The 135,429-nt window shown below is 45.9% G+C and overlaps 4 protein-coding genes across 7 annotated transcripts; 1 reads left to right on the top strand and 3 right to left on the bottom strand.

Annotated features, from left to right (window-relative positions):
* Window positions 1-25,371: 25,371 nt before the first annotated feature.
* Window positions 25,372-35,303, bottom strand: mrpl58 (mitochondrial ribosomal protein L58). Its single transcript, XM_078401851.1, has 6 exons — window positions 34,974-35,303; window positions 32,629-32,671; window positions 30,604-30,663; window positions 27,459-27,541; window positions 26,875-27,044; window positions 25,372-26,096 (listed from the first exon to the last, which is right to left on the bottom strand). The coding sequence occupies exons 1-6, from the start codon at window positions 35,118-35,120 to the stop codon at window positions 26,012-26,014; spliced, it is 588 nt and encodes a 195-aa protein (XP_078257977.1). The 5' UTR covers window positions 35,121-35,303; the 3' UTR covers window positions 25,372-26,011.
* A 3,241-nt stretch (window positions 35,304-38,544) lies between these two features.
* On the bottom strand, window positions 38,545-67,947 carry cdr2l (cerebellar degeneration-related protein 2-like). Of its 4 annotated transcripts, none has more exons than XM_078401196.1 (6): window positions 67,694-67,947; window positions 58,235-58,347; window positions 51,264-51,412; window positions 45,557-45,739; window positions 43,553-43,717; window positions 38,545-41,076 (listed from the first exon to the last, which is right to left on the bottom strand). In XM_078401196.1, exons 2-6 carry the CDS (start codon window positions 58,271-58,273, stop codon window positions 40,212-40,214), a joined length of 1,401 nt encoding a protein of 466 aa, XP_078257322.1. In that variant the 5' UTR covers window positions 58,274-58,347; window positions 67,694-67,947; the 3' UTR covers window positions 38,545-40,211. The 4 variants fall into 4 exon arrangements, with proteins under 4 accessions (XP_078257322.1, XP_078257321.1, XP_078257320.1 ...); XM_078401195.1 differs by lacking the exon at window positions 67,694-67,947 and adding an exon at window positions 65,210-65,729; XM_078401194.1 differs by lacking the exon at window positions 67,694-67,947 and adding an exon at window positions 65,184-65,727.
* Window positions 67,948-68,255: 308 nt separating this feature from the next.
* On the top strand, window positions 68,256-119,156 carry hid1a (HID1 domain containing a). The gene is made up of 20 exons (XM_078401192.1): window positions 68,256-68,372; window positions 74,036-74,185; window positions 78,455-78,625; window positions 86,396-86,512; window positions 89,622-89,728; window positions 90,807-90,923; window positions 91,574-91,796; window positions 94,191-94,247; window positions 96,679-96,819; window positions 97,218-97,308; window positions 98,301-98,452; window positions 100,258-100,336; window positions 102,038-102,202; window positions 104,273-104,500; window positions 105,926-106,104; window positions 107,487-107,516; window positions 108,992-109,075; window positions 111,610-111,701; window positions 112,502-112,660; window positions 115,437-119,156. Exons 1-20 carry the CDS (start codon window positions 68,307-68,309, stop codon window positions 115,498-115,500), a joined length of 2,472 nt encoding a protein of 823 aa, XP_078257318.1. The 5' UTR covers window positions 68,256-68,306; the 3' UTR covers window positions 115,501-119,156.
* Window positions 119,157-121,346: 2,190 nt separating this feature from the next.
* On the bottom strand, window positions 121,347-135,113 carry LOC144594742 (proton channel OTOP3-like). Its single transcript, XM_078401585.1, has 7 exons — window positions 134,741-135,113; window positions 130,257-130,393; window positions 128,909-128,967; window positions 127,583-127,713; window positions 126,675-126,743; window positions 123,890-124,812; window positions 121,347-121,517 (listed from the first exon to the last, which is right to left on the bottom strand). The coding sequence occupies exons 1-7, from the start codon at window positions 135,111-135,113 to the stop codon at window positions 121,347-121,349; spliced, it is 1,863 nt and encodes a 620-aa protein (XP_078257711.1).
* Between the last annotated feature and the right edge of the window lie 316 nt (window positions 135,114-135,429).

Below are 135,429 nucleotides of genomic sequence, written 5' to 3'. Positions count from 1 at the left end.
ACTGTCGCCACTTTCAAGGAATTGTAATTATCCCATGGATTTCCCTGTTCAATAACATTCCGTAATGTTTTGCTATTCACTGTGTATGCCATGTTTTCTACAACTGTAACATGATGTTCCAACCTCTCTACTCAATGGCACAGCTAATGAAAGCAAGTGTGCCAAAAGCCTTCTTCACCACACTGAATAACTGTTGCCACTTTCAAGGAATTATGTACTTGTAATCCCATGGTTTCTCTGTTCAATAACACTCCCTTGTGTCTTGCAATTCACTCTGTATGCCCTGGTTTAACTTCTCATCTCAACATCTATCCTATCAAGCTCCTAAAACATCTATCTTTTGCCAATAAAATCACTCCTCATTCTTCAAAATTCCAAGGAATCAAGGAATACAAGATCCAACTTCTTGAGCTATTTGTGATTGCTCAACCTTCTCATCCCAGGCCTGGTGAAATCAATTTTGGACTGCCTGCAATGCTATCCTGCCTTAAATGAGGGGACCAAAACCGTACAAGGATCTCCAGGTATGGCCTCAGCAACACCCTGTACAAATGTAACAAATTATCCCCATTTTGCAAACACGAACTCCTTTACAATAAAGCCCAGCATACCATTTGCCCTCTTCACTGCTCACTGCATCTGCCTAACTTTTTGTGATTCATGCACTAAATTACCTGGATCCTCTTTACGCTCATTTGCAAACCCTCTCCACTTAGTTAATTTACCTTTTGACTCCTCTCATCGAATACATGACCTCACACTGCCCCATATTAAACTCAATTTGCCACGTTTTCACCCATTTACTCAACCTGCCTATATCGCCTTGCAGAGTCCAAATATCCTCATCACAACTTGCCCTTGCAACTATTTTTGTGTCATCGGCAAACTTCAATACCTTAAACACTGTTCCCCCTCGAGGGAGTATAAAGAATAAATAACCAGGGAACGAAGAACCAACTAGTGGGGAAATCCTCCCCTGCTGCATCCTTACATTCTGAAAAAAACTTGCTTATTGCAACACCCAGTGGTTTGTGCTATAATCAGTCATGTTAATAGACCTCATCCAATTCCATAAACTCTTATATTTCGTAACAACCGTTTATGTGCCACCTTCTGGAAATCCGAATACATTATATCCTAAAGTTCCCTTCTATCGATTACTTGTGGGAACCTTCCTGGAAGAACGCTAAGACTTACCTTACCAAACATGATTAACTTAACAACATAGTGACTTTTAGTACACAGATTTGTGCGCTGAAACCAGACCCTGACTGTTCCTTTAAACTTAATGCAGAGCTAACAGCTGCCACATCATTGCCAAAGTAGGCACTGGGAAGCAAGTCAATTTTTGAAGAGTCTCTACATTGCAGTTAAGTACATCAGCAGAAATGTCTGCTGCGAAGATGAGTTGATTAAGGGATCATGATTGGAGCGTGTAATTCACAAATGACTTTTCTTTTAAAGTCTGCGATCATTGAAGAGAGGACCACTGGTTAATGCTGCTGGAAGGCACGGCAGCTGCAAGATACTGTGTGCAAGACGTCGATGTCACAGTGCAGACTCTTTAATTGCCACCATTCCTGAACCTTGCACAGTGTGCTCCTACTTTTTTTTTAAAGAGTACAGCGAAGATTATATGTTTCCCCAAAGGCTCCAATTTCTGCTGGCAGTAGAGGAAATTGAGGACCAGAGGACATATGTTTAAGGTGAAAGGGAAAAGATTTAATAGGAATCCGGGGGGTAATTTTTTCACACAAAGGGTGGTGGGTGTATGGAACAAGCTGCCAGAGGAGGTGGTTGAGGCTGGGACTATCCCAATGTTTAAGAAACAGTTAAACAGGTACATGGATAGGACAGGTTTGGAGGGATATGGTCCAAACGCAGGCAAGTGGGATTAGTGTAGCTGGGATATGTTGGCCGGTGTGGGTAAGTTGCACCGAAGGGCCTGTTTCCACGCTGTATCACTCTATGACTATATTACTCTATGATCTTTCATAAACCATATTCACTTGGTTTGATTGCATTATTTTTATACATGCATATCTATTGCTTCCTTGATAATAGACTCCAGCATTTTGCCAACTGCAGATGTTAAACTAATAGGTCTGCAGTAACCACTGTTTGTCTCCTTCCCTTCTTGACCAATGGACTCACATTTGCAATATTTTTAATTGGATAGTATCATCATGGAAATCATTGCTCATGATGTTCTCTTATGCTTTTTGAAAATAGCCCCTCAGTCATATTTGGGATATTTGTAGTGTTCTTCAGGTAAATACCGATGCAAATTGTCTGCCATTTTATGGTTTGCTGTTCTGATGGTTGACAATGGAGTTGTGGTGCTTCACAATGCCCACACTGGGGAGCTGATAATGCCCACAATGGGGAGCTGTGGGAGCTGATAATGCCCACAATGGGGAGCTGTGGTGGTTGACAAAGTCCACACTGGGGAATATGGCTGTTGACAGCCCACTTTGGGGTTGTGGTAGTTAACAGCATTCACACTGTGGAGTGTGATGTGTTCACAATACCCAAACTGGGGAGTGTGGTGGTTGACAATGCATAGACGAAGGAATGTGGTTCACAACACCCACACCCTGCAACGCAGTGATGCTCAATAATGACCTGGATCCACAACAATTTGCCTACCTCCACAACAGATTGACAGCAAATATCTGGCTTGCTCACCAACCTTCTCTGAACAACTTGGAAAATAGAACAAGTTTTTTTGGACGACATGTCAGGTTGCTGTTCATCGACTACAGCTCGGACTTCAACACCAACGTCTCTTCCAAACTCATCGTCAAATTCAGGAACTAGGCCACTGCTCATCCCTATACAATTGGATCCTCAACCTCCTCATCAGCAGATTGTCAACATTACCTCTTCCTCACTAACCATCTGCACTGGGGCACCTCAAGGATGCGTGCTCAGTCCCCATTTCTACTATCTCTAAACACATAAGTGTGTATCCAGACAACACCATCACAACACCATCCCTAAATTCAGTGTGATGCCGTTGTTGGGTCTGATGAAGGGTCTCGACCCGAAACATCACCTATTCCTTTTCTCCAGAGATGCTGCCTGACCCGCTGAGTTCCTCCAGCATTTTGTGTCTATCTTCGGTGATACCATTGCCATTGGAAAAATAACAGGTACCGACAAGTCAGAGTACAAGATGCCGATTGAAATCTGGTTGAGTGGTACCAGAACAACAAGCTTGCTTTCAGCGTTGGTAAGACCAAGGAGCTGACTAATGACTTCAGGAAGGGAAAGCGTGGATCCATGCACCTGGATTCATTGGGGACAGTCGTGGTGAGAGTCAACAGCATATAGTTCACGTGTGTACACATCTCCAATGATCTGTCTTGGTCCCAGCACATCGATGCCAATTACTAAGAGAGCTCACCAGTGCCTCTATTTCATCAGCGGTTTCAGGAGATTTGGCATGTTGCCAAATACTCTATTGAACTTTGGGGAGACTGATTACATCACAGTCTAGTTTGGAAATTTGATACTCAAGAACAAAGCCGGCTGTAGAAAATGGTGGGCACTGCCAGTTCATCACAGGCATTGACCTCACTATTGAAGAGATTGAGAGGAAGCGCTGCCTCAAGAAGGCAGCAAATATCATCAGACCTGCATGCCCCATCCTGGGCCAGCTCTCTGCTACCATCAGGAAGAAGGTACAGAAGCCTGAGAAGCGTCGCCTCCAGGTTCAAGAACAGCTTCTCCCTTTAACCATCTGTTTCTTGAGCACAACCTTGAACACAGTACTAACTCATCACTGAACATTAAGGACTTTGTACAATGACGGTGGCATAATGTATATTTGGTTTTTGAACTATCATGGTCTGTTTCATGATAATTCATTTTATGGTTAGTGTCTAATGTGCCTGTAATGCTGCAGCAAGTAAAGATTCATACCTGATGTATGTATCACATAAACACCTCTTCTGGTGGTTCCCACCCTGTCTACCTGATTTGCCACTTTTAGGGAACAATGCACCTGAACTCTAAGATCACGTTATTCTGCAACACTCTCCAGTGTTCTAATATTTACTGTGCAAGTCCTGTTAAACTCCCTTTGCTTTTCCATGGCCTACCTTCCCAACTTACCAAGATCCTATTGAAAACGTAGAAGAGAGGAAGCAGATGTGGCTGTGCTAGCGAGTCTGGGTCAAAATGTGGTCGTAGAGTAGGAGGGCAGGAGAAATCACAGAGGGGGAGCAGCAAGAGAGCATGTTGCTAAACTCTCGTCGAAGAGAGGAGCAGATGTGGCTGTGGTCGTAGAGAATTCTGGGTCAAAATGTGGTCGTAAATTATGGGCGGCACGGTAGCGCAGCGGTAGAGTTGCTGCTTTACAGCGAATGCAGCGCCGGAGACTCAGGTTCGATCCTGACTACGGGTGCTGCACTGTAAGGAGTTTGTATGTTCTCCCCGTGACCTGCGTGGGTTTACTCCGAGATCTTCGGTTTCCTCCCACACTCCAAAGACGTACAGGTATGTAGGTTAATTGGCTGGGTAAATGTAAAAAAAAAAAATAATAATAATAATAATTGTCCCTAGTGGGTGTAGGATAGTGTTAATGTATGGGGATCACTGGGCGGCACGGACTTGGAGGGCCGAAAAGGCCTGTTTCCGGCTGTATGTATATGATATATGATATGATATGCTCTGGTTTGACAAACCAAAAGCAACACCTCACATTTGTCAGAGTTAAACTCCCTTTGCTTTTCCATGGCCTACCTTCCCAACTTACCAAGATCCTATTGAAAACGTAGAAGAGAGGAAGCAGATGTGGCTGTGGTAGCGAGTCTGGGTCAAAATGTGGTCATAGAGTAGGAGGGCAGGAGAAATCACAGAGGGGGAGCAGCAAGAGAGCATGTTGCTAAACTCTCGTCGAAGAGAGGAGCAGATGTGGCTGTGGTCGTAGAGAATTCTGGGTCAAAATGTGGTCGTAAATTATTCTGGGTCAAAATGTGGTCGTAGAGTATTTCTGGGTAGACGTAGATATCACCCCTCTCATCCATGTTAACCCCCCTGTATGTGCACCCATTTTCCCCTTTCCTCTTCCTAGCCCATCCCCCCTTCCACCTACATTCTTTCCTTCGACTTCACATTCCATGCCTCTTATCTCACTACCCTTTGTCTTTTCATCTCTGGCCTTTACCCAACCATCAACCAACCAATACCGCCTCTCATCTGTATCCACCTATCACTTGCCAGGCTTTGTCCCTACGCCACCCCTCTTTCAGCATTCTCCCCCCTACTACAATCAGTCTGCAGTGTCAAACTCTAAACACCGCCTCTACATGAAGCACAGAGATGCTGCCTGTCCCACTGAGTTACTCCAGCACTTTGTGTCCAGTTAAAATGAGTTAGACAATAGACAATAGGTGCAGGAGTAGGCCATTCGGCCCTTCGATGTGAGTTATTGAGAGTTGTACAGTTAGAACAGGAAGGAACACACAAAGTAATTATGGAGATACATGTGGCCTCAGTGAGTTAAGACAGCGGATGGTAGATTCTGATTAACATGAGAGGTTAGTTGGCCTCATGGGTGCAGGGAATTGACATTAGCCAGGATCTTAATGACTGGCAGAATGGGTAGAGGAGTCAAGTGGACTGCACCTGCTCGTAGTTAATGTGTTCATATATATTTATAGACGTACAATCAGTAATGAAAAACACAACAGGACAACCCAGACATCAATATTGACAAATAAATACAATCAGCAAGAACGGGGTACAACAGTAATTATGAGGAACTCAGTAAATTAATGATTATATTTGCCTATTGCTGACTGCAATCCTCTGTCAACAACTATATTTCCCTACTATTGACTCCGGGTTCCTGTTTCTAAATGCATTTCCATATTGCAGGCTATATTATAAGAAAATAACTGCAGATGCTGGTACAAATCGATTTATTCACAAAATGCTGGAGTAACTCAGCAGGTTCAGGCAGCATCTCGGGAGAGAAGGAATGGGTGACGTTTCGGGTCGAGACCCTTCTTCAGACTGATGTCGGGGGGTGGGACAAAGGAAGGATATAGGTGGAGACAGGAAGATAGAGGGAGATCTGGGAAGGAGGAGGGGAAGGGAGGGACAGAGGAACTATCTGAAGTTGGAGAAGTCGACGTTCATACCACGGGCTGCAAACTGCCCAGGCGAAATATGAGGTGCTGTTCCTCCAATTTCCGGCGGGCCTCACTATGGCACTGGAGGAGGCCCATGACAGAAAGGTCAGACTGGGAATGGGAGGGGGAGTTAAAGTGCTGGGCCACCGGGAGATCAGTTGCGTTAATGCGGACCGAGCGCAGGTGTTCAGCGAAGCGATCGGCGAGCCTGCGCTTGGTTTCGCCGATATAAATAAATATGCAGGCTATATTTCTCTGTTACTATATATATTTAATTGGATCTATATTTAACTGCCTACCAACGTTATTTCCATTTTTCGAATTGCGTTCCTCTGGGACAGTCTGCCTTTCACTGTGATCCCATCTTTCCCTGTAGTTGTATTTCCCTGTGCTATCCGTATTTCCCCGTGGCTGTTTGTATTTCCACATAGCTGTGTGTTTTCCCTATAGCTGTCTGTTTTATTTTACTGTGGCTGTCCTCTTTCCCTGCGGCTGTCCTTATTTCCTTGTGGATGTCCTTATTTCCCCGTGGCCGTCTGTATTCCCATTTGGCGGTCTGTATTCCCCTTTGGCCGTCTGAATTCCCCTTTGGCCGTCTGTATTCCCATTTGGCCGTCTGTATTCCCATTTGGCGGTTTGTATTCCCCGTGGCCGTCTGTATTCCCATTTGGCCGTCTGTATTCCCCGTGGCCGTCTGTATTCCCCGTGGCCGTCTGTATTCCCCGATGCCGTCTGTTTTCCCCGAGGCCGTCAGTAATTCTCAGTGCTTGTCTGTAATTGACTGTTCAAGAACTCCATTTGGCAACACACACTGTTTTCAGCACTTTCAGAATACTCTGTACTTCGACCTCGAGGTCTCTCTATTGTCGAAGTCAACCCCTTCAATAAAACTCGTGGACGACTTGATGAACCACCAGCAGTGGGGTTTATTTGACTTGCACAAGGAGAGAGTGACACAGTCAAAGGCTGTGATCACAACTCTGAAAATAAGTCGGTACAGCAGGATATTTATACACCAAAAAGGATAATGGCTGAGGAAGTACAGAGGTGAGGCAGATTGATATGTTAACTACAGGAATTGTGCTTTACGTTTACATTGTACAAAAGTCGCGACTTCTCGGTTCCGCTAGCAACAGGTACAAAGGTAAGCATACTTAATATGTTACCAATTTGACACTGGATCGCGACTTTTTGGGTCTTGGCTTAACGAGGTACCCAGATAAGGAAGTAAGTGTGTTCAAAAGAAGATACCAGCTGGCGGCCTTTGAGTGCCGCATATGTAAGGACAATGAGTATATTGTCAACAGTATGACTATATGCTAGCGAGCGTCTTTTGGGCTCCGCGCGCAACGGAGTACAAGGGTAAGGTTGATAATAGGTAAAATAGCAATTGGCATTTATGTTCAGTAACAGTTTGATTGGTAACATGGGACTACAGTTAGTCTGAGCAAATGCAGTTAGTAACAGGAAAATCTTGTCTGCTGTATGGAAATAAAGTCAGCTGCATTGAAATAGTAATAGGTCACTAATAATACTTTCTGTCAGAGTGAAATGCAGTTAGTTAGAGGGAATCACAATTAATAAAAGGAAATTGTATTTTGTAAAAGGAAAATACAACCAATAGCAGGGTAATGTAGTTTAACATTGTTGGCTAATTTTCAGATGACATCAAAATTGGTGGTTTTGTGGACAGTGAGGAAAGATATCTAAGTTTACAACAAGAACGAGATCAGTTGGAAAGGTGGGCCAAGGAATGCCAAATGGAATTTAACTCTGACAAATGTTGTGTTGCATTTCCCAAAGGCTGCCCTGGTTGTAAAATGAACACATTCCCAACCTGTTGATCAGAAATCTACCCATATCTGCTTTCCAAATAGATTTTAAAAAACCCTCACAATATTTTCCTGGTATTATTCCATTTCTCATATTACCAGTTATTTACATGTTACTAAGAGTATTTAATTGTTACTGATAGTATACTCTGTGATTGGCTCCAATATTATATTGACTAGATTTTCTCTTTACTAATGATTATCGGTACACTCCCCACGGCACGACTTGCATAGAAGATTAGTGGGCAAGATTAGAGCACATTGTATTGGGGGTAGGGTGCTGACATGGATAGAAAATTGGTTGGCAGACAGGAAACAAAGAGTAGGGATTAACTTTCAGAATGGCAGGCAGTGACTAGTGGGGTACCGCAAGGCTCGGTGCTGAGACCGCAGCTATTTAAATATACATTCATGACTTAGATGAAGGGATTAAAAATAACATTAACAAATTTGCGGATGACACAAAGCTGGGTGGCAGTGTGAACTGTGAGGAGGATGCTATGAGGATGCAGGGTGACTTGTACAGGTTGTGTGAGTGGGCAGATGCATGGCAGATGAAGTTTAATGTGGATCAATGTGAGGTTATCCACTTTGGTGGAAAGAACAGTAAGGCAGATTGTTATCTGAATGGTGTCAAGTTAGGAAATGGGGAAGTACAAAGAGATCTGGGTGTCCTTGTTCATCAGTCACTTAAAGTTAGCATGCAGGTGCAGCAGGCAGTGAAGAAAGCTAATGGCATGTTGGCCTTTATGACAAGAGGAGTTGAGTATAGGAGCAAAGAGGTCCTTCTGCAGTTGTACAGGGCCCTAGTGAGACCGCACCTGGAGTACTGTGTGCAGTTTTAGTCTCCAAATTTGAGGAAGGATATTCTTGCTATTGAGGGCGTGCAGCGTAGGTTCACTAGGTTAATTCCATTAATGGCGGGACTGTCGTATGTTGAAAGACTGGAGTGACTAGGCTAGTATACCCTGGAATTTAGGATGAGAGGGGATCTTATTGAAACATATGATTATTAAGGGATTGGACACATTAGAGGCAGGAAACATGTTCCCAATGTTGGGAGAGTCCAGAACCAGGGGCCACGGTTTAAGAATAAGGGGTAGGCCATTTAGAATGGAGATGAGGAAAAACTTTTTCAGTCAGAGAGTTGTAAATCTGTGGAATTCTCTGCCTCAGAAGGCAGTGGAGGCTAATTCTCTGGATGCTTTCAAGAGAGAGCTAGATAGAGCTCTTAAAGATTGCGGAGTCAGGGGGTATGGGGAGAAGGCAGGAATGGGGTACTGATTGTGAATGATCAGCCATGATCACATTGAATGGTGGTGCTGGCTCGAAGTGCCGAATGGCCTACTCCTGCACCTATTGTCTATTGTCTATTGCACAATGAATGGGGAGTATGGCAGAACATGGAGATCTGAGAGTGCAGGTGCATGCTTCCTTGAACATGGCAAGTCAAGTGGAGAATGTGGTGAAGAAGGCAATTGGCATGCTTGCCTTCAATGAAAAGACTATTGAGTACAAAAGTTGGTACATCATGATGCAGATTTACAAGTCGTGGGTAACACCGCAACTGTGTGCAGTTCTGGGTCATCCAGCTATAGGTAGGATGTCATTAAACTGAAAAGGATGCAGAACAGATTCACCAAGATGTTATTGGAGATTACTGGATTGAGTTATAGGGAGGGGTTGAATAGGCTGGGACCTTTTTCTATGGAGTGTAGGTGGCTGTGGGATGACCATATTGAAGTGTACAAAAAGATAAGGCTCATTGATTAAGTGAATGCTCACAGGGCAGCATTCCCCAGGGTAGAGGAAGGTAAAATTAGAGGGCACAGGCCTAATGCAAGAGGGGTGAGATTTAAAGAGGGACCTGAGGGGCAACTGTTTCACTCAGAGGGTAGTCCGCATTTGGAATGAGCTACCAGAAAAAAGCTACAAAACAGATACATTTGGACAGAAATGGATAGGAAGGATTTAGAGGGGTATGGGCCAAATGCACTTATCACTGCAACAATAAACTCCTCCCTGTCCACTGGCATCGTCCCGCCATCCCTCAAAATCGCTGCTGTCACCCCCATTCTGAAAAAACCTGGTCTAAACCCTGACACCCCAAACAACTTCAGACCAATCTCCAACCTACCCTTTCTGTCCAAAGTTTTGGAACGTGCTGTAGCTTCCCAACTAAAATACCACCTCTCTACCAATAACCTGTATGAAACTTTCCAATCTGGATTCCGCTCAAACCACTGTACTGAAACTGCGCTCCTCAAAATCACAAACGACATTCTCCTCTCCTCCGACGCTGGCAACCTCAACATCCTCATCCTACTTGACCTCAGCGCCGCCTTTGACACCATAAATCACTCCATTCTCCTCACCCGACTTGAAACCTCCCTTAACATCACCGGCACAGCCCTATCCTGGTTTAAATCTTACCTCTCTGACAGACACCAGTTCATCTCCATTAACAACTGTAAATCCCCCACCGCTCCCCTCCCCCAAGGTGTCCCCCAAGGCTCAGTCGTTGGCCCCCTCCTCTTCATCCTCTACCTGTTCCCCCTTGGTCAATTAATCCGCCGTCATGGTCTCAACTTCCACTGCTTCGCCGATGATATCCAGCTCCTCATCTCCACCAAGTCAATCTCCTCCACCACACACTCTACACTGACAAACTGCATTACTGAAATAAAATCTTGGCTTCAATCAAACTTCCACAAACTCAATTGCAACAAATCTGAAATCATCATCATTGGTCCAAAAATGCTCACCAAATCCACCCAAAACTTCATCCTCAACATTGATGGTCTCCCAGTATCCACCTCACCTCACATCCGGAATCTTGGAATCATCCTTGATCAAACCCTCTCCTTCGACAAACACATCAAACACATCACAAAAACAGCCTTCTTCCACCTCAAAAACATTGCCCGTCTCCGTCCATCCCTCTCCTCCACAGCTGCAGAAACCCTCATCCACGCCTTCATCACCTCCCGTCTGGACTACTGCAACAGCCTCCTCTATGGCGCACCCTCAAAAATCATCAATAAACTTCAATACATTCAAAACTCCGCTGCCCGTCTACTCACACACACCTCGATCCGTGACCATATCACCCCCGTCCTTTATAAACTCCACTGGCTCCCCATCCCCCAGAGAATCCAGTACAAAATCCTCCTCATAACCTACAAAGCCCTCCATAACCTGGCCCCATCCTACCTGACCGACCTCCTCCACAGGCACACTCCCACCTGCACCCTCCGCTCTGCCGCTGCCAATCTCCTATCCCCCCACATCCGGACTAAACTCAGATCCTGGGGGGACAGGGCTTTCTCCATCGCTGCTCCCACCCTATGGAACTCACTACCCCAAACCGTTAGAGACTCCCTCCCCCACACTCACCACATTCAAAACATCGCTGAAGTCTCACCTGTTCAGTACTGCCTTCAACCACTGAAGGTCACCTCACCTACTGTCTCCTTTCTCTGTTCATTTATTTATTTACTTATTTATCTATTTATTAATTTCCCTATGTTCTCAAAATCTCTGTAAAGCGTCTTTGAGTATATGAAAAGCGCTATATAAATAAAATGTATTATTATTATTATTATTATTAATTAGCACAGTATGCCAACTTGGTCAGCACAGACCAGATGGGTCGAAGAGTCTATTTCCAGGCTGTATAACTCTATGACTAAATGATGACAATAGCTCTAATCGATAGTCACCAGGGAGAGGATGTGATGTTTGGAGATTTTAACTGAGGGGGATGCTGATATTCTGGATTATGTCTGTATCAGGATGGAAGTAGTGTTAGAATTAGGGTGTATGGATCTCCAGGATCTAACAGGATCAATCCCAGGATGCTAGAGGAAGCAAGGGAGAAGATTGCTGACGCTTGAAGAGATTTTTGCATCTTCATTGACCATGGGTAAGGTATCAGAAGACTGAATAATGCTGCCAGCCCCTTCATAGAGAGATTAGTGGAGAAGATTCTGAGGAGCAGGATTTATATTCACTTGGAAAGGCAGGGACTGATTAAGTGGAGTCAGCTTGGTTTTGTGCAGGAGAGATTTTGTCTGATAAATCTAACTGAGGTTTTTGAAGAAGGAACCAAGGCGATTGATGAAGGCAGAGCAGCAGACATGGTGTTCAAAGACTGTAGCAACACTTTTGTCAAAGTCCCACAGGTGGGCTGGTCCATAAGGTTAAGGCACAAAAGATTTGATGCATGTAAGCCAACTTGATCCAAAATTGGCCTGGTGATAGGAGACAGAGGGTAGTGGTATATTAATGTTTTTCTGACTGGAAATCTGTGGGAATGAAGCTAGACTTATTAGTAAGTTTACAGATGATTCAAAACTGGATGGAATTGTAGATAGTGAAGAAAGTTGTTTCAGGATGTAGCGCAGTATAAATCAGCTGGGAAGTTGATCAGGGCAGATGGAATTTAATCCAGCCAGGTATGAGGCATTGCACTTTATCATTACTGTGTACACTGTTTACTCTGAGAACTTCAGCTGCGGCTTGCCTGCAGTCCGTCTGTCTTTTGTGTTTTTTGTTGTTTTTGTATGAGTTGTAGTTTTAATATGGTGTAATGTTTGTATGTTATGTGTCTCTGGTTCGCAGAGCCCACGGCCCGGACTCACCACCTGCGGCGCTGGCCGCCTTCGGATGCTGCGGGAGCGGCTGCGACTTGTCTCCGGAGGCTCCGGCGCGGGCCGCGTGGACGTCGGAAGCCCGCAGGCCCCTGGGTGGGGGCCGACATCGGGAGCTCCGGCAGCGGCAGCGGCAGAGGCAGCGTGTTCGCCCGTCCCGAATCGCGGGGCTTGGGTCGGCCCACCGCGGACCTTTCACCGTCCGGCGCGGCCTGGAATAGGCCGTGGACCTTTCACCGTCCGGCGCGGCGCTCCAATGTCGGGAACCCCGACCGCCCCGACGTGGCAAGTTCAACAGCCTGACCTCGGGAGAAGACGGCAGGGAAGAGAAAATACATTTTGGCCTTCCATCACAGTGAGAAGGGACTGGAGGAGACTCACTGTGATGGATGTTTCCTTTGTTTGGTGTTAGTGTATGATTGTATGTGTTATTGCATTTTTATTGATTATTCTTATTGGTCTTAATGTTTCAACTACGGGTAATGTTTCATTTCAATAGACAATAGACAATAGGTGCAGGAGTAGGCCATTCAGCCCTTCGAGCCAGCACCGCCATTCAATGCGATCATGGCTGATCACTCTCAATCAGTACCCCGTTCCTGCCTTCTCCCCATACCCCCTCACTCCGCTATCCTTAAGAGCTCTATCCAGCTCTCTCTTGAAAGCATCCAACGAACTGGCCTCCACTGCCTTCTGAGGCAGAGAATTCCACACCTTCACCACTCTCTGACTGAAAAAGTTCTTCCTCATCTCCGTTCTAAATGGCCTACCCCTTATTCTTAAACTGTGGCCCCTTGTTCTGGACTCCCCCAACATTGGGAACATGTTTCCTGCCTCTAATGTGTCCAATCCCCTAATTATCTTATATGTTTCAATAAGATCCCCCCTCATCCTTCTAAATTCCAGTGTATACAAGCCCAATCGCTCCAGCCTTTCAACATACGACAGTCCTGCCATTCCGGGCATTAACCTAGTGAACCTACGCTGCACGCCCTCCATAGCAAGAATATCCTTCCTCAAATTTGGAGACCAAAACTGCACACAGTACTCCAGGTGCGGTCTCACCAGGGCCCGGTACAACTGTAGAAGGACCTCTTTGCTCCTATACTCAACTCCTCTTGTTACGAAGGCCAACATTCCATTGGCTTTCTTCACTGCCTGCTGTACCTGCATGCTTCCTTTCATTGACTGATGCACTAGGACACCCAGATCTCGTTGAACTCCCCCTCCTCCTAACTTGACACCATTCAGATAATAATGTGTATGTGACAAATAAACGACTATTGACTATTGACTATTGATTGAACAAGGAATCTAATTGAACCCTGGTGTAAATAACAATAAATTAATCAGAATTTAAATTTAGGAGGTCAAATTCTGTAGAACATATGAAATAAATGGCAGGGTCCAAAGGAATATGTACAAAGACCATAGAGTGTGTCCATAGTAGAAACTGGCATTGTGCAGGAAGAAGGCACTTACAATTAGAGCATTTAAAAAACATTTGGAAAGTTACTTAGAGAGAAAGGATGTGGAAGAATATGAGGCTAATGCAGACAAGCAGGGTCAGCATAAATAGGCATTACCATTGACATGGATGAGGTGTGCCAGCCACAATGCCTTTCTGTGCAATATAGAACACTATGATTCGATTCCTCCTCTTTTCTTCAACCATCTCCGCCCATGTAAGCAGAATGTTAATGTTCTCCTGAAATGTGCTACGAAACTCACTGTTTATTAAATAACGAGTTTTCTGTCATCCAAACATTTTGAAAATATGCTAAGTATTTCCTCGCTCAATTCAAAGAGCAGCGGCGCTTCAGATCTCAGCCTAGCACACTCTGCTTTCCTTGGTCCCAGAGAACAAACTGTTGGTGGCAGCTCTCTGTCCATCACCACATCTGTGTCCATCAGCCTCTGGCCCTTGCTCGTCCATTTGCTAACTAAACACATGGCTGCACAACCATGGCTGCACAACCATTACTTCTGACTACATCAGGTCATTGTCGTTTTTCATTAGTTAGTTCCAAGAGCTTACCATAAGCTGCTGCAATATTATTTTGGAATTGTTTGTTCATTGTTCTGATCTTTGATGTATTTCACTTGAATTCCCAGCAAAGACGATGTGCTTCCCACCGGAGGATACGTTGTTAAGGTAATCTGTTTGTTCAGACTGTTAATTAATACCAATGACAATTATGTCACTGGAGATTTTCCTTGAAATAAATCAGGGCTCCTTTGGTTTATGCTCTTATAAGTAACAGATGCCATCCATCTGTACAACATTCAGGACTGGCCACTGTTGGGAAATGGGCCTTGAAATACTTCATCAGATAAGAGCCATTTACTACCCAATTCTTGCAGCTATTGGTATCCCTGGTAAGTTACTATTTACATCTCTGTTTAGAATTCAGTACTACCCAATGTCACAGATAGTATTGGTGAGTTAATTCATTGACGACGTTTCCAGTGACTTGGCCAGATGTACAATTGTCTTCTCTGAAGGGAGTTTGACCTTGCTGATGTTGTTTCCTACTCCCCTTCATTGCCTTGTCTTACTTGAAGATCAAAAACCTGCAGATGGTGGAAAATCTGGTTTAGCTTTCTTTTTTGAAGATATTTTTACAAGGTTCAGCATGTGTAATGTCACTTGTCCATTGTCCAGTCTTAATTTGTGGTGAAACCATGGGCTTGTGCCGAAGATCACAGTATACCAGTGGGGTGGAAATTACTTCTGTTAAATTGCAATATATGTGGGTGGCTGGTCAGAGTGGGGAAACATGGTGAACTCACACCTCTAGTATATGTATCATCAGAGTGAACGTTACTTCTGCTATGGGGAACAAACATGCGGTCTAAATTTAATCTAAGGTAAACCCAGTCATTATTTTCAGAATTAGGAAAGAACTTTGGATCGATCATTCACCACCACCTCACCAGTATTTATGGAGACTGGGTGTTCCTCAGTGTGTGCGATGCAATTACTCTCAACTTAAATACTGGTTATTTTCAATGATTAATGAAGAAGTTAACTACTGTACCATGTGATAATAAAAGGAAAAATGTATATTATTTTCACATCCTTCAATTCTTGTCTTTCTACGAGCCCACAGACTCCCGACTCTTGATTCTACACTTGGTCTCCTGAACAGACTGTGTTTCATTCGCCCACTTCCTCTGTCTCTGTTGTAAGCACTTGGATGTTGCAACTCTCCACACAGATGCCTCTGAGATGGCTTCTGCCTTCCTGGACCATGGCACTGAGGAAGCCGCTGTCTGCCACTTTGACTCACCTTCCCACCCCATCATCATCTCTGTCAGCTGCTTCCTGCACTGTCACAAGGCTAGTTACAAGCTTGAGGAACAGCATCTCATCCCCTGTCTGGGCATGTGGCAGCCTTCCTGACTCAGTGATGAATTCTACAGCTTCAGTTGGCTCCTTCTTTGCTGTCTGTATCAGAACGGACCACTTCTGTTGTAAGTCACCTGTCCATCATATTAGTTCAGCTTTTCCTCTCTTGATGTGCACACTCTACCCCACTGGGACCGTCCTATAGCCCTGTGTTTGTAACATTTTATGCTTTTTTATTTGTATTATCACCTCTAATTGAAGGGAGGATATCTCCATGGCCACTCTAATGTCCCCTTTGTCTGTCCATCCCTCTCCCCACTTTCCCACTAACTTAAAACTTGTTTTATCTCGTGCAGTTCTTGTGAAGTGTCTCCAACTCAAAATGTTCATTCTTTCTCTCCTCACAGATGCGACTTGACCAACTGAATGTTTCCTGCATTTTAAGTATTTATTTCAGATTTCCAGGATCTGCTGTTTTTAAAAAAATTATTTTCTGTTCCTTTCTTTCAATCATTGTTTCAGCAATGTTTTGGATGGACCAAAATTAATATATGTGGAAATAAATCTTTTAACTTTGAATGTTTTGTTCAATATTTCATTAATGTAGCATGCATGTCGAGGAACGTATTGTACAAATGTAAGGGCATTCTTCACAAGAAAAGATGATTTAACAGCTGTAGATTCTGTATTATCTGTAGTCCAGTAGATTTGCAATGAAATGAATGTCAGCAGTATCATTAACTTGGAAAGGGTGTAGAAGAGATTCACCAGAATGTTACCTGGACTTGTGGGCTTGAGTTATGTGGGTAGGGGTGATCGGTTGGGACATTTTTCTTTGGAGCATTGGGTGTTGAGCGATTAGCTTTTTGAGGTATACAAGATCATGAGGGGCATGGATAAATGGAACACTCAGTCTTTTTCCCAAGGTAGAGGATTCTACAACTAGAGGGAGAGGCCTAAGGTGAGAGTGAAGTGAGTTAAGAGGGACCTCGGGCAATTTCACTCAGAGTGTAATTCGTATCTTGAATGAGCTGCCAGAGAAAGATAAAGAACTGGGTATAATTACAAGTTTCAAAAGACATTTGGACAGATATAAAGATAGGAAGGGTTCAAGAGGATATGGGCCAAATGCAGGGATATGTTGGGTGGAAGATATGTTCTGACCTTCCGATCCCCATAGTTGGGAGACAGCTAATGTGATTCAGATAACTTGATTTGAAGATATCAGCAAAAGGAAGTTTACAGAGTATAGAATCAGCCCAACTGTCATACTGAATACCTATGCTCTATAACTAACTGCGCCTCTACCTAAACTGTTCTAGTGTGGTTACACCACTGACATTTATCTGTGAATCCCACCATTGTCAGTTCCTATTCCCTTTTCAGGTAGTTGAATAAGCAGGGCATGGGTGGAGGAATACGTAATTAATGCAAGTGTAGGAAGGAACTGCGGATGCTGGTTTAAACCGAAGAAAGACATAAAAAGCTGGATCAGTGGGTCAGACAGCATCTCTGGTGATGCTCCAGCTTTTTGTGTCTATCTTAAATTAATGCAAGTAAGTGTAATTAATAGACAGGTATGATGGGCTGCATAGATGCACTAGGCCAAAGGGCCTTTTTTCTATGCTATACAACTCTATGTTTCTAAAATGTGGAAGATTGCCTGGTTTACAGAATACCACTCAATATGTCTGCTGTCAATCATCACACATGTGAAAAGGGACGTTATCAGTTCCACACTCACCACACACCCATTGGGCAATTCATTCAGCATGGCACAAATCTGCACCATATGGCTCCAAACCACATCACTGCCAGATTCAAACGTGGGCCAAAGAGCTGAATTCCAGAGTAAGTGAATCCTTGACATCAGTGGCACGTGTGATCAAATGTAATTTAATAATTTGCACCACGGAAAGCGGTGCTTATCATATCAGGACCATCAGAAAGGACAGGAATTATCATCTTCAACAGGGTTCTTCTCCACAATTCTGAATACGTTCAGCACATAGTGGTATAACTGGGGCTTCATCGCCAGCCCCTGGGTGCGGCAAACTGAGAGGTGCACATCGACGCAAGGATGAAGAAACCGAGTCAAGTGGAACTGCACACGCGATAGTTGGTGTCAATGTTTCTGTTGCTGAGAAGGGGTGGTCGTGTATAACTGCGGGTCAGAGGCAATGGTGGAAGGGTGGAGAGAGGCTGGGGTGTTACACCTCACCGCCAGACCGGGGATGTCACGGCCAGAGCTGGGCTTTCAAAGCGGGGGTTGGGGTACCAACGCCAGTCTGTGGGTGTCACGGTCGGGGTTGGGGTGTCACCGCTAAGCCATGGGTGTCACGGTCGGGGCAGAGATATGGGCTGATCCAGTCACCCGGGTATTTACCACTACAGACTCTCAGTGGCCAAGGACTCCTGTCCAGTTGCGGTCTCTCCGACACCCGGCTTGGCGGAGGCTTTTCAGCAGCTGTACCCCTTGCTCCGAGGTACCCCTGTACCCCTTGCTCCGAGGTACCCCGGTACCCTTTGCTGTACCCCTTGCTCCGAGCGCTTCCACGCCCCTGCCCGCTGAGTGCCCGGGGGTAACGTGTGCTCTGTCCACAGTGAACCTGGCGGCGATGGCGGTGCTGCTGCGCGGCCGCTGCGGGCTGTCCCACTGCATTACCCGCTACCTGCTGGCCATGGCCGGCAGCTCCCTGATGGTGATCGTCGCCGACCCAATCCTGAAGCAGATCCGGCTGATCTACTTCCCGCACTCGGTGCTGAACACCACGGCCGTCTGCCGCCTGATCGAGGTGCTGGCGTCGGGCGCCACCGCCACCTGTGTCTGGTACACCCTGGCCTTCACCCTAGACCGCTTCCTGGCCATCTGCTGCTCGGGCCGGGAGAGGCCGGGTAGCCGGGCAAGGGCGGCGGGGGTGGCCGTACTGCTGCTGCCGCTGATCAGTGTCGTGGAGAGCACGCCCTGGTACTTCGTCTACCAGCCCGAGTACCGGGTGGGCGGAGTGGCCCGCGGCTGCGAGGAGAAGCCCATCTACTTCATATCGGTCGCCTGGGCCTCGTACGAGTTGCTGGACTTGCTGCTGGTTCCCTGCATCCCCTTCCTACTGATCCTGTTCCTCAACGCCCTGACCGTCCGCTACGTCCTGATCACCAGCCGGGCGCGCCGGGCTCTGCGCAGCTCCGACCGGCCAGACCCTGAGCTGCAGAGCCGCCGGAGATCGCTGGTCCTGCTCTTCACCATCTCGGGCAGCTTCGTGCTCCTGTGGATGACCAAGGTGACCTTCCACATCCTCCACCGCGCCCTGCCGCACGCCGATGTGGACAGCGTGAGCGGATACCTGGCCGAGAACGCCGGCGATATGCTCCAGGTGCTCAGCACCTGCACCAACACCTTCATCTACACCATCACACAGGCTAAGTTCCGGGACGAGCTGAAGAAGGGCGTCCGATACCCGCTTGACCGCCTTCTGCAGTTGGCCAGATAATTACAGCACACGAGAAGGCCATTCAGTCCGCCCCCACCATGCTAGCCCAAGCAACGCGTTGCCCATGAGTCCGTTGAACACGGTACATTCCCTCTGAGTCAAGAGTGCATTGCCGCGGGAGGGGGGAATGGTACACGAGGGGTCCTTGCCCGCTCCTCAGTCACCCCGGAATACAGCGGGAGGGACTTGGTCCTGGAGCCGGACCCAGGGCTTCACTGTCAGTGGGCCGGTTGGCGCTGGACTTTAGCAGAGAATTTGCCCCTTGCGCCAAGCTCCACGCCGGAACGCTTTAAACCCCATCTGGCAGCACAGATCAGCATAGTACCCGCGGGACAGTGAGACACCCGGCCCAGCCGACCTCGGCAGACCGACAAGAGCTCCTGAAGCCCCCTCCCAGACGGGGCGAGTTACAAGCTCCTCTCGGCCCCCCAGGGCGCTGTTTCAAGGTGACGGGGGCCTCTGCCTCTCACACCCGTCAGGCCGCAGGTCTCGGACACGCACTTTGGGTTAAACACCTCTCCTCCTCCTTTCAATCCTTCCACCCATTAATTTAAATCCCCGACCACTACCATCACTCTGCTGAAAGAAACCCCCTCTGTCCACCCCACCAAGGCCCCACATTGTTTGTCCGAGGAACCCCTATCTCCCTAACCCAGAAAACAACCCAGCCTCTCCGATCTTTCCGCACGGCTACAGCTTCCAGCCTGGCCACATTCTGGTACAACTCTTCTCCCTCTCCGGTGCTTCACGTCTTTCCTATAACGCGGGACCAGTGCTCGACACTTATTCCAGCGGTTGTCTATTTTGTGCACAGTACAAATACATCAGTCTGTTCTATCCCTCAGCTAATAAAGGAAAGCATCCCGTGTGTTATTTCTGTGTCTTATTAACCTGCCCTGCTACCTTTACGCATCAGCGGGTCAGTGGATGGACACTTCAGGGTGCCTCTGTTCATCTACACCAGATGTGTATAGCATTTCATTCTTCCCTCGCACGATTAAAGCATGGAATAGCCTTCACCCTACTATAGTTATTTAACCAGACGCAACTAAATTTAAGGTATCCCTTCTTCTCCAAGAAGCCCTTCTTGCTTAAGCCCATACTCCGCCACCTCCAGTTTAAATTCCATTTGGAATATTTTGGAGGGCCAAGACCCAAGAACCACTGCACAGCCTTCAGCTTTTAATAAATTATCTTGCGGCTTTCCAGCTCCTCAACGATGCCCAGACTGAACCGAGTCACATCCAACCTTTGGATACAATTCTCCCCATCTCCCATGAATCCCAGGGACTATCATTTTTTTTAATGATTCTGGCACCTGGGTTCCGATCACAATTTTACAGTCATGCAGCACAGAAACAAGCCCTTCTTCCCCCTATGTGTGTGCCAACCAGCAAGTTCCCATCCACACTAATTCCATTCACTGGCACTTGACCCCGGGCCTTCTATGCCTTGGTGATTCAAGTGCTCATACAGATACACAAATGTTGTGAGAATCCCTGTCTCCATCCACTCAAGCAGTGATTCATCAGCGTGACATGTCTTCATCTCCCTCAAAACCTTTCACCCTATAAATCTATGCCCTCCAGCTATTTACTCTCTTGGAAAGGTTTCAATTATTCCGGAGAAAACGGAACTGCAGGTGCTGGTTCACAAAAAAAAATGCAGAGTACTAGAGTAACTGAGCGTGTTAGGCAGCATCTCTGGAGAACATGGATAGGTGAATTTATGGTTCGGACCCTTCTTCAGACTACATTTTTCCATGTTCTCCAGAGATGCAGCCTGACCCGCATAGTTACTCCAGCACTTTGTGTATTTTTCCTACTATTTTACCTGTACTGCCCCTCGTAATTCTGTTCATCTCAGTCAGGTTCCCCATCAGCCTCCTCCGCACCAAGAAAAGCAGACCCAGCCTATCCAGTCTCTCTTCATAACTGATATACTCCATCCCAGACAACATCCTGGTGATTCTCCTCCGCATCCTCTCCAGTGCAGTTAATTTGCTTTCTCTGGATCTTTTCCTGTAACCTCCCTACCCCTCATGTCGGACACACGAGCCTTTGATTGGTCAGTAAATTCCTGAAGTCCTTCTTAAATACATTTTTTCCCAATATTATATCTCACTAGACCTAGGAGATGTGACCATCTTTATGTGCACCAAGACATCTAACTCAATTCTTTTGAAAGATCATGTTCTACGTTATCTCTGTTCTCTAATTTTCCAGCCATAATGTCCTTCCCCTTGGTGAACACGGATGAAAAGTATACACCCAATATCCTGAGGGGCAACCTTTTCACTTAGAGCGTGGTGGGAAAATGGACTGAGCTACCAGAGGAGCTAGTTGAGTCAGGTACTCTAACAACATCTAAAAGACACTTGGACAGGAACATGGATAGGAGATGTTTGGGGGGATATGGGCCAAATACAGGCACATGGGAGTAGCTTAGATGAGGCACCCTGGTCAGCTTGCACAAATTAGGCCGAAGGGCCCTTTTTCTTTCCACCATGGACTCCAAGACTCTATCTCCCATACATCCTCTGACTCCACACACAGATGGCCCTTTCATTCCTAATGAATCACTCTTGTTCATATTAAGAGCAAAATGCTTTGGCATGGTTCTTAATCTTGTCCTGCATTGATAGTTCAGTCCTTCTTTGCCTTCCTAATTTCTTCAAGACAATCCCACCGCCTCCAAACACTTTCTATGCTCCCAGAGGACCTCCCTTACTTTCAATTCTCAATACCTCCACGCTTCTTGTCAGGAGGTCAGCTCTTCGCATTCTGTCCTTGCCAATCTTGCATGCCAGAGTATTGTGCGTTCTCCAAACCTGCTGGTGAAGCCACTGAGATGATTAGTGTCGTCCACTGAACATGGACCTAGCTTTTTCAAGGTTAGGATTGAATTACTGCCTAGTTTCATACTCGAGGGGTATGAACTAATGAATGACCAGAGTGCATTGGTTCTGTATTAGCGTGAGACAAAGGGTCCTTAGGTTGTCACTAACTCCTCGGGAATTGTTGCTGAATTGCTCATTATTGAAGATGAAGCTCATTCCTTGAAGAAACATTCCCCTTCTGATTTACCCCTCAGAAGAAGGTATCTTGTTCTTTCTCTGGGTGTCTCAATCACTGTTCCCAGACCATGAAAGCAGGACGTTGTTCAGGTTTGTCGCTGGTGGGATTGTCCACGAAGGTCGATGTTTCAGGTTTCAGAATGTTTCTTGCAAACAGCATATTGAGTGTGCAGTGACTGGCCAGTGCATTCATGCCATGAAGAAAAATGGGGAGCCGGGGGACACTCTAGTTTAGAATTCTCTGCCCAGGGGATGTCTGCATTTGTTTGTCTGTTTGCTCATTTGTTCCGGTGAAGGCACTGTGCACACGACAGGCAGCCAACAGTCGCTTGTCTTTTTCTTTTTGTTTTCACTTTTAATTTCAAGCTTTTGTGAACCTTGTGTGTCAGAGGGGTTGATGGTGTTGAACGCAGAGCTGTAGTCTATAAACAACAACTTGACGTATGTGTTTTCCTGAGGTGAATACAGGTAGAGAAGTACTCATTTGGTATCTCAATCACATCCTCTGACTCCAAGCATAAATTTCCTCCTTAAGCGAGCCTACCTACTCCATGTTACCTTCTTGTTCTTAATGTTCATATAAAAAGCTACGGCATTTTCTTTAATCTGACTTACCAATAATATTTCTTGGCCCCTTTTGGCCATTCTAATTGCCCACTTTAGTTATTTCTTGCTTGCATTATATTCCACAAAGACCCCCCATCTGATTTAATCTTCCTTAACCTTACACACACTTTTCTTTTACTTTCTGGCCAAATTTACCTCTTTGGTCATCCAATGTTCCCATACCTCGCCATCCTGATCCTTCTTCTTTACCAGAACAAGCCAGTCTTGCAGTGGCCTTTAAAGGACTACTACATATCAGATGTGCATTTACCCATTAACAATTGCCCTCAACTTCCTCTCCCTAGCTCTTGTCTAATAATGCTGCTGTACCCTAATTTAGAAATTTTCCCCCAAGGAATAGACATCCTTATTCATAACTATGTTAAGACCTATGGAATTGTGATCACTGTTCCCAGGCGTGAGCACAAAGAGGCAGGAGATGAAGGCTCTAGTGAGGGTTTGTACCGCAATGCTGCAGTGGTCGTATGGAAACCCCTGGGTAACTGGGTTTAGCATAGATGAAGACCAATGGTCAGCATGGATAGAGTGAGCCGAAGGGCTTGTTTCTGTGCTGACAGTCGCCATCAGTAGTGTACCTCAGGAACATTTTATTCTTCCAAATTCTCATCAACTCCTCCCAGATTACACCACTCAACTACACACTAGAGACAAACTAAAATTAACTTGCCAGATCACACATTTTTGGGATGTTGAAGGAAACCAGGGTGTGCAGAGGAAACCTACATGGTCATAGGGAGACCATGATTTCACACCATCTAAAGTCAGGGTTGAACTAAGGTCTCTGGTGCCGTCAGGTAGCAGCTCTACCAGCTGTGCCACTGTGCTGCCTGTGCATCATGCACTAGGATACCCAGATCCATCAGCATGTCAGAGATCTGTAATCATCCACTGTTTGGACAATAGATATTTTAATTATTATTTTAATTTAGAGATACAGCATGGAACTAGGCCTTTCAGCCCACCAAGTCCACGCAGTCCATCGATCACCCAATCAGATTAGTTCTATCTTATCCTACTTTCGCATCCACTCCCAACACACTAGGGGCAAGCATTCAATTAACCTACAAACCTGTATGTCCTTGGGATGTCGGAGGGGACCAACGCACAGGGAGGAAACACATGCGGTCAGAGTCAGAGCTCACCAGCCTTGTATTCAGTTTAATTTTTTCAAAGATAAGACACAAAATGTTGGAGTAAGTCAGCAAGATAGGCAGTAACTGGAGAGAAGGAATGGGTGATGTTTCGGGTCGAGACCCTTCTTCACACTGAGAGTCGGGAGTGGGAAACTAGAGATATAGAAGGGAAAGGTGTGAAAGTGACAGATCAAAGCAGATGTTGATCAATGGCTCGTTGTTGGCTGAGGGGAAAGTGACAAGGCATACAAACAGCAAAATTAATCAGAAGGACAGCAAAACTAGTTGGAGAACTAGGATGGGGAGGGACGATGATAGAGGGAAAGAAATGGTTACAAAGTTAGAGAAATCAAATTTATACCACTGGGTTGTCAGCTGCCCAAGCGAAACAATCAGAAGATTGTGATTGTGCTCGAAAGGGTGCAGATGATATTCACCAAGATGTTGCCTGGGATGGAGTGGTCGGGTTTTGAGGAAAGTCTGGAGATTCTGGATCTTTTCCCCCAAGAGCAAAGGAGTACATTATAAGACGGTACAATATTGAGATGTATAAAACAATGAGGGATAGAGATAAGGTAGATAACAGGAAATATGGAGCATGTAGTCAGAGGTGGTGGAATCAGATACAATCACTACATTTAAGAAGCATTTGCTCAGTCACAAACAGGCAAGGCACAGAAGTATATGGTCTTACTACGGGCAAATGTGATTAGTGTAGTTGGACAAAAGTTTCATGTGGATCAAAGGACCCATTTCTCGGCTGAACCTTTATGACCATGTTTTTAATGTCGAAGATATTCCTTGCTGGACACCACTGCACCACTTCCAGTGTGGAAGATGTCTATACCCCAACCCAATTGCAAATCCACTCTATCACTTTAGCCACCATAACAAAGGCTTAGAAATTACATCTTGAAAATAGGCTCTTTAGCCTCACTAGTTCAGCCTTCTTCCTTCACATTGGATGAATGCAAAACTTTGAACCCACAGGACTCTTGGATTCTCCATACCCTTCTTCGCTAACATGCAGGGAAGATCTCTGCTTCCATCATTGACGCATCAAATTTGATGGCATCACTTCCCTCCGAAAGCTCCTCTTCTCTGTCCTGAATGATGGAATTGGCAGCAGGAAACCAGCTTTGAACCTTAGCCTTAATTAAAAATCTCAAAAATAATGTATCTGTGTTACATTTCATTCACTCAACATCATTCTATATCGATTGTTATATTATAACATTTTATTTGAAGAACCTGCTTTACAAAGTAATATTCCATTATTCCATTTGAGATGCTGCTTTAACGATCTGTGGAGCATTAACACCTTTGTTCTTCCACATGAAGCAACTCAATTCCACTGAGAGACAATGTTCTCCCCATGGACCTATTAACATTGCATTTGCATTGCTGAAACAGTGCAGTACTTTCAATGGCAGAGCAAAAAGAAGTGTCTATAGCAGATGTCAATCGCATCCTTTAATAATGTATTCATTTATTCCAGATGATGAGGGTTACCACTGATGCAAGAACGCTACAGTCGAGGCTTCAAAGAGTAGTATCAGTTCAAAAATGTCTTAAAGAAACTAAATTACAAAAGATATTCTACCAAGAGACTTAAATTACTTCATTTCTGTCTTATACTAACAGTAGAGGAAGGGCTGATTCGCGGTGTCCATAGTTCCACCCTGGGGTTCAGAGCTGATGTCTCCCTTTAGTCTATTGTCACCCGCCGATCCTGTTTGATGCTGGACTGGATCTTCTTCTGCCGCAGCCGTTCTCGGTGCATGGACTCCACCCTGGAATTGCCACAATTCAGTGAAGTCTCAGTGTTTGTCCTCAAGACTTTCTCACCTTTCTCATCAAGTAACCACCCTCTCGCTACCCTGCTCAGCACCTGTTAAACCTTGCACGGCCATTGCACACAGATATTCCAGTGCTGAAGTGGGCTGTGAGTCATGGCTGGTTAATTGTGGGCTGCAATGTGGAATGACTCTGTCCCCTTTCCCGCAGTGTCCAATGGGCAGGTGGGTTCATCACCTGATCAGACAATGGAGCACTGAGGCCAAACAATGGAGCAATGTTGGTTCCAGATGAGCCAGGGAATCATCAGTCAATGCCATTACATGTTGAGAAAGTATAACCCTTCTCTGAAATGGCCATCTCTGCAATTGTTTCTCTTTAAAACTCAGCGACCTTTCACCACCACAGCATTTTATAACCAAAGACACTGGGAACTGATGTAATATTACAATGCAAACCCCCACAAACAGCACAAGTTTTAGCCAAGAAACAAGGCAAGATCTCCATCACTGCTCTGTGAAACGTGCCTCAGTTTAAAATCTCATCCTAAAGCTGGCACCAGCAACAGAGCAGCAGGTCCCACGGTGAGGGGCCGAGGTGACGGGCTCTGTCTCAGCAACGAGGGTTCTGAACCCTCCAGAGGTAAGAGTTTTACCACTGAGCATAGTGGACAAATGGAAGTTCCTGCTGCAGGATGCATCCAGCCTCCTGACAACCCCCCCCCCCTGCCCCCACGCGCCACTCCCTCCTCCTCCCTGTGCTTTGCAACGTTACCGCATTCGACGGATTTCAGCCGACTCTTTGGATGGTTGCTTGGGCTTCTGACTCGCTGTTGTCACCATGTCCCGAATCTTCTGCAGACAGTCAGCCAGGTTTCTCATCTGGTACCTGCTGACCTCCGACGTAACGATCAGCTGCCCGGCCCGATTGATGCGGTTCTGGTACTGAGGGAGTGAGAGAGCGGATGTTCGGTACAATCCTTCAGTGTTATCACAAGTTACCTTCAGGTGGAGCAGTCTTAAATTCAATAGGATAGAAGCAGCATGTCTCATGTGTCACTCCATGTTCAATGAAAGGACTCCCTGAAAATGTTTGTACTTTCACTCGCTTTCCCTTTCTCAGTAACTCTGCCTGTTCTTTGTAGTTATCTCATTCCCTTCTAAAAGTTATTGTTGAATGTAGTTCCAACTCTCTTGATCTTCCAATCATCAGACAATGAGGATCTTAGGCAGTGACTGACCTACGGCTGCTCCTAACTGGTGTGCAACTCAAAAACAATCAAGGCGTACATTTAATGTCGAGAAGAAACTGAAAAAGGAAATAAGGACAAAGAGAAAGTAGACTGGCACACAACTCACCTTGGCTGTGATTACATTTCGCACGTCTTCCGAGAGCCAGTCTGCAGTCGCCACGTGGAACCGCACCTCCGCTTTCGTGTTCACTGGCAAAACATCCAACATAGCAACAGGGGAGCGTTAAACATGAACTCATACCTTCAGTATCAAAAACACTTGACAATACGGTTATTACCAACCCCACCCCCTGCTGACTCCAGCAAAGCTCAGCATTGAGCCCGCCTGGCCAACGCGGATTACCTGGCACTAACAGGGCCTGCACCAGGAGACTTCCCTCACACAGACTGGCAACATCCTATTGACAAAATGAGGCAACTGGTTGGGTGCCGGTCTGCACAGATCAGTGAGGGTCTTTGCCACACAAACATGAAGTGGACAAAACCAACCAGAAATCAAGCTCATCATCACAAATCATTTGTCCTCCACTCTGAGAAGGACCAGTGTGGCAGTCAGAGGGTCAAAAACAACCATCCCAGAACAAAGGGCAGCTGGATTTTCAGTCTGTACCAATATTTGGAAGTTGTCACATTGTTTAATTTAGTTTTTTTAGTTATACAGTGCAGAAACAGGCCCTGTGGCCCATCGAGTCCACGCCAATCAGCGATCCCTGTACATTAGAACTATCCTACACACTGGGGACAATTTACAGAAGCAACTTAACCTACAAACCTTTATGTTTTTTTGAGTGTGGGATGAAACCGGAGCACCCGGCAAAAACCCACACGGGGAGAACATACAAACGCCGTACAGATAGCAACAGGCAGCAACTTTACTGCTGCGCTACTGTGCCGCCCGTACAACAACAGACAATGGTTTAGGAAGTCCTCTGGGACTGTTAAGAGAATAAAATAATATGTTGGGAATATATTAAGAAGGTGCAATTATGAGATGTCTGGGACTGAATGAAGATGAATAAATTCCCTGGGTTGGATGAGGTCCATTGCAGAATGCTATGGGATAAAAGGGAAGAGATTGCCCTCCTCCAAAACATAAGCAAATTAGTTAGAAAGCACTTTGTGCCCGGAAGGTGATTTTTGCATCTCCGTTAGCCACGGGCATGTACCCAGAAGACTGGAGGATAGCTTATGATATACTTTTATTTAAGAAGAGCCGCAGGGATGTCAGGTAATGAAAAGCCAGTGATCCTTACTCCAGTGGTAGGGAAATTACTGGAGAAAAATTTAAGAGATAGGATTTATGTACATTTGGAAAGACAGGGACTGATTAAGAGAGTTGGCATGACTTTGTAAGTGAGAAGTCCTTTCTCACTAATTTGTTTAGGTTTTAGAGGAGGTAACCAAGGAGATTGATAAAGGAAGCGAAGCTGATATTTGACAAGGTTCCACATGGTAGGCTGGTTAAGGCATATGTAATTCGGGGTGAGCTGGTTAAATTGTCGTAGTGAGGTGGAGGAAAGTAGTGGGATTTTGTTTTTCTGATTGCACATCTGTGACCCGTGTGGAACTGCAGGGATTGTTGCCAGGACTTTTGCAGTTTGATTAACGGAGGTCAGCATGGCTTTGTGCAAGGGGAAATCATGTCTCACCAATTTGATCGAATATTATTTTGACTTAACTGCGAATGCAGGAGGTATTGTTAGTAAGTTTATGGATGACATGAAAGTTGCTGGTATTGTGGACAATGAGGCTGATTGTTTAAGTCTATAGCAGGATACGATACGGTACGATAAACTTTATTCATCCCCGGAGGGAAATTGGTCTGCCAACAGTCACAACACACAAGATATAGAAAAACTTGAAATTAAAAGTGAAAAAAAAAAGAAAAGGACAAGCGACTGTTGGCTGGCTGCTATTTGCACAGCACCTAAACCGGAACGAACGAACGGACAAACAAACAAACGCTGACTTATCCCCTGGGCAGAGGATTCTAAAACTTCAGTGCTCCCCCCACTTCCCGCACACCGGGACCCCGTTGTTCTCCCACCATCCCTCACGGCGGTCTCCCCATGCCGGGTCTTCCATTGTTCTTCACGACGGATCCCCTGCGCTGGGTCCCCATTGTCGCCCCTCCCCTCGCGCTCCACTGCCACTGAGGTTCCCGCCGCCGATGCTCCATTGCCACCTAGGCTCCGGTGCCGCCGAGGCTCCTTCGGTCTAGTCAGGCCTCGCCGGCCGGCTTCTCCGCCTTTCCCTGGGACGGTGGGCGAGTCAGGCCTTCCAGTCGTCGCTCCAGTCATCGGCGCCGCTGTTGTTTGGCAGGTAGATTGGGCCCACGCGGCTCCCCAGAACACTCCCGCGACAAACGCAGCTCCCCGGGACACTCCCGCGCATGCATGGTTCCCCCGGGACACTCCCGCCGAGCGCGCGACTCCCTGGGACACTCCGGCCGAGCGAGCAACTCCCTGGGACACTCCCGCCGAGCGAGCGACTCCCCGGGACACTCCCGCCGAGCACACGGTTCCCCGGGACACTCCCGCCGAGCACACCGCTCCCCGGGATACTCCCGCCGAGCGAGCGACTCCCCGGGACACTCCCGCCGAACGTGCGACTCCCTGGGACACTCCCGCCGAGCGCGCGACTCCCTGGGACACTCCCGCCGAGCGCGCGACTCCCCGGGACACTCCCGCCGAGCACACGGTTCCCTGGGACACTCCCGCCGCATGCATGGTTCCCCCGGGACACTCCCGCCGAGCAGGTGGCTCCCTGGGACACTCCCGCCGAGCGAGCGACTCCCCGGGACATTCCCGCCCAGCACGTGGCTCCCCGGGACACTCCGGCCGAGCGCGCGACTCCCTGGGACACTCCCGCCAAGCGCGCGACTCCCCGGGCCACTCCTGCCGAGCGCGTGGCTCTCCAAGACAGATGCAATGTTGGATGGACCACTGACAGATGGAATTTAATCTCGACTAGTGCGATGTGATATATTTTTGGGAAATCAAATAAGGGCAGGACATGTATAATACATAATGAGGCACGAGGAACCTTGAACAGAGAGTCCAATAAATTCAAGTCCCCGAAAGTACCAAACAGACAATAGGGCAGCAAAGAAAGCAGGTGGTGGCAAGGGAGGAGAGAATAGGACAGAAAGCAGGACAAGTGGGGAAAGGGGGTGAGAAGGCAAAATGGAGGATCAGTGGGATTTGTTAGATCACGAAAAGCGGAATTTACGTAGCACCTGGTTTCCTTACCTTTGTTGACGTTCTGTCCCCCAGGCCCACTGCTCCGACTGTACGTCACTGCGAGACGGTCTGAGGACAGCACAACACAGCAATCACAACTCTTGCTGCAAACCAACTGCAAACACACCTGACAATAGCTCTGCTTACAATCGCACTCCACTGACTTAGTTTTCCAGATGTTGCATTGCCAGCAAAACTAACATTCATTGCTCACCTCGACCTGCCCTGGGGAAGGTGCTGGTAGCACCCATTACAGTCCTCGATAATAAATAGATTATTTTTGCCAGGCTGGAAATGTCAAATATGAGAGGGCATAGGTTTAAGGTTCAGTTTAGTTTAGAGATACAGCATGGAAGTGGCCCATCAGCCCACAAAAGATAGACACATAGTGCTGCATTACCTCAGTGGGTCAGACAGCATCTTGGGAGAAAAAGAATGGGTGACGTTTTGGGTCGGAACCCTTCTACACACAGGAGTGGGCGATGAACAGTGTGTGATAGGAGCATTAGTGGATGGTCCAGTTTCTCGTTCCACAGATGCTACCTAAAAATCTGAATGTTTCCAGCAGTGAATTTAGTTAATTCTCAATGATTTATATACAAAAATGCACAGATCCCTCTGAAATAAAAAAAAATTCAATCTCTCATCATTTTGAAAATACTGCACTATGGATCTTGAACATACAAGCCTCTGACGAGTAGCAGGTGAGCTACCTAGAGGTGGTAGTGGAATTTGCCACCATGGAGGTAGCAGTCGTGGGGGCAGGCTGGGGAGGTTGGTAGAAAGGAGAAGATAAAGATCAAATGGGAAAAAAGTTAGGACAAATGAAAGGAGAAGTGGATCATAGAACTATACTCAAGCACAGGATGAACATTTCATGTATTTGACAGGATTCAGAATGATGCATTCTTTGATCCATTTTCCTAATACAGACACAGCCTCTGGTAGAGTCCTACTTATCCAGGAGACATTCCTCCGGACTTGTCTATACCTTTCTAACTTGGCATCAACACCTGGTGTTGAGCACTGCTTAAACATGAAACTTCCCCAAACATCATCCCAAAACTTTACTGTTACTGTTTCCAGCTGGTGGCTCCTGATTTAACATTTCATTAATTTGTACAACTCTCTAATATATTCTGCCTTGGACTCAACAATACAACACACAAATATATTTTCAGATTTTCTTATGACACGGGAGGCCATGCAGCCCATCAAGTCTGTGCCAGCTCACAGCCCATGTCCAGTTGAGGTTGTCATGTGAGGTTGTAAGGAGTTAGTGGTGGACTTTAGGAGGAGAGGAACATTCATGTCCCCCATCTCCATCAATGGTGCAGATGTGCAGTTTACCAGGGAGTACAAATACCTTGGAGTGTACCTGGACAGTAAACTGGACTGGTCCAGGAACAGTGAGGCCCTGTACAAGGAGGGGCAGAGCCGGCTGTACTTTTTGAGCAGGCTCCACTCGTTCAACGACTGCAGTAAGATGCTGCAGATGTTCCACCAATGGTAGTCAGTGCCATCTTCTTCACTGTCATGTGCTGGGGCAGCAGGGCAAAGGCTGCGGATGCCAATAGGATTAACAAACTCACCAGGAAGTCTGGCTCATGGTTGGATTCATGGGAGGTGGTCTTGGAGGGGAGGATGCTCCTCAAACTGCGGAGCATCTTGGAAAATATAGCTCACCCCCTCCATGACACCTCTGGTCAACATGAGGAGTACCTTCAGTAACAGACTGGTTCGACCAAGATGCAGTACAGAATGCCACAGGAGATCATTCTTCCCAATTGCTATCAAACTGTACAACTCCTCTCCCTACTGTCATGGGGTAAACTGACTCCCCTCCCCCCCTCCCCAATCTTTGCACATCCCCAATCCTTTTGACACGTCACTTTAATTTCATGTTTCATGTATTTTGTGTTTTATGACAGTTGGCAGATCAACTTCCCTCCTGCGATAAATAACGTTCTATCGTATCGTATGCACAATTACAGTGAGTGGCAGGTATAATAAAATTCACACAGGCGTACATACCAATGGGGATATCTGTGGTGCTTGAATTTGACGATGGTTCATCCTGTCCAAATAAAACAAAGTATAAGACACAGTTAGTCAATGAGGAGCGCCATGGCACATGGTATCAGTGTATAGCAAAATACACTTGAGTAGTCAACACAAAGCAGAGAGACACACAAAGTGCTAAGTAGCTCAACAGGTGAGGCTGCATCTCTGGAGAACATGGATACGTGACATTTCGGGTCAGGATCCTTCTTCACTTTGAAAAAGTCTCCAGCACTTTGTGTCTTCTTTTGTAAACACGCATCTGCAGTTCCTTGTGTCTACAAAGCGGAAAGAAACCATCCAACTGCATCTACCTTCTGTCATCGTCCCACCTGAATACATGCTCAGCAACCAGTGGGAAGATCTGAGAGAGCTGAGGGGAAACTTTTCAGAGTGGTTGAATCTTTTGAAAGCAATGCCTGGAGATTGGTACTCACAGAATTTAAGAAGCATCTGGATGAGCCCTTGGAGGGCCATGGAATGGAAGGCAATGGATCACATGTTAGTAAATGGGATTGGCAAGACTAAGATATTTTGGTTTGAGATAGACACAAAATGCTGGAGTAATTCAGTGGGACAGGCAACATCTCTGGATGGAAGGAATAGGTGACATTTTGGGTCGAGACCCTTCTTCAGACTGAGAGTCAGGGGGAGAGGGAGACTGAGATATGGAAGGGTAAGTTGTGAAAACGAGACATCAAAGTGGACAAAGTTCAAGGAAAATGTAAAATAGATCATTGTTAGTTAGGGGAAGGTGACAACAAAGCATACAAAGATATAATTTAATCAGGAGGATAATCAGACTGGTCGGAGAATTAGGATGGGGGAGAGATGGAGAGAGAGGGAAAGCAAAGGTTACTTGAATTTAGAGAAGTCAATATTCATACCGCTGGGTTGTAAGCTGCCAAAGCAAAATGTGAGGTGCTGTTCCTCCAATTTGCATTGGGCCTCACTCTGACAGTGGAGGAGGCCCAAGACAGAAAGGTCAGTATGGAAATAGGAGGGAGAGTTAAAGTCTTTGACAATCGGGAGATCATGTAGGTTTAGGAGGACTGAGCAGGTGTTCAGCTAAACAATCACCGAGCCTTCGCTTGGTCTCGCTGATATATGGGAGTCCACACCTGGAACAGCAGATACAATGCAGATGAGGTTGGAGAAGGTGCAAGTGAGCCTGTCTCACCTGAAAGTACTGTTGGGTCCTTTGACCGAGTCGAGGGAGGAGGTTTGAGATCCTCCATCAGGAGGGAAGAGGAGAGACTAGCAGTAAATGGCAATAAGAGGGAAAGGATAGATGTGGGTGATAGGTGGAGCCAGATGTGGAGAGGATAATGGGCAGATGGAACCAACTGGAGAAGGGGGAGGGAAAAGAAAACAAGGGAGAAGAAACATTGCTGCGTGATGAGGGATGAGAGCACTGGGGATATCTAAAATTGGCGAATGCAATGTTTATGCTATTGGGTTGAAGATCACCCAGGTTGAATACAAGGGGTTGTTCTTCCAGTTTGTGTCCGAAGGGGGGATTCCCACCAAAGAAACTAGAGAAGAAAGATAGACCACACGACTAAAACCCGTAGCGTAGTAGGGCATGGGTAAATTTCAGCGCCATTTTAGTAGGCAGATTCTGTGTGCTAAACTGGGCAGTGTTCATCAAAGATAATAGAGCGGAGCAAGATGAACCACTCCGCCGAAATCGCGTGCACTTAAGTGTAGTACGCAAAGGAGCGGAACGTCCGCCATTTTAGTAGGCAAAACCCGCCGTTCGCTATGCCTCTCGCAGTGTAATCAGTGTTGTGGGGGAACAGTATGTGTGATGATACCATTAAAATGCAGAAAATATCTCATCTATCAACTCACATTTTTTGTTATTTTAATTTTAAAATGTTTCCCCCCTGCTTAATTTCTCTGATTTTAAATGGTATCATCACACATACTGTTCCCCACAACACTGATTACACTGCGAGAGGCATGGCGAGAGGCGGGTTTTGCCTACTAAAATGGCTCCTTTGCGGACTACACTTCAGTATGCTTCAGTATACGCGATTTCGACGGAGTTGTTCATCTTGCTCCGCTCTGTTATCTTTGGTTCCGACGGAGACGAGCGGGGGTGGACTGGCGGCGACGTGAGGCTTCTGACAGGAACAGTTGGGTCTGATGAGGATGGGGACAGGAGGGTTGTAATGAGGACAGGATGTTCCTACGGTGACACGGGTGGGTCCCCGCCATGACGGCAGTGCTCCCTCGGGGAGGGGGAACAGTCCATCCCGGTGAACACCCCCTTCACCTTCACCCACCCCCCGCCGGACCCTTACAGCGCACACCTGGTCCTGGCTGCGGGCCGTTCCTCCGCTGTCCGGGTACAGTCGGTCCAGGCTGTAGACGCTGCGGTATTGCCGCCGCAGGAGCGCGGTCACAAGGCGCAGATCACCGACCGCAGCCCCCAGTAATCGGCATCCGCTCTGCAACATGACTCCCGCACCGGGCCTCCACAAAATGGCCCGTTACGGCCGCACGACCTCCACAAAATGGCGCCTGTACGGCCGAGCGACCTCTACAACATGGCGCCCACCGGTCGAACGACCTTCCCAAAATGACCCCTGTTCGGCCGAGCGCCCGACGTCCTTCAGAACACGGCGCACTAAACAAAATGGCACCGGCTCCGGCCAAAACCATTCACGACAGGGCGTTCTGCAAAACACGGCGCATGGCCCGGCCGATAACCCCAACATCATGACGAACATGACGCTGCCCCCGTCCCAAATGTCCTTCACAACATGGCGCTCGGCTTTACTTCTGCCTGTATGGCAGCAATCGGAGTTTACTTTGGGTTTAGGTGGTTGGCTCGCCCGAGGGCATCACCTGTTGGGAAATATTCAGGATTATGGGTATTTCATTCTTTAAGTATTATCATTGGTCACATCGTACCCTCTCTTTGACACTTGTCATTGTCCACAGCGAGACCCGTCTTTGGACATCCAATCACAGGCATGTCAACGACAATGGGGCAATACGTTCTTCATTAGAGTCCCTCAAAAGAGTCCCTACTAGAGACGCCAACTATCCATGTTCTCTAGAGATGCTGTCTGACCTGCTGAGTTATTCCAGCTCTTCATGTCGTCCCTCATTACCTGAGGGATCGCTGAGGTGCAGGATATCAGGAATCCAAGCGTCCTAGATTTTTGCAATTACCCGGCCAGCATTGACTGGCTTTGTGGTAGTCATGCATAAGCAAAAGCCTGCAGGAAATTCTAAAGAAAACAGTTTTCTCCCACCCCCTTGTCCACGAGGGTCTTCAGTCTGAAAAGTTAACTTTATTTCTTTACCCACTGCTTGACCAGCTGAGTGGTTTTGGCAGTGGTTCCGCCAAGGCTCTGGGAAAAGGACAGCAATCTAGAGTCCTTCCACTGCTGGATATTGAGGGCCAGAGTCGGGTGAATGCATTCCATTGGGTGAGTTTACAAGGTGTAACTGTGACAGATTTACAGGCTACTTCTCGGAACACATAGGGAGACAGGCATTATGTCCTGGCACCTCATCTGTACCCAGTGAAGGCGAGAGACCTACTCCGTTCCAAAATTCTAAGGGGACCACTCCCCTTGTGATTCCATGTTTCACTCTTCCTTTCCCATCAATATAAGCTCCCTATCTCACAGAACCTTCCAACAGAGCACTGACATTGAGTCTACAGGAGTGACCCCAAGGTTCCAGTACCATGGCACTTTATTTCCCCATCACTCACATGCTGTGACTGCAGCCACCATTTTTTTGTCTCAATTTGTTTTTTTCTGGCTAAAAGATGGTTTCTAACTTGCTTCCACTTTAGGAAGTGGCAGCATGATTGAGCAACAAGTAGAGCTGCTACCTCAGCTCATAATCCAGGTTCAATCCTGACCTCAGGTGCTGCGTGGGGATTTTGTACATTCTCCCCAAGATCTCGAGGGGTTTCCTGGAAGTGCTTGTTTCCTTCCACATCTAAAAAATATGCGGCTTAGTCATTAGTTGTTCCTGGCTTGCAGGTGAGTGGCAAAAAGAACCAAACAGGATTTGGGGGCATGCGAGAAAGAAATTGTTGCAGGGCCACAGCAGAATGGCAGGGACTGATTGCACTGCTAAGAGTCAGCATGCAACCAATGGACTGAATGGTCCCATGTGTTACAGTTAAACAAGCAAACTGGAAAGAGAGGAAACATATTAGCTGGGAAAATCACAGAATTTGTTTTGGATGAGCTCAATATTAAGAGGGGCAGAAAGCATTAGAGGGAGAAGTCCTCAGCCCCAGTCTCGGATGGGGATCCAGACACAGGATCCAAGATGAAATTAGAGGCTCACACAACTCAGAACATAATGTACATATTGATCAGGAAAGCAAACTGAGCAGTAATAATGCAGTGAGTAAAATTCATGGTATTTATGAGATTGTTTACCCAGTATATCAAGGGACCAGACTATTTTAGACTTAATATTCAGAATGATTTAACAGACAATCCAGTCGGTAATGGAATTGCAGGAAAGAGCTATCATAATATGACAAACTTTTAAAAATACCAAATTAAAGTTCATTCTGAACCTGGGCATTGAATGCTGAGTAAAGTGATCCACAAAGGCATGATTATGTTAGGTTGGGAAACTACTTGAAAGTTACAAAAGTAGCCAAACTATACTGAATATCTGAAGAATATATAATTTACAAATAATGTATTTTCTTTTCAATGGGAAGATGAGAAATATTATTTAGCTACGAGCATCAAAATATATTAAAGACTGTTTTATATAAGGCTAATGTTGTTGCCAAAATGCAGGAAGTCCTGCAATATCAATAGATAGAAGCTAAAAGATTAGTTCAAATTAATGTGAATAAGAGATGAGGAAAGGGCAGAGAGAAAATATTTTGTCTGTCTTCACAGAAGGCACCAAACTTGGCGATAGTGGTGAATAGCAGGTGTACAATGAATGAGGATCTGAATTAGCTTTAGTAAATATTAATAAATAAATACCAATCCTGACTTACCACCAATTTAAGAGAAAGAAAAAATAACGGGAAATACAGCCCAGTTCTGGACATTAGAAAGTAAAATTCTAGAATCTGTGACTAAGGAAGTCATGTGAACCATGAAATAATCTTAATGAGATACTTCTTAACAGGTCATAAGTGATAAGTAGAATTAGGCCGTTTTTTAACCATCAAGTCTACTCCGCCATACAATCATGGCTGATCTATCTCTCCCCCACCCAACCGCATTCTCCTGCCTTCCCCCCGTAACCGACACCCGTACTAATTAAGAATCCGTCTACCTCCGTCTTGAAAATATCCACTGACTTGGCCTCCGCAGCCTTCTGTGGCAAAGAATTCCACAGATTCACCACCCTCTGACTAAATAAATTTCTCAACTCCTTCCTAAAAGAACGTCCTTTAATTCTGAGGCTATGACCTCGAGTCCCGAGACCCTCCCACTATTGGAAACATCCTCTTTACATCCAATGGGTCGAACTAGTTGAAGCGGTGAATTTGAAATGTCCGAAAGCCTTTGACAAGGTTCTACACAAGAGATTTTCCAACAAAGTTAGAGGGCGCAAGTTTTCTGAATCTTTTGTGAATACAGACAAAACATTTGTTCCATTTCTCTGTCATTTCCAACCCAGCGAGTCATGGAGTGGGGTGGGGTGGGGGGGATGGGGAAAGATGAAACTGGTCCTGGATGCCCAATTGCACAAGGACTTTGGCTGGTGGTTGTGTTGACCGTGTTCAGTAAAGGAAGTAGAGAAGACTGGTGCGCTGATCCACGAGTGTGTGCGCGTGTGCATGCGGCTACTTACAGCCCTTGAATCCATTCAACAAGTGTCCGGCCCAAAGATACAAGTGACAGCACGCCAAGCAGTAACAGTAACATTGCTTTTTAATGTCCAAATGACAAAAGGAAAAGTTTAGTATCTCATTTGAAAATCACATTTTTTTAAAGTTAAAAAATGCATAAATTTTGGCACTTCTCATATAGATGGAGAGGAAGCAGTATTGGTGACAGGGATCCATACCAAACCCAACACCCATCATCAGCTGATTGGGTTCCATCTGATCAATTCCCAACCCCTCAACAATCCCAATTCAGACTGTGTTTTTCAATCTGGGTACATCACAGTCAACTATACAGACCTCCTACTACCCAGCAGAACGAGAACCTTGGAATTAAGTAGACACAGACCCTGGGACTCTCTCTGCCCTTAGCCTCTCCCTTCATTTTGTTCTGCATTATATAGCCATCAGCATAGTTACAGAAAATATCTTTTGTTCTTCAACCTGTGGTCCACTGAGAATTAGGGCCCTGGACTCCATTACATACCCTATGTCACCCACCATCTCCGCACCACTCCCTATTGAGGAGAAGAAACCAATATTCCTTGAAGAATTATGTTGAGAGATGTCAGTCAAGGGAATGGGTCCATCCAGTTTTCAGAACCTCTATAGTGCCTCATGTGGGTGAAGTCTCCAGATATCACCAATGGCTCAGAACAGAGAAAATGAGACACTCCCTGACATCATCTGGGATATCTAAGTCCATGAAACTGATGCAGGCTTGTGGAACTGCAACTGTAGTTGGAAGCACTACATAGCAGAATAGTTAGTTGTGCTCTGAAGACTAACTATACAGGAGTTTCCAAACCCAACACAACACAGATGAAGTACTGTGAAACAAGAGGTCAGCAGTTGGTTAGGCTCCATTTTCGTGCAGGCCCTCACCAAAGATAGCACACCAATCCCACAGGCAGAGATAGGCAGCACATTAATATAATACTGACTAATAAACTATTGCACATTAAGCAAAATAGAAACCCCAACAGCAGCAACACTGGCCCAGATGGAGAGGGCTGTAGCACGATCCCTGGCCGATTTTAGTCCAAGGTCAAACACTCAATCTGGGCTCATCCAGAGGCATCACCCAGAGGAATGGCTGCATTTCAGCAACTTCAGGAGGGGAAATACAAGACTGGAGAGAGATGGGCCATGACATCTTATCATATAAAAGGCAGGTAAAGCACATCTGAAAACAAATATTTATGTATCAGGAGTGGGCAGGAATCTTGTCAAAAGCCATTTTAGTGCTTATCTTTCCCACGTCAGACACATACTTACATTTCTTAAAGCAATTACATTATTGCATAGTGTCCCTAACACCCCACCCCAATAACAGTAATTTATGAGGGGACTGGTCTAACAAATGCACCACCACCCATCATACCCCTAGCCCCGGGACGCGGTCCGCTTGGGGAGTTTTGCCTTGGTGTTGTCGACCCCAGCAGCAACAAAATACGGTGTAAAGTCTCACTGAACCTGCAGGATGTTTCAATGCAGATCTCTCCGGCCTACCGGCACAACTTTAGAACAAAAGACAATCGTGTGCCGCGGCAGATCAGCCACAGTCTGGGCAAGCAGCCGGAGAGGGGGACCCAGGAGAACGACAAGCCATTGACCCTCGGCCCGGCTGCAAAGAATGGATATCTGCTTTGCACAAAGACCCAGAGAGATCCGTCAGCGCGTCTCCCATTGACGGCGCTGGGCGGGCGGCTCAGTCCGAGGCCTTGACCTTGCACTTGGAGGCGCTGATGTCAGCCTTGGTCTTCTGGATGCGGGAGAAGATCTCTTTGAAGAGGGCCTTGTACTCGGGCTGGGACTGTCCCAGCCGCTTGTCTGCTGCCTCCACCTGCTGGCTGAGGCTCTTCTCGGGCGCCTTCACCTCGGCCTCCAGGCACTCGAGCAGGAAGTCGCGGCACGAGGTGTCGCGCGAGATGGGCCGCGACGTCTGCACGGAGGCGTGACACAGGCCCTCGTCGTGGCGCCGGCACTTTCCCAGCAGCTCCTCGTACTTCTCCAGCAGCGCGTGGTACTGCTCGTCCACCTCGCGCAGGATCGACATGCCGCGCTTGCGCACGCTGTTGGCGTGCAGGGTGTAGTTGCCCTCGTGTCGGCTGACGTCGTCACGCGTGATGATGGCGTTCAGTGCCGTGTCGCTGCAGCTCTTGCGCACGCGTGACACGCCGAGCTCGAGGTCGACGGCGGGCGTGGCCGAGGGCGCGTCGTCCGTCTCCGGGGCCGAGGTGAGCGGCTGGAGCAGCGCCTCAGCCAGGCCCTCGTCGCCGCCGATCAGGTACCTCCTTGCCTCCTTCAACTGCTGCAGCTCCCGCAGCTCGGCCTCCAGCTCCTGCACCCGTAGCTTGCAGCTCTCCAGCTGGCCCAACCGCAGCTCCAGCTCGCCGTACTCGCCCAGCACGGCTGCGCACTCGCGTTCTGCTGTCTCTCGGCGCTGCCGCTCCTGGCCCAGCTGCATCCGCAGGGCGTTGGCGCTCAAACGCAGCCGCTCGTTCTCTTTCTCCAGCCGCTCGGGACTGGCCAAGCTGCCCGACCCGGGCATCGTGTCGTCCTGGGAGCCCAACCTGTGAGACAGATGAGAGATTACATCGCGGACGGCTGTGGTCCTCGCCACATCGCGTGCTCCACCCCACATACCAGACCCTTCAGACCATCACTTCCCTGCAGACCACGAGTTTCCGCTTACCAGCACTTGTTCGATGCACCGGGTCCTCTGGACCCATTAAGCCCCTGCCTCCATCGCTCCCTGGGCAAAGCTCCTCAGACTTCCCTACAGGTACAATTCATCTGCAAAACCTCTGATCCCTTACCTTGAACCTGTGGTGCTTTTCTATTATCACCAGTTTACTTTCTTATCCATAAAAGACATTACCACAACATTAACATTACTCTCATTTGTGAATACAGGCACAAGATTTAGTTTAGTTTAGAGATACAGCATGGAAACAGGCTCTTCGGCCCACCAAGTCAGCACTGACCAGCGATCCCAGCACATTAAAACTGTCCTGCACATATTTGGGACAATTTACACTTTGAACAAGCCAATTAACCTACAAACCTGTACATCTTTGGAGTGTTGGAGGAAACCGGAGATCTCTGAGAAAACCCATGTGGTCACGGGGAGAACATACAAACTCTGTACAGACAACATCCGTAGTCGCGATCAAACCCGGGTCTCTGGCACTGCAAGCGCTGTGAGGCAGCAACTCTACCGCTGTGCCACCGTGTCACCTATGCTCAATCTACATGTGCATGCTATGCTCATGCTCAATCTACAGGTTTTCAGGCTTTGATTATAATAAGCATCATCATTCCTTAAAAAAATAATCCAACATTTTTTTGTTAATGATTAGCAGTTAATGTAAATTGCCAAATCCCTGGTTGTACTTGTTATATTTATTTTCAATTCCCCCATACTCCCTGCACTCTGCTTAATTTTCGCTTGTATTCCTTGGTTAATCTTTCCTCCAAACCTTCACGTGTTTCTTACATGCTAGGTAATGTGGCTCAGATGTCCAACACTACGCCATGTCTGGAAAACTAGCTTTGAGGAAAGACTGGATAAATTTGGATTATTTTCTGGCAGCGGAGATGACAGAGGTGACAGTTAAGATATATATATATAATTATGAGCATAATTAGTAGGAAAGACTCCTTTTGCAGAGAAGGTTAAAAAACCAGGGGGTATTAATAGGATTAGAGTAAATGATTTGTGCTGACTCAGAGTCCCATGTGCGAAATATTTCTGCCTGAACAGTACTGGGTGGGTACATGAAAAGCCATGACAGCAAGGCTGTGGACTCAAAGTTGGCAGGATTGTTAAACTTGGCGAGCACTTTGTTGACTGGTGAACCAAATGGCCTTCTGTGTCCCAAAATTTTAGATGTTTCTCTGGCATTTGAATGCGTTTGGAAAGTGGTTACAGGACAGACACCCAACAATTTGCTTTGTCCTTTTGCAACACCTCACACCATCTTTACCTCACTCCCCCACTTCCATTACCATTAGCTGCTCTCCGTGCCTCTCAACATTTATAGTATCCTACCCAAATAACAATTATCTCTTTAAGTAGCCCTTGAGTATTGACAGCTACTCAACTACGCTGGACTCACTTTCCTATTTATTTCTCTTCCTCACATCTACAAAATTGTCTTGGGAGGAGAGATACAGAGGGGCCATTACTGGGCAATGATCCAGAGATGAAACCTTGGCAATAGTTTCTTGCTAACCCCATCTCCCATCCCAATTCTCTTGCTCAACGTCATGAAAGTGAGCATGGGCTTGGGTTTGTGGGCAGGTTTAGGAAGTGCAGAAGTGACCCACTGAGCAGTTCTTTACGTAGCTCCTTTTTACAGGCTGCACAGAGGTTCACTCGTAGATTTTAGAATAAAGAACCATTGAACTGTTCATTTGTGTGCACGTATAGGGCTACCAAAGCTTGCTTCGATTTATACATGTAATTCGTCACTCCGACACAATAATGCAACAACCTTAAAAAGTTGATAGTCGTGATCAACAACCAATAGGAACACCAGGATTCACTGAAACTGTATTGAAAATCCTAGTCACAAACACAGGCCTAAAGGTGTAACTTCAGTTTAATCCTATTTAGAACTGTTCTAGTAATCTCAGTTCTTGTTCCTCCATTTTACATTTCAAACATCAGTTCATTTAGATTGTCAAGTCCCAGCATTGTACCCCTGCCTGTACAACAGCACATCACATTCTTGAGAGTTCTGTCTCTAGGTATTTGAGCAGAGTGGGAATCACATTGGAGACTTATTGTATCACACTGTATCCATAGACCGCCAGCTTCCAATTGATTCTGATCAACAGAATGTACATCCGGCTGCCTGTAGGGTTGTACAGTATAACCTTGAGCCCATTGTGCCTGTGCTGACCATCAAATTCCCATTTATGCTTCTTAACTCAGGGGTGTTAATGTCAATCCTTTGCCTCTCTAAAGTATCCCTGAAACCCATCCTGGAACCAAGTAAATCATTTACTGTCTCTGCTTTATTGCCTTCGTCAGAACATTACCTGGGCTTAGCACAAAGCTCCTTCAAGCAGGGAAAAGTGTGGATAGTTTTCCGGCGTTCCCGTTTATCCCTGCGAACACGCAGCTGATCCATATTCCTCATTTCATGCACTTGGCTATGAAGCATGTCCACTTGGTTCTGTAGACCTTCAATCGTCTCTGTCAACCTATTTCAAATCACAGGGCACAAGATGCAGTTACAAAGCCGATCCACAAATTATAGTCAGTGCAGGTCAGGTGCAAGGTAAAGCTGCCTTCACAATGTCGTACCACCCAATTCTGGGATGAGAACAACACTGTTACACTCCACGTATTTGCTCTCATCTTGACATTTAGATGTGACATGCAGTTCACGCTGCCATCTGGTGGCAACAAGGGGCCTCTGTGAATGTCACTACACAATAAGTTTTTACCCGTTACCTAGGGGACTTGCATGTGATACACAGCAGTGCCGTGCAATAAGTATGTGCAATAGGTTAAGTACATTCATGGACCACTTCTGTGTCCTGAAGGATTTTTCAGCTCCACTTATATAATAGATATGAATGCGAGAGGGTATCTGAAGCAGCTGCTCCTCAGGTTTTGGTTGCACTTCAGCCCCACGTTCCTGATCTTTGGGCAGTGAACAGAGGGGACTTCCTCAGTTTGCTCCAGGGATGACCAAGATGGCCATTCACTTGTCCAGGAAGCACATTGGTGATGTGGTATGTCTGAGCCAATTGCCTATTCCTGTTTAGATCCATGCCAGGGTGAATCTTGAGTGACAAAGCAGTGTCCAATGGCTTTGTGCAACTATGGGCATTGCAAGGGCTGGAGTACATTCTGGATAATGACAACAATGGTTTAAATTGACTAAAGTGTAATTTAAGTTATTTCAAAACAAACAAACTCCGCAAGAAAAAGATTAGACGCAGAGTAAAGTTCTACACTGTCCCATTAACACTCTGGGGACAGGCTGCCTGGGACCCTGGGCCTTGCCAGGATGGGGGCTGCCTTTACCTTGAACCTGGGCCTTGTTTTTGATCTTTGGCTTTGCTGTGTTCACAGTCCTCTAGATGTTAGGAGATTCTGCCTGGGGGGGTAAGGGGGAACGCTTTCATCCTCTCAGGTTTTGTGTGCCTCGTTTATATGGGAGTTGCAACTGTTCCCATGGCATCATTATTTAGACTTATTACATCAAAATATGGGGTAATTGAGGTCAGGGTTAAGGCATTAGCTGAGGTGGCCAACCACTGTAACGACCTCCAAAATGAATGGAAAGTCTGTCTTCCTTAGGCACAAATGGGCTTAATTCCTGCCTCAGTTATTTTCCTGCTGTTCAACCACTTTGAGGACATTTTGCAGCAGGCAGGTTTATTCAGTGCCCCAGCCTTCAATCCTAGTGAGCTTGGTTATCCTCAACCTGCTAAGTCTGGGGAAGATGGGTTTCCAATCATGCTCAGTCTTCAGTAAAGAAACTCCATGTCTTCTCCACCCACCACCAGCTTTGCATATGACTGGCATAAAGGAACAGTGTCCAGTTCCAGGGCACAGCCTCCCATTTTCTAGGCTATGGACAGCATGGTGACAGCATGGCAGTGGGGCACATTTACAAAATATATCTCAACCTGGAGGATGCCAATGCCATCACAGCAATCCAGAATGGCGCTGCTGTCTCACCCTTTTACCCCACACCAGAAGCTCTTGCAGAGTTCAGGCAAATAAAACGTGCAGAGGAAATCCAAACTTCCCAAGGCACATTCCCTGGTCACTAAGGAGTAGCCCAAGACCAAGCTCAGCCTTAGGCCTGATGCTAGGGAGCACACCTGTTCCGAGGGAGTCGGTGGAAGAACAGGTTTGAGGTGGTTGAGAATTTGTCTGTGATGGCAGGGCTCTGATAGAGGGCCTGTCAGTGCAGGGGCCACCTGTTGAAGGCAGGTGATGTTCTGATGTGGATCCCTGGCCATCCACCACATTATCATGAGCTCCAGAGGCAGTTTTGATGGTATGGGGAATGCAGAAATCACCATGAATCCATCCCCTCCTGCGGGATGAAGCAAGGCTGCTCCTGCGGTGGGAAGGCTGTGAATCCCTCAAGGCTGTTTCCTTCTGCCGCTGATTCAGCTGCTCCAAGTGAAGGGAAGGACGTGTCTGGAAGGATGAGTCCCAATAGTTGAATACTGTGCAGGTACTGTCCAATCCAGCAGAAGCTAAATCAAACAAAAATAATGTATCTAGTTTCCTGACTGCTGGAATGGTGGTGCCGTAGTATGGTTGGCCTTCTCCAAATCGTAGAACACAGAAATAGGCCCTTCAGCCCAAGCCAACCATCAACTGCTCATTTACTCTAATCCCACTTTATTTCCTCCACATTCTCATCAACACCCTCCAAATTCTCCCATTCACCTATACACTCAGGGCAATTTACAAGAGCCAATTAACCGGTCAACTGGAAATCTTTGGCAGATTGCTGGTTAACTAGCAAGTTCTCAGGTAAATAATGGCACAGACAGTAGAGTTGCTGCCTTCCAGCTCCAGTGATCCAGGTTTAATCCTGACATTGGTGCGGACTGTGTGGAGTTTGCTCAGTTCTCCCTGTGGGCTTCCCCCAAGGAATGCTGGTTTCCTCCCACATCAATACCTCCTGCATGTGGTAGCTTACAGCACTGATCTGCAGTTAGAGCTTTTAGAACACCGAACAATATAGCACAGGAACTGTCTGTCTGGTCCATGTCTGTGTCGAACATGATGCCAAATTAAACTACTGCCAATGCTCAATTCATATTACTGCATTCCCTACATATTCATATGTCTAAAAGCCTCAAACGCCACTATCATATGTGGTGGAAGCTTTCACCACCATCCCTGGCAGTATGTTCCAGTACCCATGACTCTGTGCAAAAAATCTTGGCCTACACATCTTAAACTTTCCCCCTCTGACCTTAAAGATATGTGCTTCAATTCTTGACATTTCTACCCCGGGAAAAAGGTTTTGATCGTCTACCTCATTTATGTCTCATAATTTTATATACATTCATCAAGTCTCCCCTCAATCTCCAAAGCTCCAGAGAAAACAATCCAACTTTGTCCAACCTCTGTGTAGGTCAGGGGTGTCAAACACATTTTAGGTCACGGGCCGGAATGGGCAAAATGCGACTTCATGCGGGCCGGATCAGTTGTGCACGGGTGAACACACACGCGCGTGTGCTCCCACAGCTTTTGTTGCCTTCGCTTTTTCAACCTGCTCTCCTGTGGCTCAGTCTCTGCTATAATTACAAAGTGTTTCACGTTACGAATTTCGTTTCTTAAGAAGATTGCCTAGAAAGCATTATTTTTATGATTGGTATCTAGGCCCTAGATAGAGAGGATGTGGAAATAATGTTTCCAGTAATAGGAGAGTCTAGGACCAGAGGTCACAGCATCAGAATAAAAAGTCATACATTCAAAATGGAGATTAGCAGGAATGGGTGGTGAATCTATGGAATCCATTGCTACAGACAGCGGTGGAGGCCAAGACATTAGGTATTTTTGAGGCAGAGATTGACAGGTCTTGATTAGGTTACAGGGAGAAAGAAGACAATGGAATGTGGTTGAGAGAGAAAATAGATCAGCCATGGTTGAATGGCAAAGTAGACTTGATGGGCTAAATGGCCTAATTCTATTACCCTGTCTTATAGTCTTCCTACAGTGTTTATGTTTTGCCCACAATGGACTGGCTGGGTGGTGAACAGCCAAACAGCAGCTACCTGGCATAGTGAAAGATGGTTTGTCCATCATCTCACCTGAAGGTCCTGCTCCCCATCCTTCTCCTTATGTCTTTCTTCCTTTCCCTCACATCCTCTCCCCTCACCTCTCATGTCCTTCTCTATCCTCACCTTCTCCAACCTGCCATCTCCCTTCCTCAGCTTATCCCTTCTCTCATCCCCACTTCCTTCCTTCCAACTACTCCTCCACTCGCCTCCCTTACTTCATCCTCTTTCCTTACCTCATCCCTAAATCCCCTCGCTTCCCTCATCCCCAAATACCATTCCTTCTCTCATCTGCTCCCTTCCTCACCCCCTCCCTCCCTACTTCCTTTCTTTACCACCTACTCCCCCACTCCCCTCCCTCGACAACATCTCTTCCCTTCCTCATCCCTTAAAAACCCTTCCTTCGCTCATCTGCTCCCCATCCCCTTCCTTTACCACCACCTTCTCGCTTCTCTTCCTGTTCCTGCATAACTACCAGCACATCTTCACATCCTACCTAACCTTAACCCAAGCCCAGAGCCCCCACCCTGGAGAGCAGCTCAGATTTTGGATTGCTGGCTGTGGCCCCATTCACAGTGCGGCGACTTCCCACCAGCCTCTCTCCACGCACTCACCTGGGTCTCAGGTACATGGTGGCGGTCTCTGTGGCGGCAGCCCAGGCACTTCCCGGTGTTCACAACAACGCTGAGACTCCCCACCTTCCCCAGCGTCGGCCCCTTCCCGCCCGCGTCAGCGCATGGCGGGATATGGGCGTAGCTTCCACTCACCCCCGGGAGCTGGGGAGTGGGGATGTGACAGCTGCAGATCGGATTTGCATTTTCCTTCTGTGTAAAATTCATATTTCCTGCGAGTTTAAGCGGTCATGTAGCTCACTTTCTGTGTATAATCTAACAACGCTTTTTCCCCCCAAATCATCCCGCGGGCTGGATTGGACCCCTTCGCGGGCCGGATGTGGGTCACAGGATGGTAGTTTGACACCACTGGTGTAGGTAATCCAGCTAGCATTTTGGGAAACTTCTTCAACACCCTCTGACAAGATGGCGCACAGAAACCTCTTCTACACCCTCTAATTAAACGAAGCACAGAAAGGAGATCGAGCACAGAGTAACTTAGTGTGAAAACAACAACTCTCCATCAATGTCAGCAAGACAAAGGAGATAGTCATTGACTTCAGGATGCAAACACCCCAATCTACATTGATGGCACTGAAGTGGAGATGGCCGAATACTTAGTTCCTTGGAATAAATATCAGCAGCAGCTGGACCTCAACCAGCCACATGGAAGCTACGGCCAAGAAAGCATAGCAAAGCCTCTGCTTCCTTAGAAGGTTTAGGAAAGTTGGCATCACACAATGCTGGAGTAACTCAGTAGGTCAGGCAGCATCTAGGAGAGAAGGAATAGGTGACGTTTCGGGTTAGGAAAGTTGGCATAACTCCAACAACCCTCACCAACATCAACAGATATGCCACAGAAAGCATCGGGATGCATCACAGCCTGGTTTGGGAACGGCTCCATCCAAGACTGCAAGGCATTGCAGAGCTGTGGATGTAGCCCAGACCTTCACACAAATCAGCGACTCCATCTATACCATGCTGCCTCGGCAAGGCCACCAGCATAATCAAGGACCAGTCTCACCCAGGCCATTCCCTCTTTCCTCTCCCATCAGGCAGGAGATATGGAAGTTGGAAAGCAGATACCTCCAGATCCAGTAACAGTTTCTTCCCAGCTGCTAGCAGGCAACCGAACGGTCCTCTCATCAGCTAGAGTGCGGCCCTGACCTCCCTTCTACCTTATTGGAGATCTTTGAACTTTCTCTAATCAGACTTTATTGGACTTCAGAGGTATATCTTAGCACTAAATTACATACCCTTTATCTTTGCATGATGGATAACTTGATTGTATCCATGTATAATATTTTTTTCCACTGCATAGCACGCAAACAAAAGCTCTTTACTGTATCTCGTTTATAATAATAAACTAAGCTTCACATCTATCCTGTAATGGTGCAACCAGAACCGCACACAATACTCCAAAATGCAGACAAGTTTTATAAAGCTGTAACATGACCCCAATTCCTATACTCAATGCTCCATGGAGGTAAGCACACCTCTATGGCTCACCCTCAAAAATCATCAGTAAACTTCAATACATTCAAAACTCCGCTGCCCGTCTACTCACCCACTCCCCGATCTGTGACCATATCACCCCCGTCCTTTACAAACTCCACTGGCTCCCCATCCCCCAGAGAATCCAATACAAAATCCTCCTCATGACCTACAAAGCCCTCCATAACCTGGCCCCATCCTACCTGACTGACCTCCTCCACAGGCACACTCCCACCTGCACCCACGCTCTGCTGCTGCCAATCTCCTGTCCCCCCCCATCCGGACCAAACTCAGATCCTGGGGGGACAGGGCTTTCTCTATTGCTGCTCCCACCCTATGGAACTCACTACCCCAAACCGTCAGAGACTCCTCCTCACTCACCACATTCAAAACATCACTGAAGTCTCACCTCTTCAGCACTGCCTTCAACCACTGAAGGTCACCTCACCTTCTGTCTCCTTTCTCTGTTCGTTTACTTATTTATCTATTTATTCACTTCTCTATGTTCTAGAAATCCCTGTAAAGCGTCTTTGAGTGTTTGAAAAGCGCTATATAAATGTAATGCATTATTATTATTATTATTATAAGCTTTCTTTACCAGTCTATCTACTTCTTTTGCTACTTTCAGGGCGCTATGGACTTGGACTACAAGATCTCTGTACATGAGTGCTGTTAAGGGTCTTGCCATTAACTATATACTTTCATCTTGCATTCAACTTCCCAAAATACAGCACATCACACTTGTCCAGATTAAACTCCATTTGCCATTGCTCTGCTAGATCTGTATCCTTTAACAGCCTTCTTCATTGTCCACAACTACCAATTGCGTTGTCTGCAAATTTCCTAACCAACCCATCTACATATTCAGCCAAGTCATTTAGGTACATCACAAACAAAATTCTCCTTTTGTTCCAATTTCCCTCAATAGCCTATCAACCAGATGGCTTGAGCAACAGCTTATTACCAAGGCTATCCTGATCTGGCCACATCAGAGATATTCCCTTTGTTTTATCCAATCATTCTTCACCCACTCTGCAAGTTGTTTTCTCCCTTTTATAGGCCTGCCAAAGGGTCTACCACTTGAAACTCTGCTTCTTGTTTCACAGATGCTGACCGACTGGTTCAATTTTTATTGCACCAGAGGGTTTTGTGAGGACTGGGTGAATGATGTTGGAGGATTTGACTGGATGTCTTACAAGAATCAGGTACCAGGGACACTCGGGATGGTCGCACAGCTTTCTGAGACATTGCAGGGTGACTGTGCAGCGGTTCTGTGGAAACCCGAGAGATTGGAGAGCTGCTCACTCATGATGCAGGTCATCATCCTACTACTTAGTAGAAGAGGGCGTCGGATCACCCCTGGCATGGTCTACAAGATATTTAGCTGGTCCATCCACCTTTGCTTTGGGAGAGGAGGATGTCAGGGATGTCCACTAACCAGCCATCTGCTTGGATCTGGTCCTGTAACCTCTCATTTTGAGATTGACGGGTTTAGCTCTGCGCTGAGCACACAGGTTGTCCTCCCAGCTTATACCAATTGTACGCTTATGATCTCCTTGATGTACCAAGGGTGCATGAGTGCCAAGTCTTTCTTTTCAGCATTTTCTGCAAGGATCAGTGGGGAGAAATGTGTGAGATTCCCGGTAAGTAAGTGGCTGGTGGACTCCATGCCAAAGGAAGGGAGACTTCCTGTGGTACCAACGTCCTGGTTGTAAAAAATCTCACTGTGACTTGTCACATGTGACAATAAAGCATTCATTCACTCATAATGTTCACTTACTTTCCTTCATTAATGTAGAAGAAGTTTATTTAATACAGTGAAAGCCTATTCTGCAAGTGGGATGAGCTATGCCTGGTTGTTCCTGTGCCAAGATACATACCGCTCTATCTTCTGTTGTGAAGCCTTGCTGTCTACCACCAGCCTCTGGTTGTTATGCTCCAGGTCACGTGCCGTTACATCCAACTGCTCGTATACCTTGGCATGCTGCTCGTTCATTTGTCGCAACATCTCCAGTTGTTTGCTGAGGTACTACGAGACAAAAGCGACATGCGACAAACTAAATTCAACAGCAGAACTAGCTTGAGCCACTGGATGCACAGTTGTGTTCTGAAGGAATTCCCAACCTGATTTGATCAATAACTGCAGTCGGGCACGGATCTCGAGAATTTTGCCCCTCTCACTAGCTCAGGACCCAGGCTAATTATGAAACCTCATGCTACAGGCCAAGATCACTGGGCCCAGTGCATGAAAGTCAATCTGGGCGGCAGTGTATTATCTTTTACAGCCTATAACAATGGTAGATAGATCTTTGTTGTCAAAGAATGGTTGTTTGGTCACAGAAATTATCCAATGCTGGCTCACCATGAGCAAGTTACAATAACAGAATGTGGATTTCTTCATCTCCACGGGTACTGCAGACAAACCATTGAAAAAGGAATAATTGAGCACCAAAAGACCCAACAACTCATTCTAACTATGTATGGTCCTTGATCGAACCTGCAAATTGTTCTGTTTCATGCCTATTTCCAATTCCATTGTGGATTGCTATAAACTCTGTTTCCAGCAACCTTTCAAATTGTGCATACTCTACCAGAATGAAAGTCTAACCTGCCAGAGTAGCCTACCAAGCAGGACTTTGTCAAAGGCCTTGCTAAAGTTGATACGATAAAACTTTATTCATCTCCAGAGGGAAATTAGTCTGCCGACAGTCACAACACACAAGGTACACAAAAACATGAAATTAAAAGTGAGATCAACAGAAAAAGACAAGCGACTGTTGACTGGCTGCCGTGTGCACAGCGCCTTCATACGAACAAATGAACAAACAAACAGAGACATCCCCATGGCAGAGGATCCTAAACTAGAGTGCCCCTCCCCCACACCGGGTCTCCCTTTGTTCTCCCACCGTGTCCTACGCCAAGTCCTCATTGTTCTTCATGGCGGTCCCCCCATTGTTCTTCACGGTGGTCCTCCCACGTCCATATAGACAACATCATTGCCCTGCCCTCATCAATTCTCTCAAGTCTTTTAAAAGTTGGAATTGTAATTGCCTCTATAGCTTTCTCTGGCAACTCACTCCAGTCTAACCCCGAGTGCAAAATCTGCCCGAGTGAAAATCTCTTACCTTATACCTATGTTCTCTAGTTTTAGAATCCTCTACTCTGAGAAAAAGACTAAACATTTATTTTATCCATGGCCCTCATGATCTTGTACATCTCAATATGGTCACTCCCTCAGTCCCCTACGTTGAAAAGAGAAAAGTCCCAGTTTATCCAGCCTCTCCCTGCAACTGAAGCCTGCAAGTCCAGGTAAGATACTGGTGAATCTCTTCCTTCAGCTTATCGACATCTTTCCTACAGCTGTGCGATCAGAACTGCACACTACAAGTGTGGTCTTACCAACATCGTGCAAAGCTGCATCATGATGTGCTAACTTTCGTACTCAAAACCCTTCCTAATGAAAGCAAGCACATTCCTTCTTCACCACATGGTTTACCTGACTCACCACTTTCAAGGAACCATACACCTCTACTCCCAGATCTCTCTGTTCTGCAACCACATGGGTCTACCATTTACTGGGCACGTCCTGTACTGGTTTGACATACCAACGTGCAATACCTCATGCTTGTCAAAGTTAAATTCCATTTGCCATTTCATGGGTCACCTTCCAATTGATCTAGATCCTATTGGAAACTTAGATATCCTTCCTCACTGTTTACTATACCACCAATGTTGGGTTCATCTGCAGGTTTACTTACATTGTAAACAACATTGTAATCCAAATCAGTAATGTAGATAACAAACAGGAGTAGACCCAGTACCAAATCCTGCAGCAGTCCACTGGTCACAAGCCTCCAATAAAAAATAACAACCCTCCACAACTGTACTTTGCATCTAATTGGCTAGATTATCTTGGATTCTATGTGTACAACCTTCCAGAGTAGCCTACTATGCAGGACATTGCTAAAGTACATATACAACATTCACTGCCCGGCCCTCATCAATCTTCTTGGTGACCTCTCATTTTCAAATATCATGGGTTCTTCTTCACGAAGCAGAATTTGCTTCTGTTTAATATTTCAGTCACACAACATAAACACACCCTTCAGCCCACCATGCTGATCATTAACTATACTTTCTGTTACCAATCCCATTTTTCAGACTTGATCTGCAGCCTTCTGTTATGACAATTTATGTGCTCATCTGGATAGTTAAATGTTCAGTACCTGCCTTTACCACCCACTGCATTTCAGATTCCAATCAGCTTTCAGATTTAAAAAAAATGATTCCTTAAATTTCCTGTACATCTCCTACCCCTCAAACCCACACTCTCTCGTTATAGAAATCTAGACTATGGGGAATCATTTCCTCCCTCATAATATCAGTCTTATAATTTTGTATACTCAGGTATAATTGGGTTCTCAATCAGTCTCCTCTGCTCCAGTCTCTCATGAAATGCTCCATCCCAGGAACATTCTCCTTCACAACTTCTCTTGTGCAATCAAATGCTTTTTAAAATGTTGTTCCGTGAATTGTATACAGTGCTATGGCTGTGGCCTAACCAATGTTTTATAAAATTATTAGTCTTACATTCTATGCTCGGCTAATGACGGCAAGTATCCCATATGCCTTCTTCACCAGTTTATCTACCTTCAGGGATTGTTAGACTTATACACCAAGATCCCTGTATTCTTGAGTACTTCCTAGGGCTAGACCATTCACTATTTATGTCTTAAAAATCCTCACAAAATGCATGACATACACTTTTAAAGTTTAGGTTCCATGTGCTATGACCTAGTCCATTGTACCCACTCATTATTCTATAAATTAATCTTGTAAATCAACAACCACTGTTTTTGTTCATCTGCAAACTTACAAAGCATGCCTCATGAGGTCATAAGGAATAGTAGTAGAATTAGGCCATTCGGTCCATCAAGTTACTCCGCCATTCAATCATGGCTGATCTATCTCCCCTCCTAACCCCATTCTCCTGTCTTCTCCCCATAACCTCCGACATCAAGAATCTATCTCTCCCTTAAAAATATCCACTGACTTGGCCTCCAGTCTTCTGTGATGAAGAATTCCACTGATTCACCTCTGACTAAAGACATTTCTCCACTTCTCCTTCCTAAAAGAACATCCTTTAATTCTGAGGCTATGACCTCTAGTCCTAGACTCTCCCATTAGTGGAAACAACCTCTCTACATCCAAGCCTTTCGCTATTCTGTATGTTTCAATGAGGTCCCCCCTCATTCTTCTAAACCCCAGCGAGTGCAGACCCAGTGCCGAAAAACGCTCATCATAGGTTAACCAACTCATTCCTGGGATCATTCTTGTAAACCTCCTCTGGACCCTCTCCAGAGCCAGCACATCCTTCCTCAGAGATGGTGCCCAAAATTGCTCACAATTTTCTAAATGCAGCCTTACCAGCGTCTTATACAGCCTCAACATTACATCCTTGTTTTTGTATACAAGCCCTCTTTAAATAAATGCTCACATTGAGTTTGCTTTCTTTACTACCAATTCAACTTGTAGATTAACTTTTTGGGAATACTGCACCAGCAATCCCAAGTACCTTTGCACCTCCGATTTCTAGATTCTCACCCCATTTAGAAAATAGTCCAAACCTTTATTCCTGCTACCAAAATGCATGACTCCACGCTTTGCTACACTATATTCCATCTGTCACTTCTTTGCCCATTCTCCAAACCTGTCCAAGTCCATCTGCAGATTCTCTGCTTTCTCTCCACTACCTGCCCCTCCACCTATTTTTGTATCATCCGCAAACTGTGCCACAAAGCCTTCAATCCCCTGGTCCAAATCATTAATATACAATGTGAAGAGTAGCGGCTCCAGCACCAATCCTCATGGAACTCCACTAGTCACTGGCAGCCAACCAGGAAAAGCCCCCTTTATTGCCACTTTTGGTCTTCTGCCGTCCAGTCAACCTGCTATCCATCCTATTATCTGCCCTTTGATACTGTGGGCTCTCATCTTCCTAAGCAGCAAAATGTGTGGCACCTTATCAAAGGCTTTCTGAAAATCTAAGTAAACAACATCTACTGACTCTCCTTTGACCTGCTATTTTCTTTTTCAAAGAATTCCAGCAAATTTGTCAAGCAAGACCTCCCCTTCACAAAGCCATGCTAACTTCAGCCTATTTTATCATGAACTTCTAAGTACTCCATAACCTCATCCTTTATAATGGACTCTGAAATCCCACCAACCACCGAAGTCAGACTAATCGGCCCATAGTTCCTATACTGCCTTGCTCCCTTATTGTGCAGCGGGGCAATATTGGCAATTTTCCAATCATCTTGGACCACTCCTGACTCCATGAGTCCTTAAATATCATTATCAATGCCTCCACGATCTCGAAAGCCACCTCTTTAAGAACCCTAGGGTGCAGTCCATCCAGCCCAGGTGACGTATCCTCCTTCAGCTCTTTCAGCTTCCCAAGCACCTAGTAATAGTATTATATATTTACATCAGGAATGTTCACATAAATAAATGGGACATAATATGGATACACCATATCCAAAAATGCTGCAGACCCTTGGGATTGTACTGGAGTACGAGTCTAGGTTTATTTTTGTTTAAGACTGGATTGGGACTTAATCACCTCTCTTAGTAGATTGTTGGTTTAAGTACCTTAAATTTGCAGCATCATCTTTAGCACTGACGTTTAAGGCAGCAATCAGCAAAGAGCTCAGCGTTTAGCGCTGACTCATGCCAAGGGAGTTACTCAGAGGAATGATAGCAATTGATCGTTCAGAATCTTTCAACCATCACCAATTTAGGAAATTGAAGGAATGTTTGGGTGGGGGTGTACCTCAGCTCCACCACATGCTTTCCCATAGTCAAAAAGTGTCAGTATTTACAGTGCTGACTGGTACATTTTGAGCATGGTCAGCAAGCACTGTGGTACCAATCCCCTCCAATCCACTTTAGCAATGATGACAACGTATACTTTCAAGTTATGGTTGGACAAGCATAAAAAAGGAGAAAGGAACAGAGTTAAACACAGATTACATAACACAAGATCAGAAGAGGGCCAAAGCCAGCAAGGACTGGTTGTGGCAAAAGCCTGCTTCTGTGCTGTATATATGAGCTAAAGCATTTTTTTAAAAGTATTTATTCACTAATTTAGTGCTTAGTTTCAAAATTGAACAGGTCCAACAAAGCCTGCTTTCACCGGAATATTGTGGTAAGAATAGATCAGCTACTAGGTGAGGGGAGCAAGAAACAACTGGAATGAAAAACATCTGCAGGGTGATTCTGGCAACAGAATTCAGTTGGACAGACCCTTTCATTGTTAACAATCAAGTTGCAGAACTGTTGCGAGTGGGGCTCCAGCAGCACAAACTAGCAAAGCAGCCAGTTGGCATCAGTTCAATATGTGATGCATTCTTTCTGCTTCTCAAATTCTCTTTGTATTCTTGGGCTCAGACCCACCATTACTCTATGCTAAAAGCATCAAGCCCCTGTGCAGTGGACCAGGAACAGACAGTGAGTTCACTTCTGCATTGCTACATTTGTCAGCATCCAGCCACAGACACAAAATGAAGAGTGTAAAAGGCCCAGTCTTCACCGCTGCCTGCCTCCTCATTGATAACCATGGGAAGCATCTTGCTCAAGGGAAACTCTTAGCATGGGGGCTTCTTGCTAAACTGAAGATATAATTTGTACAAACAAATGACAGGATGGAGGAAGTCTTGGCAAATCTCTAATTCCTCTCTATTGTTGACCAATTTTCATGTCTGTCAACAAGATGGTTTCAATAGCTTATCCCCAGCGCAACCATTGCCTCACCCGACGAGGAGATGGAGACTATAGATGCTACCGGATCAGCTGATCCTTTCCAGTATTCTGTCATTAATTGCAGATTTCCAGTAGCTGCAGATCTTTTGATTTTCAAATAGAAGTGAATTGTGATTTTGGAATTTGCTACCTAAAAAGCAGCAGTAAGCAAATGTTATGGTAAACCCAAAGATAATAGAGCAGAGCAAGATAGGCCACTTGACTCTCAAAACCGTCATGGCGCCATTTTAGTAGGCAGAAACTTGCAGAAACATTTAAAAAGAAAAATAACAAAAATCTGTGAATTGATAGATGAGATACATTCTGCATTTTAATGGTATCATCACACATACTGTTCCCCCAAAACACCGATTACACTGCGAGAGGCACAACGAACGCTGGGTTTTGACTGCTAAAATGGCGGACGTTCCGCTCCTTTGCGTACTACACTTCAGTATACGGGATTTCGACGGAGTGGTTCATCTTGCTCCTCTAGTATCTTTGGGTAAACCCAAGATCAATTGGATATAGTGCCAAAAGGGAAGAAAATGCAGTAGTTGGGACATGAGACTAGTTGGACAGCTCTTTCAGAGATCTAGAGTGGACATAATGAGCAGAATGGCCTGTTGGGCTGTAAAGTTGTAAGATGGATCTTGGTGCAAAACCTTTACTGGAAGAATTCGCATTACTCGCGGATTCTCATTCACTTGATAACTGCATGAAAGACAGGTATAAGTCGCCAGCCCTCCGGGCATCCTACAGAACATCTACAAATGTTTTTTTTCATTTCATGTACACAGGGAAACCAGGCCTCATCCCACTAAAACCGTCCAGCTCGACACAGTTCGGGGTTCTGGCTGACACAGCCATCCTCATCCCTCCTTCCCACCATGACCTTCTCTACCAATTCAGGGGTACCGAGACACAATGCAGGTAATTTCCAGCATGGACCAATTTAGGCTCATTATCTCCATACAGACAAGAAACGGAGACCCCCACCCCTCCTGGTAACTGAACTCGTGTTGTGTCTTGCAGCCTGAACCCTCCTCACCTCTATCTCCTGGACCTGCTCCTGGTTGGTTGTGTACATTTGTTGTAGCGAATCTTCCAGTTCCTTGTTGCGTTCGAGAAGAGTCTTCCCCAACTCTGCTGCCAGGTGCAGATCTGCCGGAAAGAAAAAGACTTACATTTGCATGGCACCTTCCTTCCCTCAATGCATCCCAAGGTACCTTACTGCAGCACTGCATTCACTGCTTGAGGCAGGGAACAGGTGCGCACAGTAAAACACTATGGTTAGATCAGCAACCATGGAGAGGTGCAGACAGATGAAATACTGCATTAAATAAACTCAAGGACAATTCAGGATGGACAAAGGTCCAGGGTTGGCCAACAAAATCTACATCCCAATGTGAATAACACTGGGCAAGGCCAATGTTTGAGCCAAGCAACTCCAGCATTGTAGCACTCCAATGCGGCAGCACTCCAGTTTTTTGTGTCTATCTTTGGTTTAAACCAGCATCTGCAGTTCCTTCCTGCACATTTCGTGCTACTTATACCAAATCCTGACATGACTGAAATCAGCATTCTCCTTTTGCTTACCTACCTTTAAACTTTCAGTGTTATGGTCACCATCTCCAAAATGTTTGTCTACTGACACTCCAAACACTTTCCTCATGTCATTCCCTACAATTAGGTCCAGTACTGCCGCCTCTTTAAAAATTCCACCTCAACCACACTAAAGCGAACCCAGTAAACATTGGGAAGCTGAAATCTCCTAATGCTATAAGCTTATTACTCTTACACCTCCCTGCAATTTATCTACAAATCTCTTATCGTTAGAGAATGGGTAAGGTACTGCAAGGGCAAGCCTTTCCCGAGCGGATGTTCAGTGCATGGTTCAACCCCTTCTAAGGGTCAGTAAGTGAGCTGACAATGACTGGGAGATTGGCCTTCCAAAGCTCCACGTAAGCAGCTCCATGACTGAAATTGGGGACACCTCAATTCTGGAGAATATTTTCAGGGGTGCATTTTCACCTCTATTACTTAATTCCAAACAGATTTTGTCCCCAGTGATCCCAGGACACCTCCAGTAATTTTCTCTTCAGCCAATACCGACACCCTCCATCCATTTCTTTCCTGAAATCAGGACTATTTAGAACCTGTTCCTGCCTATTTTTAGCCAGGTCTGTAATATTGCATCATCATCAAAATCCCAACTGTTCTTACAGTTGAGTCACTGTTTAAAATACCTGTTCACACATATGCAGTGAAAATCTTAGACCCTCTTAATATATTCCTGTTTAAACAAATTTGAGTTTCTCTTTTGGTGTTATTTATCTCTCCTAATCATTTGTGTACCATTGATTTATGCTATGTAATGTTATCTTCCTGTGTCCATCAATCAACTACGTTAGTTGAAATCTCTCCTCATAGCTCCAGCAAATGTATCCACACAGACGAGTCTCAGATCCACCGAGGTCCACATCTGCCAGTCTGTGCAGTCCCACCACCGCCTGAACTGGGCTGAGTGTCCTGACACTGGGATACAGTACTGGTGGGACGGGTCGTCACTGTATTACGCTGGAGCACAGTACTAGTGGGCTCAGGACAGGCACAGTACAACACCGGAGTACCATACCGGTGGGGATGGGTCTGGCACTTTACAACACTGGGGTACAGTACTGGTGAGGATACATCTGTCACAGTGTAACACTGGGGTGCAGTATTGTTGGGGTGGGTCTATCACTGCGTACCACTGGGGTACAGTACAGATCGGGACGGGTCTGTCACTATAGCCAGAGGTTATAGTGGCACAGGGGCGGCACAGTGGTTCAGCCAATACAGCTGCTGCTTCACAACTTCCCAGGATTGATCCTGACCTTGGGTGCTGTCTAGAGTTTTCACTTTCTCTGTTTAACCTTGTGGGTGTCCTCCTGGTGCTCCGTTTCCTCCTACATCCATGGACATGCGGGTTTACAGGCTGCTGTAACTTGGCCCTGGTGTGGAGGGAGTGGATGAGAAAGTGTGATAACATAAAACTAGTGTGAATAGGTGACCTGACGTATGACATGGACTCAGTGGGCCATAGAGCCTGTTCCCATGCTGCACCTCTAAACTAAGTTAAATAATAATAATAATAATATTCATTTATTGTCATTGCAACGAGTACAACGAAATTAAAAAATAGCCAATCCTGACGGTGCGTACAAACATATATGCAATAAATGCAAAAACAAATAAATACATAAATACAATTATATTAAGTACAAGATTTTTTAACGGTGTTGCCTAGTGCAAAGGTAGTGTTCAGTTCTCGTATGGCCCTGGGGTAAAAACTGTTCTTAAGTCTGTTTGTTCGGGATTTGATCGACCTGAAACGTCGACCAGAGGGTAGATGAACAAACAGACGGTGGCCGGGGTGGGATGGGTCTTTTATTATTTTCCCTGCTCTACTGAGGCAGCGTAGGCTGAACAGGTGCTCCAGGGAGGGCAGTGAGCAGCCGATGATCTTCTGGGCCGTCGTGATGACCCTCTGAAGGGCCTTCCTGTCCTTTTCTGAGCAGCTGGCATACCATGTGGTTATACAGTATGCCAGCACACTCTCGATGGAGCAGCGATAGAAGGACAACATGAGCTTCTCCTGCAGGTTGGTTTTCCTGAGGATCCTCAGGAAGTGGAGTCTCTGCTGTGCCTTCTTTACTGTGGTGATGGTGTTGGTAGACCAGGTAAGATCCTCTGCGATGTGCGTACCCAGGAACCTGAAAGCGGGTACCCTTTCCACACAGACCCCATTGATGTAGAGTGGGTCGTATTCTACACTGGTTTTTCTAAAGTCAATTATAAGTTCCTTTGTTTTGGAGGAGTTCAGGACCAGATTGTTCACTGAACACCATGCTGCCAGCCTTTGGATTTCATCCCCTAGGCTGTCTCATCTCCTCCTGAGATGAGTCCAACCACAGTCGTGTCATCCGCGAACTTGATGATGGTGTTGGTGGGATGGGTGGGGGCGCAGTCGTGAGTGTAGAGGGAGTAAAGGATGGGGCTCAACACACAGCCCTGTGGTGAGCCGGTGCTCAGTGTAATGGTGGAGGAGAGGTGAGGGCCTATTTTGACGGTCTGGGGGCGGTTGGTCAGGAAGTCCTTGATCCATTGGCAGATGGTTTGGGAAAATCCAAGGTCGGAAAGTTTGGTGACCAGTCTGCTCGGGATGACCGTGATTTTGTGATTTGTGATTTGTACAGAGCGCATTTGATATTGGTAGGGAAAGGGATCAGATCCGTGTGGTAAATTTGAAAGAATTGGAAAAGAGTTTAAGAAGTGAGATCTCAGACATGATCCTCACCAAATTATTCCGAGCCACATGCCAGTGAGTATGGAAAGCACCTGACAAATGTGTGGAAGGAGAGATGGTGCTGGTGGGAGAGCTGTAAAATGCTGGGGTGCAGTACTGGTTCTGTACTGCACCCCAGATTGGTGGAAGTGGGCCTGTTGTTCTATAACACTGGTGGGGACAATTCTTTCACAATGCCACCAGGGTACAGTACTGGTACGGAACGGTACTGGGATGGGATGGTAGTGCGGATGAATCTGCCACTATATGATTTTGGGCCTCTGTACTTGTGGGGATGTGTCATTGCATAACACTAATGTACAGTACGAATGGGGACTGTCACTGTATATCATGAGCAGGGTATTAATGGGGATGAGTCCATAACTGTGTAACACTGGGGTAGAGTACTGGTCAGGAGAAGTCTATAATCCACTGCAGTAATGTCAAACACACTGGTGATACAGAGGGACCAATCTGTCCCCAGCAGTACTGTACCCCAGTATTATACAGTGACAAACCATGCCCACCAGTATTGCAACCAATTGTTAAACATGACAGACCCATCCCCACCTGCACAGAACCTCAGTGTTAAATAATGACTGAACCCATCCTCACTGGTACACCCAAATTTTATACGATAGTTCCGTCTCCATCAGTACTTTCCCCTACTGATACAGTGACAGAGTTATCCCCACCAGAGTAATGGGCATGTTCTAATCAGTACTGTACCCTAACATTGTACAGTGACCAACTCCCCTCAGAAGTACGATACTCCAGTGTTATACAGTGAAGGACCTGTCCCCATTGGTACTGCATACCAGATGTACAGTGATAAACACATCCCCATTAGTACAGTGCCCCAGGGTTATGTAGCGACAAACCTCCTCCCATCAGTATTGTACCACAGTGTTATTCAGTGACAGACCCGTCCCCACCAGTTCTATACCCCAAAGTTTTACAGCAATCATACCCATCCCACCAGGACTGTACCCCAGTTAGATACAATGACAGACCTGTCCTCACTAGTGCCTCTAGTGTGAAAGACCATCCTCACTAGTACTGTTCCCGGGTGTTATATGGTTACAGTCCTCTTCCCAGCAAACCTCAGTGTTTTACTTTGATGGACCCATATTCACGATTTCTGGGACTGTGGGATGAAATTTCAGGGTCCGTAGCAGAGATATTAATGGAAAATCACGATTGAAGTGTTGGAAGACTGGATGGTGGCAAATATTGTGCCTCTATTTATAAAACCTGTAAGGAAAAATTTGGGAACAACATGTGAGCCTTGTATCAGTAGTAGCTGTGTTATTGAAGAAGTTTCTGGGGGACAAGATTTATATGCTTTGGCAAGGCACGGCGTGATCAGGGAGAATCAGCATGATTTTGTGCATACGAGATAGTTACTCACAAATGTGACTGGGGTTTTTTTGAAGAGGTGACCAAGAAGATTGATGAGAGCAGTGCGGTAGGACTTTAGCAAGGCCTTTGACAAGATACCGCTCAGTAGTCTGGTTTGGAAGGTTAGATCATGTGGGATCCTTGCAAGCTAGCCAATTGGATGCAAAATTGGCTGGAAACTTGGACCAGAGAGTGGCGGATTGTTTTTCAGACTGTTGGCCTGTAACAAGTGGTAGCAGATGGTGAAATTCAGATAAATGTGAGGCGTTGCTTTTTTGGTAGGACAACCCGGGACAGGATTTTCACAGTAAATGGTAGGGTCCTGGGGTATGTTGTGGAACAGAGATCAAGGTTCATAGTTCCATGAAAGTTGTGGCACAGGTAGTGAAGAAAGCACTAAGCATGCTTGCCTTTATCAATTAGTGTATTGAGTATAGGAGTTGGAATATCATGTTACAGCTGTTCAAGATATTGGTAAGGCCATAGTTGGAATACTATGCACAGACCAGGTCACCCAGCAACTTGAAAGGGTGCAAAAAAGATTTATGAGAATATAATCAGGTTTAGAATATTTGAGGTTTAAGTAGAGGATGGATAAACTGGGACTTTCTTCCTTTGAGCAATGGGGGTTGAGGGGGTTGACAGAATGCATGAGTCAGCAAAGCAGCTGCCGAGTTTATTACTTGGCCTCACCAATGTAGAGGAGAGCACCAGATGTAATAGACGAGATTAGAGGAGATGCAGATGAGGTCCCGTCTCAACTAGAAGGGCTTCTGGGTCTCTTGTTAGTGGCGAGAGAAAAGGTTTAGAAATAGGTGTTAGATCGCCTAGGTTGCAGGGAAAATGTCCCCAGAGGGGAGAGGGGGAAGAGGGATGAGCGAACCAGGGAGTTATGGAGAGAGTGGCCCCAGTGGAAAGCAGAAGGAGGGGAGGGGGGGGAGTGGGGGAGCAGGAAGATGTGACGGGATGAATGACATTGCAGCTATCGGAAACGTTGGGAGAATCATGTACCGGATGCGAATGCAGGTGGGGTGAAAGGTGAAGACCAAGGAAACTCTGTCCTTGTTCAATCGGAGGAGAGACAGGGCGGGATAGTAGATGTGCGGGAAATGGAGGAGATGCGGTTGAGGGCTCCATCAACCATTGTAGTGGGAGGAGAGAGAGCCCGTTTCCTGAAGGAGGACACTTATGAAACCCTGGAATGGAAAAAACTAACGTGCAGAACAGATACAGCATAGGTGGAGGAACTGAGAGAAAGTGATAGCATCCTCAGAGAGCCATCACTAGTAGTATACTGTCATCGAGTTATTTTATTTAACCGCTTGACCGATCCCGTGCCGATATCCGTTTTTGTGTGACATGTTTTGAACGGTATGCAGAGACGCCGTCGTCAGTTTGCATAAATACTACACGAAAAATCCTTTGCCTTTTCTTTGTACACACCATGTGACTTTTGGAAAAGCGGATTGTATGTTAAGAAGCGGTCTGGGCGGATTTGGACACATGAATAACTGGATAATGAAGGTCAAGTGTGTTTGACTTGAAAGGTGTCGGCGAGTGTGACATCGCCGGGTCCCGTTTGATCCGTGTCGCTTGAGTTAGCGTTTGAGCAGAACCCAGCAAAAAATAAAGCATTAGGAGTGGCAGTCAAATGGACCTTTCCACACAATATTCACCGAAACTAAATTCTGGGGAGTGTTTAAACCGATTCAAGCTCAAGAACGCTAACAATAATCCACTCACTACGACCCGTCGCTTTACACGCACAATGTAAAACAAGTCTTAACCTACAATCCGCAATCCTCGCAAGCGGTTGGTACTCGGAGGGGAAGCGCCCAGAACCTACTGCCCGACCCAACATCCTCTGGTCCAAACTGACCCGTTCCCTTGACGCCAGAGAGCGGCAGATGTGAAGGCGACAGATCCTCGCCTGCTGCCTATTTGTACGGCTTGCCGGGTCTCCTCGCTTCCCTCCTCCTTCTCTTACTGCCTCACCGCACAAATATCTCAGCGTTCCCCTCATTGTCCTCCATGGGGAACAAAAGCAGGTCATAGTCCTCTCCCTTTGTCCCTTTATTCATCGTCCCATCCCGTCCTTACACAGCCTCTCCCGTCTCTCCAACACGCCTACTCCTAACTGGACCCGGGTTTCGGCATAAATCGCTCCTGTACCCTTTCACTCCATCTTCAACCCTTGCCCACTCCATTCTCTCCTCTCTCCCCACCCCACCCAGTCCCCGCACCCCCAACGCGCACACTCTCCCCCCACCTTGCTGCAGGTCCTGCTGGTCATACCACGGCTCGTCATCTTCTGTCTCGTAGTCCTCCATGCTGCGCTTCATCGGGCGGCCCGGGTTCGAGGCTGTCGGCGGCGGCCCGCTGTTGTGTGCCGGCCGGGTGCCGAGGCGAGCGCTGCCTGCGCGCAGTCCGCCTCCGACGTGGCGGGCGCTGTCAGCGCGGGATGACCCGGGCTGGTACCTTCGCTTAACCCTTCAGCGGCCACACCCCGCCTCCCAGCTCCTCCAGTGGCGGCAGCGAGGGGCTCCTGCCCGTCAGCCACACTTGCAAAGACTGCTTCCTCTCAGCGGAACCCAGGGCCGGATGTTTGTCGGATTATCCAAAATGGAAGGAGTCTGGGATGTGGCACATTTTTGCATATATATGTAGTGAAGTCATTCCACCTGCTGGTGAGAACCTCAGACTAAAAAGACCTGATGGGCTATGCAATGTTGTTCAATAAATAGTCTCAAGGGTCCAGACCAGAAACATCACCTATCCATGTTCTCCAGAGCCTGCAGTAGACACAAAAAGCAGGAGTAACTCAGCAGGACAGGCAGCATCTCTGGAGAGAAGGAATGGGTGACGTTTCGGGTCGAGACCCCGCCCCGCTGAGCTGTTCCAGCATCTTGTGCCTTCTTTTTTTGTAAATCAGCATTTGTAATCCCTTATGTCTCCACTTTACCGACATCAATCTAATAATAAGTGAATAAGCAGCTAATAAGTGAAAACAGGCCTCACGACAGAGGCCTGTAGGAGGATGCCGTCGTTTCTGGAGACTCCCCGGGACCAGCAACAGATAAAGAATATTCACTTCGTTCACAACCCAAAGCATCCCAATGTTTAAACCTAATGACATTCAGCTAAACATGAAAAAAATTGCATCGCAGACCTGATTGAGTTTTGTGATTAATGACGAGAGGAGAGTGGGCGTTGTTATTCAAGTTAGGGTCATAGTCATAGTGAAACAGCACAGAGAGAGGTTCTTCAGCCACGAGTCTGCACTGGCCATAAACCTACCATTTTTATGAATCTTACATTAATCTCTTTTTTTTTTGTTCTCCTTACCCATCAACTCCACCAGATTCTACAAAACCCAATATACAAGGAACAATTTACGGAGTCCAGTTAACTACCAACCCGGATGTGGGATCAAACTGGAGCACCGAGAGGAAACCCGTATGCAAACTCCATAGATAACACCTGAGGTCAGGAGCCTGGATCACTGAGGCTGTGCTGCCCTTTAAAAAAAAATCTTAATTGGGTAAAGAGAATGTTGAATGGGATATGCTTGCAGGAAAGTTCCGCAAAACAAACTGTTTTTGGTTTCCCCAGTGCGGAAGAGATTGAAATGAAAGCTGTAAATACAGGATTCCAAGTTGAAATAAATAGATCTAATCTTTGAGGAGTGTTTAGGAAACACCTTTCCTTGCGATATTGATTTGTATTTTTTTTCTGGGGAATTGTCCAATAAGGAGATAGTGAGCAGATTGAGCCTCTAGTCCCTTGAGTTTTGAGGAATGAGAAGACATCTCATTGAGAACTCTAAGACTCTCATGAGGCTTTATTGGGCAGATGTGGAAAATATGTTTCCCTGTCTGGGTTGTCCAGAACCATGTATCACTGTCTCAAAGTAAGGGGCCAGATGTTCAGGACCAATATGTAAAGAGATTTGTATACGTGGAAGGCAATGAATCTTTGGAATCCTTCATAGGAGATGAGGAACTAAATCACTGTACATATTCAAGACAGATATTGATAGATCTTTGGGGAATCAAGGGATCTGGGTTTAGTGCAGGGAAATGATGCTCCTTTGCCAGGACATTACTGCTTTTTACTTTTAGTTTTAATTTTCGAGATACAGTATGGAAACAGGCCCTTCGGCCTGCCACTCCGTGTCAAATAATGATCACCCATTCTGTAGTTCTATGTTGTCCCGGTTTTGCATCCTACATACTGGGGATAATTTACAGAAACCAATTAACCTACAAACTTGCATATCTTTGGAATGTTAGAGGAAATTGGAGCACAGGAAGAAAACCAAGGCGGTCGAAACTCCATACAGGCAGCACCCTCGGCTAAAGGTGAGAGGGAAGACATTTAAGAGGGATCTCAGGAGCAACCTTTTCATTCAGAATGTAGTCCGCATCTGAAATGAGTTGCCAGAGGAAGTTATGGAAGTGGATACATTTACAGCTTTCTAAGGCATTTGGATAGAATTATGAGCAGGAAGGGTTTAGAGGAATATGAACTAAATGGGGGCAATGGGTCAGCCCAGAATGCCATTTCTGTCAGCATAGACAAGTTGAGCCAAAGGGCATCTGCCCATAGTGTGTAGCTCTTTGTTCATTCTTTAGATGGTCTGGGAGGTGGAATTCAACTCCATAGTCCATCCAAAACAGAGACCGTCAGGGTAATTGAGAGGGGTGGGGGAGGGGGGGTAGAGTCAGGCATTGTTGGAAACGCAGATGTTGGTTTGCACAAAGCGCTGGAGCGACTCACCGAGTCAGGCAGCATCTGTGGAGAACATGGATAGGTGACGTTTCGAGTCGGGATCCTTCTTCAGACCGTGGGAGATCCGCAATGGTCCGTGACGTTGGAAGGCGGTGATCGCCCCTCCTTGGGCCGGAGGTGGGCGGGGTCGGGCCCGCGATGGGCGTGACAGGGCAGTAGGCGGGGCGGGCTCGCGATGGGCGGGGCAATGGGCGGGCCGGGGCTCGCGATGGATGGGACGGGGCACGATGGATGGGACGGGGCTCGCGATGGGCGTGGCGGGGAAGTGGGCGGGCCGGGGCTCGCGATGGGCGGGGCGGGGCAGGTGCGGGGTCGGGCTCGCGATGGGCGAGGCGGCAGCAGAGTGGGCGGGGCGAGCCACTAGAGTGGGCGGGGCGGGGCGAACCACTAGAGTGGGCGGGGCGAGCCACTAGAGTGGGCGGGGCGAGCCACTAGAGTGGGCGGGGCGAGCCACTAGAGTGGGCGGGGAGGCCCTGGGGTGGGCGTGGCGGCCCTGGGGTGGGCGTGGCGGCCCTGGGGTAGGCGTGGCCATGCAGTGGGCCTCGGGGTGGGCGGGGCAACACTGAGTCAGTCAGTCGGGCGGCCGAGCGCTGGCGGAAAGATGGGGAGCGCTGACTCCAAGCTGCACTTCAGGAAGGCGGTGATCCAACTCACCACCCGGACTCAGGTGGGTGGGGGAGGGGAGCGGGAGGTAGCGAGGGCTGGAGCGCGCAATCGGTATCATCGACTTGGCTCCTGGCTCCCACTCCGGGCCTACGATTGGCGGCAGCAGGTGTCCGGTGAGGCCTTCAGGGACGGCGGCGCCAAGCGGCTGTCCATCCCGCCGCGGTCGGTACCTCCTTCCCACTGCGCACTACCTTGCCGCCCCCCTAGTCTTTGCCTCACCCGGCTCTCCTCTTTCTTTCACCTCACACACAGCCCGCTTCATCCTCTACCGGGATGACAGCTTCCAAGCGGGACAACGCAAGGTTCAGCTTGTTTCCTTTGGTAGACACAAAAACGATCGGGCCCAGAGCCAACCAGAACCATTCTCCTCGAGTAATCCTCTGAAACTGTCGTTTATTGAGAATATTGTGTGTTTTGCATACAACTTTGGCAGTAACATACTTAATAGTCTTAGGTTATTCTTCCTGCTAATTTCTGCCCCGGCTTGGTTTTCTTTTTATACTATTACATATATTGAATAGCCTTTTCACTTTTGTTTTACTCGTATGTTTGACAACTGTGGGAATTATCTGTAGGATCCGTCAGGACAGAGCTTCTGTCAGGGTACATTGTCCATCAGCAGAGAACAGGCGCTGCCTGTTTTACACCTGCCACGTAGATTTTTAGTTTGTTTGTCATCAAATCATAAACAAGCTGTTCACTGTGTACTTACTGTGTTTTTAACAAAGTTATCACTGGGATTTCTGTGGCTATGTAAATTGTGAAGAGCAAGTAACTGCGGTTATTGATAATGATCTAGAAACTTGGGGTTTGCCGACTGAGAGGATTTCTAGATGTGTGTATATTGTGTTGATAGTTGTCACTGTGTAACTTGCTGGTACAGTTTTGGTGGGGATGGCTCCTTCACTGTATAACACTGGTCCCCAGTACTGGTGGGGTTGGGTCTATCACTTTACAACATTGAGCAGAAACACTGGTGGGGGTAGGACTGTCCTTGTGTAACACTGGGGCACGTTTATGGTTGGGACATGTCTATCAGTGTAAACATGGGCACAGTATGGTGGAGATGGATCTTTTCACTGTAATACTGGGATACAATACTGGTTGGGACAGATCTGTCACTGTTTAACATTTGCAGCACAGTACTGGTGGGGTCCAATCTGTCATTGTAAAATACTGGCGTCCGCTACTGCTTTGGATGGTTAGTTAATGTTTTAGACTGGAATCCAGTACTGATGGGGATGGTCTGCATCTGTGTAACACTGGGTCCAGTAGCGGTGAGGATATTTCTGTCACTGTAACACTGGGGCGTAGCACTAGTTGGTCAAATCTGTCACTGTACAACATGGGTATCATATATGGGACATGATAGAGTACACTGTGGAACCTACCTAGGAAGGGGTATTTTGGATTTGGACGTGTAATGAGGAAAGATTAATAGGCGATCTTGTGGTTTCAAGATCTCTTGGGAGTGGTGTGCACTGTATGAAAGAATTCCAGAGGCAGTTTGAAGGTAATCACCATTGTTCCATAATCTGTGTCTTCAATTTGAATGAGGGCAATTATAATGGTATTAGCAAGTAATTGTCCCAGGTGGTGCAGGTAAACAAGCTTGGAGACTGTCAGTAGAGTAACAGATATTACAACACTTGGTCTATAATGCTCAACAAGAGTTTATCTCAATCAAAAGAAGGGATTCCATGAAAAAGTGGCCCAATCTGTGGATAACAAGGGAGGTAAAGGATACTGTTAAAAGGTAGGGCACACTCTGTGGCAAGGGCTGGTGGTGGACCAGAGGGTTGGGAATTTTCCAGGAGCAGAAGACTATAAAGTTTATAACATGGGAGAAAATGAATTTTGAGAAATAATTTGCATGTATTATAAAAACAGTTGACCTTTCTCTAGATATAAAAATAGAAAAAGGATGGCTAAGGTAAATGCCTCTGGAGAACGAGACTGGCGAATTAACAACAGCAAAAAAAGAAATGGAAGATGTGTTGAAAATTTGCTTCAGTCTTCACTGTGGAAGACATCGCTGATATGCCTTGGATACCACACAAGCTCGTTTCGAATAATATCGCTAAAATAATTATGTAAAAGGATAGGACTAGTTCAAAAGTTGAAGTCCTAGACTGGGGCAAGGATTGATGACATCAGACAGGAACTTTCAAAAGTTGATTGAGGGAGGCTGTTTTCTGATAAAAGAAGAGGCTATATTTTGGGTTGTGATAGCTGGAATCAAGTGAATCCCTTAATTGAAGGGTGGGGGTATAGAAGTGCACAAGAGGAGAATCAGAGGGGCATAAAAGGGACATGAGATGGCTTTGGCAGGTAAGATAAAGGAAAATTCAAAAAGATTCTACAACTATATTAAGCAAAAAAGTAGGGAGAGAATAGGACCCAAAGGTTGATGCAGTTGACTATGTGGAACCGTTGGAGATGGACTTGGTGAATTTTTATTGTTTGTATTTACTGCAGTGAACGACATAGATACTGGGGATCTCGAGGAAGTTAAGTGATGTCTTGAAGAGAGTCTAAATTACAGAAGAGGAGGGTCTAGAAGTCTTAAATTGCATAAAGATAGATAAATCCCCAAAACCTGATCAAGTGTATCCTAGGACGTTGCAGGGAAACTGGGAATAAATTGCAGAGCCCCTGACAGAGATATTTCTATCATCGATAGCCATGGGCAAGGTTCCAGAAGACTAGAGGGTGGCTAATGTGCCTCTATTTAAGAAGGCTACAAGAAAAAGCCAAGGAACTGCAGATTAGTGATACTCATAACGTGATGGGAAAGTTATTGGAGGAGATTCTGAGAGACAGATCCTACATACATTTCGAAAGGTGAGGATCAATTAGGGATTTGTGCATTGAAAATCATATCTCATGAATTTGATTCTTGTTTGAAAAGGTGATCAAGACGATTGAGGGCAGTGCAATAGATGTTGTGTACCTGGACTATAGCAAGTCCTTTGATAAGGCACCTCATGGTGGGCTGGTCCAGAAGGTTAAATTATGTGGGTTTTGCAGGGTAATTTAACCAATTGGATGCAAAATTGGCTTAAAGGCGAGAGGGTGGTGGTAAAGGGTTGTTTTTCAAGCTGGAGGCTTGTAACCAGTGGTGTAACACAAGGATTGGTGATGTGTCCACTGTTGTTCATCATTTATACAGTATTTATAATTTGGATGTGAGTTGGTGGCAGGTTGATAAGTTTGCTGATGGCACTAAAACCTGTGGTGTAGTGGATAGTGAAGGAGGTTATCTAGGATTATAACTGGTTCTTGATCAGTTGGGCCAATATGGAAAGGATACAGGGCTGTGCCTCTCAGTCTGATGTCAAGATGATTCTCTTTGATAGAGCTTGTCCACCTCCCTCTGTCCCAAACATGTCAGGTGAAAAATTACATTGTTTCAAAAACAAATATGCACCTGCAATAAGGGTTTTGATAAACAGGGAAAAAAACTGCTTCCACTCATGAATATTGTGGTTAGTATTAGGAAAGGAATGTGAGGGATTTTTCTCCTCTTTAGTGGCATCTGGAATGCTGTGCCTAAAAGTGTGGTGGTACCAAACCCAGTGGTAAATTTCAAGAAGAAAGCATGAAGATTTGTAAGATAGATTATGACTACCAATCGGTAGCACTAATGTCTGTGGTGACGAAGTGGTTTGAAAGGTTGGTTACGGCGTATCTCAACTCCTACCTCAGCAAGAACCTGGACCAACTACAATTTGCTTATTGCCACAATAGATCAATGGGGAATACAATCTTGCTGGCTCTTCATTCTGCGCTGGACCACTTGGACAATAAAAACACACACGTCAGGCTGTTGTTCACAGACTACAGGTCGGCAACCAACACCATCATTCCCTTCAAACTGGTTACCAAGCTCACGGAACTGTGTCTTTGTGCATCCCTCTGCAACTGGACCCTCAACTTCCTCATCAACAGACCACATCTGCACGAATTGGCAGCAACACTTCCTCCTCGATGACCATCAGCACAGGAGCAATTCCATCCCATGGCACCACAATTCCATCTTTGCCTACGTTGGATGAATTATAGATGACAATGAATCAGAGTATAGGAGGGAGATCGATCGACTGACCGAATGGTGCCAGAACAACAACCTTGCTCTCAACATCAGGAAAACCAAGGAACTGATTGTTGATTTTAGAAGAGGAAGGTCAACGATCCACAAATCTGTGATAGGCACAAACCTGTCTTCATTGACGGGATGGTGGTCAAGAGACAGACTGGAGAGAGCCAAAAAACAAATTTCTGGGCATGTATATTTCTGAAGATCTGTTCTGGACCCAGCTTATTAATGCAATCATAAAGAAAGCTCATCAACGCCTTTACTTCCTTAGAAGAATGAGAACATTCTGTATGTTGACGAATACTCTCTTGCACTTTTACAGATGTAGGTAGAGAGCATAACTGGTTGTATCACGGCCTGTTTCGGCAACTCGCACGGCCAGGAATGCATGAGATTTCACAAAGTCGTGAATACTGCCCAATCCATCACGGGTACTGACCTCCCCATCATCGAAGCGATCCATAAGAGGCACTGGCTCAATAAAGCAGCCATCATCATCAAGGACCCATGCCATCTTGGTCATGCTCTAATTCACTCCTGACATCAGGAAGAAAGTATGTCTGAAAACTGTAACGTCCAGGTTCAGGAATAGATTAGTAGGTTTGATAAATGGGCTTGAGTGTGAGCTGAGATTACAATTGCAACTCTTCTCCATCTCCAAGCCCCCCGTCTTCCACCTCTGTAATGTGGCTGGTCTTTGTCCCTGCCGTATTATTTTGCTGTTGAGGCTACAGGCAATATCTCTGGTGTCTGTCTTAATTATTTTAATAATCTGACTACCTACACTCTTTGTAAACTTGAACTCGTCCAATAATGTGGTCCCTGTTGATCTTCAAGCTTGCCTCTTATTCCCACCACTCAAGAGTGTTGACTTGTTCCTCCCTCTGGTCCACCCATGCCTATGTTTTCAAATCCTATTGTGGCCCCGCCTTTGCTTATCTTTCTCCAGCTTTACAACCCAGTGAGATCTCTTCATTCTGTCCCTTGACACAATCTAATATTTTCCAAGATTCACAGTCACCCCTTCTTTCTCCAGTGTCCTAGATTCTGGAATTGTCTCCCAAAACTTCTATCTCTCAAACTGCTCCTCCATTTTAAATAATTCCTTTAAACCATCTGACTAAGCTCTCGGTCATTATCCCAATGCTTTCTCATGAAGCTTGGTGACTGCCCCTCTCTTTCCCAATGATACATTCCAGAGCTAGAATCCTTCAAGATATCTGCCTGTTCTGGATTTGAGTGTCATTCTACCATGGACACCCTGGTCTTTAACTGCTGAGGTATTAAACTTTCTAATTCTTCTCAAAAATCTTCCAATTTTCTGTTCTTTAAAATGCTTCATCCAGCTTACTGCTTTGAGCAAGGGTTTGGTTCTTTGTCTTTGAATCAATTTCTTTTGGTTGATAATGTTTGTGTCAAACGCCTTGGGGTGGTTTATCATGTTAATTGTAAAGAGAAGTGGTTGTGGTATGAAAAGTATTTTAATAAAGCAGATCTAAAAGTCGAATTCAATGACATGTATGATTTGATTTGCCTCCGTAACCCATGCTGCTTGTGATTTATAGCCAGTTGAAGCCACTGATGATGCTTTCTGGGACCAGTTCTGGGCTGACACAGCCACATCCATCCAGGATGTGTTCACTTTGGTGCCAGCAGCCGAGATAAGAGCGGTCAGAGAGGAGTCGCCCTCTAACTTAGCTACCCTGTGTTACAAGGTAAGCATTACATCTGGTCTCTGCTATGAACTTGGAATAAAAGTGTTTAGATACATAGATACATAGAAAATAGATGCAGGAGTAGGCCATTTGGCCCTTCGAGCCAGCACCGCCATTCAATGTGATCATGGCTGATCATCCACAATCAGTACTCCGTTCCTGCCTTCTGCCCATATCTCTTGATCCACTAGCCCTACGAGCTCTATCTAACTCTTTTGAATGCATCAAGTAAAACGGCATCCACTGCCTTCTGAGGCAGAGAATTCCATAAATTCACAACTCTCTGGGTGAAAAAGGTTTTTCCTCATCTCAGTTCTAAATGGCCTACCCCTTATTCTTAAACTGTGGCCCTTGGTTCTGGACTTCCCCCAACATCAGGAGCATGGTTCCTGCATCTAGCGTGTCCAATCCATGAATAATTTTGTAACAGTGTTAGTTGGAATGTTGAGTAAAAATAAAACTGCTGGGGAACTCAGTCTGAAGAAGAGTCCTGACCTGAAAAGTTGTCTGTCCATTTCCTTCTGCAGATGCTGCCTGTCCCATTGAGTTCCTCTGGCTGTTTGATTTGTGCTCAAGATTCCAACAGCTGCCATCTTAATCCCACAGTATCAAGGTGTTGTGAGCTGCTGCTTAGATACATTGAGAGGCTCCCCCAATACTGTTCCATCTAATTGTTTCCAAGGGAGGCACAGCATAGGTTAGATACCATCTGAAAGTTTCTGTACACTGACCCTTTGCTAATGTACCCAAGGATTCAGGAATTTGTGTTCGGGAAAACATTGTGCAGCAAACTCAATAGAACGTTGGAACATGTGCCGGTTAAAAGTTTCTTGTGCTCAGTCCTTGTTGATCGCATTCATCTAAGACTTGGTCTTAGCTGCACTTCCAATGAAGAGAATGAGGTATCAAAGTGCGGATTGGCCACAACGTGTTTATTGGCAGTTGTCCAAGCCTTGGAGCTGTTCATGAAATCCTAAATCAGAATAGGGACTAATAAAACATATCGGTTGTCAAATACTCTGAACATTAGTTTACAGCTGCCCGTTTGTATTACTGATCCAGGATGCAACTAGAGAACATTAGAAGGTATATATTCACAAAATGCTGGAGTAACTCAGCAGGTCAGGCAGCATCTCAGGAGAGAAGGAATGGGCGACGTTTCGGGTCGAGACCCTTCTTCAGAACATTAGACGTTAGAGACCATTCGGCCCCTTGCACTGCTGCACCGTTTAGTATTGCTGATCTCTTATTTTAGCCACCCTTTCAAAGGTTCATAAGTCAGTTTATTGTCTCGTGTACCAATTAAGCTACAGTGAAACTTGAATTGCTGCACCAATCCTATCTCCAAAGATTCCCTTAATATTCAAAAACCTACCGATCTCTGTGTTGAATATGTGGTGTCTGAGCCTCCGGGACTCATGCAGAAAGAATTCCAAAGATTCACTACCCCCAGGTGATAGAATTTCTCCTCCGGATCAGTGTTGAGTGGTATATGCTTTTCTGGAGACTGAACCCTGAAAGAATACAACATCAAATTCAATCATGAATTGAACCTTTTTATTCTAGCACAATGCTAACAGCTAGCCCAGTAAATCAGGTGACAGCTTCAACTTGTTCATAAGCATGAGTAAAACCGTTGGATGAAAAGAAATGTAACACTGATAAAAAGGAGCTGCAGATTACGTGCATGCCAAGCACTCTCCCTCCTCTCCAAGGTTCCATAATAACCCTGAGAACAGTGGACTGGGGATGCCATTCCTTATTACTGTTAATTTTTGTTCATTGGCTATGTAATTATAATACAAAGAAAGAGGCCGTTAGACCCAACAGACTATGCTGATTCTTAAACAGCTATTCCAATGATCAATCCCTTGCATTTTACCCAAAACCCTGCAATTATTCCCCAAGTATTTATTAAATTCCTTTTTTAAATTCCTTCGTGGCCTTTCCCTCAAACAGCCAAAGACTTAAGGTAATGGTGACTATCATTATGCCTATGAGGACAGCTTTTCCTTATTCACTCTTATCAAATCCTTTAGTGAATTGAATATCTTCCTTTATCTTCTCTGCTCCAAGGGTAACTATTTCATCTTCTTTAGTCTCATTCTTTAGTCATAGAACAAGTCTCATTCCCTGGAATGGAACCAGTAAACTTCTCTGCACACTCTCTCCACTTTCTTTGCTGTGCTTGTGTTCCAATTGCTGCTCATGTTAGTTGCTGTGTTTGCAGTTCCACCATCCGTGGTGTGGGAAACCCCCTGCCTTTCAGTAATAGGAAACATGGTGTGTTTCCTTCCTGGATTTCAGCTTTTGTGGTGCACTGCAGTTCTCAGGCAACCACTTGAATAATGTGGTCAAGTTTCCTTTGAAGAAACCAGTACTACAGCCCCATAAAAGACAGGTATTGTGTCGTTTTATCTCAGACAGCCTCAGTCTGTGTTGGAACTCTGAAGGCAGAAATAAATATAATTATCAATGACAGTCTCTGCTGAGATTGACTCCAGAGATAAGGGGAAATGTCCACATTTGCCATGAACTTTCATTGTTTGATGACAGTGTTCTTCAGCAGAGCAGTTTGTCAGAGGACCTTTGTTTTGTGGGTGTTCAACACAAGACCCATTCTCCCGCATGCTTCACTGATCGAGTAGACAATGACAGAGCTGTGCTACTGACTGTGCATAGGCACAAACAATGGCTGTGTACGACTGCTCAACCACCAGGGTTCAGATTCTGCAATGGAAGCAACATTGGTGCAAGATTCCTATTAGCTGTATTAGCTGTAATCCCGTGGATAGCTTGGTAACCCAAACACTTTTGACTTTATTCACCTCATGGCTGATCAAGATGCTGTATAAATGCTACATCTGTGCAACAGCAGTGTTGGATATGTGAATCCCTAACACTTTTCCTCGAGTGTTCCAGTCAGTTTGACAAGAACAGCATTTCAAGATTCAAGAGATTCAAGATAGCTTTATTTGTCATCCAATATTGGACGAAATTCAGTCACCCACAGTCCAACAATAAAAGCATTAAATAGGCATTAAAATTACACAACCCCAAAAACACACAAAAAAAGAAACATCCATCAAAGAAACATCCATCACAGTGAGTCTCCTCCAGTCCTCTCCTCACTGTGATGGAAGGCCACAATGTCTTAAAATTTTTAGATGAAAATGTCACTCATGTAAGGTCAGGATTCCGAATTAAGTTACAGAAATCACTTTTTCTCCCACAGAAATCACTTAATCTCTGTGTGGACTACTTTCCATATCCCTAGAGTCAATCTCAGCAAAGGCTGACATTGATGATGATATTTAACTTCAGAGTTCCAACACAGCCTGAGGCTGTCTGAGAGAAAGGGGTACAATAGGGGTGGCACGGTGGCGCAGCGGTAGAGTTGCTGCTTTACAGCGCTTGCAGCACCTGAGACCCGGGTTCAATCCCGACTACGGGTGCTGTCTGTACGGAGTTTGTACGTTCTCCCCGTGACTGCATGGGTTTTGTCCGAGATCTTCGGTTTCCTCCCACGCTCCAAAGACATAAAGGTTTGTAGGTTAATTGACTTGGTGTATGTGCAAATTGTCCCTAGTGTGTGCAGGATAGTGTTAATGTGCGGGGAACCGCTGGTCGGCGCGGACTCGGTGGGCCGAAGGGCCTGTTTCTGCGCTGTATCCCTAAACTGAACTAAACCTGCCATTTATGGGGCACTAGTAATCTCTGTATACTTTTGATCTTTTGACTATTCACAGCAGCTACTTCAAATCAATGGAAAAATACCTTAAATATTCTCTGCAAATTTCTCCAAATCCACTGGCAGAACAAGAAACTCGAGGTCATAATCTTCTCCTAGTCTGATATTCCCAGTGTTGAGGCCCCAAATGCACTTGGCAATGTTGCTTTCATGCTGAAATCAACCCTCTTTTCCAAGCTCTGTGACTGGAAGAGATTATTATTTCCAGTAAATTAAGTCCCTGCTCTGGTTTAACTTATAGAATACAATACTTTGTACTTCTTGGAGTTAAATTTTGTTCCATTTTTGCCAGTTGATCCAGATCTACTATGGGGAAAGGTTTCCTCAAATCTATGCTTTTCCCAAAATTGTGTATCTCTTATCAGGTCCCTCCAGTACAAACTCTGCTCTAAGCAAAACAAAAGTAGACTTTATGGGCTCTTGGGTCTGTGTGTATAAAAAAAAATGCAGACTATCCTGTCTCTTCTTCATCGGTGTGTGTGAAAATATAAATAATTGATAGTTTATTGCTCTTCCAGGCTGTTGAAAAGTTGGTGCAAGGAGCAGAATCGGGCTGTACAAGCGACAAGGAGAAGCAAGTTATGATAAATTGCACCCAGCTAATGACCCGCATCTTGCCGTACATCTTTGAGGACGCAGACTGGAGAGGCTTCTTTTGGTCGACAGTCCCAGGTGCAGGGCGTGGAGGGGTAGGTGTATGCTGTACCTTTCCCTCAGGCTGCATGGATTCATGGAATCACGGCTTTATTGTTTAGTGTGGACTCGTGAATCGGAATCCACTGTTCAAAAGTTAAATAGAATGCAGGCCAATAGCCTAACATCTGTCAGGCTATGGGCACTTGGTCAGCATGGACGAATTGAACCAAAGGGCCTATTTCTGTGCTGTATGACTATGACTCCATCTGTTATTGGGAAAATGATGAAATCCATTATTAAGGAGATAATGGCAGAATTCATGAGGATGTAGCGGCTTTGGAGCAAAGGGTGTTATTTAATGCTAATTTATCAGAATATTGTCTGGATTGGCTATAATAGAGGTTGGACACTTGAATTGTTTTTTTCTGGATTGTGGTTGAAGGGGACCTGATAGTAATATTATAAGATTGAGAGGCACAGATAGGGTAGACAGTCAGAACCCTTTTCCTAGGCTGGAAATGTCAGTCCAGAGTGTGTGGCTTTCAGGTCAGAGGAGGAAAGTTTAAAGGAAATGTATAGGACAAGATTTTTACACAGAAAGGAGTGCATGGAACACACTGCCACAGGTAGTGATGGAAGCAGATATTATAAGGCTTTTGAATAGGCACATGGATATGCTGGGAATGGAGGGAAATCAATCATATGCAGGCACAGACAATGCGGGCCAAAGGGCCAGTTCTTGGTGCTGTAAGATTCCACCTTCTGTTTTTTTGTAAGGTGTGTGGAATGTAGAATTATGGATGTTTTGATGCAGACTCAAGAGACTAGAGATGCTGGAATCGAGAGCAAAAAAAACAAAAGACTGGAAGAACTCAGTGGGCCTGGCAGCATCAGTGGAGAATGTTTGGGGTCAGGATCCTTATAATAATTCTGAGAAGGGACCTGACCAAAAATGTTGTCTGTCTATTTCCCTCCACTGATGCTACCTGACCCTCTGAGTTCTTCCAGCAGTTTAGATGCAATTTAGCAAGAGTTACTGTGGAATACTGGGTGTTGTTATGGTCTGTATGCAAGGCGAATGTGCTTACATTAACAAGAAGGTTCACTGGGCTGATTCCTGGGTGAAAGGTTTGACATTGCAGAGGTTGTCCTTTGCACCTATATTCCAAAGGAGTGCAGAAAAACACAAGGTGAATTGCTGAAATGTTAAAAAAAAAGAATGGGATTGACTGTATGGGCCCTGAGAAGATACTACTCTGAGTTCGGGTACCCGGAATTATCTGATACCGTTTCAGAATTAAGGGTGCCCTTTTCAGATAGATTAGGAGGAACTTGTCTTTAGAGGGTTATGAATCTGGAATTCTTTACTCCAAAGAGCTCAATATAATCAAGGCAGAGATTGATGAATATTTGAACAAGAGAGTCAAGAGCAAAGATACTAGAGGAACAAGATGGACCACTCCATTGAAATCGTCTGTACTGAAGTGTAGTACGCAAAGGAGCGTAACGTCCGCCATTTTAGTAGGCAAAACCCACCGTTCGCTATACCTCTCGCAGTGTAATCAGTGTTTTGGGGGAACAGTATGTGTGATGATACCATTAAAATGCAGAATATATCTCATCTATCAATTCACAGATTTTTGTTATTTTTCTTTTGATATGTTTCTGCAAGTTTCTGCCTACTAAAATGGCTCCATGACGTACTACGGTTTTTAGGGTTGAGTGGTCTAGCTTGTTCCTCTCGTATCTTTGGTCAAGGTGTATGGGGAGAGTGTCGAAGAGTGGTGTTGAGGCTAAGATTACTTCAGCCATGATCTTGTGTAGTGGAATTCCAGGCCAGCGAGGCAACTGGGCGTCGAAACTCAATTAATTAATTTGTATTAAAAAAAATAATGGCAGTAACATGGGATTACTAGGTTGCACTAAAGTTAATCTTTTGTGTGTGTAGTGTTCAGAAGAGATTGTTGGGGGGTGAGGGGGGGCACAGTGATGCAGTTAGTCGAACCACTGCCTTTTAGCGGCAGCGACATTGGTTCAACCTCTGGTGCAATCAGTGTGGAATTTGCACATTTTCCATGGGACTCCAAGGGTTTTCTCCAGGTGCTCTGGTTTCCTTGCACGTCCTAAAAGCTTGTGAGTTGGTAGGTTAATTGGCTGATGTATATTGCCCCTAGTGTAAGAAAATAACAATAGACAATAGACAATAGGTGCAGGAGTGGGCCATTCGGCCCCTCGAGCCAGCACCGCCATTCAATGTGATCATGGCTGATCATTCTCAATCAGTACCCTGTTCCTGCTTTCTCCCCATACCCCCTGACTCCGCTATCCTTAAGAGCTCTATCTAGGTCTCTCTTGAATGTATTCAGAGAATTGGCCTCCACTGCCCTCTGAGGCAGAGAATTCCACAGATTCACAACTCTCTGACTAAAAAAGTTTTTCCTCATCTCTGTTCTAAATGGCCTACCCCTTATTCTTAAACTGTGGCCCCTGGTTCTGGACTCCCCCAACATTGGGAACATGTTTCCTGCCTCTAACATGTCCAACCCCTTAATAATCTTATATGTTTCGAAGGTATTTATTCACAAAATGCTGGAGTAACTCAGCAGGTCAGGCAGCATCTCAGGAGAGAAGGAATGGGTGACGTTTCGGGTCGAGACCCTTCTTCAGACTTGCCCCTAGTGTAGATGAGTAGGGATGATCAGCAGGGGACAGTTAATCTGAATGTGGGATTAATGTGAATGGGTCGTTAATGATCTGTGAGGACTAAATGGGCCAAATGGCCAGTTCTTGTGTTGTATCCCTTGATGACTCTGTGACTCTAAAGGAGGCAGAATCCATTTGTTTGAAATTACATGCAGGAGGGAGCTAACATGTTCCTGTGCGGATTCTTTAGCTAAACTGCGAAAACAAGGCACAGTCAAATATACAGAGAAATTACAGAAATGTTTAGGTTGGTGAACTTTGGGTTGGTGCAGAGCAGTTGTGATGGTATAGAGGACCTCGTGTCTACATGTTGGGAGCAGTCAATTGTCCAACATAAATGGCAGTAGGAATTCATTGTCTCCAAAGGACTGAACAAAAATACCTGGCTATCGTCTCTGAATGACCGACCTGCTTAACTCAGACACTGCAGCTGGCGATGGCCCAGGTTCTCTCACTTTAATAAATCATTTTGGAAAAAATAGTAAAGCACTTGTGTTTGTTTCTAGCAGAAAAAAAATCAAAAGTTACATAGAATGTTGCTTTGACCACACTGGAGTATTGTGCTTTTTTGGCCATATTTTAAGCATATTGAGGGTCTGGAAAAGGTGCAGAGTAGATCTACAGTCTGGATTGAGAATGACTTGCTCCACTCAATGTCTGTGGATTTCGAGGTGACTGATGAAACCAAAGACTGATCTGTGGACATGTCTGTAAGATGGTCAGGGGGGCACAAGCAGCACAGAGGTAGAGCTGCTGCCTCATGGTTCCAGTGATCTGCTTTGCCGGCTCTTCCTTGACCACATCGTTCCTTCTGGGTACTCTGGATCATCACACATCTCCAAGATGTGTGAGTTGGTATGTTAGTTGGCCATTGTAAGCTGTCTCTACAATGTAGGTGAATGGTAGATTTTGGAGTGAGTTGATGGGAATGTGGGGAGAATGAATTGGGATTAGTGTGAATGGGTGCTCGATGGTCAACATGAACTTGGCTTTTGCCTTGCTCAGTTAGCTGAGTTTTTGTTATGTTGACTGAGTTCCGTGACCATGGGATGGGAAACATCAGCCACTGAATTTGATGTTTAGTTGAAGAAAACTATGCTGTAATTTTCCCTGGTGATATAGTTGCTGTTTCAAACAAACAGATCCAGCTGAGGTGCTGATATTATTCATGGGCAGCTGCTGTTCAAATTGAGGAAATGTTTGATTTTTGATCTAGAATTATCGAGAGATACAGGCCATTCGGCCCAGCGTTTTTGCCTACCATCAGTCACCCACTTACACCAATGCTACATTATTTATTCTCACCAACTCCCCACAAAACAAACCACTCAGCTACATGCTAGGGACAATTCACAATACCTATTAACCTATCACATGGAATATTGTGTGGATGTGGGAGGAAACCAGAGCACCAATGTGGAGTTTTCTTGTTTTCTTTCCCTCCTCACACGACCGGTTCAGAGGGAAAACAAACATCTCCACACGGGTCAGGATTGAACCCGGGTTCTCGGACATTACAAGGCATCACTGCTTCAGTCTTTTCAGTCAAGCTTATGTCAGAAATGTGTACAGACATTTCCCAATAATTCTGTCTCATTACAAAAAAAAAGTTCAAATTGATTTGCTTCCATTTTAGCATGTGAGAACTAGGCACCATTTTAACAAACAGGACTTCCAAGTCATGGAGTTGTACACATTAAAAACGGGCCCATGCTGATCTTTTTGCCCATCTACACTAATCCCATTTGCCGTTACCAGGACTGTACTCCTGTGCCTTGCCTATTTACATGCCTGACTATGTAGTGATTGCATCTGATTCCACCAGTTTTCTGAAAGTGTTTCAGATATCAATCATGTTTTGTGGGAAACAAAACCCACATTCCCTCAATCACTTTTAAAATTCTTTCCTCTCACACGACATCTATGTTCACTTGATTTTAATGCCCCTATCATTGGGAAAATATTTTTATTATCTACCCTATCCATGCTTCTCCTGATTTTATGTACTTCTACCTTCTCTAAGGTCATGCCTCATTCTCCTTTACTCCAGGGAAAATTCTATTCCACCTGTGTTGCCAGTTTCAAGGGGCAATGTACTGCGCTTGCGCTCATAGATGCTTCCGTTCTACAACACTCGCCAGAGGTCTGCCATTTACTGTGATGTTAGACTTCCCAAAATGCAACACCTCAGTTATCTGCAATAAACTCCATTAACGATTTCTCTAACTACTTGCCCAACTCATCAAGATCCTGCTGTAGCCTTTGATAACCATCTTTGCTATCTACAATACCATCCACTTTAGTGTCATCTGCAAATTTGCTAATCACGCCTTGTAGGTTCTCATCCAAATCATTGATATTAACCACAAACAGCAATATGCCCAATATATCCTTAGGCACACGTTTAATCACAGGGCTCAAGTCCGAAAAACATCCTTCTGTGAAGCCAATTTTCTATCCAGTTGGCTAGCTTTCCTGAGATGCCATGCGATCTAATCTTCCAGAGCAGCCTACGATGCGGAACCTTGTTAAATGCCTTGCTGAAATCCATATGGACAAAGTCAACAGCTCTGCCCTCATCAACCCTTTTGGTTACACCTTGAAATAACTCGATCAAATTCGTCACAGTCTCTCATGTACAAAACTGTGCTGGCTATCCCTAAACAGCCCTTGTCTATCTAGAAACACAGAAAATAGGTGCAGGAGTTGGCCATTCAGCCTTTCAAGCCAGCACTGCCATTCAATATGATCATGGCTGATCACCCAGAATCAGTACCCTGTTCCTGCTTTCTCCCCATATCCCTTGATTCTGTTAGCCCTAAGAGCTATATCTAACTCTCTCTTGAATACATCCAGTGAATTGGCCTCCACTGCCTTCTGTGGCAGAGAATTGTCTGTTAAAAAATATTTACAACTAAATGCATGTATATTTATCTTATCCCTCAGAATACTCTCCAGTAACTTTCCCACCACAGATGTTCACAAGTCATGCGCAGAAGTAGGCCATTTGGCCTTCCTTTTCCTTTCTAAACGTGTGTCCTTTTATTCTGAGGCTATGCTGTCTGGTCCTAGTCTCCCACTAGTGGAAACATCTTTTCCGTATCCACTTTATCTAGGCCTTTCACTATTCGGTAATTTTCTGAGGTCTCCTTCATCTTTCTAAACTCCAGTGAGTACAGGCCCAGTGCCGTCAAACTCTCATCATACATTAATTCAATCATCCCCGGATCATTCTTGTAAACCTCCTCTTGACCAGCGTTACATCCCTGTTTTTATACTCTGGTCCTCTCAAAATAAATGTTAACAGTACATTTGCCTTCTTTACTACCGATTCAACTTGCAAATTAACCTTTTGAGAATCCTGCACCAGCACACCCAAGTCCTTTGGCATCTCCAATTTCTGAATCCTCTCCCCTCTTAGAAAACAGACTTCGCCTTTATTCCTACTACCAAAATGCATGACTCCACACTTTGCTGCACTGTATTCCATCGGCCACTTCTCAGCCCATTCACCCAACCTGTCCAAGTCCTTCTGCAGAGTCCCTGCTTTCTTTACACAACCTGCCCCTCCACCTATCTTCGTATCATCTGCAAACTTTGCCACAAGGCCTTCAATCCCCTCATCAAAATCATTAATATACAACGTGAAGAGCAGGGGCTCCAGAACTGACCCCTGTGGAACACCACTAGTCACTGGCAGCCAACCAGAAAAAGGCCCCTTTATTCCCACACTTTGCCTTCTGCCATTCAGCCAATCTTCTATCCATGCTAGCATCTGCCCTCTAATACCATGGGCTCTCATCGTCTTTAGCAGCCTCATGTGTGGCACCTTATCAAAGATGTTAGACTCCCTGGCCTTATAGTTCCCATGCTTTTCCTTTCAGTCCTTCTTAAATAGATGCTCAACATTTGCCACCCTCTAATCTTCCAGCAGCTCACGCGTATTTAATGATGACTCGTATAGCTCAGCCAGGGCACCTGCAATTTCTTCTCTAGTTTCGACAGTTTCCTTGGATATATCTGATCGGGCCTGGGAGATTTGGCTATCTTCATGTGCGTTAGGACTTTCAGAACCTCCTTGACTGCAATACTGACTGCCTTTTCTTTCCTTGGTCCTTGTGCCTTTCTACATGGTAAAAAACAGCAGATAAATACACATTGAGGACCTTGCCCATCTCCTGTGGCTCCACAGGAGATGACTGCTTTGATTCCTCAGGGGTCCTATTCCTCTCTGGTTACCCTTTTTTCCTTAATGTACTTATAAACTGTCTTTGTGTTATCCTTAGTATTATTTGCCAGTACTATCTTCGGCCCCCTTTTTGCCCTCCTGATTTCCTTCTTTAATCTGCTCCTCGGTTCCCGAAACTCCTCCAGGGATACACTTGATTCCAGCCGCCTATACCTGTCCCATGCCTCCTCCTTATTCTTGACCAGAGCCTCAATTTCTCTCGTCATCCATGCTTCCTTACGCTCACCTGTCTTGCCCTGAACTCTAGTCACCACACTTTTAAGAGCATCCCATTTTCTAGACGTTCCTTTTCCTGCAACCAACCTGCAATCAACTTGAGCAATTGCCTGTCTAATACAATCAGAGTAGGCCTTGCCCCAATTTAGAATTTTAATATGCGGCCCACCCTGTCTTTATCCATAACTATCGAGAGTCAAGAATGTTTCATTGTTATATGTACTGACAATGGACAATGAAGTTCTTGTATGCAGCAGCATAACATGCTTGTAACAATACACATATATAAAATATAATAAATGAAAAATTCAATGAATTAATAACCCCCAAAAAGTGCAAAAACCCCCCCAAAGTTCTTGGTGAAACCCAAGACATAGTTCATCGGTTAGTGTTATGCAGTCTTCAGTGGTTGTTGGGAGGAAGCTATTCTTTAAACTGGTGGTCATGGTTTTCAGACTCCTACACCTTTGTCCCGATGGTAGGAGTGAAATGAGAGCATGATTATCTTGGCATCATGATCGCCACAGACATTGTGGGCCAAAGGGCCTGTTCCTGTGCGGTACCTTTCTGCGTTCCATGTTATTTGTTCTAGATGGCAATGGGAAAAGGTTTTGGTGCTCTCTGCTGATGGCTGTTTTTCTCTTTGCATTTTCAGGCCTTTGAAGGAGATGACGAGAATGCTCGGCCTCTTGCTGAGTCGTTGTTGCTCGCTATCGCTGACCTGCTTTTCTGTCCTGACTTCACTGTCCAGAGTCATAGGAAGCCTGGACCGGTATGTCACTCGAAACGTCCCAACTGCTTTCTGGTCAGAGCCATTTTTATGTTTGTGAAGTTGAGGAATGTTTGTGTAGAAGGATAAGACATTTCGCACTTTAGGCACCTAGTGTCAGCCCCAAATTCTTCCAGCACTGCGTCAGCAAACCGCAAGGGGAATAAAAGACCATTGGACACAAAGCAACACTCCCTCAGGTCAATCATGTGATAGCCAGAGCATGACGTGGAAACCCAATGACCACTCCATCATTGCTGGTGGCGGGGCCCACTTATGGTTACGCAGTTGTGACAACTTCAGCCGCATCTATGACCATCTCCTGGACTTCATTATTAATGCTAAGGAATGGGGTGGGAAGCAATGTGCACCCCAACATTGACATTGGCCAAGGTATCACCAGATATCTTAGGCATGGCTCCTTAGGCAGTGCCATGGCATCTAAATGAATAGAAAGTCTGTCTTTCCTGAAGATCGAGTGGGTGGCACTAGGCACGTACAAATCATTTTTCTTTAGCCATGTTCTTTCTCAAACCATTTGTTTGTGGGCCTTTGCCCCATTTGGCAATATATTCTTTTAAAAAATAACATTATTTACATATCTATAGTATTTTAAAATTATAATACAGCACAATGGCACAGCTGCCTCACAGTGCCAGAGGTCCGGCTTTGATCCTGACCTCGGGTACTGTTCGTGTGGAATTTGCACGGGTTCCTCCTACTTCCCCAAAACGTGCAGGTTTCTAGGTTTGTTGATGCAAGTTGTTGTTGCAAAGTGCAGCAATTTCAATCAAAGTATTGTTCAGTGTGAAGTAGTAGTACCTGATGGATATTTCCCTAAAACACACTCTCATCATAAAATTGCACTTGTATATTGTATATTGTCATTGACAGTGCAAGACAAAGAATTCAACCTGCTGATAAGATTCCCTTAACCCAGCAGACCTTCCATTTTATGTAGGAAGGAACTGCAGATGCTGGTTTAAACTGAAGATAGACACAAAAACCTTGAATAACCCAGCGGGACAGGCAGCATCACTGGAGAGAAGGAATGGGTGCCGTTTCGGGTTGAGACCCTTGTTCAGACTGAAAGTCACAGGAGACCTTCCATTTTCCTTCACACACTCTCCATCAGCAAGCAGTTCCAGAGGGTCCGGCCTCATAGTTTGCATTTGGAGGAATGAGGGTGGAGGTGGGAGAAGGGGAGGGGGGGGGGGGGGGGGACATCACCTATCAATGTTCTCCAGAGAGGCTGTCTGACCTGCTGAGTTACTCCAGCACCTTGTATCCCTTTGCATATTAACCAACATCTACAGTTCTTTGTTTTTACTGGTGTTGGGTTTTGCTGCCTCCTACTGTTTGATTAAAGCTAATGGTGAATGTGGCAAGTTAAAATAAACCTGGTCATGTAAGATAGGATTGTTATGAAAATCCACCAGGATTCTTTGGGTAACTTCAGACCATTTGATTCTAAACACCTTCAGAACTGGGAATCAATAATCTTATTCTCCCAATGGGGGAAAAAAAGCATTAAGCTGGATAAAGTTAGTGGGTTAGTCTGGCGATGTTTTAGGTCGAGTCCCTTATTAACAGTCTGAAGAAGCGTAGAGTGTCCATATACGCTGGAATTTAGTAGGATGAGAGGGGATCTTATTGAAACAGGTAAGATTATTAAGGAATTGGACATGTTAGAGGCAGGAAACATCTTCCCAATTTATTCACAAAATGCTGGAGTAACTCTGCAGGTCAGGCAGCATCTCGGGAGAGTTACTCCAGCATTTTGTGAATAAATTGATTTGTACCAGCATCTGCAGTTATTTTCTTATACAACATGTTCCCAATGTTGGGGGAGTCCAGAACCAGGGGCCACAGTTTAAGAATAAGGGGTAGGCCATTTAGAACAGAGATGGGGAAAAACATTTTCAGTCAGAGTTGTAAATCTGTGGAATTCTCTGCCTCAGAAGGCAGTGGAGGCCAATTTTCTGGATGCTTTCAAGAGAGAGCTAGATAGAGCTCTTAAAGATTGCAGAGTCAGGGGGTATGGGGGGAAGGCAGGAACGGGGTACTGATTGTGAATGATCAGCCATGATTACATTGAATGGCTCGAAGGGCCGAATGGCCTACTCCTGCACCTATTGTCTATTCCCTCTACAGATGTTACTGAACCCACTGAGATCCTCTAGCACTGTTTCTTGCTCAAGATTCCAGCATCTGCAGTCCTTTGTGTCGCCATTCTACCAGTGGAGTTCTTGAAGATCTATTTCAAAAGAATAAGGGGATGTTTTATTTGACCTGTCATTGAACAAAAACAATGTACAATAATCAGTTGCACTCACTACTTTCACCACGGGTATTCTTGATGTTATTTTCTACCCTAAGTAAATCTTGATCAAATCTTTTTTAAGGTATGAAAATCTTTGACAGGTGAAGTATTTATGTAGTTTGGTTATTAAGGAACAAAACAAGGAGTAAAGATAGACACAAAATGTTGGAATAACTCAGCGGGACAGGCAGCATCTCTGGATGGAAGGAATGGGTGTTGTTTCGGGTCGAGACCCTTCTTCAGACTGAGAGTCAGGGGAGAGGGAGACAGAGATGCGGGAGGGTAATGTTATTTCAAATGCTCTTGCATGACATCTTATTGAAGGTCTTTTGACAGTCCAAATACATCAGAACAAATGATTTGCCCAAAGCTAACCTGTTAATTATAACTTCAAACAACTCTACAGATATGTCAGGAATGATGCTGACACTCGTTGCTTGATGTGGAATGTCCCCCATTCCCAGAACACTAAACCTCGCTGAAGAACACGTTTCAGTGGTTGAGATTGGAAGGGCAGAGTGGGGATGGAGGAGGATGGTGTGGGAATGTGACAGGATGATGTGTGGGTAAGGGGATGAAAGAGAGATGGGAGGACGGTGTGCCGGAGAGGCTGGGTTGCGAGGAAGTGGGTATTGGATGTGGGTGGAGGAGGCTGGGAACTGTGGCATTGAAGGTGAGGTTGTGGTGGTAGTGATTGACGGTGGCAGCAAATGTGAGCAGCCAGTGGTGTGGAGGGTGATTGTTGTGGAACTTCTCATTGACTCTATGATCATATTCACACCCCTACAGGAGATTGCCGAGGACCTTCACTCTATTGACAGCTGCGAGTACATCTGGGAGGCAGGGGTGGGCTTTGCTCATTCACCTCCTCACAGCCACATCCATGACCTGAACAGGTGAGGACATAGCTGCAACGCGGCTCAGTGCTGCAAAGGTTGCAGCTTTGGTTTGAATTTAGCCCTCCCTCCTCACTGGAACCTCCTAGGTCATTGCTGGAGTTGGCAGAGGGAGAGAAGACAGAGGCTGGAGTGGCCGAGGGAAGAGAGAGAGGCTGGAGTGGTTGTGGGAGGGCGGACAGAGACTGGAGTGGCTGAGGGAGGGTGGGCAGTGACTGGAGTGGCTGTGGGAGGGTGGACAGAGACTGGAGTGGCTGTGGGAGGGCGGACAGAGACTGGAGTGGCTGAGGGAGGGAGGACAGAGGCTGCAGTGGTTGAGGGAGGAAGGCTTTAGTGGCCGTGGGAGAAAGGAGATAGGCTGGATCTGTCAGTGAGGGAAGTGGGATCCAAACAAGTTGTCAAATTGGATTCAAAATTGTCCTGATAATACAAAGCTGAGAGCAGGTGATGGTGGAGGGTTGGGGAAGTGGAGTTTTTGAGATTGGAAGTCTATGACCAGTACCGCAGGAATGACTGTTTTTAAGTATATTAACAGTTTAGGTGTGAATATAAGAAGAATGATTATAGGTTTTTCAGGAAACGAATGTTGGTGGTGCTTTTTATAAAACAGGGGGTAGTCTTGGACTACAGAATAATATTGGTCATCTCGTAATCTGGGCAAAGCAGTGGCAGATGGAATTTAATCCTGATAAGTGGAAGGTGATACTTTTTGAGAAGGGGGTCAAATACCTATAGGATATACACCATATGTGGGTGAATTTATGGTGTTAATGAATGTCCAACACTGGAGGATATAGCAATAAGGTGAGAGGGGGAAAGTTTAATGGAGATGTGTGGGCCAGGTTTTTTACACAGTGGTGGGGCTTGGAACGCATTAACAGGGGTGGTGAAGGAATCGGATATGATAGTGGCATTTAAGAGGCTTTTATATCGGCACATGGAATAGAGGGATATGGATCATGTGTAGGGTAATGAGATCAGTTCAGTAGGTATCACGTTCAGCACAACAGAGTGGTTTTTACTTTTGTTTTAAAGCACTGTGCAACTCCCTCATCAAAGCTTTTTCTTGTTCCCTCAGGACAGAGCTGCTGAAACTGTTGTTGACTTGTTTCTCTGAGGCCGTGTACCTTCCACCCACATCTGAGGGGAACGTTCTCAATCCCTGGGTCCAGTTCTTCTGCTCTACAGAGAACAGGTGAGGCCCATCAAATGGTGCGATGTTCCTGGACAAGGTGTCACTTGGTATCACTCTCCCCTCAGCTACTATTGCTCCACATCTCATCTCCATTCCTCGTTTCATGCTAGTCCTGAAACGGGTGGAGTGATTACTTTAAAGCATTTGAAATTGTCTAATTCAGTGCCAGTTTTGTGAGTAGCAGGTGTGATTGATCCTTTCCCCTGTGTTCAGCTAATGAAAAGCTACCAATCTGAAACATTAGCTGTGTTTTAACAATCTATCCACCTGACCGTCGGGATATTTCTAGCATGTTTTGTTTTTATTTAACTTGAGCTATCAGTTAATGCTTAGCCCCTAATATCCACCACTTAACCATTTATCTCTCTGCATTGTGCAGTCACTGTCCGATCATTTACCTGACTGAACTTTATGCGGTGTGAACTGAAAAATCTGTTCCCATTTAGTTGCTGTACTCTATGTTGTCACTGTTTGATCACTGACTTACCTGGACAGTATGATCACTGTTTGACCCTTTCCCACACAGACTTTGTGTTTTGTGGGTTCTGCATCTTTGTTTCTCAATGTGGTGGGGTTTTGCTGGGTGATGCACACTCCACACAATGAGTTGCCGTGTCTAACTCTGCTTGTGGTTGGCTCCTTTGTTTCAGGCATGCACTACCGCTGTTTACGTCCCTGTTGAACATTGTCTGTGCCTACGATCCTGTAGGGTATGGGTTCCCATACAACCACCTACTCTTCTCTGACTATCGAGAGCCCCTGGTTGAGGTGGCCGCCCAGGTTCTCATTGCTACCCTGGAGTATGATGCCTCCACCAGCCAGAGCCCCTCAGTTGATGGGACCACAACAAGCACAGCCATGGATGACACTGAGGTGAGCGCACTGTGAATGGGGAATGGGCTCGAGGAACTATGCAGTCTGCTACTCTCTACCCTGCTCCCCTTCAACCCCCATGTCAGAAAAAGAAGAGGATGCGGATGTATGAAGATGTTGTGCAGAACGGCAGTTTAATTATTCATTTTTGGAGCTTTGCTGGTAGGGCCAGCATTGCCAATGAGCAGGGGGTGATGAGCTATCCCCTCGAAGCACTGCAGCCATTCTGGTGAAGGGAATCTTGCAGCGCAGTCGGGAGGGAGGTCCAGAGTCTACATCCGGTGACAATGAATGAATAGTGATATAATTCTGTCAGGGTGCTGCATGACTTGGCAAAGAACTTGGCGGTTTTCCCAAGTGCCTGCTGCCTTGTCCAACGTGGTGTGGATGTTAAAGATTTGGGAGTTGCTGTTGGTGAGTAACCACAACACATTTTAGTCTTGATACGCAACAGCAGTGATGGAACTTCTACAGTTGTACCGGGCCCTGGTGAAACCGCACCTGGAGTACTGTGTGCAGCTTTGGTCTCCAAATTTGAGGAAGGATATTCTTGCTATGGAGGGCGTGCAGCGTAGGTTCACTAGGTTAATTCCCGGAATGGCGGGACTCGTATGTTGAAAGGCTGGAGCGATTGGGCTTGTATACACTGGAATTTAGAAGGATGAGGGGGGATGTTATTGAAACATATAAGATAATTAGGGGATTGGACACATTAGAGGCAGGAAACATGTTCCCAATGTTGGGGGAGTCCAGAACAAGGGGCCACAGTTTAAGAATAAGGGGTAGGCCATTTAGAACGGAGATGAGGAAGAACTTTTTCAGTCAGAGAGTGGTGAAGGTGTGGAATTCTCTGCCTCAGAAGGCAGTGGAGGCCAGTTCGTTGGATGCTTTCAAGAGAGAGCTGGATAGAGCTCTTAAGGATAGCGGAGTGAGGGGGTATGGGGAGAAGGCAGGAACGGGGTACTGATTGAGAGTGATCAGCCATGATCGCATTGAATGGCGGTGCTGGCTCGAAGGGCTGAATGTCCTACTCCTGCACCTATTGTCTATTGTCTATTGAACAGAGTTGGAGGGAATGTTTAGAATGGTCAGTGCGGTGCCATTCAAGTGGGATGCTTTTTCCCTGGATTGTATTAAGTTTTCTTGTTATTTTCAGCTGTTGATTACGGAGGATTTGGTGATGATGGCAATCTAAATGAATGTCGAGAATGTGTGGTTGGAACACAGAACAGCACAGGAACAGGCCCTTTGGCCCACGATGTCTGTAATGACAATGATATCAATCTAACTAACCCCATCTGCCTGCACATGTTCTATATCCCTCCATTTCCTGCCTGTTCATGTGCCCTTTTAAAAGTCTGTTAAACAACGTTCTCGTATTGGTGCTACTACCTCTCCTGGCAACGATTCCATGGTACCTACCATTGCCTGTGTAAAAAAATACTTGCCTCACACATCTCCCTTAAACCGTCGCCTAAACACCTTAAGTTATACCCTCTAGTTTTTGACATTTTTATCCTGGGGAAAAAATCTGATTATCTACCCTATCTATCCATTTCATAATTTAATAAACTCCCTTATCTGTTTCTGATATTACTATCCCAGTCATTGCAGTCCAGATGAGGAGTCCTGATCTGAAAGGTCTACTGTCCATTTCCCTTCCCAGATGCTACTCAACCTGCTTGGTTCCTCCAGCAGATTGTTTGTTTCTCCAGTCTTATTTAGATAGTTTTAGTCTCCTAACACCTCTTGTGGCTCTTGTACTTTTCTGCAATTTTATTTCACAAGCTCTCCCCAGCATCCTCTCCAATAGTTGCCGACATATAAATAGTCTGGTTTAACCTGTAGTTCTGTTGTTTCTTGATTCTAAAGAACTCGCTTCTCCCTTTGGTCATTTCTGGATATTCTTTCTCTGGGATTGCAATGTCCTCTTTAATCAATGCTGCTGCTCCTCTTCCCTATTGCCCTTTTGCAGAAATGGAAGGGTTTTAGAGAGGAATTGCAGAAGAAGGTTTTTACCCTGAACATGGTGGGTGCCTGGAACTCGCTGTCTGACAAAGTGATTGTAGCAGAAGCTCTCAACACGTCTAAAAGTCCCTGTCTAAGTGGTTGTCTTGTTGTTTGAGCAGTGGACTGAGAGCCGGAGAGTGAACTAGTCTTGACTGACAAGTGAGCAGGGTGGCTTCCTTTCATGCCTCCTTCTCAACAGCAGCCTCATTGAAAGCAGTTGTACGCCTCAGCTCCAGTTACTGTGGCCACCTGGTCTAGTTTTATTCAGCATTGTGCCGGCTTTGGCTTCACCCATGAGGTGATCAGGGACGGACGGTGAAATGCTGGAACTGTCCCAGTCTGCAGGTTCTCAGTTCAAAAACTTTGCCTTTTTGTCCCTTCCAGCCTCCTGGTCCTGAGAATCTGTTTGTCAACTACCTTTCCCGAATCCACAGAGAAGAGGTAAGAATCCTTATTTTACAGCATTTTTGTGAAGATCTGTGGAATTCTCCCTGCAGGTGTGACAAGGGACTGGAATCCTGATCGAACTGTTGACTGATAAAGGGAAGGATAAATTAGTTAATAGTAGATCAATTCTAATGTTTCCATTGATCTGGCAGAAAGTCCCCTGGAGCATAGGTGGCTCAGGGGTGACTGTTTTGAGGTATATAAAATTATGAAGAGATTAGATAATGTGAATAGCCAGAATCTTTTCCCCAGTGTAGCTGAGCCGAAAATTAGTGCTCCTTGGTGTAAAGTGAGAGGGAAAAGTCTTTAAGTGGGACCTGAGGGCGAATGTTTTCAGAGAGTTATGGGTTTATCGAATGAATTGCCGGAAGAAGTGCAAAGGATGGCACAGTTATGATATTTAAGGTCATAAAGTCATAGGTGATAGGAGTAGAATTAGGCCATTCGGCCCATCAAGTTTACTCTGCCATTCAATCATGGCTAATCTATCTCTCCCTCCTAACCCCATTCTCCTGCCTTTTCTCCATAACCTCTGACACCTGACACCTATTTAATAGATTCTTGGACATGGACTGGAAAGGTTTGGAGAGAGATGGGATAGGCACAGGCAAATGGCATTAGCTTGTTTAGGCAAGTTCATCGGCATGAATGAGTTGGGCTGAAGGGCTTGTTTCTGTGCCATATGACACTGTGTCTACAACAATGCTTTTCAGTGAAATGTTCCCTATAAATGCAATTAATCATAACTATGACTATGAGTTGACAGGTGGGGGGGGGGGGGGGGTGGTGCTAGAGGAGCACAGCTTTTGATGTCCAAGGATACCACCCAGGAGAGCACCAGGAGATAACAATACAGGGGAGGGGAGGGAAGATAGAACACGATGGCCACTGATTCACTGGATGGATAGAACAAGTATTTCATATATTAGTGGTAATGTTAAAGGTGGATTCATCAGGCTGATACTGTGATACAGTTGAAGGATGTTTCATTTTAGCTGAGGCTTGAACTTTCAGATGAGGAAGTAAACAAGGCACTTGAGAGGAGATTGCTCCTTGGAGTTGTAGTTGTGAACTCGTCACAGTGGATGGAGCAGTGCGGTGGTCTCAGTGTGAGGGGACTTCAGTGAGGAGAGCATGTGGCATCTTCTCATCACTGGTCTTGGTTGGGCAGTGTGACATTGGTACCAGTCACTGAGAGGGGTGGGGGAATTTCACTTTTTAAAGTTCCAGTAAAATGTGAACAGTGATTCAGTACTTTCTGAATTAGAAGTTTGGCAGGTGAGCTCAATCTGGAGTGTTGTACATTCTGCGGCAGTGGAATTGTGAGGCACTCCTTGGGGCCCGGGTGACCATATCAGTGGGAGCCGCCTCCAGTCTTGGCAGATTGAGTGCCGGGTTTCAGAGTTTGAATGTTGATTGGAGGCACTCCTGTACATACGTGAGCTGGGAGTTGCGTGAATATCACGATTTCAGAGATCACCCCACAGCTTAATGGGAGGCAGTCAGAAGGAATGGATGACTGTCATGTGGCGGTTGGGAGAGGGGCAGGGTGTAAAGCAGTCACTTAATATTTCTGCAATTTCACCTCAATGTCCTATTCCTGTCCTGACTGTGATGTTTCTTTAAGTCTTGTACCTATTTTTAATTTTTCATTTTGTTAATTTATTTGTGGAATGTGAATGCCAATCGAAAATTTTGCACCAATTGTTCAGTTTACTGGGCCTGGAGCCACATACAAGCTTGGCTGGGTAAGCAGGGCAGATTTCCCTTCCTCAGGTATCAGTGGATCAGATGGTTCATAGTGATACTTCAGTAGTTTTATCCACGCTGATACTGTTAGTATCTTTTTACTTCACATGACTTAACTAACTGCATTTAATTCTGTAGCTGCAGGATATGACCATGTCTCCAGCTCAAGCTTTTTAAACTTAGAACTCAATGGGAATGCCACCGTTTAATGTTCCAGGATAATGAAATGTCATCATTCCTCTTCGACTTTCTAATTGTTCCCTGCATCTCCTGATTAATTTGAGTGTCTCTTGCCATGCTCTTTATTCTTCTGAATGTGTGCCGACAGGATGCCTAATCCCTGATGGCCAGTTTGTTCCTCATGATTTCATCGATGATGTAACATTAATGGCCAGTTTGTTGTTGCTTCTCACTGAGTATGTTATTAACAGACAATACTGAACACCAAATACATTTCCTTGGTAGTCTGCCCTTTGGTATTTAGGATTTTTATTATTTCTGACTGCTTTGTTTTGTTGCCAGGGAGGTTGAGCCGGTCTGTGGCACTGCTCCAAGGTGGAGCTTTGAACTTGTGTCGCCCATTGATTGAGATCTGTCAGGAAGCTTTCTGACTGCTGCATTAATAGTATTTAGGACAAAACATAAGTGATAACTGTTTGTGATTTTTGTTGCACAGGATTTTCAGTTCATTCTGAAGGGCCTTGCTCGCCTGCTCAACAACCCGCTGCTGCAGACTTATCTGCCCAACTCCACCAAAAAGATTCAGTTCCACCAGGAGCTGCTGGTCCTCTTCTGGAAACTCTGTGACTTCAACAAAGTAAGCTTATAAATATATTGACCTCTTCACAGATTGGTAAATCAGTAAAGCAAAGCGGGATAGCCTAGGACTATATTGTCAGAGGTAAGTTAGCACAATAATAGCCAGCGAGAGTCACTGCGATACCCAGTGTATCTGGAGAGTCTGGGGAGGGATGTGTGGGGTCACTGTGCTATTCGTATTTTGGGGATTGACTTCTTGTCCATGAAGAATCCCTAATACTTGCTATGACAGAGCTTTAAATTTTTGTAGTGTGAATGCTAACGTGCTTAATGTTAAATTGTTTTGATGGTTTGGGTATTGGGATTTGCAAAGTCAGCAACCTTTCAGGTTCTGGTGAATAATAGTGAAATGTAGTTTCGGAAATGATGTTGCATGACTTGTCTGATCTTTTCCAGAAATTTTTATTCTTTGCACTGAAGAGCAGTGATGTCCTGGATGTCTTGGTCCCCATCCTGTACTACTTGAATGATGCCCGAGCTGACCAGTGTAAGCTCCACTCTTGTCTGCATTGACTTTCCTTACAGTGTCTGTTGAGGTTACAGGGGTGGAACTCAGAAGTAACCAGTGGGTGATCATTTTGATGGGATTGTACTGCTGGCTTCCCAATAGTTGGTTGAAAATAGATATCTAGGGAGATCAGAGATAGCTGTAGGAATAATGGGGTTGAAATAGAGGATGATTTTACCTTCTCTAATACTGACTGGGATTCTACAGTGCTAAGGATATGGAATTTGTTAAATATCTTCAGAAAAGGTTGCTCAAGCAATATGGTTTAATTTCCCAAAATGCATTACTTTGCCATGGTCAGAGTTAAATTCCGTGTGCCATTCCTTTGTTCATTGACCTAAATCCCACTGTAAACTTAGACAACCATCTTCACTGTCCACAACCCCATTAGACTGGAGCATATGCATCTTCTGCTCAAGGAACTCAGCAGGGCAGTTTAGAATCGGATCAGAGTCATCTGGGGAGGGAATGGACAGGTGACATTTTGGGATGGAACCCTTCTTCAAACTGATTAAGACTGATCAAAACATGTGTCTCCACAATTTCTGCTGCTCTTTGAAAAATGTGCTGGGACTGTATTGATTAACTTATTTTATACAAACTGTTGGCGAATTGTTCAGTGGGCTGGCATGGTTTCCCCAGTAAATAGGTTATACAGGAACGATTTGATGAAAATCTGCCATATTTGAAGTTAAATATTAGAGGGGAATGACCATAGACTTTGGGACCTCATTAAAGGTAACACCCTTACTGCCACGTGTCTGACTGTGGCTGGATTGGTCCTGACTACGTACCTTCGCTGCTCAGAAGCTCTGCTGGCAATGCTCAGTGTGGAGATGCTAGCACCACACTGGGTGAAGTGGTCACCCTGCAGCCACTGGTACTTTAATGGCTAGTGGTGTCATTCTAACTGGTGGAAGGAAGTGAAACAGAGTGATACATTTCTAAATTTTTAATCTTTTCTCTTGTAGCCCGAGTGGGTTTGATGCACATCGGGGTCTTCATCCTCTTGCTTCTCAGTGGAGAGCGAAACTTTGGCGTCCGGCTGAACAAACCCTACTCGGTCCGTGTGCCCATGGACATCCCAGTCTTCACAGGAACACATGCCGACCTTCTGATTGTCGTATGTATCAGAGATGCCTAATGCACTTGTAATCGCAGAATCCCAAACAGTGAATTGATAATGTGATTAGAGTTTAAACCATTGTAAAAGAAAGGCAGAATTTTGATTAAACACTATTTTAAGCCTGTTGTAAGGAGTTAGGTACATGAGAAGGTGCTGAAATAGTTAGTTCGCCCACTGCAGGAAGACATTAAATGCAATGTGGCATAGGGTTAGATTTACTGTCTTGCAGCGCCAGAGACCCAGGTTCGACCTTGACTACGGGTGCTATCCATCGGGAGTTTGTACGTTTTCCCTTTGACTACTTGGGTTTTCTCTGGGTGCTCCGGTTTCTTCCCACATTCCAATGACATAGAGATTTGAAGGTTAATTGTCTTCTGTAAATTGCCCCTTGTGTGTGGGATGCACAAATGGGAGAATTTGGAACTAGGGTATGGGTGATCATTGGTTGGCATTTATCAGCCATGATCACATTGAATGGCGGTGCTGGCTTGAAGGGCTGAATGGCCTACTCCTGCACCTATTGTCTATTGACTCAGTGGGCTGAAGGGCCTTTTTTCCATGCTGCATCTCTCAACCAAACTAAACTAAATCGGTTTATTTTCATTTGGCTGCAAAATTAATTTGTCCAAGACACAAGTGAGCACCCTTTACAGCAGTGCTCTGTAACGTTTACTCTCAGTGCTGTCACTGAGATAACACCGACACTAATTAAAGAAATTTCAGTCAATTCTGGCAACGTTTTTTTCTTTTAGATGAGCTATTGAGCCACCCAGATGTAGAAGGTCCATGCCACTATTTCAGCGAAGACTGGGAATTCTCCCATGTCTGGGTGAAGATTTATCTTGTTAGATCATCATCAATACTAGATTTTAATTTTTTAATTCATTGATGTATGAGCGAATCTGCTATGCACAAATTGACAGGAAAGTTTCCTACATCGCTGCACTTTGAAGATATTCCGTTGAGTGTAGCATAGCTCAGGAATTCCTGAGATTTTTCATGGTAAAATACAGTTATTCACATCAGGTATTAATAATTTTCTGCATAAAACAAACCATTTCATATCATATCATATCATATCTATACAGCCGGAAACAGTCCTTTTCGGCCCACCAAGTCCGTGCCGCCCAGCGATCCCCGTACATTAACACTATCCTACACCCACTAGGGACAATTTTTACATTTTACATTTACCCAGCCAATTAACCTACATACCTGTACGTCTTTGGAGTGTGGGAGGAAACCGAAGATCTCGGAGAAAACCCACGCAGGTCACGGGGAGAACGTACAAACTCCTTACAGTGCAGCACCCGTAGTCAGGATCGAACCTGAGTCTCCGGCGCTGCATTCGCTGTAAAGCAGCAACTCTACCGCTGCACTACCGTGCTCTGTAGGATCTTTCTCCCAAATTAATGATCTCTTCTAGCTCGGTCTTCTTTCCCTAGCTAGGCTTGGGGGGAGGAGATTGAAAGTTGAGCAGCTTAAATTGGCTGACGGTAGTGGTGAACTTGGGAAGAACAGGTTTGAATAGAGGAGTGTAAATGTGCAAGTCAATGCTAACAGAGGACCAAAGGCAGGAACCCTTATAATGGAGGGGGAGGGGGGGGGGATTCTGGGGTGGAAGGAGGTGTGATGTGGGGCTGGTAAAGCAAGTGTAAAATAGGAAGAGATTTCAGAAGGACTGTACTGCAGTGAAAATCAAGGGAATGGCTGCGCTCAAGGGCTCCACATTGAGGCAAGGAAAGGTGATGCCAGGCATGAATTCTCTGCTCTGAACCTGGACTTATTGTCATTTGTGACAGGTGTTTCACAAGATCATCACAAGCGGACACCAGCGTTTGCAGCCACTTTTCGATTGCCTGCTCACTATTGTTGTTAACGGTATGTCTCAGGAACTTCTCACTGGAGTTTCTCACTGTGGTGTGAAAGGTTTTCTTTCATGGTTTATTGATTAGTGAACTGATTTATTTTACCAATTTGCTGATTTAACCATCCATGGCACTGGTTAGACTTGCCTCCGAACCAGTAAAATGATGGAAGTCGCAATTCAGTCCTCAGGGCTACAGTACTGCGGGACTACTGCTGCAGGTGCCTCTTTGCTGACAAGACACTAAAATTAGCCCCAGAATGTGGCTCAGAAATATAACAGATCCCACAGGACTACTTTAAAGAAGAGTAGGAGTTTTGAGTTTAGTTTATTGTCACGTGTACAGAGGTACAGTGAAAAGCTTTTGTTGCATGTTAACCAGTCAGTGGAAACTTAATACATAATACAGAGCTATCCATAGTGTACTGATACATGATAAAGGGAGTAACGTGAATAATGTTATGTGCAAAATAACATCTGATCAAAGATGGTCCAATGATCTCCAATGAGGTAGATCGTAACTCAGGACTGCTCCCTAGTTGGTAGAATGGTTCAATTGCCCAATAAGATGCTTTCTACGGCACAGTTGCAGAAGTTGGTGAGAGTTGTTGGGGTCATGCTGAACTTCCTAAGCCTTTTAAGGAAGTAGAGGTGTTCTCTCACTAGACTGGGAGTTCTCTCAGTAGCTAACCCTCAAATCAGCATCACTAAACCATTTTTCTAGATATCATATCATTGCTGTTGATGGGATCTTGCTGTGCGCTCCTTCAGTCCCTTCAGTTCCTTCAGTCTAGAAAGTCTTTGTCTTGAAGGATACTTGTTTCTGCTGAGGTATCCTTCTACAGGATGCCACCGTATCCTACTGAACAGGACAGGAATGGCTTTCATCAAAGCTTAGCTCAAAGTGTAGGCTTTTATGCATATGAGTATGCGATTTTGAAGATTACAACATTAAATCTGACTGCATGAGTAAGGTCATATCTTTCCTCATGTTGTTCCTTTACAGATTTCCTCCAGATGACTTGTGACAGAAATGTGTTTGCAAGCATTTATTGTGCAGTTATCAAGAAAGCTGCACTGCATGACAAACATGTACACACATTGCAAGCATGATTAACATCTGGATGGTGAAAGAATCATCTTCATAGTCATGTTACTCAACATACAAACAGACCCTTCGGCCTAACTCATCAATGTCAAACATATGGCCTATCTGAGTTAGTTATATTTGCCTGTGTTTCACCCATATTCCTTTAAATCTCTCCTAATGACGTATCTATCTAAATGTTCTTTAAATATTCTATTTGTACTTCACTCAACCACTTACGCTCACAGCTAGTTCCATATACCCACCAACCTCTGTGGAAAAGACCCTTTAAAATCTTTCCCCTCACCTTAAACCTCTGGCCACTAGCTTTAGACTTCTCTACCCTGCGGAAAAGACTGTCACTATCTATTCTATCTACGTCTATCATGATTTTATGAATCCCCAAAGCCAGCCCTCAACCTCCTATGCTCCAGGGAAAAAAGTCTCAGCTCTTCTGTCCCTCCCAGAATCTCAAGCCCCCAATGCTGGTAGCATCTTTGTCCGTCATCTAAGACCACCACACCCTGAGGTTGGATGAGTGTAAAGGGCTGTATAGATTGGCTGGGTCGAATAAGTATAGGTTTGAAATGGATTACACAGGCAATAAGTAATATGTTTTTTGTTATAGTTTCTCCTTATCTGAAGAGTTTGTCCATGGTTGCTGCCAATAAACTTCTGCACTTACTGGAAGCCTTCTCGACAACATGGTTCCTGTTTTCAGCATCCCAGAACCACCACTTGGTCTTCTTCCTTCTTGAAGTCTTCAATAACATCATCCAGTACCAATTTGATGGTAAGTGTGTCCTTGGCGTCTGAAAATTATATTACCATCTACTTTGAATGTCAAAAGCTATTTCATTGGAAATAAAATAGACCTCCGATAGTGTAATTTGACTGTAGGTTAGGCTAATTATCAAGTAGAGACCATGTGAATGATGACATTGGAAATGCGATTCAATCACTGAGAAGTCATCTTGTTGTATTGGAGTTGAACAGCTTTGTAGAGTCCACGTGGAGGAAACTTAACTCTGCTTTTAGTTTATAATAATACAATACAATACAATACAATATATCTTTATTGTCATTGTACCCAGGGGTACAACGAGATTGGGAATGCGCCTCCCATACGATGCAATAATTTAAGTAATTTAGACAGCAGCAACGCAACAAAACGAAACAGTTTTGGACAGGGTAAAGTGCAAGTTGATCTATGCGTTGTGGCCATCCGGCTCAGCAGGACCGGTTCATAGCAGCTATGGCCCTGGGGATGAAGCTGTTCCTGAGTCTGGAGGTGCGGGCGTAGAAGGCCTTGTATCGTCTGCCCGATGGAAGGAGTTCGAACAGACTGTTGCAGGGGTGTGAAGAGTGTTTGTGGATGCTGGTGGCTTTTTTGAGGCATCGTGTGTTGTAGATGCCCTCTAAGTCTGGTAGCTGTGTTCCGATGGCCCTCTGAGCTCTATGGACTACCCGCTGTAGAGCTTTCCTTTCTGCCTCCGTGCAGCTGAGGTACCACACAGGGATGCCATGCGTTAGGATGCTCTCGATGGTGCAGCGGTAGAAGGTCGTCAGCAGCTGTTGGGGAAGACCAGACTTTGGAGCCTAATAAGCCTGCCCACGAAGTGTGTGTCAGCACTGTGGAGAGAGAGCTTTATGCTCTGTCTAACCCATGCTGTCCCTGCCTGGTTCTGGAATATCAAAGAGTTTCAGTCCTAAAGCACAGGCCAGCATGATCATACCGGCCACCAATGAGCCATCTGCACCAATATCATTTATGAGCACTTGTCCTATGGCCCGCTATGGCTTTGTGATTGAAGAGTTCAGTGTGTAAATGTTGTGAGAATCTCTGCCTCCTCCACCCTCTTGGCAGTGCACTCCAGATTCCAACCACTCTCTGGATAAAACTAAATATTTCCTCAGCTGCCCTCTAAACCTCTTAAATCTATTGTCCTTGAGTTTATGTCCTTTGGCTTTAGTCACGTCTGCATGTCTGTCTGTCTGTCCTACATAAGCCTCTCATTATTCTGTACACCTCGGGTCCCCCTCAGCCCCCTCCACTCCAGGGAAAACAAACACAACCTCTCATGTCTCCCTCAACTGAATCGTTCCATCCCAGGCAATGTATTGGTGAATCTTCTCTGCACTCTCTCCGTTTAATCAGATCCTTTTTCTAGTCTGGTGACGAGAAATGGACATAATGTTCCAGCTATTGCCGAACCAATATATTTTTTTAATGTAGTGAGAACACCCTGCTCTGGTACATTAGGCCCATGCTGAGTTAAGCATTCTGTATACCTTCATCATTACCCCATCCACCTGTGAGCCACCATTATGGATCAGCAAACGTGTGCATCAAGGTCCCTTTGTTCCTCAATATTATCCAGGGCACTAGCATTCATTGTATATTACCTTTGTTAAACTCCACAGAAAATACGACGCTGGCCATGGGCTTCCAATCACAAATGTTTCACTTGGTCTAACCCCTGCCCTGTGACCTTGCCTCCATCTAACCTGTGCTGTCCCTTCCCTGGAGTGTATGATGAGATGTGGCAGAGGGAGCTTTACTCCATCTAATCCCTTCCATAGGAACATGTGATGAGACTGTAGAGACAACCTTTACTTGGTACACATAGTGTCAGAATATTTGCTGAAATACAGATTTGCTGATTATTAACTGAAGGTAAGAGAGGGTGGTTGGGAACTAGATGCAATAGTTGAATGTATCTCAGTGAATGAGCAGTGATCAATGAGGGGCTGGTGGAAGTATTCCCAAGTACAGCTGTGACTGTGGCTGGGTGGGATTGTGTCCGCTGCCCTGTTTCAGACCAATCTTTCCGCAGGATGAAACAGTTGCTTCTTGTTGCAGGGAATTCAAACCTGGTTTATGCCATAATTCGGAAGCGCAATGTCTTCCACCAGCTCGCCAATCTCCCGACTGACCCTGCTGCCATCCAGAAAGCTTTACAGAGGAAGAAGAAATCAGCTGAGCCCATCTCGCGGACGAACTCTCAGGAGGGCATGTCCATGGAAGGATCGCGGCCGGCAGCTCCGGCAGAGCCTGGTACGCTGAAAGCCAGCCTCATTGCAACCCCAGGTATAGTCTGCTCAACATCTGTCCCTCCAGCCACCCCTGGACAGAACAATCCCACCCACGCAAGACCACCACCTCCCTGTCACACTTCACAATGCAGGGCTTTACACAGCACCCATTACCTCTCAGCACTGAGCTCACTCTGGTCACCAGTTAGCACCTTGGCTCGGGACACTGGTTAATACTGTACAATGCACGGGTTACCAGCTAATATTGAGCTAGGCACTGGTCACCAGTTAATACCGAGCATAGCTTTAGTCAATGATTAGTACTAATCTGTGAATGGTCACTGGTTAGTACAGAGTTTAGCTCTGGTCATTGGTTAATACTGAGCCACTTGTTAGTATTGAGCTATGCATTGATCACTGGTTTGTACTAACCTATGATTGGCCACCATTTAATACCAAGCATGGCTTTGGTCATTGATTAGTACTGATCTCTGGTCATTGTGTGTAGGAAAATAACTGCAGATGCTGGTACAAATCGAAGGTATCACAAAAATCTGGAGTAGCATCTCAGGAGAGAAGGAATGGGTGACGCTGAAGAAGGGTCTCGACCCGAAGCTTCACCCATTCCTTCTCTTCTGAGATGCTGCCTGACCCACGGAGTTACTCCAGCTTTTTGTGATACCTTCGATTTGTACCAGCATCTGCAGTTATTTTCCTGCACAACTTGCTGCTCCACTGCGATTCCTCCTCAAGGTATGTCTACTTTGAAGAAGTTCTCCAACGAGAGTTTAGCAACATGATCTCTCGCTGCTCCCCCTCTGTGATTCCATCCTGCCCTCCTACTCTATGGCAGTCTGAAGAAGGGTCTCAACCCGAAACGTCACCCATTCCTTCTCTCCTGAGATGCTGCTTGACCCGCTGAGTTACTCCAGCATTTTGTGATACCTTCGATCCCTGGTCATTGCTTAGTATATGGAACATAGAACAGTACAGCGTGGAACAGGCCCAGCGGCCCACTATGTTTGTGCTGAACATGATGCATTCCAGGTTAGTACTGAGGTACACTCTGGTTAGTACTGAACTCAGCTCTGGTGATTGGTTAGTACCAAGTTTGCTCAGATCACTGATCAGCACTGAAGTCACTCTGGTCATAGATTAGTACTGAGCTTGCTCTAGTCACTGGTTACCACTGAGGTCTGCTCTAGTCACTGGTTACCACTGAGGTCTGCTTTGGTCACTGGTTACCACTGAGGTCTGCTCTAGTCACTGGTTACCACTGAGGTCTGCTCTAGTCACTGGTTACCACTGAGGTCTGCTCTGGTCACTGGTTACCACTGAGGTCTGCTCTGGTCACTGGTTACCACTGAGGTCTGCTCTGGTCACTGGTTACCACTGAGGTCTGCTCTGGTCACTGGTTACCACTGGGGTCTGCTCTGGTCACTGGTTATCACTGAGGCTGCTCTCCTCACTTTGTATACAGATATCGAAAAACTTACGGAGAAATCGCAGGTGTCCGAGGATGGAACACTGAGCCGGGTGGATCAGGATCAGGATCAGGATCAGGATCAGGATCAGGCTCAGACCGACGCCCCTCCTGAGGACTCTGCTCCTACAGTGACCAGTGACACAGAATCTACCAGCGGGACATGTAGTGTTCAGGTATTGCTCCAATATTGCTCCCATCCTGTCTCTCCTGAAGGAGAGGCCTTTCTTGTCGAGTTAATCCTAGAGAACTGCTGAACCTCCTAAGAAAGAAAGAAAAAGGGTTGAGTCACGTTGTTATTTTTGTGACTTCGAGAGGTACTGATGTATTTTTAAACTGATGCAGCATTCATAGAAGTTGTTAATGTAGTGAGAAGGGCCATTCTTTACCTTTTTAATTAGATTATATCAGCAAGATCATGTTATCTTATGTCAAAATGATGAGATAACACAGTGAGAAATTGGCTGGGAAGGTAACAATATAATTACTGCCCCTTCTCACTGAGTACTGTCTCATTACATATAATATAACTGCTGATGCCTTGATACAACCACTATTAATCAATCACACTGGTGTGAGACTGGAGGCACACATAAATCAGTGTGGGAGAGGACTGCGGGCTGATAGTTTTCTGTCATGCCTTCTGGAGGTGCAGCTTTTGAGCTGTTGACGTTTATCCTGGAGCCACTGGATCGTAGTGCATTGGGGGGAGATCCCAGGGTTACCGGAAATCACCCAGAGCTCTGGTCTCCTTGGCCATCACTGTTTGTGCCTCTGCTTCCCTCTCAGTAGCTGACGGCAATCATCTGCAGCTTAATTAAATTTATAAAGCAATCTAATATGAATAGCTCCAAAATCAATGGTCTGGAGTAACATAAAATACAAAGATATGGAGGGTGCCTTTGAAATCTCAGTGATCTGGGGATCGGAGCTGGGTTTCCTCAGTGATTTTGGCAGGGAGAGAATTGTAAAGTCTGTTTTGAGCTGCAAATTGTGAAGAAATCCAGCTTTGAAATCATGAAACTAAAAATGATAGAAGTGGCTGGTCAGGCAGGAGGTGTGGGGGAGAAGCGGTTATGGGATCAGAGAGATGAAGCAAAGGTTGAGTTGCAATGGGGAGGACAGGGGAGAGCAAAAGTGAAGTCAGTGACGGGTAGACGGGAGATTAAATGACAGACAGATGATGATGCAAGACCCGAGGAAATGGCAGTAGCTCAGTTATAATAACAGGATTTGGATCTGCAGGAGACGAGATCCTGTTTATTAATCCTCTAAACCCATCTTTAGCCCTTAACCAGACAGAGCCCCTCTGTTTTCCCTTTGATCACTTGCCTGCCTTCTTCCTGCACACAGACCGTCTATTTTGGTCTTTTCTCCCCTCCCCACTTTACAGCTTTAAATCCGTTTAATTTTATGTGCAGTGCTGCTGAGGTCATTCACCACAAGTGTCAAGTGTTTCTCCACTGATTCTGCTAAGTATTTGCAAGATGTTGTGTTTTTATTCACATTGACTACTGCTTGAGGTTTGTATTCATATACTTTTCTCTTCTGCCACCAGGAAAATGCAGTTGTTTGCCAAGCTGTTTGGGTAAGCCTGATCACTCCGTGCGCAGTTGTTGCATGTCTCTCTCTGCCTCTCCGTCTTTCAATTATTTTGTGTCAGCCATGCCATTCTGATGTGATTGCTCCAAGCTGAGAACTGCTTGCCTGCAGTTTTGGTTGCAGTGCTGGTGTGGATGGAGCCGGGCCTTTGTCCACACTGCCTCAGGGTAGGGGATGGCACATTGGGCACCCACACTGCGGCTGAAGGGACATATGGCTGCTGTTACACCGTGGGTGAATTGTCCCAAGATCTAGAATGTGCTGTAGGTGACTGAAGGATGGTTCTTAAACAACAAAGATCAGCAGATTACTGATGCTGTAATTTACCAATTTAAGAGATGCTTCTTGCCTTGTTTCAGTAGTTTTTAATCTCATCTCAATCCCATCTCCATCCGCCCCATCATCCCCAGTCCACCTTCCTCTGCCCTTCCCACCCTTTGTCTCCTGGTCCTGTTTCCGACTCCCTTTCTAGCACCGTCTCTATCCTCTGCATGTCTCCCGAGTCACCATTCCCTCCATCTTTAGACCCCATTTCAGCCCCCAGTCTGGCCCTCTAACTCCACCCCCAACCCGTGTCCCCAATCTCAAGCCCCTCCATCTCCTGACCCCTGTCCTCAGTGCCCTCTGGACTTTCTCCCCCCATCGCCCCTGGTCTTGGCCCTATGGTCAACACGCTCTCCAGCCTCACTCTTTGGCCTGCGCTCTCTAGCCCCCTGTTCTCTACCCCTATCCTCTATCATCTATTCCACCATCGATGAACAAATATTGTGGATTACTGGGAGGCTGAGTTCAGGCATGCCTGATCTGCTAACTATTTGCAGCATTGACCTTTTTTCATCTGGACATGTCTCTGCGTGTCCCAGCTTCATTTTCTGGATTCCCCCACCATCTGGTAATGTCGGACCTGAGGCAATTAATTTCTGCAAGCCCCCATACACAAACCAAGCTAGTACCTAGCAAGTTGTTTCTTTATGCATGTTGGTTTAGTATTAAATATTACTCAGGATAGTGCTAATGGTTGCTCTATACTGAGTATTCGGACCTGAATGCAGATGGAATTTAGATTGAGCATTTTAGCTCAAATACAGCATTTCAAACTCCCTCGATATGGTGTTGCAGTGTCCAGGCACTGTTCCATTTGTTGTTGTTGGTACATGATGAACTCCAGCATATTGACTGCGTACCTGGCCTATCTCGGGCTCGGCACAATGCTGAACAAAGCCTGTGGAGTTCATTTAATTAATTAAGAGAGTGGAATCATTTTGATGGTTAGATTTGCTCACACTTCAACTCAGTTACTGACTCAGGAGATTTGGGTTTGATAACAGTTCATGAAAGTAATAATTTTTATTTATCACAAGGCATGTTAAGTTCAGATTGCCCATTTTATTGTTGGGATGCTTTTTGTCTGCTCCGGTCTTTTTCTTCAACATTCTTATTCAGTTTTTTACCCCTGAACAGAAGACAATTCCGCACAACTCTGAGAGGAGAAGAAAGCCATCCAGCCTTTCAACAAGCAATCACTGGTCACCAAGCCCTGACTGGGTGAGTACAGGTGTACACCAGGTGCTTATTCAAAAAAGTAAGAGAACACAAGGACTTGGAGATTTATTTCCAAATAAATTCATCACTGGTTCTTCAGAGCTGGATCTGCAGCCTAGACCTCCTCCCCAGCAGAACCTTCCTGGCTCGCTGATCAGTTTTTCTAATGTTCATGGATGAGTCAGATATAGAATTCATTATTTTACTCAGAGAACCAACTAAGAGGAAGGGCGGAAGATATGAAACATTCATTTCAAAAAGACATGCATGACCAGGATGATCCATCTACGTTTTGTTAAAAGTGACAGGGCAGTTTAAGAAAATGGTTAAAAAATATATATCGCAGTTGGTGTTCATTCTGGGCACCACGCTGTATAAATGATGTGAAGATTTACTTTAGAGACACAGCACGGAAACAGGCTCATCGGCCCACCGTGTCTACGCTGACCAGCGATCACCCCGTACACTAGCACTATCCTACACCCTCGGAACAATTTATAATTTTATTGTAGCCTTTTCACCTACAAACCTATGTCTATGGAGTGTGGGAGGAAACCAGAGCAACCTGAGAAAACCCATGCTGTCACAGGGTGAACATACAAACTCCATACAGACAGCAGCCGTAGTCAGGATCGAACCCAGGTCTCTGGTGCTGTATGGCAGCAACTCTACCGCTGCGACACTGTGCCACACTTATTTGATTTTGAAGATAGTGCAGAAGAGATTTTCTAAAATGATTCCAGAGATGAGAAACTTGAATTATGTGGATGGACTGGAGAAGTATATAAATAGGGGAGGTAGGGAGAAACTGTTCCCATTAATGGAAGGGTCAAGAACCACAGGAGAGAGAATGAAGGTGATTTTTAAAATAACCAAAAGTGACATAGATAAATACATGCAGCAGGCTATTAGGATCTGTAAGGTGCTGGCAGTCGTCTATGTGGAGGTGAATTCAGTGTAGAATTCAGAATGGAGCCGGTAAGTGTTTGGTGCAGGGCTCCAGAGATAAGGCCGAGGAATGAGATTAGCTGGATTACACTTGCAAAGAACTCTTGAGAAAATAGCTTTCTTCTAAGCCGTAACCTTTTCAGTGATCATGTTTTGTCACAGAAAAGATCTGCTAATTATCATTATTTAAGATCACCTTGCATCTGACTATTCTGGGTAGCAATTACATTGGCTCTGTGGAGCAAGGTCCCAGTAAATCTGGAGTCTAGTGAGGAGGGGGAAATGACTAGGAAATGCTTGGCAAAGAACATGGGGAGAGGCTTCATGAGGAAATGTGGCTGTTTTGTTTGTGCTTGCAATTTGTGCCAGGCTTTAACTTTCCATTATGAAGTGATGTGTGGCCAGCATACCTTGTTAATAATTGACTTGGTTTATATGTGACTGGGGTTGTTTGTGTTTTTTGTTGCAACACATCCTTGACAAGTATATTAGCCTATCAATTAGACGGATAATGTTCAGATACAGTAAAGGCCACATAACTTAGTAGGCAATCTAATCCTCTCTGGGAGCTCAAGATTTCAGAACCATTGTAACGCTGCTTATTGCCTGGGGCCGTGGGAGAGTCAGTAGTCAATGCAGGCTGAATCCCATGTCCTCATCAATGCAATCAGTGACAAGGACAGAGGCCAACAGAAATTGCTGTGCGCACAGTTGGGCTGGGCTGGGCTGGGCTGTGCAGGCAGCCAGCATCATCAAAGACCCACAACACCCTCGCCACACTCTCAATTTACTCCTGCCATCAGGAAGATATAGGAGTCTGAAAACCATGAAGAAGATAGAGTTGGAAAACTGTGACTACCAGGTTCAGGAATAACTTCTTCCCTAACGCCACAAAACACTATCTTGTGTATTGTGGTCAATGGTTTATTTAATTTTTTTGTTTATTGCTGTATATGTTATTGTATTATATGCATTGTGTTCACAGACCTATTATGCTGCTGCAAGAAAGAATGTCATTGTTCTATTGACAGTACATGGTCTATTGTCAGTACATAGGACAATTAAACACTCTTAACTCTCTTGACTCCAAAGAATGGAACCCAGCAGCACAGGAGAGTCAATCCAATTCTGTGCCAGAATTAGTGGCTGGCAGGGACAATGGGCCAGATCTGTGCTATGTGACTCCGATTTTAGGACTCCCAATGATCCTCTGTTGAATTGAATTCTGTTTTACGACTAATTTTAGAGCAGAGGAATGTGGTGGGAAAGAGTGGAGGGGGTTTTCCTGCCATTGTAATCTTATTTTGTGCTGTTTAGGCTGGCGAATCTCTTCCACCATCCCCTGAAGATGTATGATCCAGATGGTGTCTGAGTGGGAACGGGTGCACTATGACACAAGCAATGCTGAACTTCCCGCTTTGGTTGCTAACAAACACGATAGCATTGGCCTTGATGTTGACGGACTGCCCTGGAGTGCAGCCATTGGACTGACAGCAGGGGCTTGGGGTTGGCTGTGTTTCCATTGTTTGTGCATGGCTGGCTTTGCATGGGACTAACCCTGCTCTTACTGTGTGACGTTTGACCCGCAGGTGATATCATGGAAAACAAAGCTCCCCCTACAAACAATCATGCGCCTGCTGCAGGTTCTGGTTCCACAAGTGGAGAAGATCTGCATTGACAAGTAAGCACTCACACGGACTGTCGTCAGCCAGCAGCTCATGGTAGTTCTCAGAGAATTGCTGCTGGAGGAGTGCTGGCACCAGGGTGTTTCTTCCAGCGAGTGCCAGCTGGTCATTTCAATTGATGCCTGGATGTTGCTGCTAATGTTATGTTATCTTGCTAATGGCACTGACAAACTTGTGGTGAAATATTGGAAAGCTTACTGCTGGGAAACTTGAGTGCAGTGTGAATACATTGCATGATAGGCAGAGAAGGAGCTGATTAAATAACTGCTCTCCGCAAGTTGAGGACAGGACCCCAGCTGCTACAACCAGGATTGCTTGTCTATGCAAGCTCATGCTCCGCAGAGCAGTCTCGGAATCCTCAGTGAGGGTACCTTACAAGTCACGAGGGGTATAGTGTTGATTCTGTTCACCAGCAGAGCTTCCTGCAGAGAGCCCTCTGAGAGGATTGGACTGACACAGCAGATCGTCCAGTCCTCCATCATTCATACCCGAACAGTGGCAGGACTTGCCTGCAAAAGGCCCATGTGAGCCTGACCTGGTACCCAGCAGGCACCGACACCTTCAGGTCAAGCAGCACCATGAATCACTCGGTGCAACAAAATCTGCATTCATATCATATATCATATCATATCATATCATTCAATCTGCTTTTGTCAGAAAATCACTTTTATAAAAAAAATATTTTCAATTGTAATTATAAAAGACTGGGTATAGAACCGGGGTGGGGCAGGACGGTTAACCCTGCTGTAAACCTGTGGATGGCATCTAACCTGCAGCCTGTTTCTGTTGAATGCAGAGGTCTGACGGATGAATCGGAGATCCTGAAGTTCCTGCAACACGGCACGCTGGTAGGATTACTCCCAGTGCCACATCCGATCCTCATTCGCAAATACCAGGCCAACTCGGGCACGGCAATGTGGTTCCGTACATACATGTGGGGTGTCATTTACCTGAGGTAAGCAGTCCCTTGCTGTGCAGTGTGAGTGGTTGCTAGAGAGCGTTGTGTGCACTCTCGACTGTAGTGAGCAATCTTTGCATGTGCTGTGAGCGCTCTACAGTGTCTATTGTTACGGAGTGAACAATCTCTGCAGCATGATAAGGTGTGGACAATCCCTGCAGTGCGTTGTGGTTTGAACAGTCTCAATAGAATGATGATGTGTCGACAATCTCTACAGTGTGATGAGTGAGTAGGCTCTACAGTGGTGTGAGCAGTTCCTTACTGTTTTTTTGCCCAAAAATAAATGTAATCAATTGTTACGAGAATAATATGTACAATACAAAGAAGACCAACAAACCCACCACCATAGGTCAAAGTAAAACAAATATTCTTAAATATCAAATATACTCAGTATTAAACAACTATGTTACAATCCTTGTCAAGGATACATTCCACCCCCCGTGGTGCCCAGCGGTCCTGGAAATCCATCAGGGTGCCCGTGGGCAGCGTGTAGTCCCTCTCTAGTGCCACCCGGGTCTGGACGTAGCCCCGTACAAGGGGCAGGCAGCCGGCTCGGGCAGATCTTTACTTGTGCTGTGAGCACTTGACAGTGTGTTGTGGAGTGAACAATCTCTAGTGTGATGTGTGGTGTGATGATGGAGTTAAACAAGGTGAAAGGGGGAAAGTTTGAAGGAGATGTGCAGGACAGGTTTTTTACACACAGCAGTGGATGCAGATATGACAGTGGCTTTTAAGGGATCTGGAGATGGGAACATGGATATGCAGGGAATGGAGGGATATGGATCATGTGTATTATGGATCACTGATATGAAACATGGAGGTGATTAGGTTAACTTGGCATCATTTTTGTTACAGACGTTACAGTTTTGCTTATTCCTTTGTTGTATGTTTCTATGTTCTAGCATCAACCTATCAGTATCTTCAGATGTTCCTGTAAGCTGACAATCCCAAGCCTCCAGTGTGGCAGTCTGTGTAAACGCCTTGCTCATGTCTGGTGGGGGGAGGTTATCAGCTGATTTTGCCGTGATCAGGACCTGGAATCTGTGCAGTGTCCAAGTAGAAACTGACCGAAGTCATTGTGTCCAGTGCAATCTGCTCCCAAACCCCTCTTCCTGTCTCATTGAATAGAATCATATGAGGCCATTTGGCCCAACTGTGTGCTGGTAATGGAGGAGCTCTCCAGCCGAATGCCTCGCAGCCCAGGTGCACCCTCAGTGCTGTGAGAATGGGGTGAAAGTCTCTGTCTCTCCCACTCTTTGGAAGGGGATACCAGGCACCAGTACTTCTGGGAGGAAAACCTCTCCTCATCTCCCCTTTGATCTTTCTACAACTAAACTGATGACATTAAATCTCTGCTCTTCTTCCCCTTCTGAGTTTGGTCCTTCTGCCAAAGGTTTCAAAGGTCTTTTATTGTCACGTGTACCAATTAAGGTACAGTGATATTCGAATTATCATATAGCCATATTTTAAAAAAAAGCAACAAGACACACAACTACATAAAGTGTAAGAAAATAACTGCAGATGCTGGTACAAATCGAAGGTATTTATTCACACAATGCTGGAGTAACTCAGCAGGTCAGGCAGCATCTCAGGAGAGAAGGAATGGGTGACGTTTCGGGTCGAGACCCTTCTTCAGACCGTCTGAAGAAGGGTCTCGACCCGAAACGTCACCCATTCCTTCTCTCCTGAGATGCTGCCTGACTTGCTGAGTTACTCCAGCATTGTGTGAATAAATACACAACTACATAAAAGTTAACATAAACATCCACCACAGCGGATTCCTCACTGTGGTGGAAGGCAATAAAGTCCAGTCGTTTTCCTCCTTATTCTCCTGCGGTTGGGGGACAATCGATGCTCCTACAGCCGGCGGTCGAAGTTCCCGCGTTGGGGCGATCGAACCTCTGCGTCGGGGCGGTTGGAGCTCCCAAAGTCAGTCTCTAACCAGGGACTGCAAGCTCTGCGATGTTAAAGTCTGCAGGCTCCCCTGGTTGGAGCTCAGTGGTCAATTCCTGGCAAAGGGATCGCGAACTCCACGATGGTAAGTCCGCAGGCTCTCTCGGTTGGAGCTCCCGAAGTCGTTCTCCAGCAGAGGCCGCCAACTCCTCGATGTTAGGCCGCAGTGCGGATGGAGATACGATACGGAAAAAAATCGCATCTCCGATGAGGTAAGAGATTAAAAAAAAGTTTCCCTCAACACCCCCCCCCTCCCCACATAAAACAAGCTAAAGAACACTAAAACATACATTTAACACATACTATGAGACAACAAAGAAGGAAGGGACAGACAGACTGTTGGCGAGGTAGCCATTGCTGGCGCCACCCGGTGGTCAGAGGCATAGTGATCCTTCCTATTTATGCTAACGATGGATAACATAATGCCAAACTTAAATGGAGTCTCCCTGTAGCCTCCTCTGCTCTTTCTGCAACAATGCCATTTTCCAGTCCCTGCTATGTCCTGTTGAATCTCCTCTGCACATGGTCCAGCATAATCACATCTTTCCCACCATGTGGTGACCAGAACCCTAACAAGTGCTTCAACTATTACACACAGTTCCATCACAACCTCCCTGACCTTGCCTCTCCTTTGGAAAATGCTGCTTAACCCACCCTTCATTTTGGAATACCTGTCTTTTTAGATGCCTCAAGATTTTCTTACGGTCTTTGGGGCATTTACTTTGTTAATGTAAGCTATTGCTATTTCTTTGTGCCTTCAGGATGTGAGCAGTGAACATGTGAGTGTCACACTGACCTTTCTGTCTCTTTGTTCCCACAGGAATGTCGACCCACCCATCTGGTATGACACGGACGTAAAGCTCTTTGAAATTCAGCGGGTTTAAGGAACCAAACTGGATTTGTGCAAATATTTTGGCCAAATATCTTTTCATTTTAATTCTCAATCCACTGGCTGGTTTCTGCCTTCTTTACCTACACTATTTGTTCCTACTTTTCATGTTTGCTGCTGATGCTAACTGTGTGCTGGATCAGTGTGGGCGGATCCCTGCTCCATCACTGACCAGAGATGCCACCAGCCCAAGACAGCCCCCCAGCCTGTGTTACCCCCTCTCCACACGAACGGTAGTCCAACAGCACTGGGCAGCCCCGTGCAGCACCGTGCGAGTGACCAAGCTGGGTCCTCGCCTGCCATTGCCCTTTCTTGGTCACAGTTCTCCCTGGACAATAGTTTTGCCACTACAGTTCATGAATGGCAGCAATTCAATGTCAAAAGTCAGGGAGTTTAATTGTCAGATGTATCGAAATGAAACAACTGCATTCTTATTTGCAGCAGCACAACAGGTTTGTAAACAGTACTTAATAGACAGCATAAAAAAGTAAAAGTTCTATAAATTAAAAAAACAACATAGTGCAAAACAAAACAACGCTCAAAGTCCCGAGCGCAACCAAGACGGTTCAAAGTTTGTTTGGACTTTGCAGTGCTCAATAGCCTGATGGTTGGTGGGAAGAAGCTGCTCCTGAACCTGGAAGTCACTGTTTTCAGACTACTATACCTTCTTCCCGATGTCAGGAGTGAGATTGGAGTGTGCTGCTGCATTGTCCTTTGTTTCAATTAGCCTTGAAGCTCATGTTACTAGTGGCTGATCGGTGGCCCTGAACTGTGAGATGAAAACCCCACCAACTCCACACCACCAGGGGCTCTCCTCACATTTCTGTGCCCAACCATTGAAAGGGCAAAGGCAATGCCTGGTGCATTGCATGGTCAGCGGCTGTGAACAGTGGAGATCTGCTGCTGCAGGGTGTACATTCAGTGTAATGGTGACCTCCCTGTTTGAAGAAGGTTTGAAGGGCTTGAAGCTGGAGGCCAATGCACCACCTTCCTGACACACCCCTTTCCCTACACGTCACCTCCCCCGATGCAAACCGCTCCCTGCCCACTTACCACCCCCATTGCATCACCTTCTCCATTGCACCCACTCCCCCAACATTTCACCTCCCCCTTGATTCCATCCTATCCCCCCTTGGCCAGTCCATGTTTCAGGCACACACTGGCACCATTCGCCAACTCTCCCCGCCAGGTCGATGACTACATCGGTGCTGCCTCCTGCACCTCTGCAGATCTCGTTGCCCTCAAATTCACTTGGACTAGCTCTGATACCTATCTCCCCTTTCCATTCTAAGACATCTGAGATATCCTTTCTTTGGTAAACGTGGTTTCCCCCTTGCTGTTATCGGTAGATCCTTCACCATTGTGCTCGGTCCACCAAGGCCTGCCAGATCTCCTGATTGCTAACTATTTTAACTCCTCTTCCCATTCTCAAAATTAATTTTCTGTCCTGGGTCTCCTCCCTCCTTCATTGCCAGAGTGCGGCCACACGCAAACTAGAGGAACAGCATCTCCTATTTCACTTGGGTGGCTGATAACCCAATGTTATGAACATTTAATTCTCCAATTTTAGGTAACTGCTAACCCCCCCTCCTCCCTTTCTTTCCTCACGCCCCCTTTCTTCCCCTTTACCATGTGCCCCACCTTGCACAAATTCCCTCCCCCTTGCCTTCCACCTATATTCCTTCCTCTAGATTCATAATTTTCAACTGTTCAATCTTTTTGTCTCACACCTTCTGTCTTTTCATCCCTGGCCTTTGTCCAACCATCTGCCCATCAAAACCCCCCTCACTTGTATCCACATATTACTTGCCAGGCTTTGTCCCGTCCCTCCTCTCTTCCAGCTTTGTGCCCCCCACCCCATAATCAGTCTGAAGAAGGGTTCTGACTTGAAATGTCACCTATCCATGTTCTCCAGTGATGCTGCCTGACCTGCTTAGTTATTCCAGCGATGTTTCTTTGTTTTGTAAACCAGCATCTGCAATTTCTTGTTTCTGAAAGGAACACGTTGGATGTTTTCATAGCTCAAGTGGATGTGGAATAGTTCCTCACAGACAGAGCCCACTCAAACCATTGAACCTTGGCTGTGTGGTCTTGTTTTATACCCTGAAGATAGACACAAAATACTGGAGTAACAGGCAGCATCTCTGGACAACTTCTTCAGATTGGTCTCGACCTGAAACGTCACCCATTCCTTCTCTCCAGTGATGCTGCCTGTCTCGCTGAATTACTCCAGCATTTTGTGCCTATCTTCCTACACATTTCACGTGCATTTTCCCTGTTGTGTTACAGCTGTTTCCTTCCTTTTGAATGATATTGTTGTCTATCCCTCAACAGACTTTCAGCGTCGCATCTTTTGCGAAAAAGTCTCTCAATTTTCTGTTTGGTTTATTACCAACGATGATGTTACATATTTAAACTGTTTCTCCGTGAGTGAGATCCAAGTGATGACACTGCCGCTTAATTTCAATGCTGTATCCTGTTGCTCCATGTGAAATGGACAAACACTAACTACAATGTTAACAGAAATGATGAGACTGTTCTGAAATGCATTTATTGAAACCACTGCATTTATTGAAACCACTCCAGTCCCAGTTTACTCTTTCACAAAACATTTGGATTATCTAAATGTAGTTTTTGGTGTACTGTTGCAGGAACTGTTCCATCCAGCTATGTGCCTGCCCAGCGGGAGCTGGATAGTACATGGTTGGAAGGTCCTTAGTCTCAGTACTAGTTTATGCTGTCTCCTGGGCGTGATCCTCAGCTGGTGAGGCAAGGAACTGGTTCTGATTTATGTTCAGTAATTGGGCCACACACTGGGTGTACATAATCGCTGCTGCACAGCACCTTGAGGGTGTCCCAGTCCCGGGAGCGTGTGATTGAGGAGAGTAGAGGGAGCTTCACTGTGTAACCCGTGCCCTGGGACTGTGATGGCACAGTGCGGAGGGAACTCCACTCTGTCTAACCCATCTGTCCCTGCCCTGGGAAGTTTGAGAACACAAAAAGCTGGAGTAACTCAGTGAGTCAGGCAGCATCTCTGGAGAAAAAGAATCGATCCCTCTCGATCCAAAACGTCACCTATTCCTTTTCTCCAGAGATGCTGCCTAACATGCTGAGTTACTCCTGCTTTTTGTGTCTATCTTCAGTGTAAGCCAGCATCTGCAGTTCCTTCCTACAAACTGGGAAGTTTAAATGCAGACTCTGGCTGTCTGAAATGGAAAGTGCTCCATTCACTAACATTAACATCCATTATCACACTACGATTTAAATGATTTTATTATGTTTCTACTTGGGAATTAGTTCATACATTGCACATGAACTTTAAACTGTGCTGTGTGTGTCTTTGTATTTAAAACTACTGAGTTATCTGAGTCTGGGCCTAATGATGTGATAGCACTTTAGAAAGTACTTTGTTATTGTAATGTCAGGAATCTTAAAGGGGAAGGGTTCTCTACAGGTAACCACATTGAATTTACTTGCTTATAGAATTACTTTTCTCTTTAAGGACCCAATATTGATCTATCTCTGTCTATTTTTGTTTGCCTGGTTACAGTCTTATTTATATTGTCTCTAAGTGGTGATATCTGTTCTCTTTATGTGAATCGTTTGCAAACTTGGTAATGTTTAAAACAATAAATTCTTCTGTGAGTGCAATGGAGCCAAAGAGTTCCCCTGGCTTGATGTGTGCTCAGTACATTGACATTTATTGCCACTGCCACCGACCGGTCTGAAGGACATGCCACTTGGGCTGACCCACACTCCCAATTTTTCGACACGTTCTTTTCTTTTCTGTCCTGTCTTCGTTGAAATCCAGAACTGCTGGCAGAGGGGGGAGGCACCAATTAGACAGAGGGCTGGGCTGCATCTTATCCTAGATCTGTTCAACATCCTGAAACCACAATGTGGCAGCGGTCTCGCCCTTCTATCTGACAATTGAGCCAACTCTCCAGATTGCTTTTGCAATATTATTCAAGGTTTTTCTTGGTCAGTGTTGCTGATATGCCTATTTTTCTCATTCATTTTTACATACTAATTTGTCAAACATTAGGCAAAATCTTAACGGCATTGTGCCTTATTTATAAGAATCAGTGCGTATTGGACCCATAAAACTGTATTTCCCTCCCACCCCAAGCACTAAATAGGCACTTTCAGCAAAGTATATGTACACTTCATAATTCACTTTGTTCATTGCCACTCTTAACAATTACTGTTGCATTACGAAATGATCAGTCCAGTGATAGTAAAATAAAACAAAGGCCTTCTGTGAATTTAGTTTGCCCAAGAGTGCTCTATGGTCGGTGAAGCTACTGTTCTGTCGTTGATGTGACAGCTAATATCTGCAGAATATGGTGGTGTGAACCAAGCCACAGTTTGTACAATTGGTCTTCAGTCATAAACTTTATTATGATATTGTATGGGAGATAATTGCTGTACAGCATAATGTTAAGTGGCTCAATGATATTCAGGTCATTAATCTGGTTCTCAGACCAGAAATTCACTTCCTTTCCAAGCTGCCTGTTTGACTGTGCACTGTGTAAGATGTTAAATCACGGGCAAGCAAAAGATGGCCCATTCTTCAGACTATTAGTTGAACTCGTGTTCCACCCACCACATTCATCAATTCCATCCTCCACGTGGGAGATCATGTCTCACAAATCTGGTTCTTTGAAGATGTGATGAAAAAGGTTGATGAGGGCAGAGTTGTAGATGTTTTCTATGTATTTCAGCAAGGCATTTAGTTTAAACTGATAAAACCAGGAAGACTTTGGGGAAGTAGAGGTGATATCATTAGGTTCAGCAGACAGATGCAAGGGTGATGTTTCCCCAGACTCCAGTGTCTGGACCAGGAATAAGACTGCCAAGGGATCGACTATTGTGGACAGAGAGAAGGGAAACGTTCATCAATGTGTAACCTTTAGAACTCTTCCCCCCCCCCCCCCCCAAGAAGACCATTTCGGTCGCTGAGTACATTAAAGGTACAGTATTTTTTTGCTATTAAGGGGATCAAGATATAAGGTCACTGCAGCTTACAGAAAGTGATCGTCTTTTCACTGAACAGCGAGGAATCAGCCTGATCCACTCCTGTGAAGAACCCGGTAGAGATTTACTGCAATGAAGGATCAGTTAGTGCTCTACTCCAGTGAGGAATTGGAGAGTGTAATGAGTGGAGTCGTACACACGTCGTAATGCAACACACATTTATTACAGTCCACTTACAGCATAGATCTGCAAGACTTCACAGTGACTAACAGCTACTCCAACTGCCCTACGTAAGCAAGCTCTTGGTAATATATATCGCATATTAGGCGGAGCAACTACTAACAAGCGCTACAATTAGTTTGTAGGAAATAACCAATCTACAGATAGTGATCGACTCCAGCGAGGAATGCAACGATTTACTGTGCTGTGGAATCCAACGGTGACTTACTCTGGTGAGGAATCAGGTAGAGGTATACTCAGTAGTGAGGGATCATGCAGCAATTCACTCTGGTGAGGAGCCAGACTGGTCTATTCTTCAGTGAGGAATCAGGCAGCAATCTTCTCTGTTGAGGAATCAGACAGTGATCAATTCTTCAAGGCTGAAGAATTAGTTTATTTCCAAAAATGGACATGACGTATTTGTGGAAATTAGATTTACTCTTCAATAATAAAGATTGAAGAATCAAGCAACAGTTTGCGTCTGAGGTGAAGAAAGGGAAACAGCAATGACTTTTAGGTGATAAAATGTGGGCAGTTGGATGGTGAATGGGCAACCAGAAAGTCGTGCAGTTTCCACCAGGAGAGAATAGGCTCCAGGTGTTAAGTTTCTCTTCAGTAACTGGTCATCCCGCAAAGTCATAGAAATCAGGCGGAGAGGTAGATTTCCAGGAGACTGCCAGCAGAATGCATCCGATAAAAGATTCCCAATGGTAGTCCAAAGTTTAGAATGGCAAACCAGACAGAAAACCCGTAGAACCGTTTCTCCAATCCATTCTCAAATTGGGGCTGCGCTCCAAATGCTGGCATAATCCATAACTGCAGAGGAAATGAAATAATGTTACTCAGCCTGTTGTGTGACCTGGGTCGGCTAATGCCAGTCAGGGCAAATGAGCAAAGTCTGATTGTTGCAGTAAAACTGAATGTGCACAAGCTAAGCACTTTAGTTTAGAGATACAGCGGAATCTGGGCCGACCAGCGATCCCCGCATATTAACACTAAGGACAATTTTTACGTTTACCTAAGCCACTCTTTGGAGTGTGGGAGGAAACCGAAGATCTCGGAGAAACCCCTCGCAGGTCACGGGGGGAACTTACAAACTCCGTACAGTAGGGTCGAACCCGGGTCTCCGGCGCTGTAACTCGCTGTAAGGCAGCAACTCTACCGCTGCGCCACCGTGCCGCCATTGGATCAAGACAGTGTAATCAAGACTGTAAGTTGAGATTGTGTGATCAGGGAATGTATGATGGCACAGCGTAAAAGTAACTGTTCAATGCATGCTGGCTTTATAATGATGATTCAGTCGGATGATGTTTGAGAACAATGCAGCTTATTTCATTTCGTGCCGTGGGGTGATAGAGAGAAATTTGCTCTGTGTCCAGGCCACATTGTGACTGCTTCTGTTACATTTGGCGGGGCACCCATAGATGGAAATTTACAATGAATCTATACCAGGCTGTACTGGTTGAAAGATGTTACAAGAGTTGAAAGATTGTTTTCAAGAGAGAGTTAGATTTAGCTCTTAGGGCTAAAGGAATCAAGGGATATGGGGAAACATCAGGAACGGGGTACTGATTTTAGATGATCTGCCATGGTCATATTGAATTGCAGTGCTGGCCGAATGGCCTACTGCACCTATTTTCAATGTTTCTCTGTTACCAGGATTGCAGGTTAATTAGAACATTTGAGAATCGGAGGCTGAGGGAAGACCTGATAGAAATATAGCACAGGCATGGATAGGGTGGACAGTCAGAACATTTTTCAGAGGATGGAAATGGCATATACTAGTGGGCATAGCTTTCAAGTCATTGGGGGACAGATTAAAGGATATGCACAGGGCAGGGTTTTTTTTACACAAGAGTATTAGGTGCCTGGAATGTGCTGCCAGCAGTCGGGGTGGAATCAGGTATAATAGTGATGTTTAAGAGGCTTTTAAATAGACAGATGATTGTGCAGGGAAAGGTGGGATATGGATCATGTGCACGAAGAAGAGTGGTGCAATTTGATATCATGGCCAACACAGACATTGTGGGCTGAGGGTCTGTTCTTGTGCTATACCGTTCCACGTTCTAAAACATTCAAAAATGCAATTACAGACTTAGCCAAAAGACATGGAACATAAGTGATAAATTGAATTGAGTCCAGTGACGTTAATAAAATCAGATATTACATTTAAGATCCCATGTGGCAGAAGCTGTCTATATAAATTGATTGGGTTAGGCAATGGCTGGATGGACTTGACTGTGTGGGTAGACCGATTCCCTAATTCACATCTCACAGCAATTTGATTGCTTGAAAGAGGTAGCATGAAAACAGGCCCTTCGGCCCACTGAGTCCACACTGACCATCGATCAAACATAGACACAAATGCTGGAATAACAGAGGGTCAGGCAGCACCTCTGGAGAAAATGGATAGGCGACGTTTCGGGTGGTGACCCTTCATCGGACCATCGATCACCCGATCACATTGGTTCTATGTTATCCCAAATTCTCATCCACTCCCTACACATTTGACATCATTTTTGCAGAGACAAACCCACTCATCTTTGAGATGTGGGAGGAAACCCAAGCACCCAGAGGAAGCCCATGCAGTCACAAATAGAATGTATAAACTTCACACAGTCGGCACCCAAGGTCACGATCGAACCCAGGTCTTTCTGCTGTGAGGAAGCAGCTCTATAATGCTGCACCCCTGTGCCATTGGGCACATGTGGATAGAACTTGCATTTCACAACTTCAGGTGGATGGCACTAGAATATGGTTACTGTGCTTTGGAGGTAAACTCGGAAGTCACTTTGTGCACAGAACAATCCCATAAACACCAGGACGTTGGTTTTAACTTCGCCTGTGAGAATATGGTGATACTTATTTCAACGCCCAGTTTTATCTTCATATATATAATTTTCTTTAGTGGAAAGTAAAATGATTTGGCTAAAGAAGGGCACAAAATGCTGGACTAACTCAGCAGGTCCGACAGCATCCCTGGAACATGGATAGATGATGTACCGGGTCAGAACCCTTCTGATCTAAACAGGGGTAAGTGCTGGCCAAGACTGTTGAGGGAGCCATTCCCTTCAAAGTAATGCAACTGGATTTTTACGCACAGTCAGGAGACCAGTTAAAGGCAGCACTTAAAGGGGAACCTATGGGGAGCATGCCAGAAATGAGGACAGGAGATCAGACTAACTTACGATAAGGTTGGACATGATCATAAACATCGAGATATCCTTCAGGAATTTTCGCTTCCAGTTGAGCGTGTTGGTGAATTGTGGAGCTGGGGGAGAGAGTTTTCTGTAGTTTATGTCAGATGAGCCATCTGGTGGGTCATCTGTGTCATTCTGCTCAGCAGACACATCCGCCTGTTCATTTACAGTTGCTTCCGTGGGTTCTTGGAACATTCCTGAGGACAGAGATTCTTGCTCCTTGAGGTTCTGAAGGTTGATGGTGGAATCTTTACCACAAGCCCCGACAAAGCTTAAGCAAAGCTCCTCCGGAGCGCTCTGTCGGTGCAAGCCCTCAATGATGAAGAGGTTTTGTAGCACGTGTTCGATGATTATGAATAAGGAGTAGACAAGGTTGAGGAGATCCATGGACCGCAAGGGATGGGTGGACACAATGGCCACGATGGAGAAGTACGAGATGCACAGCTGTCCGAGCGCAGCGACCTGCAGCAAAACCACGTCCAGGCTACGGCTTGGGTTCTCCCTGCAGTCGACCTCTCTCTCTTCCCACCTGTGGACAGCTAATGCAGACAGAGAGCAGAGAGACATGATGGAGAGCAAGACGATGTGGAAACTGTAGAACTGGATGAAGGGGGTGGGCTGCGTGGGATCCCCGGAAACCTCAATCTGATACAGGATGAAGATAAACAAACCGATGGTTATCGCCACTGCACCTAGCAGAGGTCCCAGAACAAGCCCGTAACCTCTGAACCTGTGGCTTGTATGTGCTCCATGGTGGTTGATGGTCCTTCCGACGTTGGTCCACACGATGTAGAGCATAGTAGAGGAAATGAGGCAATACTCTATGGAAAAGGGGTACATGATAACAATGCCCCTCTGAAAAATGGTGCAGAGCTCCCCCTGGCACTGGAAATCCGAGATATTCTTGTTACCTGCAGAGACAAAGTGCATGTGCCGAGCATTATGAAATGTTGTTATTACTTTCATCATGCAAAGACAATGCGAAGCAAAAACACAGACCCGTCCCGTTCACTGATGCGCACACTCGATCTGTCCCATGCGGTGATCCATACACTGATCAGTCCACTGTGGTTGACAGAACCATTGGTGGTTATGAGTTGGTAGGAGCAGTGTGATAGAACTGGCTCAGTGGCGCCACAACATCTCGCTTAATGTCAACAAGATCAGGGAAGCGATTATTAACTTCAGAAAGGGGAAATCGGGAGACCGTGGTGGAGAGAGTTAGCACCCCATTCCCAGGCATTAATATCTCAGATGACCTGTCCTGACCCCAGCATACAGATGCAATAGTGAAGTAGGTTTGCAATACCTCTATTTTCTTCAGTTTATAGAGATTTGGCATATCACGATTACCAACCTTTAGAGAAACACTGTTGGAAATATCATGACTGGTTGCATCTTGGCCTAGTACAGCATTTCCAACACACAGGAACGCAAGATGCAAAGAGTGGTGAAGTCAGCCTGGTTCTATCACAGGCACACCCCTCTCCTCCATTGAAAGCATCTATATGAGACGCTGCCTCAAGAAGGCGGCACCTATCATCAAGGACCCCGTCATCCGGGCCATGCTCTCCTCTCACTGCTACTGTCGGGTAGGATGCACAGATGCTGAAGTCCCACACAGACAAGTTCAGGAACAGCTACTTTTCTCCAATCATCAGGTTCACCCCAACCCTTCCTCGGCAACAGAACGCAACAGCCCACTTCTTGCGTTAGTCCGGACTTTTGTTTTTTTCCAATTGCAGTCAACATTATTTTAGAATTTTGCGTTTAATTTATCTATATTTGGTTTTGTGTATCTGTCAATCCATATGCTTGTGATACTGCTGAATTTTTTTGCATCATCCCGTGCGCATTGTCCCGTACACTGACCCATCCCGTACACTGGTCCATCCCGTACACTGGCCCGTCTTGTACACTGACCCGTCCCATGTACACTTGCCCGTCCCGTACACTGGCTCGTCCCGTACACTGGCCCGTCTTGTACACTGACCCGTCTTGTACACTGGCCCGTCTTGTACACTGGCCCGTCCCGTACACTGGCTCGTCCCGTACACTGGCCCGTCTTGTACACTGACCCGTCTTGTACACTGACCCGTCTTGTACACTGACCCGTCTTGTACACTGGCCGTTCCCGTACACTGGCCCGTCCCGTACACTGCCCGTCCTGTACACTGGCCCGTCTTGTACACTGACCCGTCCCATGTACACTTGCCCGTCCCGTACACTGGCCTGTCCCGTACACTGCCCGTCCCGTACACTGGCCCGTCTTCTACACTGACCCGTCCCATGTACACTTGCCCCGTCCCGTACACCGGCCCGTCCCGTACACCGGCCCGTCCCATACACCAGCCCGTCCCGTACACCGGCCCGTCCCGTACACTGGCCCGTCTTGTACACTGGCCCGTCCCGTACACTGGCCCGCCCCGTACACTGGCCCGCCCCGTACACTGGCCCGTCCCGTACACTGGCCCGTCTTGTACACTGGCCCGTCCCGTACACTGGCCCATCTTGTACACTGGCCCGTCCCGTACACTGACCCGTCCCATGTACACTGGCCCGTCCCATGTACACTGGCCCGTCCCGTACACTGGCCCGTCCCGTACACTGGCCCGTCTTGTACACTGGCCCGTCTTGTACACTGGCCCGTCTTGTACACTGGCCCGTGCCTACCTGCTGATTAATTCCAACTAGTACAATCTTGGTTACACTTGATCCTGGTCTTCCCACACACAGAAACACAGTCTTCTCATTAGTATCATCAAAGCGATACATTCCCGGCCATAGTAGAAGGCAAATGCTTTTGACTGGCAGCTGGGCTGGTGTTTATTGACAATGTAGCCTGGTTGGTAAACAGCCGTCAGAGTTGCTGGTGATCTTGCTCTACACTGGGGTGAGTACTCTGAGCTTGCTGTGGTCCGGAACTTTAATTATCAATTCCACTCCGAGTCTAACCTATGGGTCTCTGGCGCCTCACTCTGCCTGAACAAGCCCACTGTATGATCAAGCAGCTGCACCACATCTTGACTAAGCACACTACAACCCTTGGGACTCCACACTGAACTCAATGATAGTCTTTTCCACTTTATATCAGACTATCCTGCTAGACCACCAATCTTAAACATCAAAAGACACAAAGTGCCGGAGTAACTCAGCAGGTCAGGCAGCATCTCTGGAGAACATAGATAGGTGGTGTTTCAAGTCGGGGCCCAGTCTAAAGAGGGGTACTGACCCAGAAATGTCACCAATCCATGTTTTCCAGAGATGCTGCCAGACCCGCTGAGTTACTGCAGCACTGTGTCCTTTCGTGTAAACCACAACCTGAAACCTACTGAGCAGTTCCAATATCTGCAGTTTTACTTTGTCAGATGTAAGAAACTTTGAGGCTTTCTAGAGGTGTGAAGGCCTTACATAACTGCCTTCAGAGTGTGAATCCAGATTCAGTGCCTGTGTCACTGTGAACTATGGAGTGAAGACATGAACTGAAGCAACTCTTTTCATCATCCCCCCTGAAACAGAGCATTGGGATTTAAAATCTGCACCTTTCACATGAGCTCCCGACTGGGTAACATAATAAGTAAGCGGAAGATTATTTGCGCTTTTCTGCAATAAAACCCAAGCTGTGAAGGAAGGGGTGGGTGTACATAGGGAAAGGTGCTGCCTTGCAACATGATTTGGTACCTCTGAGCTGTGAGCTGCTCCCATTGAGCATGGCCCGCTGTTCAACCTCTAATTCCTTGTGAACAGAGTCGTCGGTGACTGCAGTCATCCACATTACTAGGTTGGTGGCCAAGGTCAGCATCAGTCCACACCTAGGCAGGAGAGGGAAGGCAAGACAGAGACTGTACACATTGTAAGAATTTACAAAGGCACCTGCAACCTTTTGTTAGCTGAAGGCTGAGAGCACTGCAGAATGGTGCATGAATACCTGGGATTGTCAGGTAATCTCACCAACACTTGCATCAGATGGCAGAAAGTTCATATGGGCACTTACAGAAAAATGGTAGAAGTGTACTTTACTGTAACAAAGCTGTGTACAAGCTTCCAAAACCCAATCCCATGCATGTTAATATGTTACTGACAATTGATTTTAATTCAATACTTTTTAGTTTGATACCTTCTAAACTAGGTGTAGTTCACTGTAGATGACCTTGAATGGATATTGGTGGCCAAGGACTGAAGTCCCAGAGTGAAGAGGGAATCCTCCCCTGGGAACCTGGTGATACATTCAAGAACTTTTGCATGGATTCAGAAGATGTGGATGATGTACAGCTAATATTCTGGGAATAATTTGAGATCAAAAAGGAGATGATTTTGGATCTCATGAAAAATATTAAAGTGGATAAATCCCCAGGTCTGGAGATCTATCCAGGTTGTTAAGAGAGGCAAGAGAAGAGATTTCAGATCTAGGTAGGATCTAGCAAAGGGTGGGTGCCTGGAACACACTGCTTCGGGTAGTTGAAGCAATACAAAAATGGAATTTAAGAGGCAGAGGAGATTAACTTGGCATTGAGTTCGACATGAATGAGTGAATGAATGAATAAGTTTATTGGCCAAGTATGTGCATATACAAGGAATGTGCCTTGGTGCTCCGCTCAAAAATGACAACACAAACATACAGTTAACAATTAAGAATAAAGCATAAACACATCAAAACGATAAGGATACAACATTACGGTCTAAACATGTGGGTGAAAATAAACCAGAACGAAAAAGAGACTACAGACTTTGGTTATTGAGTAGAACTACTACTCGTGGAAAACGACATGAACTTTATTGGCTGAAGGGTCTGTTCCTGAGCTGCATTGTATACATTGTATAACAACTGTCATGAAAGGAATTATCTGCAAGTGACAGTTATTAACCAATGCTTAGCATCACTAGTTGAACCTAGATAAACTCAGAGGAAGTATTGCACTGCTCCAGGCCCAGGTCTATGTTAACCTGCTTGGACTGCCTGTCTTCCCTTGAAATATTAATCATCAATGACAAGTTGTTCCGACCTACCTAGTGGCATGTCGGTGCACGTGGAGGCAGTCTCTTGAGTGAAACCATAACAAGAATGTCTGAAAGCAATAAGAGATAATTGAAAAGTTCATATTCCCAGTCGACCTTTAGAGTCACATTGAACAAATTGATAATTTTTTCTTTAACTTCTCAAGATTGACCCTGATCTTTCCATGACTGTGGCAAGCTTCAGATTCCTGCTTTACACAGAGGTGCTGAATTGGATGATAAGAGAGATGGGATTGAGATTAGTTGTCTTGGGGGGGGGCAGAAAACGAACCTTTACTTTACTGCCATGTGTGCACATCTTCTCTGTGCCGAGGATGGTGCCCCCTTTGGACTGAGATGGAATGTGCACCTGGCGTCCCAGCGAATGGATCACAAGGTTGTGGGCTCGCTCCCACCTAGAATGTGTCCACTCAGACATTGGTGAGAACATCGTCAGATTATTGAATTGGATTCACACTCAGGGCTGGTGTATTCACTCTCTTGGCACTCGGGTGTTTCAGGGGTTGGGAACATCAGGAGACGGCAGTGAGTTATAATGTTCACATTAAACCCCCTTCTAGTTATTCAGGTATGTTTAGAAGAGATTGGGTATCCTTGCCCTGCCTGGCCTCTGCTTGACTTCAGTCGCGGCAATGTGGTTGACTCTCAGCCAGCCCCCAAAGCAGCCCACAGGTCTCCCAGTTCTGGGCCATCTGGGATGGGCAATGAATGCTGGTCATTAGTCAGACAATTGTGTCTCCACGGAATGCTGCCTGGATTATGAGGTGGTTGGACAAACTTTTTTTTCTCTCTGGAGTGTTGGATGTTAAGGGGCGACTTGATAGAGGTATATTTACAAGTATGTTGCCAGGACTCGAGGGCCTGGGTTATAGGGAGAGGTTAAGCAGGCTCGGATTTGATTCCTTAGAGTGCATGAGGATGAGGGGTTATGTTATAGAGGTGGATAAGTTCATGAGGGAAATATTTAGAGTAAATGCACAGACTACTTTACTCAGCTTAGGGGAATCAAGAACCAGAGGTCAAAAGTTTAAGAGGAGAGAGAAGAAAGATTTAATAGGAACCTGAAGGGCAACTTTGTCATAGAAAGGGTGGTACGTATATGGAACGAGCTGCCACAGGAGTTAGTTGAGTCAGGTACTGTCACTACATTTAAAAGACATTTGGACAGGAACATCAATAGGAAAGGTGTAAAAAGGATATGGGCCATACACAGGCAGATGGACGTGTAGATAGGGCATCTTTGTCGGAGTGGGCTTGTTGGACCAAAGGGCCTATTTCTATTCTGTAAGACTCTATATAACTGGAAGTATTACAATGACTGAAGTGCCAGAGGTCTCACCTGAGTGCTGATGAAGATCGCCTCTACAATGGGGTAAACAACCTTCACAGTGCTGGCACCTCCTTTGTTCTGAAGGTAGTATCCCACCTTGAAAGCATCAAGCAGAACAGTACAGACTCCAAACAGCAGCACCGCCCCTGAAGTCAAACACAGAACATGACGTTATTTGGAGCAAAGCGGAAGATGCTACAAATCAAAAACAAAATCAGAAAATGCTGAAGCATTCAGCAGGTCAGGCAGCTGTGTGGGGGAGAGAACCAGTGATAACATAGCATATAGTTAGGCAAGCAGAATATTCTGCTCACAAAGTGAATATGAGTGAGATCCAAATATTTCCTCCTGAGGAAGCCATTTAATTGATGGACTGCTGACTGTGTGATTGAAAGGAAACTATATTGTTCAGGTTGGTTTTCCATTGGACAGATGGGTCGAGAGGTTTGATTTGTTTATCTTCAATCTTCATACCCTCACTATGTCATTGAACAGCTGATACAGCCTCTTTGAATTATTGAACTGCAGCTGCCAATTTGGGCAAAATAAGATAGACAATAGACAATAGGTGCAGGCGGAGGCCATTCGGCCCTTCGGCCATTCAATGTGATCATGGCTGATCATTCTCAATCAGTACCCCGTTCCTGCCTTCTCCCCATCCCCCCTGACTCCGCTATCCTTAAGAGCTCTATCCAGCTCTCTCTTGAATGCATTCAGAGAATTGGCCTCCACTGCCTTCGGAGGCAGAGAATTCCACAGATTCACAACTCTCTGACTGAAAATGTTTTTCCTCATCTCAGTTCTAAATGGCCTACCCCTTATTCTTAAACTGTGGCCCCTGGTTCTGGACTCCCCCAACATTGGGAACATGTTTCCTGCCTCTAACGTGTCCAACCCCTTAATAATCTAATACGTTTCGATAAGATCTCCTCTCATCCTTCTAAATTCCAGTGTATACAAGCCTAGTCGCTCTAGTCTTTCAACATGTGACAGTCCCGCCATTCCGGGAATTAACCTAGTAAACCTACGCTGCACGCCCTCAATAGCAAGAATATCCTTCCTCAAATTTGGAGACCAAAACTGCACACAGTACTCCAGGTGCGGTCTCACTAGGGCCCTGTACAACTGCAGAAGGACCTCTTTGCTCCTATACTCAACTCCTCTTGTTATGAAGGCCAACATTCCATTGGCTTTCTTCACTGCCTGTTGTACCTGCATGCTTCCTTTCAGTGACTGATGCACTAGGACACCCAGATCTCGTTGTACGTCTCCTGTTCCTAACTTGACACCATTCAGATAATAATCTGCCTTCCTATTGGTACCACCAAAGTGGATAACCTCACACTTATCCACATTAAACTGCATCTGCCATGCATCCGCCCACTCACACAACCTGTCCAAGTCACCCTGCAACCTCATAGCATCTTCCTCACAGTTCACACTGCCACCTAGCTTTGTATCATCTGCAAATTTGCTAATGGTACTTTTAATCCCTTCATCCAAGTCCCACAAATCGCATCGAGTCAAACAATAACAAGTGTTGATGATTTTGCCCAGACCGCTCTTCTCTTCCGACCTCACCACGAGATCTTTTGCATCGACTGGAGGACCAACGGATTTCAGTTCCACGGCTCATTTGAAGCTGGCGCCTCCAGCAGTGGACGCTCGCTGGGAGTAATAGCCCAGGTTGTGCGTTGGAAGTAGAAATAAACGTTCGGGCTAAACGGAGAGAGCCAGAGATTGATCTATTCACAAAATGCTGGAGTAACTCAGCAGGTCAGGCAGCATCTCGGGAGAGAAGGAATGGGTGACGTTTCGGGTCGAGACCCTTCTTCAGACTGATGTCGGGGGTGGGACAAAGGAAGGATATAGGTGGAGACAGGAAGATAGAGGGAGATCTGGGAAGGAGGAGGGGAAGGGAGGGACAGAGGAGCTATCTGAAGTTGGAGAAGTCGACGTTCATACCACCGGGCCGCAAACTGCCCAGGCGAAATATGAGGTGCTGCTCCTCCAATTTCCGGCGGGCCTCACTATGGCACTGGAGGAGGCCCATGACAGAGAGGTCAGACTGGGAAAGGGAGGGGGAGTTAAAGTGCTGGGCCACCAGGAGATCAGTTGCGTTAATGCGGACTGAGCGCAGGTGTTCAGCGAAGCGATCGCCGAGCCTGCGCTTGGTTTCGCCAATATAAATAAGTTGACATCTAGAGCAGCGGATGCAATAGATGAGGTTGGAGGAGGTGCAGGTGAACCTCTGTCTCACCTGGAAAGACTGTTTGGGTCCTTTGATGGAGTTGAGGGGGGAGGTAAAGGGACAGGTGTTGCATCTCGTGCGGTTGCAAGGGAAAGTGCCCGGGGTTAGGGTGGTTTGGGTAGGAAGGGACGAGTGGACCAGGGAGTTGCGGAGGGAACGGTCTCTGCGGAACGCAGAGAGGGGATGGGAAGATATGGCCAGTGGTGGGGTCCTGTTGTAGGTGACGGAAATGTTGGTGGATGATATGTTGGATCCGCTGGCTGGTGGGGTGGAAGGTGAGAACGAGGGGGATCCTGTCCTTGTTGCGAGTGGGGGGAGGGGGAGCAAGAGCGGAGCTGCGGGATGTAGAAGAGACCCTAGTGAGAGCCTCATCTATAATGGAGGAGGGGAAGCCCCGTTTTCTGAAAAACGAGATTGATCACCTTCCACAGGTTACCGAGTTACTGGTTGAGGACAGGCATTGAGTGCATCTTTGCAAGCCAGCACAGCCACTCATTCGGACTTGAGGACAGGACAAAGATGAAGACTACTCCTGAACAAACTACCATCTTAGTGCCTGCAACAACCATCCCAATCCGGACGCAGCCAATCAGCCTCTCGGAATAAAAAGGAAATTAAAATTGTTTCATTGGAACAAAAACAACTTCAAATAGTGGTTAGTGGAGAGGACCAGCCAATGTTTCACCGTGAAGATCATTTATCAGAACCGGGGAAGACAGATCTTTTTTTTTCTGCTTTCTCTCGTTCTCAGTTTCGTTTTAGTTTAATTTAGTTTAGAGATACAGCGCGGAAACAGGCCCTTCGGCCCACCGGGTCCCGCACATTAACGCAATGCTACACATACTAGGGACAATTTACAATTCTACCAAAGCCAATTGCCCTACAAACCTGTTGGTCTTTGTAGTAAACCGGAGCAACCGGAGAAAACCCACGCCGTCACGGGGAAAGCGTGCAGACTGCACCCGAAGTTTGGATCGGACCCGGGTCTATGGCGCTGTTAGGCAGCATCTCCACCGCTGCGCCACTGTGCCGCACAACGGTTCTTACAAAGGGCACATGGCTTGAAACAATCCCATTCCCTCCAGAGCTCACGCTGGGTCTTTTGAAGCAAATAACCCCATGGTCTTGTTACCGTAGCTCAGGTCTTCACTCCTCTGCCCAGGTCACACCTTGACAAAGGTAGGGCAACCCCGCTGGGTAAACGGATGGATGGGAAGTGGGGAACAAACTGGGAGACAGGACAGTGGGAGAACTGGAGGGGGGAAGGAAAAGGCGGAACGTTGGAATGGAGAGAGCAGGTTGGCGAGAACAGAGCAGGAGAGGGAGCATTCACTCTCCCTCATCCCCATAGGATGCGAGGTGGACAGATCCTCCTCAACCAGAGCCCCTCAATGCCGTGGCTTATTGATAATCAATTAATTGAAGGAACTCCCCATGCACAGAGTAAAGGCTGCAGGAAGGGTGTGGTTGTGATGGAGAGAGAGAGGGAGCCGAGCAGATGAGATTCACCGGGATGCCTGCATTGAATGACTTTACTTTGGGGAGAGATCACATGGGCTGGGCTTACTTTTCCTGGTGCGAAGATGGCGGGGGGGGGGGGGGGGGGGCGGGGGTGACAATATAACATTATGAGAGGTACAGTTAAGATCGATAATCAGAATCCCCACTCCCCGTGTACGGGTGTCAAAAACAAGAGGGCACGGGTTTAATGTGAGAGGGCGGAGTTTTAAAGGGGATCTGAGGGGTAAGTATTTTATTCACAAAATGCTGGAGTAACTCAGCAGGTCAGGCAGCATCTCGGGAGAGAAGGAATGGGTGACGTTTCGGGTCGAGACCCTTCTTCAGACTGATGTCAGGGGGGCGGGACAAAGGAAGGATATAGGTGGAGACTGGAAGATAGATGGAGATCTGGGGAGGGGGAGGAGAAGAGAGGGACAGAGGAACTATCTAAAGTTGGAGAAGTCGATGTTCATACCGCTGGGCTGCAAGCTGCCCAGGCGAAATATGAGGGTAAGTATTGTGTTTGAACAGACAGCGGTTGGCATCTGGACTCGCTTCCAGAGGAGGTGCTGGAATCAGATACAACCACTAAGATTGAGAGGCATTTAGACAAAGATTTAAACGGGGAAATGAAAGCAGGATAAGCAGCTAGTTCAGGCAAATGGGATTAGTGTAGGCGAGCAGAAAGGACGCGGTGGGCCGAAGGGCCGTGTTGGCTGTTGTGGATGGATACACCACTGACCTCTGAGCCAGATGGCACCGGCGTGCAGGTCTCGGTGAAGGACGGTGCGGGCGGCCATCCTGTGGAAGGTCATCCAGCCCACGGCCAGAGCGCTCAGGGCCATGAGCAGGAGCAGCACGTTGGTGCCCGGCACGGCCGCTTGGTTGAAGATGGAGCTGAGGACCAGAGCAGCTCCTAGGAAGAGGATGTTCACAGCCAGGAGACCGGACAGCAGCTGCCCGCGTTTCTCCCCTGGCCCCTCACTGGGACCCTCGGCACTGGGACCCTCGGCACTGGCACCCTCGGCACTGGGATCCTCGGCGCTGGCCGCTCCCGCACCCTCCAGCGGCAGTTTCTCCGGCCCGCTCGCCTCCACCTTGTCCGCCTCCTCCATCCTCCCGGACCAGCCTCCCTGGCGCCTGAAACAAACCCGCTCACATCAGTCCCCAGATTCCTCCTCTCCCGACCCCCGGACTTCGCAGCCGATCGCGGGAGAGAGTCGCCGCTCCCCCGGCAGAGCGGCCTCTTGCACGTCTTGCACGCTTACCCCGTTCCCCCGAACCCATGCCCACCCCGGGCCGGCCGGCTCAGGACCGGAGGAGAGTCACCGCCCAGGGGCCTTTCCTGAAATGGGGAGAGCGGGAGAGAGAAAGGGGGAGAGCGGGAGGGAAATGAGGGGGTGGGAGCTAAGGATACCGGAGGAGAGGAGA

The sequence above is a fragment of the Rhinoraja longicauda genome, chromosome 6, assembly GCF_053455715.1.
Source record: "Rhinoraja longicauda isolate Sanriku21f chromosome 6, sRhiLon1.1, whole genome shotgun sequence".
Lineage (NCBI taxonomy): Eukaryota > Metazoa > Chordata > Chondrichthyes > Rajiformes > Arhynchobatidae > Rhinoraja > Rhinoraja longicauda.
The sequence above is the reverse complement of the archived record's forward strand: the minus strand, read 5'-3'. Positions and strand labels throughout refer to the sequence as shown.

Coding starts and splice junctions, on each gene's coding strand:
- LOC144594742 (XM_078401585.1), bottom strand. CDS start 135,113: ATGGAGGAGGCGGACAAGGTGGAGGCGAGCGGGCCGGAGAAACTGCCG. Junction 126,744..127,582: donor GAGCAGCTCACAGCTCAGAG/GTACCAAATCAT, acceptor TTTACCAACCAG/GCTACATTGTCAATAAACAC. Junction 124,813..126,674: donor CTTCTACTATGGCCGGGAAT/GTATCGCTTTGA, acceptor TTGTCTCTGCAG/GTAACAAGAATATCTCGGAT.
- hid1a (XM_078401192.1), top strand. CDS start 68,307: ATGGGGAGCGCTGACTCCAAGCTGCACTTCAGGAAGGCGGTGATCCAA. Junction 96,820..97,217: donor AACTCTGTGACTTCAACAAA/GTAAGCTTATAA, acceptor GATCTTTTCCAG/AAATTTTTATTCTTTGCACT. Junction 107,517..108,991: donor TTGTTTGCCAAGCTGTTTGG/GTAAGCCTGATC, acceptor ACCCCTGAACAG/AAGACAATTCCGCACAACTC.
- mrpl58 (XM_078401851.1), bottom strand. CDS start 35,120: ATGTTGCAGAGCGGATGCCGATTACTGGGGGCTGCGGTCGGTGATCTG. Junction 32,672..34,973: donor CGGCCCGCAGCCAGGACCAG/GTGTGCGCTGTA, acceptor TTATTTGGACAG/GATGAACCATCGTCAAATTC. Junction 30,664..32,628: donor CACCACAGATATCCCCATTG/GTATGTACGCCT, acceptor TGCTGTCCTCAG/ACCGTCTCGCAGTGACGTAC.
- cdr2l (XM_078401194.1), bottom strand. CDS start 65,256: ATGAAGCGCAGCATGGAGGACTACGAGACAGAAGATGACGAGCCGTGG. Junction 45,740..51,263: donor TCACAACAGAAGATAGAGCG/GTATGTATCTTG, acceptor TGTTTGATTTAG/CTTCTGCTGGATTGGACAGT. Junction 43,718..45,556: donor CAGGAGGGGATGGATTCATG/GTGATTTCTGCA, acceptor GATTTGAAATAG/GTTGACAGAGACGATTGAAG.